General features: G+C 32.2%; 6 protein-coding genes, 1 long non-coding RNA gene and 1 other non-coding gene across 8 annotated transcripts; 5 read left to right on the top strand and 3 right to left on the bottom strand.

Moving 5' to 3' along the window:
* Positions 1-64169: 64169 nt before the first annotated feature.
* LOC130677558 (CDK5RAP1-like protein) lies at positions 64170-67640 on the bottom strand. Its single transcript, XM_057484352.1, has 4 exons — positions 65988-67640; positions 65238-65559; positions 65026-65175; positions 64170-64484 (listed from the first exon to the last, which is right to left on the bottom strand). Exons 1-4 carry the CDS (start codon positions 67379-67381, stop codon positions 64218-64220), a joined length of 2133 nt encoding a protein of 710 aa, XP_057340335.1. The 5' UTR covers positions 67382-67640; the 3' UTR covers positions 64170-64217.
* Positions 67641-69238: 1598 nt separating this feature from the next.
* On the bottom strand, positions 69239-76424 carry LOC130677093 (uncharacterized). Its single transcript, XM_057483683.1, has 6 exons — positions 76218-76424; positions 75902-76113; positions 72195-72334; positions 71116-71349; positions 70874-71034; positions 69239-69484 (listed from the first exon to the last, which is right to left on the bottom strand). The coding sequence occupies exons 1-6, from the start codon at positions 76230-76232 to the stop codon at positions 69443-69445; spliced, it is 804 nt and encodes a 267-aa protein (XP_057339666.1). The 5' UTR covers positions 76233-76424; the 3' UTR covers positions 69239-69442.
* Positions 76425-78890: 2466 nt separating this feature from the next.
* On the top strand, positions 78891-89711 carry LOC130677091 (importin-5). Its single transcript, XM_057483681.1, has 9 exons — positions 78891-79040; positions 79359-79508; positions 80545-80771; positions 80834-80930; positions 82036-82710; positions 84002-84301; positions 84639-85314; positions 86084-87078; positions 89559-89711. Exons 1-9 carry the CDS (start codon positions 78960-78962, stop codon positions 89652-89654), a joined length of 3297 nt encoding a protein of 1098 aa, XP_057339664.1. The 5' UTR covers positions 78891-78959; the 3' UTR covers positions 89655-89711.
* LOC130678068 (small Cajal body-specific RNA 8) lies at positions 81583-81714 on the top strand. Its single transcript, XR_008991747.1, has one exon. It is a non-coding gene; the product is annotated as a small Cajal body-specific RNA 8 (non-coding RNA).
* A 4262-nt stretch (positions 89712-93973) lies between the features above and the next one.
* Positions 93974-96028, top strand: LOC130677092 (uncharacterized). The gene has a single exon (XM_057483682.1). The coding sequence runs from the start codon at positions 94026-94028 to the stop codon at positions 95943-95945; it is 1920 nt and encodes a 639-aa protein (XP_057339665.1). The 5' UTR covers positions 93974-94025; the 3' UTR covers positions 95946-96028.
* A 2544-nt stretch (positions 96029-98572) lies between these two features.
* LOC130677094 (uncharacterized) lies at positions 98573-101069 on the top strand. The gene is made up of 3 exons (XR_008991534.1): positions 98573-98730; positions 100724-100838; positions 100903-101069. It is a non-coding gene; the product is annotated as an uncharacterized LOC130677094 (long non-coding RNA).
* Positions 101070-102509: 1440 nt separating this feature from the next.
* Positions 102510-104545, top strand: LOC130677241 (uncharacterized). The gene has a single exon (XM_057483921.1). The coding sequence runs from the start codon at positions 102541-102543 to the stop codon at positions 104470-104472; it is 1932 nt and encodes a 643-aa protein (XP_057339904.1). The 5' UTR covers positions 102510-102540; the 3' UTR covers positions 104473-104545.
* A 26537-nt stretch (positions 104546-131082) lies between these two features.
* On the bottom strand, positions 131083-140161 carry LOC130677611 (transcription factor atoh8-like). The gene is made up of 2 exons (XM_057484455.1): positions 139950-140161; positions 131083-134430 (listed from the first exon to the last, which is right to left on the bottom strand). The coding sequence occupies exons 1-2, from the start codon at positions 139984-139986 to the stop codon at positions 133277-133279; spliced, it is 1191 nt and encodes a 396-aa protein (XP_057340438.1). The 5' UTR covers positions 139987-140161; the 3' UTR covers positions 131083-133276.
* Between the last annotated feature and the right edge of the window lie 4018 nt (positions 140162-144179).

Below are 144179 nucleotides of genomic sequence, written 5' to 3'. Positions count from 1 at the left end.
GTCAGAGTCCATTGTACTAATCTATTGGGCCTTTTGAATAATTCAAAATTAACATGTCACGGCGAAGTATTCAGGTTTTCCGTAATTTCGTGTTCCAGGTCGTTTAAAAATATTTTACACATCACAATAGATTAGAACAGTAGTATTTTCTCATAGTCTAGGGTCTTTATTGTCGTCAGAGTCCATTGTACTAATATATTGGGCCTTTTAAATAATTCAAAATTAACAGGTCACAGCGACGTATTCAGGTTTTCCGTAGTTTTGTGTTCCAGGACGTTTGAAAATATTTTACACATCTCAATAGATTAGAACAGTAGTATTTTCTCATAGTCTAGGGTCTTTATTGTCGTCAGAGTCCATTGTACTAATCTATTGGGCCTTTTAAATAATTCAAAATTAACAGGTCACAGCGACGTATTCAGGTTTTCCGTAGTTTTGTGTTCCAGGACGTTTGAAAATATTTTACACATCTCAATAGATTAGAACAGTAGTATTTTCTTATAGTCTAGGGTCTTTATTGTCGTCAGAGTCCATTGTACTAATCTATTGGGCCTTTTAAATAATTCAAAATTAACAGGTAACAGCGAATTATTCAGGTTTTCCGTAGTTTTGTGTTCCAGGACGTTTGAAAATATTTTACACATCTCAATAGATTAGAACAGTAGTATTTTCTCATAGTCTAGGGTCTTTATTGTCGTCAGAGTCCATTGTACTAATCTATTGGGCCTTTTAAAGAATTCAAAATTAACAGGTAACAGCGACGTATTCAGGTTTTCCGTAGTTTTGTGTTCCAGGACGTTTGAAAATATTTTACACATCTCAATAGATTAGAACAGTAGTATTTTCTTATAGTCTAGGGTCTTTATTGTCGTCAGAGTCCATTGTACTAATCTATTAGGCCTTTCAAATAATTCAAAATTATTAGGTCACAGCGAAGTATTCAGGTTTTCCGTAGTTTTGTGTTCCAGGACGTTTGAAAATATTTTACACATCTCAATAGATTAGAACAGTATTATTTTCTTATAGTCTAGGGTCTTTATTGTCGTCAGAGTCCATTGTACTAATCTATTGGGCCTTTTAAATAATTCAAAATTAACAGGTAACAGCGAATTATTCAGGTTTTCCGTAGTTTTGTGTTCCAGGACGTTTGAAAATATTTTACACATCTCAATAGATTAGAACAGTAGTATTTTCTCATAGTCTAGGGTCTTTATTGTCGTCAGAGTCCATTGTACTAATCTATTGGGCCTTTGAAATAATTCAAAATTAACAGGTAACAGCGAATTATTCAGGTTTTCCGTAGTTTTGTGTTCCAGGACGATTGAAAATATTTTACACATCTCAATAGATTAGAACAGTAGTATTTTCTCATAGTCTAGGGTCTTTATTGTCGTCAGAGTCCATTGTACTAATCTATTGGGCCTTTTGAATAATTCAAAATTAACAGGTCACGGCGAAGTATTCAGGTTTTCCGTAATTTCGTGTTCCAGGTCGTTTAAAAATATTTTACACATCACAATAGATTAGAACAGTAGTATTTTCTTATAGTCTAGGGTCTTTATTGTCGTCAGAGTCCATTGTACTAATCTATTGGGCCTTTTAAATAATTCAAAATTAACAGGTCACAGCGACGTATTCAGGTTTTCCGTAGTTTTGTGTTCCAGAACGTTTGAAAATATTTTACACATCTCAATAGATTAGAACAGTAGTATTTTCTTATAGTCTAGGGTCTTTATTGTCGTCAGAGTCCATTGTACTAATCTATTGGGCCTTTTAAATAATTAAGAATTAACAGGTAACAGCGAATTATTCAGGTTTTCCGTAGTTTTGTGTTCCAGGACGTTTGAAAATATTTTACACATCTCAATAGATTAGAACAGTAGTATTTTCTCATAGTCTAGGGTCTTTATTGTCGTCAGAGTCCATTGTACTAATCTATTGGGCCTTTTAAATAATTCAAAATTAACAGGTCACAGCGACGTATTCAGGTTTTCCGTAGTTTTGTGTTCCAGAACGTTTGAAAATATTTTACACATCTCAATAGATTAGAACAGTAGTATTTTCTCATAGTCTAGGGTCTTTATTGTCGTCAGAGTCCATTGTACTAATCTATTGGGCCTTTTAAATAATTCAAAATTAACAGGTAACAGCGAATTATTCAGGTTTTCCGTAGTTTTGTGTTCCAGGACGATTGAAAATATTTTACACATCTCAATAGATTAGAACAGTAGTATTTTCTCATAGTCTAGGGTCTTTATTGTCGTCAGAGTCCATTGTACTAATCTATTGGGCCTTTTAAATAATTCAAAATTAACAGGTAACAGCGAATTATTCAGGTTTTCCGTAGTTTTGTGTTCCAGGACGATTGAAAATATTTTACACATCTCAATAGATTAGAACAGTAGTATTTTCTCATAGTCTAGGGTCTTTATTGTCGTCAGAGTCCATTGTACTAATCTATTGGGCCTTTTAAATAATTCAAAATTAACAGGTCACAGCGACGTATTCAGGTTTTCCGTAGTTTTGTGTTCCAGAACGTTTGAAAATATTTTACACATCTCAATAGATTAGAACAGTAGTATTTTCTCATAGTCTAGGGTCTTTATTGTCGTCAGAGTCCATTGTACTAATCTATTGGGCCTTTTAAATAATTCAAAATTAACAGGTAACAGCGAATTATTCAGGTTTTCCGTAGTTTTGTGTTCCAGGACGATTGAAAATATTTTACACATCTCAATAGATTAGAACAGTAGTATTTTCTCATAGTCTAGGGTCTTTATTGTCGTCAGAGTCCATTGTACTAATCTATTGGGCCTTTTAAATAATTCAAAATTAACAGGTCACAGCGACGTATTCAGGTTTTCCGTAGTTTTGTGTTCCAGAACGTTTGAAAATATTTTACACATCTCAATAGATTAGAACAGTAGTATTTTCTCATAGTCTAGGGTCTTTATTGTCGTCAGAGTCCATTGTACTAATCTATTGGGCCTTTTAAATAATTCAAAATTAACAGGTAACAGCGAATTATTCAGGTTTTCCGTAGTTTTGTGTTCCAGGACGATTGAAAATATTTTACACATCTCAATAGATTAGAACAGTAGTATTTTCTCATAGTCTAGGGTCTTTATTGTCGTCAGAGTCCATTGTACTAATCTATTGGGCCTTTTAAATAATTCAAAATTAACAGGTCACAGCGACGTATTCAGGTTTTCCGTAGTTTTGTGTTCCAGAACGTTTGAAAATATTTTACACATCTCAATAGATTAGAACAGTAGTATTTTCTTATAGTCTAGGGTCTTTATTGTCGTCAGAGTCCATTGTACTAATCTATTGGGCCTTTTAAATAATTAAGAATTAACAGGTAACAGCGAATTATTCAGGTTTTCCGTAGTTTTGTGTTCCAGGACGTTTGAAAATATTTTACACATCTCAATAGATTAGAACAGTAGTATTTTCTCATAGTCTAGGGTCTTTATTGTCGTCAGAGTCTATTGTACTAATCTATTGGGCCTTTTGAATAATTCAAAATTAACAGGTCACGGCGAAGTATTCAGGTTTTCCGTAATTTCGTGTTCCAGGTCGTTTGAAAATATTTTACACATCACAATAGATTAGAACAGTAGTATTTTCTTATAGTCTAGGGTCTACATTGTCGTCAGAGTCCATTGTACTAATCTATTGGGCCTTTTGAATAATTCAAAATTAACAGGTCACGGCGAAGTATTCAGGTTTTCCGTAATTTCGTGTTCCAGGTCGTTTGAAAATATTTTACACATCACAATAGATTAGAACAGTAGTATTTTCTTATAGTCTAGGGTCTACATTGTCGTCAGAGTCCATTGTACTAATCTTTTGGGCCTTTTGAATAATTCAAAATTAACAGGTCACAGCGAAGTATTCAGGTTTTCCGTAATTTCGTGTTCCAGGTCGTTTGAAAATATTTTACACATCACAATAGATTAGAACAGTAGTATTTTCTTATAGTCTAGGGTCTACATTGTCGTCAAAGTCCATTGTACTAATCTATTGGGCCTTTTGAATAATTCAAAATAAACAGGTCACTGCGAAGTATCCAGGTTTTCCGTAATTTCGTGTTCCAGGTCGTTTGAAAATATTTTACACATCACAATAGATTAGAACAGTAGTATTTTTTTATAGTCTAGGGTCTACATTGTCGTCAGAGTCCATTGTACTAATCTTTTGGGCCTTTTGAATAATTCAAAATTAACAGGTCACAGCGAAGTATTCAGGTTTTTCGTAATTTCGTGTTCCAGGTCGTTTGAAAATATTTTACACATCACAATAGATTAGAACAGTATTATTTTCTTATAGTCTAGGGTCTTTATTGTCGTCAGAGTCCATTGTACTAATCTATTGGGCCTTTTGAATAATTTAAAATTAACAGGTAACAGCGAATTATTCAGGTTTTCCGTAGTTTTGTGTTCCAGGACGTTTGAAAATATTTTACACATCTCAATAGATTAGAACAGTAGTATTTTCTCATAGTCTAGGGTCTACTTTGTCGTCAGAGTCCATTGTACTAATCTTTTGGGCCTTTTGAATAATTCAAAATTAACAGGTCACAGCGAAGTATTCAGGTTTTCCGTAATTTCGTGTTCCAGGTCGTTTGAAAATATTTTACACATCACAATAGATTAGAACAGTAGTATTTTCTTATAGTCTAGGGTCTACATTGTCGTCAGAGTCCATTGTACTAATCTATTGGGCCTTTTGAATAATTCAAAATTAACAGGTCACGGCGAAGTATTCAGGTTTTCCGTAATTTCGTGTTCCAGGTCGTTTGAAAATATTTTACACATCACAATAGATTAGAACAGTAGTATTTTCTCATAGTCTAGGGTCTTTATTTTCGTCAGAGTCCATTGTACTAATCTATTGGGCCTTTTAAATAATTCAAAATTAACAGGTCACAGCGACGTATTCAGGTTTTCCGTAGTTTTGTGTTCCAGGACGTTTGAAAATATTTTACACATCTCAATAGATTAGAACAGTAGTATGTTCTCATAGTCTAGGGTCTACTTTGTCGTCAGAGTCCATTGTACTAATCTTTTGGGCCTTTTGAATAATTCAAAATTAACAGGTCACAGCGAAGTATTCAGGTTTTCCGTAATTTCGTGTTCCAGGTCGTTTGAAAATATTTTACACATCACAATAGATTAGAACAGTAGTATTTTCTTATAGTCTAGGGTCTACATTGTCGTCAGAGTCCATTGTACTAATCTTTTGGGCCTTTTGAATAATTCAAAATTAACAGGTCACAGCGAAGTATTCAGGTTTTCCGTAATTTCGTGTTCCAGGTCGTTTGAAAATATTTTACACATCACAATAGATTAGAACAGTAGTATTTTCTCATAGTCTAGGGTCTTTATTGTCGTCAGAGTCCATTGTACAAATCTTTTTGGCCTTTTGAATAATTCAAAATTAACAGGTCACAGCGACGTATTCAGGTTTTCCGTAGTTTTGTGTTCCAGGACGTTTGAAAATATTTTACACATCTCAATAGATTAGAACAGTAGTATTTTCTCATAGTCTAGGGTCTACTTTGTCGTCTGAGTCCATTGTACTAATCTTTTGGGCCTTTTGAATAATTCAAAATTAACAGGTCACAGCGAAGTATTCAGGTTTTCCGTAATTTCGTGTTCCAGGTCGTTTGAAAATATTTTACACATCACAATAGATTAGAACAGTAGTATTTTCTTATAGTCTAGGGTCTACATTGTCGTCAGAGTCCATTGTACTAATCTTTTGGGCCTTTTGAATAATTCAAAATTAACAGGTCACAGCGAAGTATTCAGGTTTTCCGTAATTTCGTGTTCCAGGACGATTGAAAATATTTTACACATCTCAATAGATTAGAACAGTAGTATTTTCTCATAGTCTAGGGTCTTTATTGTCGTCAGAGTCCATTGTACTAATCTATTGGGCCTTTTGAATAATTCAAAATTAACAGGTAACAGCGACGTATTCAGGTTTTCCGTAGTTTTGTGTTCCAGGACGTTTGAAAATATTTTACACATCTCAATAGATTAGAACAGTAGTATTTTCTTATAGTCTAGGGTCTTTATTGTCGTCAGAGTCCATCGTACTAATCTATTAGGCCTTTCAAATGATTCAAAATTATTAGGTCACAGCGAAGTATTCAGGTTTTCCGTAGTTTTGTGTTCCAGGACGTTTGAAAATATTTTACACATCTCAATAGATTAGAACAGTATTATTTTCTTATAGTCTAGGGTCTTTATTGTCGTCAGAGTCCATTGTACTAATCTATTGGGCCTTTTAAATAATTCAAAATTAACAGGTCACAGCGACGTATTCAGGTTTTCCGTAGTTTTGTGTTCCAGGACGTTTGAAAATATTTTACACATCTCAATAGATTAGAACAGTAGTATTTTCTCATAGTCTAGGGTCTTTATTGTCGTCAGAGTCCATTGTACTAATCTATTGGGCCTTTTAAATAATTCAAAATTAACAGGTCACAGCGACGTATTCAGGTTTTCCGTAGTTTTGTGTTCCAGGACGTTTGAAAATATTTTACACATCTCAATAGATTAGAACAGTAGTATTTTCTCATAGTCTAGGGTCTTTATTGTCGTCAGAGTCCATTGTACAAATCTATTGGGCCTTTTGAATAATTTAAAATTAACAGGTAACAGCGAATTATTCAGGTTTTCCGTAGTTTTGTGTTCCAGGACGTTTGAAAATATTTTACACATCTCAATAGATTAGAACAGTAGTATTTTCTCATAGTCTAGGGTCTTTATTGTCGTCAGAGTCCATTGTACTAATCTATTGGGCCTTTTAAATAATTCAAAATTAACAGGTCACAGCGACGTATTCAGGTTTTCCGTAGTTTTGTGTTCCAGGACGTTTGAAAATATTTTACACATCTCAATAGATTAGAACAGTAGTATTTTCTCATAGTCTAGGGTCTTTATTGTCGTCAGAGTCCATTGTACTAATCTATTGGGCCTTTCAAATAATTCAAAATTAACAGGTCACAGCGACGTATTCAGGTTTTCCGTAGTTTTGTGTTCCAGGACGTTTGAAAATATTTTACACATCTCAATAGATTAGAACAGTAGTATTTTCTCATAGTCTAGGGTCTTTATTGTCGTCAGAGTCCATTGTACTAATCTATTGGGCCTTTTAAATAATTCAAAATTAACAGGTAACAGCGAATTATTCAGGTTTTCCGTAGTTTTGTGTTCCAGGACGTTTGAAAATATTTTACACATCACAATAGATTAGAACAGTAGTATTTTCTTATAGTCTAGGGTCTACATTGTCGTCAGAGTCCATTGTACTAATCTATTGGGCCTTTTGAATAATTCAAAATTAACAGGTCACGGCGAAGTATCCAGGTTTTCCGTAATTTCGTGTTCCAGGTCGTTTGAAAATATTTTACACATCACAATAGATTAGAACAGTAGTATTTTCTTATAGTCTAGGGTCTACATTGTCGTCAGAGTCCATTGTACTAATCTATTGGGCCTTTTGAATAATTCAAAATTAACAGGTCACGGCGAAGTATCCAGGTTTTCCGTAATTTCGTGTTCCAGGTCGTTTGAAAATATTTTACACATCACAATAGATTAGAACAGTAGTATTTTCTTATAGTCTAGGGTCTACATTGTCGTCAGAGTCCATTGTACTAATCTATTGGGCCTTTTGAATAATTCAAAATTAACAGGTCACGGCGAAGTATCCAGGTTTTCCGTAATTTCGTGTTCCAGGTCGTTTGAAAATATTTTACACATCACAATAGATTAGAACAAGAGTATTTTCTTATAGTCTAGGGTCTACATTGTCGTCAGAGTCCATTGTACTAATCTATTGGGCCTTTTGAATAATTCAAAATTAACAGGTCACGGCGAAGTATTCAGGTTTTCCGTAATTTCGTGTTCCAGGTCGTTTGAAAATATTTTACACATCACAATAGATTAGAACAGTAGTATTTTCTTATAGTCTAGGGTCTACATTGTCGTCAAAGTCCATTGTACTAATCTATTGGGCCTTTTGAATAATTCAAAATTAACATGTCACGGCGAAGTATTCAGGTTTTCCGTAATTTCGTGTTCCAGGTCGTTTGAAAATATTTTACACATCACAATAGATTAGAACAGTAGTATTTTCTTATAGTCTAGGGTCTACATTGTCGTCAGAGTCCATTGTACTAATCTATTGGGCCTTTTGAATAATTCAAAATTAACAGGTCACGGCGAAGTATCCAGGTTTTCCGTAATTTCGTGTTCCAGGTCGTTTGAAAATATTTTACACATCACAATAGATTAGAACAGTAGTATTTTCTTATAGTCTAGGGTCTACATTGTCGTCAGAGTCCATTGTACTAATCTATTGGGCCTTTTGAATAATTCAAAATTAACAGGTCACGGCGAAGTATCCAGGTTTTCCGTAATTTCGTGTTCCAGGTCGTTTGAAAATATTTTACACATCACAATAGATTAGAACAGTAGTATTTTCTTATAGTCTAGGGTCTACATTGTCGTCAGAGTCCATTGTACTAATCTATTGGGCCTTTTGAATAATTCAAAATTAACAGGTCACGGCGAAGTATTCAGGTTTTCCGTAATTTCGTGTTCCAGGTCGTTTGAAAATATTTTACACATCACAATAGATTAGAACAGTAGTATTTTCTTATAGTCTAGGGTCTACATTGTCGTCAGAGTCCATTGTACTAATCTATTGGGCCTTTTGAATAATTCAAAATTAACATGTCACGGCGAAGTATTCAGGTTTTCCGTAATTTCGTGTTCCAGGTCGTTTGAAAATATTTTACACATCACAATAGATTAGAACAGTAGTATTTTCTTATAGTCTAGGGTCTACATTGTCGACAGAGTCCATTGTACTAATCTATTGGGCCTTTTGAATAATTCAAAATTAACATGTCACGGCGAAGTATTCAGGTTTTCCGTAATTTCGGGTTCCAGGTCGTTTGAAAATATTTTACACATCACAATAGATTAGAACAGTAGTATTTTCTTATAGTCTAGGGTCTACATTGTCGTCAGAGTCCATTGTACTAATCTTTTGGGCCTTTTGAATAATTCAAAATTAACAGGTCACAGCAAAGTATTCAGGTTTTCCGTAATTTCGTGTTCCAGGTCGTTTGAAAATATTTTACACATCACAATAGATTAGAACAGTAGTATTTTCTTATAGTCTAGGGTCTACATTGTCGTCAGAGTCCATTGTACTAATCTATTGGGCCTTTTGAATAATTCAAAATTAACATGTCACGGCGAAGTATTCAGGTTTTCCGTAATTTCGTGTTCCAGGTCGTTTAAAAATATTTTACACATCACAATAGATTAGAACAGTAGTATTTTCTCATAGTCTAGGGTCTTTATTGTCGTCAGAGTCCATTGTACTAATATATTGGGCCTTTTAAATAATTCAAAATTAACAGGTCACAGCGACGTATTCAGGTTTTCCGTAGTTTTGTGTTCCAGGACGTTTGAAAATATTTTACACATCTCAATAGATTAGAACAGTAGTATTTTCTCATAGTCTAGGGTCTTTATTGTCGTCAGAGTCCATTGTACTAATCTATTGGGCCTTTTAAATAATTCAAAATTAACAGGTCACAGCGACGTATTCAGGTTTTCCGTAGTTTTGTGTTCCAGGACGTTTGAAAATATTTTACACATCTCAATAGATTAGAACAGTAGTATTTTCTCATAGTCTAGGGTCTTTATTGTCGTCAGAGTCCATTGTACAAATCTATTGGGCCTTTTGAATAATTTAAAATTAACAGGTAACAGCGAATTATTCAGGTTTTCCGTAGTTTTGTGTTCCAGGACGATTGAAAATATTTTACACATCTCAATAGATTAGAACAGTAGTATTTTCTCATAGTCTAGGGTCTTTATTGTCGTCAGAGTCCATTGTACAAATCTATTGGGCCTTTTGAATAATTTAAAATTAACAGGTAACAGCGAATTATTCAGGTTTTCCGTAATTTCGTGTTCCAGGTCGTTTGAAAATATTTTACACATCTCAATAGATTAGAACAGTAGTATTTTCTCATAGTCTAGGGTCTTTATTTTCGTCAGAGTCCATTGTACTAATCTATTGGGCCTTTTAAATAATTCAAAATTAACAGGTCACAGCGACGTATTCAGGTTTTCCGTAGTTTTGTGTTCCAGGACGTTTGAAAATATTTTACACATCTCAATAGATTAGAACAGTAGTATTTTCTTATAGTCTAGGGTCTTTATTGTCGTCAGAGTCCATTGTACTAATCTATTGGGCCTTTTAAATAATTCAAAATTAACAGGTAACAGCGAATTATTCAGGTTTTCCGTAGTTTTGTGTTCCAGGACGTTTGAAAATATTTTACACATCTCAATAGATTAGAACAGTAGTATTTTCTCATAGTCTAGGGTCTTTATTGTCGTCAGAGTCCATTGTACTAATCTATTGGGCCTTTTAAAGAATTCAAAATTAACAGGTAACAGCGACGTATTCAGGTTTTCCGTAGTTTTGTGTTCCAGGACGTTTGAAAATATTTTACACATCTCAATAGATTAGAACAGTAGTATTTTCTTATAGTCTAGGGTCTTTATTGTCGTCAGAGTCCATTGTACTAATCTATTAGGCCTTTCAAATAATTCAAAATTATTAGGTCACAGCGAAGTATTCAGGTTTTCCGTAGTTTTGTGTTCCAGGACGTTTGAAAATATTTTACACATCTCAATAGATTAGAACAGTATTATTTTCTTATAGTCTAGGGTCTTTATTGTCGTCAGAGTCCATTGTACTAATCTATTGGGCCTTTTAAATAATTCAAAATTAACAGGTAACAGCGAATTATTCAGGTTTTCCGTAGTTTTGTGTTCCAGGACGTTTGAAAATATTTTACACATCTCAATAGATTAGAACAGTAGTATTTTCTCATAGTCTAGGGTCTTTATTGTCGTCAGAGTCCATTGTACTAATCTATTGGGCCTTTGAAATAATTCAAAATTAACAGGTAACAGCGAATTATTCAGGTTTTCCGTAGTTTTGTGTTCCAGGACGATTGAAAATATTTTACACATCTCAATAGATTAGAACAGTAGTATTTTCTCATAGTCTAGGGTCTTTATTGTCGTCAGAGTCCATTGTACTAATCTATTGGGCCTTTTGAATAATTCAAAATTAACAGGTCACGGCGAAGTATTCAGGTTTTCCGTAATTTCGTGTTCCAGGTCGTTTAAAAATATTTTACACATCACAATAGATTAGAACAGTAGTATTTTCTTATAGTCTAGGGTCTTTATTGTCGTCAGAGTCCATTGTACTAATCTATTGGGCCTTTTAAATAATTCAAAATTAACAGGTCACAGCGACGTATTCAGGTTTTCCGTAGTTTTGTGTTCCAGAACGTTTGAAAATATTTTACACATCTCAATAGATTAGAACAGTAGTATTTTCTTATAGTCTAGGGTCTTTATTGTCGTCAGAGTCCATTGTACTAATCTATTGGGCCTTTTAAATAATTAAGAATTAACAGGTAACAGCGAATTATTCAGGTTTTCCGTAGTTTTGTGTTCCAGGACGTTTGAAAATATTTTACACATCTCAATAGATTAGAACAGTAGTATTTTCTCATAGTCTAGGGTCTTTATTGTCGTCAGAGTCCATTGTACTAATCTATTGGGCCTTTTAAATAATTCAAAATTAACAGGTCACAGCGACGTATTCAGGTTTTCCGTAGTTTTGTGTTCCAGAACGTTTGAAAATATTTTACACATCTCAATAGATTAGAACAGTAGTATTTTCTCATAGTCTAGGGTCTTTATTGTCGTCAGAGTCCATTGTACTAATCTATTGGGCCTTTTAAATAATTCAAAATTAACAGGTAACAGCGAATTATTCAGGTTTTCCGTAGTTTTGTGTTCCAGGACGATTGAAAATATTTTACACATCTCAATAGATTAGAACAGTAGTATTTTCTCATAGTCTAGGGTCTTTATTGTCGTCAGAGTCCATTGTACTAATCTATTGGGCCTTTTAAATAATTCAAAATTAACAGGTAACAGCGAATTATTCAGGTTTTCCGTAGTTTTGTGTTCCAGGACGATTGAAAATATTTTACACATCTCAATAGATTAGAACAGTAGTATTTTCTCATAGTCTAGGGTCTTTATTGTCGTCAGAGTCCATTGTACTAATCTATTGGGCCTTTTAAATAATTCAAAATTAACAGGTCACAGCGACGTATTCAGGTTTTCCGTAGTTTTGTGTTCCAGAACGTTTGAAAATATTTTACACATCTCAATAGATTAGAACAGTAGTATTTTCTCATAGTCTAGGGTCTTTATTGTCGTCAGAGTCCATTGTACTAATCTATTGGGCCTTTTAAATAATTCAAAATTAACAGGTAACAGCGAATTATTCAGGTTTTCCGTAGTTTTGTGTTCCAGGACGATTGAAAATATTTTACACATCTCAATAGATTAGAACAGTAGTATTTTCTCATAGTCTAGGGTCTTTATTGTCGTCAGAGTCCATTGTACTAATCTATTGGGCCTTTTAAATAATTCAAAATTAACAGGTCACAGCGACGTATTCAGGTTTTCCGTAGTTTTGTGTTCCAGAACGTTTGAAAATATTTTACACATCTCAATAGATTAGAACAGTAGTATTTTCTCATAGTCTAGGGTCTTTATTGTCGTCAGAGTCCATTGTACTAATCTATTGGGCCTTTTAAATAATTCAAAATTAACAGGTAACAGCGAATTATTCAGGTTTTCCGTAGTTTTGTGTTCCAGGACGATTGAAAATATTTTACACATCTCAATAGATTAGAACAGTAGTATTTTCTCATAGTCTAGGGTCTTTATTGTCGTCAGAGTCCATTGTACTAATCTATTGGGCCTTTTAAATAATTCAAAATTAACAGGTCACAGCGACGTATTCAGGTTTTCCGTAGTTTTGTGTTCCAGAACGTTTGAAAATATTTTACACATCTCAATAGATTAGAACAGTAGTATTTTCTTATAGTCTAGGGTCTTTATTGTCGTCAGAGTCCATTGTACTAATCTATTGGGCCTTTTAAATAATTAAGAATTAACAGGTAACAGCGAATTATTCAGGTTTTCCGTAGTTTTGTGTTCCAGGACGTTTGAAAATATTTTACACATCTCAATAGATTAGAACAGTAGTATTTTCTCATAGTCTAGGGTCTTTATTGTCGTCAGAGTCCATTGTACTAATCTATTGGGCCTTTTAAATAATTCAAAATTAACAGGTAACAGCGAATTATTCAGGTTTTCCGTAGTTTTGTGTTCCAGGACGTTTGAAAATATTTTACACATCACAATAGATTAGAACAGTAGTATTTTCTTATAGTCTAGGGTCTACATTGTCGTCAGAGTCCATTGTACTAATCTATTGGGCCTTTTAAATAATTCAAAATTAACAGGTAACAGCGAATTATTCAGGTTTTCCGTAGTTTTGTGTTCCAGGACGTTTGAAAATATTTTACACATCTCAATAGATTAGAACAGTAGTATTTTCTCATAGTCTAGGGTCTTTATTGTCGTCAGAGTCCATTGTACTAATCTATTGGGCCTTTTAAATAATTCAAAATTAACAGGTAACAGCGAATTATTCAGGTTTTCCGTAGTTTTGTGTTCCAGGACGTTTGAAAATATTTTACACATCACAATAGATTAGAACAGTAGTATTTTCTTATAGTCTAGGGTCTACATTGTCGTCAGAGTCCATTGTACTAATCTATTGGGCCTTTTAAATAATTCAAAATTAACAGGTAACAGCGAATTATTCAGGTTTTCCGTAGTTTTGTGTTCCAGGACGATTGAAAATATTTTACACATCTCAATAGATTAGAACAGTAGTATTTTCTCATAGTCTAGGGTCTTTATTGTCGTCAGAGTCCATTGTACTAATCTATTGGGCCTTTTAAATAATTCAAAATTAACAGGTCACAGCGACGTATTCAGGTTTTCCGTAGTTTTGTGTTCCAGAACGTTTGAAAATATTTTACACATCTCAATAGATTAGAACAGTAGTATTTTCTCATAGTCTAGGGTCTTTATTGTCGTCAGAGTCCATTGTACTAATCTATTGGGCCTTTTAAATAATTCAAAATTAACATGTCACGGCGAAGTATTCAGGTTTTCCGTAATTTCGTGTTCCAGGTCGTTTGAAAATATTTTACACATCACAATAGATTAGAACAGTAGTATTTTCTTATAGTCTAGGGTCTACATTGTCGTCAGAGTCCATTGTACTAATCTATTAGGCCTTTTGAGTAATTCAAAATTAACAGGTTACAGCGAAGTATTCAGGTTTTCCGTAATTTCGTGTTCCAGGTCGTTTGAAAATATTTTACACATCACAATAGATTAGAACAGTAGTATTTTCTTATAGTCTAGGGTCTTTATTGTCGTCAGAGTCAATTGTACTAATCTATTGGGCCTTTTAAATAATTCAAAATTAACAGGTAACAGCGAATTATTCAGGTTTTCCGTAGTTTTGTGTTCCAGGACGATTGAAAATATTTTACACATCTCAATAGATTAGAACAGTAGTATTTTCTCATAGTCTAGGGTCTTTATTGTCGTCAGAGTCCATTGTACTAATCTATTGGGCCTTTTAAATAATTCAAAATTAACAGGTCACAGCGACGTATTCAGGTTTTCCGTAGTTTTGTGTTCCAGAACGTTTGAAAATATTTTACACATCTCAATAGATTAGAACAGTAGTATTTTCTCATAGTCTAGGGTCTTTATTGTCGTCAGAGTCCATTGTACTAATCTATTAGGCCTTTCAAATAATTCAAAATTATTAGGTCACAGCGAAGTATTCAGGTTTTCCGTAGTTTTGTGTTCCAGGACGTTTGAAAATATTTTACACATCTCAATAGATTAGAACAGTATTATTTTCTTATAGTCTAGGGTCTTTATTGTCGTCAGAGTCCATTGTACTAATCTATTGGGCCTTTTGAATAATTTAAAATTAACAGGTAACAGCGAATTATTCAGGTTTTCCGTAGTTTTGTGTTCCAGGACGTTTGAAAATATTTTAAACATCTCAATAGATTAGAACAGTAGTATTTTCTCATAGTCTAGGGTCTACATTGTCGTCAGAGTCCATTGTACTAATCTATTGGGCCTTTTGAATAATTCAAAATTAACAGGTCACGGCGAAGTATTCAGGTTTTCCGTAATTTCGTGTTCCAGGTCGTTTGAAAATATTTTACACATCACAATAGATTAGAACAGTAGTATTTTCTTATAGTCTAGGGTCTACATTGTCGTCAGAGTCCATTGTACTAATCTTTTGGGCCTTTTGAATAATTCAAAATTAACAGGTCACAGCGAAGTATTCAGGTTTTCCGTAATTTCGTGTTCCAGGTCGTTTGAAAATATTTTACACATCACAATAGATTAGAACAGTAGTATTTTCTTATAGTCTAGGGTCTACATTGTCGTCAGAGTCCATTGTACTAATCTATTGGGCCTTTTGAATAATTCAAAATTAACATGTCACGGCGAAGTATTCAGGTTTTCCGTAATTTCGTGTTCCAGGTCGTTTGAAAATATTTTACACATCACAATAGATTAGAACAGTAGTATTTTCTTATAGTCTAGGGTCTACATTGTCGTCAGAGTCCATTGTACTAATCTATTGGGCCTTTTAAATAATTCAAAATTAACAGGTAACAGCGAATTATTCAGGTTTTCCGTAGTTTTGTGTTCCAGGACGTTTGAAAATATTTTACACATCTCAATAGATTAGAACAGTAGTATTTTCTCATAGTCTAGGGTCTTTATTGTCGTCAGAGTCCATTGTACTAATCTATTGGGCCTTTTAAATAATTCAAAATTAACAGGTAACAGCGAATTATTCAGGGTTTCCGTAGTTTTGTGTTCCAGGACGTTTGAAAATATTTTACACATCTCAATAGATTAGAACAGTAGTATTTTCTCATAGTCTAGGGTCTTTATTGTCGTCAGAGTCCATTGTACTAATCTATTAGGCCTTTCAAATAATTCAAAATTATTAGGTCACAGCGAAGTATTCAGGTTTTCCGTAGTTTTGTGTTCCAGGACGTTTGAAAATATTTTACACATCTCAATAGATTAGAACAGTATTATTTTCTTATAGTCTAGGGTCTTTATTGTCGTCAGAGTCCATTGTACTAATCTATTGGGCCTTTTAAATAATTCAAAATTAACAGGTAACAGCGAATTATTCAGGTTTTCCGTAGTTTTGTGTTCCAGGACGATTGAAAATATTTTACACATCTCAATAGATTAGAACAGTAGTATTTTCTCATAGTCTAGGGTCTTTATTGTCGTCAGAGTCCATTGTACTAATCTATTGGGCCTTTTAAATAATTCAAAATTAACAGGTCACAGCGACGTATTCAGGTTTTCCGTAGTTTTGTGTTCCAGAACGTTTGAAAATATTTTACACATCTCAATAGATTAGAACAGTAGTATTTTCTCATAGTCTAGGGTCTTTATTGTCGTCAGAGTCCATTGTACTAATCTATTGGGCCTTTTAAATAATTCAAAATTAACAGGTAACAGCGAATTATTCAGGTTTTCCGTAGTTTTGTGTTCCAGGACGATTGAAAATATTTTACACATCTCAATAGATTAGAACAGTAGTATTTTCTCATAGTCTAGGGTCTTTATTGTCGTCAGAGTCCATTGTACTAATCTATTGGGCCTTTTAAATAATTCAAAATTAACAGGTCACAGCGACGTATTCAGGTTTTCCGTAGTTTTGTGTTCCAGAACGTTTGAAAATATTTTACACATCTCAATAGATTAGAACAGTAGTATTTTCTTATAGTCTAGGGTCTTTACTGTCGTCAGAGTCCATTGTACTAATCTATTGGGCCTTTTAAATAATTAAAAATTAACAGGTAACAGCGAATTATTCAGGTTTTCCGTAGTTTTGTGTTCCAGGACGTTTGAAAATATTTTACACATCTCAATAGATTAGAACAGTAGTATTTTCTCATAGTCTAGGGTCTTTATTGTCGTCAGAGTCCATTGTACTAATCTATTGGGCCTTTTAAATAATTCAAAATTAACAGGTAACAGCGAATTATTCAGGTTTTCCGTAGTTTTGTGTTCCAGGACGTTTGAAAATATTTTACACATCTCAATAGATTAGAACAGTAGTATTTTCTTATAGTCTAGGGTCTTTATTGTCGTCAGAGTCCATTGTACTAATCTATTAGGCCTTTCAAATAATTCAAAATTATTAGGTCACAGCGAAGTATTCAGGTTTTCCGTAGTTTTGTGTTCCAGGACGTTTGAAAATATTTTACACATCTCAATAGATTAGAACAGTATTATTTTCTTATAGTCTAGGGTCTTTATTGTCGTCAGAGTCCATTGTACTAATCTATTGGGCCTTTTGAATAATTTAAAATTAACAGGTAACAGCGAATTATTCAGGTTTTCCGTAGTTTTGTGTTCCAGGACGTTTGAAAATATTTTAAACATCTCAATAGATTAGAACAGTAGTATTTTCTCATAGTCTAGGGTCTACATTGTCGTCAGAGTCCATTGTACTAATCTATTGGGCCTTTTGAATAATTCAAAATTAACAGGTCACGGCGAAGTATTCAGGTTTTCCGTAATTTCGTGTTCCAGGTCGTTTGAAAATATTTTACACATCTCAATAGATTAGAACAGTATTATTTTCTTATAGTCTAGGGTCTTTATTGTCGTCAGAGTCCATTGTACTAATCTATTGGGCCTTTTAAATAATTCAAAATTAACAGGTAACAGCGAATTATTCAGGTTTTCCGTAGTTTTGTGTTCCAGGACGTTTGAAAATATTTTACACATCTCAATAGATTAGAACAGTAGTATTTTCTCATAGTCTAGGGTCTTTATTGTCGTCAGAGTCCATTGTACTAATCTATTGGGCCTTTTAAATAATTCAAAATTAACAGGTAACAGCGAATTATTCAGGTTTTCCGTAGTTTTGTGTTCCAGGACGATTGAAAATATTTTACACATCTCAATAGATTAGAACAGTAGTATTTTCTCATAGTCTAGGGTCTTTATTGTCGTCAGAGTCCATTGTACTAATCTATTGGGCCTTTTAAATAATTCAAAATTAACAGGTCACAGCGACGTATTCAGGTTTTCCGTAGTTTTGTGTTCCAGAACGTTTGAAAATATTTTACACATCTCAATAGATTAGAACAGTAGTATTTTCTCATAGTCTAGGGTCTTTATTGTCGTCAGAGTCCATTGTACTAATCTATTGGGCCTTTTAAATAATTCAAAATTAACAGGTAACAGCGAATTATTCAGGTTTTCCGTAGTTTTGTGTTCCAGGACGATTGAAAATATTTTACACATCTCAATAGATTAGAACAGTAGTATTTTCTCATAGTCTAGGGTCTTTATTGTCGTCAGAGTCCATTGTACTAATCTATTGGGCCTTTTAAATAATTCAAAATTAACAGGTCACAGCGACGTATTCAGGTTTTCCATAGTTTTGTGTTCCAGAACGTTTGAAAATATTTTACACATCTCAATAGATTAGAACAGTAGTATTTTCTTATAGTCTAGGGTCTTTATTGTCGTCAGAGTCCATTGTACTAATCTATTGGGCCTTTTAAATAATTCAAAATTAACAGGTAACAGCGAATTATTCAGGTTTTCCGTAGTTTTGTGTTCCAGGACGTTTGAAAATATTTTACACATCTCAATAGATTAGAACAGTAGTATTTTCTCATAGTCTAGGGTCTTTATTGTCGTCAGAGTCCATTGTACTAATCTATTGGGCCTTTTAAATAATTCAAAATTAACAGGTAACAGCGAATTATTCAGGTTTTCCGTAGTTTTGTGTTCCAGGACGTTTGAAAATATTTTACACATCTCAATAGATTAGAACAGTAGTATTTTCTCATAGTCTAGGGTCTTTATTGTCGTCAGAGTCCATTGTACTAATCTATTAGGCCTTTCAAATAATTCAAAATTATTAGGTCACAGCGAAGTATTCAGGTTTTCCGTAGTTTTGTAATCCAGGACGTTTGAAAATATTTTACACATCTCAATAGATTAGAACAGTATTATTTTCTTATAGTCTAGGGTCTTTATTGTCGTCAGAGTCCATTGTACTAATCTATTGGGCCTTTTGAATAATTTAAAATTAACAGGTAACAGCGAATTATTCAGGTTTTCCGTAGTTTTGTGTTCCAGGACGTTTGAAAATATTTTAAACATCTCAATAGATTAGAACAGTAGTATTTTCTCATAGTCTAGGGTCTACATTGTCGTCAGAGTCCATTGTACTAATCTATTGGGCCTTTTGAATAATTCAAAATTAACAGGTCACGGCGAAGTATTCAGGTTTTCCGTAATTTCGTGTTCCAGGTCGTTTGAAAATATTTTACACATCACAATAGATTAGAACAGTAGTATTTTCTTATAGTCTAGGGTCTACATTGTCGTCAGAGTCCATTGTACTAATCTATTGGGCCTTTTGAATAATTCAAAATTAACATGTCACGGCGAAGTATTCAGGTTTTCCGTAATTTCGTGTTCCAGGTCGTTTGAAAATATTTTACACATCACAATAGATTAGAACAGTAGTATTTTCTTATAGTCTAGGGTCTACATTGTCGTCAGAGTCCATTGTACTAATCTATTAGGCCTTTTGAGTAATTCAAAATTAACAGGTTACAGCGAAGTATTCAGGTTTTCCGTAATTTCGGGTTCCAGGTCGTTTGAAAATATTTTACACATCACAATAGATTAGAACAGTAGTATTTTCTCATAGTCTAGGGTCTTTATTGTCGTCAGAGTCCATTGTACTAATCTATTGGGCCTTTTAAATAATTCAAAATTAACAGGTAACAGCGAATTATTCAGGTTTTCCGTAGTTTTGTGTTCCAGGACGTTTGAAAATATTTTACACATCTCAATAGATTAGAACAGTAGTATTTTCTCATAGTCTAGGGTCTTTATTGTCGTCAGAGTCCATTGTACTAATCTATTGGGCCTTTTGAATAATTCAAAATTAACAGGTCACGGCGAAGTATTCAGGTTTTCCGTAATTTCGTGTTCCAGGTCGTTTGAAAATATTTTACACATCTCAATAAATTAGAACAGTAGTATTTTCTTATAGTCTAGGGTCTACATTGTCGTCAGAGTCCATTGTACTAATCTATTGGGCCTTTTGAATAATTTAAAATTAACAGGTAACAGCGAATTATTCAGGTTTTCCGTAGTTTTGTGTTCCAGGACGATTGAAAATATTTTACACATCTCAATAGATTAGAACAGTAGTATTTTCTCATAGTCTAGGGTCTTTATTGTCGTCAGAGTCCATTGTACAAATCTATTGGGCCTTTTGAATAATTTAAAATTAACAGGTAACAGCGAATTATTCAGGTTTTCCGTAATTTCGTGTTCCAGGTCGTTTGAAAATATTTTACACATCTTAATAGATTAGAACAGTAGTATTTTCTTATAGTCTAGGGTCTTTATTGTCGTCAGAGTCCATTGTACTAATCTATTAGGCCTTTCAAATAATTCAAAATTATTAGGTCACAGCGAAGTATTCAGGTTTTCCGTAGTTTTGTGTTCCAGGACGTTTGAAAATATTTTACACATCTCAATAGATTAGAACAGTAGTATTTTCTTATAGTCTAGGGTCTTTATTGTCGTCAGAGTCCATTGTACTAATCTATTAGGCCTTTCAAATAATTCAAAATTATTAGGTCACAGCGAAGTATTCAGGTTTTCCGTAGTTTTGTGTTCCAGGACGTTTGAAAATATTTTACACATCTCAATAGATTAGAACAGTTTTATTTTCTTATAGTCTAGGGTCTTTATTGTCGTCAGAGTCTATTGTACTAATCTATTGGGCCTTTTGAATAATTTAAAATTAACAGGTAACAGCGAATTATTCAGGTTTTCCGTAGTTTTGTGTTCCAGGACGTTTGAAAATATTTTACACATCTCAATAGATTAGAACAGTAGTATTTTCTCATAGTCTAGGGTCTTTATTGTCGTCAGAGTCCATTGTACTAATCTATTGGGCCTTTTGAATAATTTAAAATTAACAGGTAACAGCGAATTATTCAGGTTTTCCGTAGTTTTGTGTTCCAGGACGATTGAAAATATTTTACACATCTCAATAGATTAGAACAGTAGTATTTTCTCATAGTCTAGGGTCTTTATTGTCGTCAGAGTCTATTGTACTAATCTATTGGGCCTTTCAAATAATTCGAAATTATTAGGTCACAGCGAAGTATTCAGGTTTTCCGTAGTTTTGTGTTCCAGGACGTTTGAAAATATTTTACACATCTCAATAGATTAGAACAGTAGTATTTTCTTATAGTCTAGGGTCTACATTGTCGTCAGAGTCCATTGTACTAATCTATTGGGCCTTTTGAATAATTCAAAATTAACAGGTCACGGCGAAGTATTCAGGTTTTCCGTAATTTCGTGTTCCAGGTCGTTTGAAAATATTTTACACATCACAATAGATTAGAACAGTAGTATTTTCTTATAGTCTAGGGTCTACATTGTCGTCAGAGTCCATTGTACTAATCTATTGGGCCTTTTGAATAATTCAAAATTAACAGGTCACGGCGAAGTATTCAGGTTTTCCGTAATTTCGTGTTCCAGGTCGTTTGAAAATATTTTACACATCTCAATAGATTAGAACAGTAGTATTTTCTTATAGTCTAGGGTCTACATTGTCGTCAGAGTCCATTGTACTAATCTATTGGGCCTTTTGAATAATTCAAAATTAACAGGTCACGGCGAAGTATTCAGGTTTTCCGTAATTTCGTGTTCCAGGTCGTTTGAAAATATTTTACACATCACAATAGATTAGAACAGTAGTATTTTCTTATAGTCTAGGGTCTACATTGTCGTCAGAGTCCATTGTACTAATCTTTTGGGCCTTTTGAATAATTCAAAATTAACAGGTCACAGCGAAGTATTCAGGTTTTCCGTAATTTTGTGTTCCAGGTCGTTTGAAAATATTTTACACATCACAATAGATTAGAACAGTAGTATTTTCTTATAGTCTAGGGTCTACATTGTCGTCAGAGTCCATTGTACTAATCTATTGGGCCTTTTGAATAATTCAAAATTAACATGTCACGGCGAAGTATTCAGGTTTTCCGTAATTTCGTGTTCCAGGTCGTTTGAAAATATTTTACACATCACAATAGATTAGAACAGTAGTATTTTCTTATAGTCTAGGGTCTACATTGTCGTCAGAGTCCATTGTACTAATCTTTTGGGCCTTTTGAATAATTCAAAATTAACAGGTCACAGCGAAGTATTCAGGTTTTCCGTAATTTCGTGTTCCAGGTCGTTTGAAAATATTTTACACATCACAATAGATTAGAACAGTAGTATTTTCTTATAGTCTAGGGTCTACATTGTCGTCAGAGTCCATTGTACTAATCTTTTGGGCCTTTTGAATAATTCAAAATTAACATGTCACGGCGAAGTATTCAGGTTTTCCGTAATTTCGTGTTCCAGGTCGTTTGAAAATATTTTACACATCACAATAGATTAGAACAGTAGTATTTTCTTATAGTCTAGGGTCTACATTGTCGTCAGAGTCCATTGTACTAATCTATTGGGCCTTTTGAATAATTCAAAATTAACATGTCACGGCGAAGTATTCAGGTTTTCCGTAATTTCGTGTTCCAGGTCGTTTGAAAATATTTTACACATCACAATAGATTAGAACAGTAGTATTTTCTTATAGTCTAGGGTCTACATTGTCGTCAGAGTCCATTGTACTAATCTAGTGGGCCTTTTGAATAATTCAAAATTAACAGGTCACGGCGAAGTATTCAGGTTTTCCGTAATTTCGTGTTCCAGGTCGTTTAAAAATATTTTACACATCACAATAGATTAGAACAGTAGTATTTTCTCATAGTCTAGGGTCTTTATTTTCGTCAGAGTCCATTGTACTAATCTATTGGGCCTTTTAAATAATTCAAAATTAACAGGTCACAGCGACGTATTCAGGTTTTCCGTAGTTTTGTGTTCCAGGACGTTTGAAAATATTTTACACATCTCAATAGATTAGAACAGTAGTATTTTCTCATAGTCTAGGGTCTTTATTGTCGTCAGAGTCCATTGTACTAATCTATTGGGCCTTTTGAATGATTCAAAATTAACAGGTCACGGCGAAGTATTCAGGTTTTCCGTAATTTCGTGTTCCAGGTCGTTTAAAAATATTTTACACATCACAATAGATTAGAACAGTAGTATTTTCTCATAGTCTAGGGTCTTTATTTTCGTCAGAGTCCATTGTACTAATCTATTGGGCCTTTTAAATAATTCAAAATTAACAGGTCACAGCGACGTATTCAGGTTTTCCGTAGTTTTGTGTTCCAGGACGTTTGAAAATATTTTACACATCTCAATAGATTAGAACAGTAGTATTTTCTCATAGTCTAGGGTCTTCATTGTCGTCAGAGCCCATTGTACTAATCTATTGGGCCTTTTAAATAATTCAAAATTAACAGGTCACAGCGACGTATTCAGGTTTTCCGTAGTTTTGTGTTCCAGGACGTTTGAAAATATTTTACACATCTCAATAGATTAGAACAGTAGTATTTTCTCATAGTCTAGGGTCTTTCTTGTCGTCAGAGTCCATTGTACAAATCTATTGGGCCTTTTGAATAATTTAAAATTGACAGGTAACAGCGAATTATTCAGGTTTTCCGTAGTTTTGTGTTCCAGGACGATTGAAAATATTTTACACATCTCAATAGATTAGAACAGTAGTATTTTCTCATAGTCTAGGGTCTTTATTGTCGTCAGAGTCCATTGTACAAATCTATTGGGCCTTTTGAATAATTTAAAATTAACAGGTAACAGCGAATTATTCAGGTTTTCCGTAATTTCGTGTTCCAGGTCGTTTGAAAATATTTTACACATCTCAATAGATTAGAACAGTAGTATTTTCTCATAGTCTAGGGTCTTTATTGTCGTCAGAGTCCATTGTACAAATCTATTGGGCCTTTTGAATAATTTAAAATTAACAGGTCACGGCGAAGTATTCAGGTTTTCCGTAATTTCGTGTTCCAGGTCGTTTGAAAATATTTTACACATCACAATAGATTAGAACAGTAGTATTTTCTCATAGTCTAGGGTCTTTATTGTCGTCAGAGTCCATTGTACAAATCTATTGGGCCTTTTGAATAATTTAAAATTAACAGGTAACAGCGAATTATTCAGGTTTTCCGTAATTTCGTGTTCCAGGTCGTTTGAAAATATTTTACACATCACAATAGATTAGAACAGTAGTATTTTCTTATAGTCTAGGGTCTACATTGTCGTCAGAGTCCATTGTACTAATCTATTGGGCCTTTTGAATAATTCAAAATTAACAGGTCACGGCGAAGTATTCAGGTTTTCCGTAATTTCGTGTTCCAGGTCGTTTAAAAATATTTTACACATCACAATAGATTAGAACAGTAGTATTTTCTCATAGTCTAGGGTCTTTATTGTCGTCAGAGTCCATTGTACTAATATATTGGGCCTTTTAAATAATTCAAAATCAACAGGTCACAGCGACGTATTCAGGTTTTCCGTAGTTTTGTGTTCCAGGACGTTTGAAAATATTTTACACATCTCAATAGATTAGAACAGTAGTATTTTCTCATAGTCTAGGGTCTTTATTGTCGTCAGAGTCCATTGTACTAATCTATTGGGCCTTTTAAATAATTCAAAATTAACAGGTCACAGCGACGTATTCAGGTTTTCCGTAGTTTTGTGTTCCAGGACGTTTGAAAATATTTTACACATCTCAATAGATTAGAACAGTAGTATTTTCTCATAGTCTAGGGTCTTTATTGTCGTCAGAGTCCATTGTACTAATCTATTGGGCCTTTTAAATAATTCAAAATTAACAGGTCACAGCGACGTATTCAGGTTTTCCGTAGTTTTGTGTTCCAGGACGTTTGAAAATATTTTACACATCTCAATAGATTAGAACAGTAGTATTTTCTCATAGTCTAGGGTCTTTATTGTCGTCAGAGTCCATTGTACTAATCTATTGGGCCTTTTAAATAATTCAAAATTAACAGGTCACGGCGACGTATTCAGGTTTTCCGTAGTTTTGTGTTCCAGGACGTTTGAAAATATTTTACACATCTCAATAGATTAGAACAGTAGTATTTTCTCATAGTCTAGGGTCTTTATTGTCGTCAGAGTCCATTGTACTAATCTATTGGGCCTTTTAAATAATTCAAAATTAACAGGTCACAGCGACGTATTCAGGTTTTCCGTAGTTTTGTGTTCCAGGACGATTGAAAATATTTTACACATCTCAATAGATTAGAACAGTAGTATTTTCTCATAGTCTAGGGTCTTTATTGTCGTCAGAGTCCATTGTACTAATCTATTGGGCCTTTTAAATAATTCAAAATTAACAGGTAACAGCGACGTATTCAGGTTTTCCGTAGTTTTGTGTTCCAGGACGTTTGAAAATATTTTACACATCTCAATAGATTAGAACAGTAGTATTTTCTCATAGTCTAGGGTCTTTATTGTCGTCAGAGTCCATTGTACTAATCTATTGGGCCTTTTAAATAATTCAAAATTAACAGGTCACAGCGACGTATTCAGGTTTTCCGTAGTTTTGTGTTCCAGGACGTTTGAAAATATTTTACACATCTCAATAGATTAGAACAGTAGTATTTTCTCATAGTCTAGGGTCTTTATTGTCGTCAGAGTCCATTGTACTAATCTATTGGGCCTTTTAAATAATTCAAAATTAACAGGTCACAGCGACGTATTCAGGTTTTCCGTAGTTTTGTGTTCCAGGACGATTGAAAATATTTTACACATCTCAATAGATTAGAACAGTAGTATTTTCTCATAGTCTAGGGTCTTTATTGTCGTCAGAGTCCATTGTACTAATCTATTGGGCCTTTTAAATAATTCAAAATTAACAGGTAACAGCGACGTATTCAGGTTTTCCGTAGTTTTGTGTTCCAGGACGTTTGAAAATATTTTACACATCTCAATAGATTAGAACAGTAGTATTTTCTCATAGTCTAGGGTCTTTATTGTCGTCAGAGTCCATTGTACAAATCTATTGGGCCTTTTGAATAATTTAAAATTAACAGGTAACAGCGAATTATTCAGGTTTTCCGTAATTTCGTGTTCCAGGTCGTTTGAAAATATTTTACACATCTCAATAGATTAGAACAGTAGTATTTTCTCATAGTCTAGGGTCTTTATTGTCGTCAGAGTCCATTGTACAAATCTATTGGGCCTTTTGAATAATTTAAAATTAACAGGTAACAGCGAATTATTCAGGTTTTCCGTAATTTCGTGTTCCAGGTCGTTTGAAAATATTTTACACATCTCAATAGATTAGAACAGTAGTATTTTCTCATAGTCTAGGGTCTTTATTGTCGTCAGAGTCCATTGTACAAATCTATTGGGCCTTTTGAATAATTTAAAATTGACAGGTAACAGCGAATTATTCAGGTTTTCCGTAGTTTTGTGTTCCAGGACGATTGAAAATATTTTACACATCTCAATAGATTAGAACAGTAGTATTTTCTCATAGTCTAGGGTCTTTATTGTCGTCAGAGTCCATTGTACAAATCTATTGGGCCTTTTGAATAATTTAAAATTAACAGGTAACAGCGAATTATTCAGGTTTTCCGTAATTTCGTGTTCCAGGTCGTTTGAAAATATTTTACACATCTCAATAGATTAGAACAGTAGTATTTTCTCATAGTCTAGGGTCTTTATTGTCGTCAGAGTCCATTGTACAAATCTATTGGGCCTTTTGAATAATTTAAAATTAACAGGTCACGGCGAAGTATTCAGGTTTTCCGTAATTTCGTGTTCCAGGTCGTTTGAAAATATTTTACACATCACAATAGATTAGAACAGTAGTATTTTCTCATAGTCTAGGGTCTTTATTGTCGTCAGAGTCCATTGTACAAATCTATTGGGCCTTTTGAATAATTTAAAATTAACAGGTAACAGCGAATTATTCAGGTTTTCCGTAATTTCGTGTTCCAGGTCGTTTGAAAATATTTTACACATCACAATAGATTAGAACAGTAGTATTTTCTTATAGTCTAGGGTCTACATTGTCGTCAGAGTCCATTGTACTAATCTATTGGGCCTTTTGAATAATTCAAAATTAACAGGTCACGGCGAAGTATTCAGGTTTTCCGTAATTTCGTGTTCCAGGTCGTTTAAAAATATTTTACACATCACAATAGATTAGAACAGTAGTATTTTCTCATAGTCTAGGGTCTTTATTGTCGTCAGAGTCCATTGTACTAATATATTGGGCCTTTTAAATAATTCAAAATCAACAGGTCACAGCGACGTATTCAGGTTTTCCGTAGTTTTGTGTTCCAGGACGTTTGAAAATATTTTACACATCTCAATAGATTAGAACAGTAGTATTTTCTCATAGTCTAGGGTCTTTATTGTCGTCAGAGTCCATTGTACTAATCTATTGGGCCTTTTAAATAATTCAAAATTAACAGGTCACAGCGACGTATTCAGGTTTTCCGTAGTTTTGTGTTCCAGGACGTTTGAAAATATTTTACACATCTCAATAGATTAGAACAGTAGTATTTTCTCATAGTCTAGGGTCTTTATTGTCGTCAGAGTCCATTGTACTAATCTATTGGGCCTTTTAAATAATTCAAAATTAACAGGTCACAGCGACGTATTCAGGTTTTCCGTAGTTTTGTGTTCCAGGACGTTTGAAAATATTTTACACATCTCAATAGATTAGAACAGTAGTATTTTCTCATAGTCTAGGGTCTTTATTGTCGTCAGAGTCCATTGTACTAATCTATTGGGCCTTTTAAATAATTCAAAATTAACAGGTCACGGCGACGTATTCAGGTTTTCCGTAGTTTTGTGTTCCAGGACGTTTGAAAATATTTTACACATCTCAATAGATTAGAACAGTAGTATTTTCTCATAGTCTAGGGTCTTTATTGTCGTCAGAGTCCATTGTACTAATCTATTGGGCCTTTTAAATAATTCAAAATTAACAGGTCACAGCGACGTATTCAGGTTTTCCGTAGTTTTGTGTTCCAGGACGATTGAAAATATTTTACACATCTCAATAGATTAGAACAGTAGTATTTTCTCATAGTCTAGGGTCTTTATTGTCGTCAGAGTCCATTGTACTAATCTATTGGGCCTTTTAAATAATTCAAAATTAACAGGTAACAGCGACGTATTCAGGTTTTCCGTAGTTTTGTGTTCCAGGACGTTTGAAAATATTTTACACATCTCAATAGATTAGAACAGTAGTATTTTCTCATAGTCTAGGGTCTTTATTGTCGTCAGAGTCCATTGTACTAATCTATTGGGCCTTTTAAATAATTCAAAATTAACAGGTCACAGCGACGTATTCAGGTTTTCCGTAGTTTTGTGTTCCAGGACGTTTGAAAATATTTTACACATCTCAATAGATTAGAACAGTAGTATTTTCTCATAGTCTAGGGTCTTTATTGTCGTCAGAGTCCATTGTACTAATCTATTGGGCCTTTTAAATAATTCAAAATTAACAGGTCACAGCGACGTATTCAGGTTTTCCGTAGTTTTGTGTTCCAGGACGTTTGAAAATATTTTACACATCTCAATAGATTAGAACAGTAGTATTTTCTCATAGTCTAGGGTCTTTATTGTCGTCAGAGTCCATTGTACAAATCTATTGGGCCTTTTGAATAATTTAAAATTAACAGGTAACAGCGAATTATTCAGGTTTTCCGTAGTTTTGTGTTCCAGGACGTTTGAAAATATTTTACACATCTCAATAGATTAGAACAGTAGTATTTTCTCATAGTCTAGGGTCTTTATTGTCGTCAGAGTCCATTGTACTAATCTATTGGGCCTTTTAAATAATTCAAAATTAACAGGTCACAGCGACGTATTCAGGTTTTCCGTAGTTTTGTGTTCCAGGACGTTTGAAAATATTTTACACATCTCAATAGATTAGAACAGTAGTATTTTCTCATAGTCTAGGGTCTTTATTGTCGTCAGAGTCCATTGTACTAATCTATTGGGCCTTTCAAATAATTCAAAATTAACAGGTCACAGCGACGTATTCAGGTTTTCCGTAGTTTTGTGTTCCAGGACGTTTGAAAATATTTTACTCATCTCAATAGATTAGAACCGTAGTATTTTCTCATAGTCTAGGGTCTTTATTGTCGTCAGAGTCCATTGTACTAATCTATTGGGCCTTTTAAATAATTCAAAATTAACAGGTAACAGCGAATTATTCAGGTTTTCCGTAGTTTTGTGTTCCAGGACGTTTGAAAATATTTTACACATCACAATAGATTAGAACAGTAGTATTTTCTTATAGTCTAGGGTCTACATTGTCGTCAGAGTCCATTGTACTAATCTATTGGGCCTTTTGAATAATTCAAAATTAACAGGTCACGGCGAAGTATCCAGGTTTTCCGTAATTTCGTGTTCCAGGTCGTTTGAAAATATTTTACACATCACAATAGATTAGAACAGTAGTATTTTCTTATAGTCTAGGGTCTACATTGTCGTCAGAGTCCATTGTACTAATCTATTGGGCCTTTTGAATAATTCAAAATTAACAGGTCACGGCGAAGTATCCAGGTTTTCCGTAATTTCGTGTTCCAGGTCGTTTGAAAATATTTTACACATCACAATAGATTAGAACAGTAGTATTTTCTTATAGTCTAGGGTCTACATTGTCGTCAGAGTCCATTGTACTAATCTTTTGGGCCTTTTGAATAATTCAAAATTAACAGGTCACGGCGAAGTATTCAGGTTTTCCGTAGTTTTGTGTTCCAGGACGTTTGAAAATATTTTACACATCTCAATAGATTAGAACAGTAGTATTTTCTCATAGTCTAGGGTCTTTATTGTCGTCAGAGTCCATTGTACTAATCTATTGGGCCTTTTAAATAATTCAAAATTAACAGGTCACAGCGACGTATTCAGGTTTTCCGTAGTTTTGTGTTCCAGGACGTTTGAAAATATTTTACACATCTCAATAGATTAGAACAGTAGTATTTTCTCATAGTCTAGGGTCTTTATTGTCGTCAGAGTCCATTGTACAAATCTATTGGGCCTTTTGAATAATTTAAAATTAACAGGTAACAGCGAATTATTCAGGTTTTCCGTAGTTTTGTGTTCCAGGACGTTTGAAAATATTTTACACATCTCAATAGATTAGAACAGTAGTATTTTCTCATAGTCTAGGGTCTTTATTGTCGTCAGAGTCCATTGTACTAATCTATTGGGCCTTTTAAATAATTCAAAATTAACAGGTCACAGCGACGTATTCAGGTTTTCCGTAGTTTTGTGTTCCAGGACGTTTGAAAATATTTTACACATCTCAATAGATTAGAACAGTAGTATTTTCTCATAGTCTAGGGTCTTTATTGTCGTCAGAGTCCATTGTACTAATCTATTGGGCCTTTCAAATAATTCAAAATTAACAGGTCACAGCGACGTATTCAGGTTTTCCGTAGTTTTGTGTTCCAGGACGTTTGAAAATATTTTACTCATCTCAATAGATTAGAACCGTAGTATTTTCTCATAGTCTAGGGTCTTTATTGTCGTCAGAGTCCATTGTACTAATCTATTGGGCCTTTTAAATAATTCAAAATTAACAGGTAACAGCGAATTATTCAGGTTTTCCGTAGTTTTGTGTTCCAGGACGTTTGAAAATATTTTACACATCACAATAGATTAGAACAGTAGTATTTTCTTATAGTCTAGGGTCTACATTGTCGTCAGAGTCCATTGTACTAATCTATTGGGCCTTTTGAATAATTCAAAATTAACAGGTCACGGCGAAGTATCCAGGTTTTCCGTAATTTCGTGTTCCAGGTCGTTTGAAAATATTTTACACATCACAATAGATTAGAACAGTAGTATTTTCTTATAGTCTAGGGTCTACATTGTCGTCAGAGTCCATTGTACTAATCTATTGGGCCTTTTGAATAATTCAAAATTAACAGGTCACGGCGAAGTATCCAGGTTTTCCGTAATTTCGTGTTCCAGGTCGTTTGAAAATATTTTACACATCACAATAGATTAGAACAGTAGTATTTTCTTATAGTCTAGGGTCTACATTGTCGTCAGAGTCCATTGTACTAATCTATTGGGCCTTTTGAATAATTCAAAATTAACAGGTCACGGCGAAGTATCCAGGTTTTCCGTAATTTCGTGTTCCAGGTCGTTTGAAAATATTTTACACATCACAATAGATTAGAACAGTAGTATTTTCTTATAGTCTAGGGTCTACATTGTCGTCAGAGTCCATTGTACTAATCTTTTGGGCCTTTTGAATAATTCAAAATTAACAGGTCACGGCGAAGTATTCAGGTTTTCCGTAATTTCGTGTTCCAGGTCGTTTGAAAATATTTTACACATCACAATAGATTAGAACAGTAGTATTTTCTTATAGTCTAGGGTCTACATTGTCGTCAGAGTCCATTGTACTAATCTTTTGGGCCTTTTGAATAATTCAACATTAACAGGTCACGGTGAAGTATTCAGGTTTTCCGTAATTTCGTGTTCCAGGTCGTTTAAAAATATTTTACACATCACAATAGATTAGAACAGTAGTATTTTCTCATAGTCTAGGGTCTACATTGTCGTCAGAGTCCATTGTACTAATCTATTGGGCCTTTTGAATAATTCAAAATTAACATGTCACGGCGAAGTATTCAGGTTTTCCGTAATTTCGTGTTCCAGGTCGTTTGAAAATATTTTACACATCACAATAGATTAGAACAGTAGTATTTTCTTATAGTCTAGGGTCTACATTGTCGTCAGAGTCCATTGTACTAATCTATTGGGCCTTTTGAATAATTCAAAATTAACAGGTCACGGCGAAGTATTCAGGTTTTCCGTAATTTCGTGTTCCAGGTCGTTTAAAAATATTTTACACATCACAATAGATTAGAACAGTAGTATTTTCTCATAGTCTAGGGTCTTTATTGTCGTCAGAGTCCATTGTACTAATATATTGGGCCTTTTAAATAATTCAAAATTAACAGGTCACAGCGACGTATTCAGGTTTTCCGTAGTTTTGTGTTCCAGGACGTTTGAAAATATTTTACACATCTCAATAGATTAGAACAGTAGTATTTTCTCATAGTCTAGGGTCTTTATTGTCGTCAGAGTCCATTGTACTAATATATTGGGCCTTTTAAATAATTCAAAATTAACAGGTCACAGCGACGTATTCAGGTTTTCCGTAGTTTTGTGTTCCAGGACGTTTGAAAATATTTTACACATCTCAATAGATTAGAACAGTAGTATTTTCTCATAGTCTAGGGTCTTTATTGTCGTCAGAGTCCATTGTACAAATCTATTGGGCCTTTTGAATAATTTAAAATTAACAGGTAACAGCGAATTATTCAGGTTTTCCGTAATTTCGTGTTCCAGGTCGTTTGAAAATATTTTACACATCTCAATAGATTAGAACAGTAGTATTTTCTCATAGTCTAGGGTCTTTATTTTCGTCAGAGTCCATTGTACTAATCTATTGGACCTTTTAAATAATTCAAAATTAACAGGTCACAGCGACGTATTCAGGTTTTCCGTAGTTTTGTGTTCCAGGACGTTTGAAAATATTTTACACATCTCAATAGATTAGAACAGTAGTATTTTCTCATAGTCTAGGGTCTTTATTGTCGTCAGAGTCCATTGTACTAATCTATTGGGCCTTTTAAATAATTCAAAATTAACAGGTAACAGCGACGTATTCAGGTTTTCCGTAGTTTTGTGTTCCAGGACGTTTGAAAATATTTTACACATCTCAATAGATTAGAACAGTAGTATTTTCTTATAGTCTAGGGTCTTTATTGTCGTCAGAGTCCATTGTACTAATCTATTAGGCCTTTCAAATAATTCAAAATTATTAGGTCACAGCGAAGTATTCAGGTTTTCCGTAGTTTTGTGTTCCAGGACGTTTGAAAATATTTTACACATCTCAATAGATTAGAACAGTAGTATTTTCTTATAGTCTAGGGTCTTTATTGTCGTCAGAGTCCATTGTACTAATCTATTAGGCCTTTCAAATAATTCAAAATTATTAGGTCACAGCGAAGTATTCAGGTTTTCCGTAGTTTTGTGTTCCAGGACGTTTGAAAATATTTTACACATCTCAATAGATTAGAACAGTAGTATTTTCTCATAGTCTAGGGTCTTTATTGTCGTCAGAGTCCATTGTACTAATCTATTGGGCCTTTTAAATAATTCAAAATTAACAGGTAACAGCGACGTATTCAGGTTTTCCGTAGTTTTGTGTTCCAGGACGTTTGAAAATATTTTACACATCTCAATAGATTAGAACAGTAGTATTTTCTTATAGTCTAGGGTCTTTATTGTCGTCAGAGTCCATTGTACTAATCTATTAGGCCTTTCAAATAATTCAAAATTATTAGGTCACAGCGACGTATTCAGGTTTTCCGTAGTTTTGTGTTCCAGGACGTTTGAAAATATTTTACACATCTCAATAGATTAGAACAGTAGTATTTTCTCATAGTCTAGGGTCTTTATTGTCGTCAGAGTCCATTGTACTAATCTATTGGGCCTTTTAAATAATTCAAAATTAACAGGTAACAGCGACGTATTCAGGTTTTCCGTAGTTTTGTGTTCCAGGACGTTTGAAAATATTTTACACATCTCAATAGATTAGAACAGTAGTATTTTCTTATAGTCTAGGGTCTTTATTGTCGTCAGAGTCCATTGTACTAATCTATTAGGCCTTTCAAATAATTCAAAATTATTAGGTCACAGCGAAGTATTCAGGTTTTCCGTAGTTTTGTGTTCCAGGACGTTTGAAAATATTTTACACATCTCAATAGATTAGAACAGTAGTATTTTCTCATAGTCTAGGGTCTTTATTGTCGTCAGAGTCCATTGTACTAATCTATTGGGCCTTTTAAATAATTCAAAATTAACAGGTAACAGCGACGTATTCAGGTTTTCCGTAGTTTTGTGTTCCAGGACGATTGAAAATATTTTACACATCTCAATAGATTAGAACAGTAGTATTTTCTCATAGTCTAGGGTCTTTATTGTCGTCAGAGTCCATTGTACTAATCTATTGGGCCTTTTAAATAATTTAAAATTAACAGGTCACAGCGTTGTATTCAGGTTTTCCGTAGTTTTGTGTTCCAGGACGTTTGAAAATATTTTACACATCTCAATAGATTAGAACAGTAGTATTTTCTTATAGTCTAGGGTCTTTATTGTCGTCAGAGTCCATTGTACTAATCTATTAGGCCTTTCAAATAATTTAAAATTAACAGGTCACAGTGTTGTATTCAGGTTTTCCGTAGTTTTGTGTTCCAGGACGTTTGAAAATATTTTACACATCTCAATAGATTAGAACAGTAGTATTTTCTCATAGTCTAGGGTCTTTATTGTCGTCAGAGTCCATTGTACTAATCTATTGGGCCTTTTAAATAATTCAAAATTAACAGGTCACAGCGACGTATTCAGGTTTTCCGTAGTTTTGTGTTCCAGGACGTTTGAAAATATTTTACACATCTCAATAGATTAGAACAGTAGTATTTTCTTATAGTCTAGGGTCTTTATTGTCGTCAGAGTCCATTGTACTAATCTATTAGGCCTTTCAAATAATTCAAAATTATTAGGTCACAGCGAAGTATTCAGGTTTTCCGTAGTTTTGTGTTCCAGGACGTTTGAAAATATTTTACACATCTCAATAGATTAGAACAGTAGTATTTTCTTATAGTCTAGGGTCTTTATTGTCGTCAGAGTCCATTGTACTAATCTATTGGGCCTTTTAAATAATTCAAAATTATTAGGTCACAGCGAAGTATTCAGGTTTTCCGTAGTTTTGTGTTCCAGGACGTTTGAAAATATTTTACACATCTCAATAGATTAGAACAGTAGTATTTTCTCATAGTCTGAGGTCTTTATTGTCGTCAGAGTCCATTGTACTAATCTATTGGGCCTTTTAAATAATTTAAAATTAACAGGTCACAGCGTTGTATTCAGGTTTTCCGTAGTTTTGTGTTCCAGGACGTTTGAAAATATTTTACACATCTCAATAGATTAGAACAGTAGTATTTTCTTATAGTCTAGGGTCTTTATTGTCGTCAGAGTCCATTGTACTAATCTATTAGGCCTTTCAAATAATTCAAAATTATTAGGTCACAGCGAAGTATTCAGGTTTTCCGTAGATTTGTGTTCCAGGACGTTTGAAAATATTTTACACATCTCAATAGATTAGAACAGTAGTATTTTCTTATAGTCTAGGGTCTTTATTGTCGTCAGAGTCCATTGTACTAATCTATTGGGCCTTTTAAATAATTCAAAATTAACAGGTCACAGCGAAGTATTCAGGTTTTCCGTAGTTTTGTGTTCCAGGACGTTTGAAAATATTTTACACATCTCAATAGATTAGAACAGTAGTATTTTCTCATAGTCTAGGGTCTTTATTGTCGTCAGAGTCCATTGTACTAATCTATTGGGCCTTTTAAATAATTCAAAATTAACAGGTCACAGCGACGTATTCAGGTTTTCCGTAGTTTTGTGTTCCAGGACGTTTGAAAATATTTTACACATCTCAATAGATTAGAACAGTAGTATTTTCTCATAGTCTAGGGTCTTTATTGTCGTCAGAGTCCATTGTACTAATCTATTAGGCCTTTCAAATAATTCAAAATTATTAGGTCACAGCGAAGTATTCAGGTTTTCCGTAGTTTTGTGTTCCAGGACGTTTGAAAATATCTTACACATCTCAATAGATTAGAACAGTAGTATTTTCTCATAGTCTAGGGTCTTTATTGTCGTCAGAGTCCATTGTACTAATCTATTAGGCCTTTCAAATAATTCAAAATTATTAGGTCACAGCGAAGTATTCAGGTTTTCCGTAGTTTTGTGTTCCAGGACGTTTGAAAATATTTTACACATCTCAATAGATTAGAACAGTAGTATTTTCTCATAGTCTAGGGTCTTTATTGTCGTCAGAGTCCATTGTACTAATCTATTAGGCCTTTCAAATAATTCAAAATTATTAGGTCACAGCGAAGTATTCAGGTTTTCCGTAGTTTTGTGTTCCAGGACGTTTGAAAATATTTTACACATCTCAATAGATTAGAACAGTAGTATTTTCTCATAGTCTAGGGTCTTTATTGTCGTCAGAGTCCATTGTACTAATCTATTGGGCCTTTTAAATAATTCAAAATTAACAGGTCACAGCGACGTATTCAGGTTTTCCGTAGTTTTGTGTTCCAGGACGTTTGAAAATATTTTACACATCTCAATAGATTAGAACAGTAGTATTTTCTCATAGTCTAGGGTCTTTATTGTCGTCAGAGTCCATTGTACTAATCTATTAGGCCTTTCAAATAATTCAAAATTATTAGGTCACAGCGAAGTATTCAGGTTTTCCGTAGTTTTGTGTTCCAGGACGTTTGAAAATATTTTACACATCTCAATAGATTAGAACAGTATTATTTTCTTATAGTCTAGGGTCTTTATTGTCGTCAGAGTCCATTGTACTAATCTATTGGGCCTTTTAAATAATTCAAAATTAACAGGTAACAGCGAATTATTCAGGTTTTCCGTAGTTTTGTGTTCCAGGACGTTTGAAAATATTTTACACATCTCAATAGATTAGAACAGTAGTATTTTCTCATAGTCTAGGGTCTTTATTGTCGTCAGAGTCCATTGTACTAATCTATTAGGCCTTTCAAATAATTCAAAATTATTAGGTCACAGCGAAGTATTCAGGTTTTCCGTAGTTTTGTGTTCCAGGACGTTTGAAAATATTTTACACATCTCAATAGATTAGAACAGTAGTATTTTCTCATAGTCTAGGGTCTTTATTGTCGTCAGAGTCCATTGTACTAATCTATTAGGCCTTTCAAATAATTCAAAATTATTAGGTCACAGCGAAGTATTCAGGTTTTCCGTAGTTTTGTGTTCCAGGACGTTTGAAAATATTTTACACATCTCAATAGATTAGAACAGTAGTATTTTCTCATAGTCTAGGGTCTTTATTGTCGTCAGAGTCCATTGTACTAATCTATTAGGCCTTTTAAATAATTCAAAATTAACAGGTCACAGCGACGTATTCAGGTTTTCCGTAGTTTTGTGTTCCAGGACGTTTGAAAATATTTTACACATCTCAATAGATTAGAACAGTAGTATTTTCTTATAGTCTAGGGTCTTTATTGTCGTCAGAGTCCATTGTACTAATCTATTAGGCCTTTCAAATAATTCAAAATTATTAGGTCACAGCGAAGTATTCAGGTTTTCCGTAGTTTTGTGTTCCAGGACGTTTGAAAATATTTTACACATCTCAATAGATTAGAACAGTAGTATTTTCTTATAGTCTAGGGTCTTTATTGTCGTCAGAGTCCATTGTACTAATCTATTGGGCCTTTTAAATAATTCAAAATTAACAGGTCACAGCGAAGTATTCAGGTTTTCCGTAGTTTTGTGTTCCAGGACGTTTGAAAATATTTTACACATCTCAATAGATTAGAACAGTAGTATTTTCTCATAGTCTGAGGTCTTTATTGTCGTCAGAGTCCATTGTACTAATCTATTGGGCCTTTTAAATAATTTAAAATTAACAGGTCACAGCGTTGTATTCAGGTTTTCCGTAGTTTTGTGTTCCAGGACGTTTGAAAATATTTTACACATCTCAATAGATTAGAACAGTAGTATTTTCTTATAGTCTAGGGTCTTTATTGTCGTCAGAGTCCATTGTACTAATCTATTGGGCCTTTTAAATAATTCAAAATTAACAGGTCACAGCGAAGTATTCAGGTTTTCCGTAGTTTTGTGTTCCAGGACGTTTGAAAATATTTTACACATCTCAATAGATTAGAACAGTAGTATTTTCTCATAGTCTAGGGTCTTTATTGTCGTCAGAGTCCATTGTACTAATCTATTGGGCCTTTTAAATAATTCAAAATTAACAGGTCACAGCGACGTATTCAGGTTTTCCGTAGTTTTGTGTTCCAGGACGTTTGAAAATATTTTACACATCTCAATAGATTAGAACAGTAGTATTTTCTCATAGTCTAGGGTCTTTATTGTCGTCAGAGTCCATTGTACTAATCTATTAGGCCTTTCAAATAATTCAAAATTATTAGGTCACAGCGAAGTATTCAGGTTTTCCGTAGTTTTGTGTTCCAGGACGTTTGAAAATATTTTACACATCTCAATAGATTAGAACAGTAGTATTTTCTCATAGTCTAGGGTCTTTATTGTCGTCAGAGTCCATTGTACTAATCTATTGGGCCTTTTAAATAATTCAAAATTAACAGGTCACAGCGACGTATTCAGGTTTTCCGTAGTTTTGTGTTCCAGGACGTTTGAAAATATTTTACACATCTCAATAGATTAGAACAGTAGTATTTTCTCATAGTCTAGGGTCTTTATTGTCGTCAGAGTCCATTGTACTAATCTATTAGGCCTTTCAAATAATTCAAAATTATTAGGTCACAGCGAAGTATTCAGGTTTTCCGTAGTTTTGTGTTCCAGGACGTTTGAAAATATTTTACACATCTCAATAGATTAGAACAGTATTATTTTCTTATAGTCTAGGGTCTTTATTGTCGTCAGAGTCCATTGTACTAATCTATTGGGCCTTTTAAATAATTCAAAATTAACAGGTAACAGCGAATTATTCAGGTTTTCCGTAGTTTTGTGTTCCAGGACGTTTGAAAATATTTTACACATCTCAATAGATTAGAACAGTAGTATTTTCTCATAGTCTAGGGTCTTTATTGTCGTCAGAGTCCATTGTACTAATCTATTAGGCCTTTCAAATAATTCAAAATTATTAGGTCACAGCGAAGTATTCAGGTTTTCCGTAGTTTTGTGTTCCAGGACGTTTGAAAATATTTTACACATCTCAATAGATTAGAACAGTAGTATTTTCTCATAGTCTAGGGTCTTTATTGTCGTCAGAGTCCATTGTACTAATCTATTAGGCCTTTCAAATAATTCAAAATTATTAGGTCACAGCGAAGTATTCAGGTTTTCCGTAGTTTTGTGTTCCAGGACGTTTGAAAATATTTTACACATCTCAATAGATTAGAACAGTAGTATTTTCTTATAGTCTAGGGTCTTTATTGTCGTCAGAGTCCATTGTACTAATCTATTAGGCCTTTCAAATAATTCAAAATTATTAGGTCACAGCGAAGTATTCAGGTTTTCCGTAGTTTTGTGTTCCAGGACGTTTGAAAATATTTTACACATCTCAATAGATTAGAACAGTAGTATTTTCTTATAGTCTAGGGTCTTTATTGTCGTCAGAGTCCATTGTACTAATCTATTGGGCCTTTTAAATAATTCAAAATTAACAGGTCACAGCGAAGTATTCAGGTTTTCCGTAGTTTTGTGTTCCAGGACGTTTGAAAATATTTTACACATCTCAATAGATTAGAACAGTAGTATTTTCTCATAGTCTAGGGTCTTTATTGTCGTCAGAGTCCATTGTACTAATCTATTGGGCCTTTTAAATAATTCAAAATTAACAGGTCACAGCGACGTATTCAGGTTTTCCGTAGTTTTGTGTTCCAGGACGTTTGAAAATATTTTACACATCTCAATAGATTAGAACAGTAGTATTTTCTCATAGTCTAGGGTCTTTATTGTCGTCAGAGTCCATTGTACTAATCTATTAGGCCTTTCAAATAATTCAAAATTATTAGGTCACAGCGAAGTATTCAGGTTTTCCGTAGTTTTGTGTTCCAGGACGTTTGAAAATATTTTACACATCTCAATAGATTAGAACAGTAGTATTTTCTCATAGTCTAGGGTCTTTATTGTCGTCAGAGTCCATTGTACTAATCTATTGGGCCTTTTGAATAATTCAAAATTAACAGGTCACGGCGAAGTATTCAGGTTTTCCGTAATTTCGTGTTCCAGGTCGTTTGAAAATATTTTACACATCACAATAGATTAGAACAGTAGTATTTTCTTATAGTCTAGGGTCTACATTGTCGTCAGAGTCCATTGTACTAATCTATTGGGCCTTTTAAATAATTCAAAATTAACAGGTAACAGCGAATTATTCAGGTTTTCCGTAGTTTTGTGTTCCAGGACGTTTGAAAATATTTTACACATCTCAATAGATTAGAACAGTAGTATTTTCTCATAGTCTAGGGTCTTTATTGTCGTCAGAGTCCATTGTACTAATCTATTGGGCCTTTTGAATAATTCAAAATTAACAGGTCACGGCGAAGTATTCAGGTTTTCCGTAATTTCGTGTTCCAGGTCGTTTGAAAATATTTTACACATCACAATAGATTAGAACAGTAGTATTTTCTTATAGTCTAGGGTCTACATTGTCGTCAGAGTCCATTGTACTAATCTATTGGGCCTTTTAAATAATTCAAAATTAACAGGTAACAGCGAATTATTCAGGTTTTCCGTAGTTTTGTGTTCCAGGACGTTTGAAAATGTTTTACACATCTCAATAGATTAGAACAGTATTATTTTCTTATAGTCTAGGGTCTTTATTGTCGTCAGAGTCCATTGTACTAATCTATTGGGCCTTTTAAATAATTCAAAATTAACAGGTAACAGCGAATTATTCAGGTTTTCCGTAGTTTTGTGTTCCAGGACGTTTGAAAATATTTTACCCATCTCAATAGATTAGAACAGTAGTATTTTCTCATAGTCTAGGGTCTTTATTGTCGTCAGAGTCCATTGTACTAATCTATTAGGCCTTTCAAATAATTCAAAATTATTAGGTCACAGCGAAGTATTCAGGTTTTCCGTAGTTTTGTGTTCTAGGACGTTTGAAAATATTTTACACATCTCAATAGATTAGAACAGTAGTATTTTCTCATAGTCTAGGGTCTTTATTGTCGTCAGAGTCCATTGTACTAATCTATTGGGCCTTTTAAATAATTCAAAATTAACAGGTCACAGCGACGTATTCAGGTTTTCCGTAGTTTTGTGTTCCAGGACGTTTGAAAATATTTTACACATCTCAATAGATTAGAACAGTAGTATTTTCTCATAGTCTAGGGTCTTTATTGTCGTCAGAGTCCATTGTACTAATCTATTAGGCCTTTCAAATAATTCAAAATTATTAGGTCACAGCGAAGTATTCAGGTTTTCCGTAGTTTTGTGTTCCAGGACGTTTGAAAATATTTTACACATCTCAATAGATTAGAACAGTAGTATTTTCTCATAGTCTAGGGTCTTTATTGTCGTCAGAGTCCATTGTACTAATCTATTGGGCCTTTTGAATAATTCAAAATTAACAGGTCACGGCGAAGTATTCAGGTTTTCCGCAATTTCGTGTTCCAGGTCGTTTGAAAATATTTTACACATCACAATAGATTAGAACAGTAGTATTTTCTTATAGTCTAGGGTCTACATTGTCGTCAGAGTCCATTGTACTAATCTATTGGGCCTTTTAAATAATTCAAAATTAACAGGTAACAGCGAATTATTCAGGTTTTCCGTAGTTTTGTGTTCCAGGACGTTTGAAAATATTTTACACATCTCAATAGATTAGAACAGTAGTATTTTCTCATAGTCTAGGGTCTTTATTGTCGTCAGAGTCCATTGTACTAATCTATTAGGCCTTTCAAATAATTCAAAATTATTAGGTCACAGCGAAGTATTCAGGTTTTCCGTAGTTTTGTGTTCCAGGACGTTTGAAAATATTTTACACATCTCAATAGATTAGAACAGTATTATTTTCTTATAGTCTAGGGTCTTTATTGTCGTCAGAGTCCATTGTACTAATCTATTGGGCCTTTTAAATAATTCAAAATTAACAGGTAACAGCGAATTATTCAGGTTTTCCGTAGTTTTGTGTTCCAGGACGATTGAAAATATTTTACACATCTCAATAGATTAGAACAGTAGTATTTTCTCATAGTCTAGGGTCTTTATTGTCGTCAGAGTCCATTGTACTAATCTATTGAGCCTTTTAAATAACTCAAAATTAACAGGTCACAGCGACGTATTCAGGTTTTCCGTAGTTTTGTGTTCCAGAACGTTTGAAAATATTTTACACATCTCAATAGATTAGAACAGTAGTATTTTCTCATAGACTAGGGTCTTTATTGTCGTCAGAGTCCATTGTACTAATCTTTTGGGCCTTTTGAATAATTCAAAATTAACAGGTCACAGCGAATTATTCAGGTTTTCCGTAGTTTTGTGTTCCAGGACGATTGAAAATATTTTACACATCTCAATAGATTAGAACAGTAGTATTTTCTCATAGTCTAGGGTCTTTATTGTCGTCAGAGTCCATTGTACTAATCTATTGAGCCTTTTAAATAACTCAAAATTAACAGGTCACAGCGACGTATTCAGGTTTTCCGTAGTTTTGTGTTCCAGAACGTTTGAAAATATTTTACACATCTCAATAGATTAGAACAGTAGTATTTTCTCATAGTCTAGGGTCTTTATTGTCGTCAGAGTCCATTGTACTAATCTATTGAGCCTTTTAAATAACTCAAAATTAACAGGTCACAGCGACGTATTCAGGTTTTCCGTAGTTTTGTGTTCCAGAACGTTTGAAAATATTTTACACATCTCAATAGATTAGAACAGTAGTATTTTCTCATAGTCTAGGGTCTTTATTGTCGTCAGAGTCCATTGTACTAATCTATTGGGCCTTTTAAATAATTCAAAATTAACAGGTCACAGCGACGTATTCAGGTTTTCCGTAGTTTTGTGTTCCAGAACGTTTGAAAATATTTTACACATCTCAATAGATTAGAACAGTAGTATTTTCTCATAGTCTAGGGTCTTTATTGTCGTCAGAGTCCATTGTACTAATCTATTGGGCCTTTTAAATAATTCAAAATTAACAGGTAACAGCGAATTATTCAGGTTTTCCGTAGTTTTGTGTTCCAGGACGATTGAAAATATTTTACACATCTCAATAGATTAGAACAGTAGTATTTTCTCATAGTCTAGGGTCTTTATTGTCGTCAGAGTCCATTGTACTAATCTATTGGGCCTTTTAAATAATTCAAAATTAACAGGTCACAGCGACGTATTCAGGTTTTCCGTAGTTTTGTGTTCCAGAACGTTTGAAAATATTTTACACATCTCAATAGATTAGAACAGTAGTATTTTCTCATAGTCTAGGGTCTTTATTGTCGTCAGAGTCCATTGTACTAATCTATTGGCTCTTTTAAATAATTCAAAATTAACATGTCACGGCGAAGTATTCAGGTTTTCCGTAATTTCGTGTTCCAGGTCGTTTGAAAATATTTTACACATCACAATAGATTAGAACAGTAGTATTTTCTTATAGTCTAGGGTCTACATTGTCGTCAGAGTCCATTGTACTAATCTATTAGGCCTTTTGAGTAATTCAAAATTAACAGGTTACAGCGAAGTATTCAGGTTTTCCGTAATTTCGTGTTCCAGGTCGTTTGAAAATATTTTACACATCACAATAGATTAGAACAGTAGTATTTTCTTATAGTCTAGGGTCTACATTGTCGTCAGAGTCCATTGTACTAATCTATTAGGCCTTTCAAATAATTCAAAATTATTAGGTCACAGCGAAGTATTCAGGTTTTCCGTAGTTTTGTGTTCCAGGACGTTTGAAAATATTTTACACATCTCAATAGATTAGAACAGTATTATTTTCTTATAGTCTAGGGTCTTTATTGTCGTCAGAGTCCATTGTACTAATCTATTGGGCGTTTTGAATAATTTAAAATTAACAGGTAACAGCGAATTATTCAGGTTTTCCGTAGTTTTGTGTTCCAGGACGTTTGAAAATATTTTACACATCTCAATAGATTAGAACAGTAGTATTTTCTCATAGTCTAGGGTCTTTATTGTCGTCAGAGTCCATTGTACTAATCTATTGGGCCTTTTGAATAATTCAAAATTAACAGGTCACGGCGAAGTATTCAGGTTTTCCGTAATTTCGTGTTCCAGGTCGTTTGAAAATATTTTACACATCACAATAGATTAGAACAGTAGTATTTTCTTATAGTCTAGGGTCTACATTGTCGTCAGAGTCCATTGTACTAATCTTTTGGGCCTTTTGAATAATTCAAAATTAACAGGTCACAGCGAAGTATTCAGGTTTTCCGTAATTTCGTGTTCCAGGTCGTTTGAAAATATTTTACACATCACAATAGATTAGAACAGTAGTATTTTCTTATAGTCTAGGGTCTACATTGTCGTCAGAGTCCATTGTACTAATCTATTGGGCCTTTTGAATAATTCAAAATTAACATGTCACGGCGAAGTATTCAGGTTTTCCGTAATTTCGTGTTCCAGGTCGTTTGAAAATATTTTACACATCACAATAGATTAGAACAGTAGTATTTTCTTATAATCTAGGGTCTTTATTGTCGTCAGAGTCCATTGTACTAATCTATTGGGCCTTTTAAATAATTCAAAATTAACAGGTCACAGCGACGTATTCAGGTTTTCCGTAGTTTTGTGTTCCAGAACGTTTGAAAATATTTTACACATCTCAATAGATTAGAACAGTAGTATTTTCTCATAGTCTAGGGTCTTTATTGTCGTCAGAGTCCATTGTACTAATCTATTGGGCCTTTTAAATAATTCAAAATTAACAGGTAACAGCGAATTATTCAGGTTTTCCGTAGTTTTGTGTTCCAGGACGATTGAAAATATTTTACACATCTCAATAGATTAGAACAGTAGTATTTTCTCATAGTCTAGGGTCTTTATTGTCGTCAGAGTCCATTGTACTAATCTATTGGGCCTTTTAAATAATTCAAAATTAACAGGTCACAGCGACGTATTCAGGTTTTCCGTAGTTTTGTGTTCCAGAACGTTTGAAAACATTTTACACATCTCAATAGATTAGAACAGTAGTATTTTCTCATAGTCTAGGGTCTTTATTGTCGTCAGAGTCCATTGTACTAATCTATTGGGCCTTTTAAATAATTCAAAATTAACAGGTAACAGCGAATTATTCAGGTTTTTCGTAGTTTTGTGTTCCAGGACGTTTGAAAATATTTTAAACATCTCAATAGATTAGAACAGTAGTATTTTCTCATAGTCTAGGGTCTACATTGTCGTCAGAGTCCATTGTACTAATCTATTGGGCCTTTTGAATAATTCAAAATTAACAGGTCACGGCGAAGTATTCAGGTTTTCCGTAATTTCGTGTTCCAGGTCGTTTGAAAATATTTTACACATCTCAATAGATTAGAACAGTATTATTTTCTTATAGTCTAGGGTCTTTATTGTCGTCAGAGTCCATTGTACTAATCTATTGGGCCTTTTAAATAATTCAAAATTAACAGGTAACAGCGAATTATTCAGGTTTTCCGTAGTTTTGTGTTCCAGGACGTTTGAAAATATTTTACACATCTCAATAGATTAGAACAGTAGTATTTTCTCATAGTCTAGGGTCTTTATTGTCGTCAGAGTCCATTGTACTAATCTATTGGGCCTTTTAAATAATTCAAAATTAACAGGTAACAGCGAATTATTCAGGTTTTCCGTAGTTTTGTGTTCCAGGACGATTGAAAATATTTTACACATCTCAATAGATTAGAACAGTAGTATTTTCTCATAGTCTAGGGTCTTTATTGTCGTCAGAGTCCATTGTACTAATCTATTGGGCCTTTTAAATAATTCAAAATTAACAGGTCACAGCGACGTATTCAGGTTTTCCGTAGTTTTGTGTTCCAGAACGTTTGAAAATATTTTACACATCTCAATAGATTAGAACAGTAGTATTTTCTTATAGTCTAGGGTCTTTATTGTCGTCAGAGTCCATTGTACTAATCTATTGGGCCTTTTAAATAATTCAAAATTAACAGGTAACAGCGAATTATTCAGGTTTTCCGTAGTTTTGTGTTCCAGGACGTTTGAAAATATTTTACACATCTCAATAGATTAGAACAGTAGTATTTTCTCATAGTCTAGGGTCTTTATTGTCGTCAGAGTCCATTGTACTAATCTATTGGGCCTTTTAAATAATTCAAAATTAACAGGTCACAGCGACGTATTCAGGTTTTCCATAGTTTTGTGTTCCAGAACGTTTGAAAATATTTTACACATCTCAATAGATTAGAACAGTAGTATTTTCTCATAGTCTAGGGTCTTTATTGTCGTCAGAGTCCATTGTACTAATCTATTGGGCCTTTTAAATAATTCAAAATTAACATGTCACGGCGAAGTATTCAGGTTTTCCGTAATTTCGTGTTCCAGGTCGTTTGAAAATATTTTACACATCTCAATAGATTAGAACAGTAGTATTTTCTTATAGTCTAGGGTCTACATTGTCGTCAGAGTCCATTGTACTAATCTATTGGGCCTTTTAAATAATTCAAAATTAACAGGTCACAGCGACGTATTCAGGTTTTCCGTAGTTTTGTGTTCCAGAACGTTTGAAAATATTTCACACATCTCAATAGATTAGAACAGTAGTATTTTCTTATAGTCTAGGGTCTTTATTGTCGTCAGAGTCCATTGTACTAATCTATTGGGCCTTTTAAATAATTCAAAATTAACAGGTCACAGCGACGTATTCAGGTTTTCCGTAGTTTTGTGTTCCAGAACGTTTGAAAATATTTTACACATCTCAATAGATTAGAACAGTAGTATTTTCTCATAGTCTAGGGTCTTTATTGTCGTCAGAGTCCATTGTACTAATCTATTGGGCCTTTTAAATAATTCAAAATTAACATTTCACGGCGAAGTATTCAGGTTTTCCGTAATTTCGTGTTCCAGGTCGTTTGAAAATATTTTACACATCACAATAGATTAGAACAGTAGTATTTTCTTATAGTCTAGGGTCTACATTGTCGTCAGAGTCCATTGTACTAATCTATTAGGCCTTTTGAGTAATTCAAAATTAACAGGTCACGGCGAAGTATTCAGGTTTTCCGTAGTTTTGTGTTCCAGAACGTTTGAAAATATTTTACACATCTCAATAGATTAGAACAGTAGTATTTTCTTATAGTCTAGGGTCTTTATTGTCGTCAGAGTCCATTGTACTAATCTATTGGGCCTTTTAAATAATTCAAAATTAACAGGTCACAGCGACGTATTCAGGTTTTCCGTAGTTTTGTGTTCCAGAACGTTTGAAAATATTTTACACATCTCAATAGATTAGAACAGTAGTATTTTCTCATAGTCTAGGGTCTTTATTGTCGTCAGAGTCCATTGTACTAATCTATTGGGCCTTTTAAATAATTCAAAATTAACAGGTAACAGCGAATTATTCAGGTTTTCCGTAGTTTTGTGTTCCAGGACGATTGAAAATATTTTACACATCTCAATAGATTAGAACAGTAGTATTTTCTCATAGTCTAGGGTCTTTATTGTCGTCAGAGTCCATTGTACTAATCTATTGGGCCTTTTAAATAATTCAAAATTAACAGGTCACAGCGACGTATTCAGGTTTTCCGTAGTTTTGTGTTCCAGAACGTTTGAAAATATTTTACACATCTCAATAGATTAGAACAGTAGTATTTTCTCATAGTCTAGGGTCTACATTGTCGTCAGAGTCCATTGTACTAATCTATTGGGCCTTTTGAATAATTCAAAATTAACAGGTCACGGCGAAGTATTCAGGTTTTCCGTAATTTCGTGTTCCAGGTCGTTTGAAAATATTTTACACATCTCAATAGATTAGAACAGTATTATTTTCTTATAGTCTAGGGTCTTTATTGTCGTCAGAGTCCATTGTACTAATCTATTGGGCCTTTTAAATAATTCAAAATTAACAGGTAACAGCGAATTATTCAGGTTTTCCGTAGTTTTGTGTTCCAGGACGTTTGAAAATATTTTACACATCTCAATAGATTAGAACAGTAGTATTTTCTCATAGTCTAGGGTCTTTATTGTCGTCAGAGTCCATTGTACTAATCTATTGGGCCTTTTAAATAATTCAAAATTAACAGGTAACAGCGAATTATTCAGGTTTTCCGTAGTTTTGTGTTCCAGGACGATTGAAAATATTTTACACATCTCAATAGATTAGAACAGTAGTATTTTCTCATAGTCTAGGGTCTTTATTGTCGTCAGAGTCCATTGTACTAATCTATTGGGCCTTTTAAATAATTCAAAATTAACAGGTCACAGCGACGTATTCAGGTTTTCCGTAGTTTTGTGTTCCAGAACGTTTGAAAATATTTTACACATCTCAATAGATTGGAACAGTAGTATTTTCTCATAGTCTAGGGTCTTTATTGTCGTCAGAGTCCATTGTACTAATCTATTGGGCCTTTTAAATAATTCAAAATTAACAGGTAACAGCGAATTATTCAGGTTTCCCGTAGTTTTGTGTTCCAGGACGATTGAAAATATTTTACACATCTCAATAGATTAGAACAGTAGTATTTTCTCATAGTCTAGGGTCTTTATTGTCGTCAGAGTCCATTGTACTAATCTATTGGGCCTTTTAAATAATTCAAAATTAACAGGTCACAGCGACGTATTCAGGTTTTCCGTAGTTTTGTGTTCCAGAACGTTTGAAAATATTTTACACATCTCAATAGATTAGAACAGTAGTATTTTCTTATAGTCTAGGGTCTTTATTGTCGTCAGAGTCCATTGTACTAATCTATTGGGCCTTTTAAATAATTCAAAATTAACAGGTAACAGCGAATTATTCAGGTTTTCCGTAGTTTTGTGTTCCAGGACGTTTGAAAATATTTTACACATCTCAATAGATTAGAACAGTAGTATTTTCTCATAGTCTAGGGTCTTTATTGTCGTCAGAGTCCATTGTACTAATCTATTGGGCCTTTTAAATAATTCAAAATTAACAGGTCACAGCGACGTATTCAGGTTTTCCGTAGTTTTGTGTTCCAGGACGTTTGAAAATATTTTACACATCTCAATAGATTAGAACAGTAGTATTTTCTCATAGTCTAGGGTCTTTATTGTCGTCAGAGTCCATTGTACTAATCTATTAGGCCTTTCAAATAATTCAAAACTATTAGGTCACAGCGAAGTATTCAGGTTTTCCGTAGTTTTGTGTTCCAGGACGTTTGAAAATATTTTACACATCTCAATAGATTAGAACAGTATTATTTTCTTATAGTCTAGGGTCTTTATTGTCGTCAGAGTCCATTGTACTAATCTATTGGGCCTTTTGAATAATTTAAAATTAACAGGTAACAGCGAATTATTCAGGTTTTCCGTAGTTTTGTGTTCCAGGACGTTTGAAAATATTTTAAACATCTCAATAGATTAGAACAGTAGTATTTTCTCATAGTCTAGGGTCTACATTGTCGTCAGAGTCCATTGTATTAATCTATTGGGCCTTTTGAATAATTCAAAATTAACAGGTCACGGCGAAGTATTCAGGTTTTCCGTAATTTCGTGTTCCAGGTCGTTTGAAAATATTTTACACATCACAATAGATTAGAACAGTAGTATTTTCTTATAGTCTAGGGTCTACATTGTCGTCAGAGTCCATTGTACTAATCTTTTGGGCCTTTTGAATAATTCAAAATTAACAGGTCACAGCGAAGTATTCAGGTTTTCCGTAATTTCGTGTTCCAGGTCGTTTGAAAATATTTTACACATCACAATAGATTAGAACAGTAGTATTTTCTTATAGTCTAGGGTCTACATTGTCGTCAGAGTCCATTGTACTAATCTATTGGGCCTTTTGAATAATTCAAAATTAACATGTCACGGCGAAGTATTCAGGTTTTCCGTAATTTCGTGTTCCAGGTCGTTTGAAAATATTTTACACATCACAATAGATTAGAACAGTAGTATTTTCTTATAGTCTAGGGTCTACATTGTCGTCAGAGTCCATTGTACTAATCTATTAGGCCTTTTGAGTAATTCAAAATTAACAGGTTACAGCGAAGTATTCAGGTTTTCCGTAATTTCGTGTTCCAGGTCGTTTGAAAATATTTTACACATCACAATAGATTAGAACAGTAGTATTTTCTTATAGTCTAGGGTCTTTATTGTCGTCAGAGTCCATTGTACTAATCTATTGGGCCTTTTAAATAATTCAAAATTAACAGGTCACAGCGACGTATTCAGGTTTTCCGTAGTTTTGTGTTCCAGAACGTTTGAAAATATTTTACACATCTCAATAGATTAGAACAGTAGTATTTTCTCATAGTCTAGGGTCTTTATTGTCGTCAGAGTCCATTGTACTAATCTATTGGGCCTTTTAAATAATTCAAAATTAACAGGTAACAGCGAATTATTCAGGTTTTCCGTAGTTTTGTGTTCCAGGACGATTGAAAATATTTTACACATCTCAATAGATTAGAACAGTAGTATTTTCTCATAGTCTAGGGTCTTTATTGTCGTCAGAGTCCATTGTACTAATCTATTGGGCCTTTTAAATAATTCAAAATTAACAGGTCACAGCGACGTATTCAGGTTTTCCGTAGTTTTGTGTTCCAGAACGTTTGAAAACATTTTACACATCTCAATAGATTAGAACAGTAGTATTTTCTCATAGTCTAGGGTCTTTATTGTCGTCAGAGTCCATTGTACTAATCTATTGGGCCTTTTAAATAATTCAAAATTAACAGGTAACAGCGAATTATTCAGGTTTTTCGTAGTTTTGTGTTCCAGGACGTTTGAAAATATTTTAAACATCTCAATAGATTAGAACAGTAGTATTTTCTCATAGTCTAGGGTCTACATTGTCGTCAGAGTCCATTGTACTAATCTATTGGGCCTTTTGAATAATTCAAAATTAACAGGTCACGGCGAAGTATTCAGGTTTTCCGTAATTTCGTGTTCCAGGTCGTTTGAAAATATTTTACACATCTCAATAGATTAGAACAGTATTATTTTCTTATAGTCTAGGGTCTTTATTGTCGTCAGAGTCCATTGTACTAATCTATTGGGCCTTTTAAATAATTCAAAATTAACAGGTAACAGCGAATTATTCAGGTTTTCCGTAGTTTTGTGTTCCAGGACGTTTGAAAATATTTTACACATCTCAATAGATTAGAACAGTAGTATTTTCTCATAGTCTAGGGTCTTTATTGTCGTCAGAGTCCATTGTACTAATCTATTGGGCCTTTTAAATAATTCAAAATTAACAGGTCACAGCGACGTATTCAGGTTTTCCGTAGTTTTGTGTTCCAGAACGTTTGAAAATATTTTACACATCTCAATAGATTGGAACAGTAGTATTTTCTCATAGTCTAGGGTCTTTATTGTCGTCAGAGTCCATTGTACTAATCTATTGGGCCTTTTAAATAATTCAAAATTAACAGGTAACAGCGAATTATTCAGGTTTTCCGTAGTTTTGTGTTCCAGGACGATTGAAAATATTTTACACATCTCAATAGATTAGAACAGTAGTATTTTCTCATAGTCTAGGGTCTTTATTGTCGTCAGAGTCCATTGTACTAATCTATTGGGCCTTTTAAATAATTCAAAATTAACAGGTCACAGCGACGTATTCAGGTTTTCCGTAGTTTTGTGTTCCAGAACGTTTGAAAATATTTTACACATCTCAATAGATTAGAACAGTAGTATTTTCTTATAGTCTAGGGTCTTTATTGTCGTCAGAGTCCATTGTACTAATCTATTGGGCCTTTTAAATAATTCAAAATTAACAGGTAACAGCGAATTATTCAGGTTTTCCGTAGTTTTGTGTTCCAGGACGTTTGAAAATATTTTACACATCTCAATAGATTAGAACAGTAGTATTTTCTCATAGTCTAGGGTCTTTATTGTCGTCAGAGTCCATTGTACTAATCTATTGGGCCTTTTAAATAATTCAAAATTAACAGGTCACAGCGACGTATTCAGGTTTTCCGTAGTTTTGTGTTCCAGAACGTTTGAAAATATTTTACACATCTCAATAGATTAGAACAGTAGTATTTTCTCATAGTCTAGGGTCTTTATTGTCGTCAGAGTCCATTGTACTAATCTATTGGGCCTTTTAAATAATTCAAAATTAACATGTCACGGCGAAGTATTCAGGTTTTCCGTAATTTCGTGTTCCAGGTCGTTTGAAAATATTTTACACATCACAATAGATTAGAACAGTAGTATTTTCTTATAGTCTAGGGTCTACATTGTCGTCAGAGTCCATTGTACTAATCTATTAGGCCTTTTGAGTAATTCAAAATTAACAGGTTACAGCGAAGTATTCAGGTTTTCCGTAATTTCGTGTTCCAGGTCGTTTGAAAATATTTTACACATCACAATAGATTAGAACAGTAGTATTTTCTTATAGTCTAGGGTCTTTATTGTCGTCAGAGTCAATTGTACTAATCTATTGGGCCTTTTAAATAATTCAAAATTAACAGGTAACAGCGAATTATTCAGGTTTTCCGTAGTTTTGTGTTCCAGGACGATTGAAAATATTTTACACATCTCAATAGATTAGAACAGTAGTATTTTCTCATAGTCTAGGGTCTTTATTGTCGTCAGAGTCCATTGTACTAATCTATTGGGCCTTTTAAATAATTCAAAATTAACAGGTCACAGCGACGTATTCAGGTTTTCCGTAGTTTTGTGTTCCAGAACGTTTGAAAATATTTCACACATCTCAATAGATTAGAACAGTAGTATTTTCTTATAGTCTAGGGTCTTTATTGTCGTCAGAGTCCATTGTACTAATCTATTGGGCCTTTTAAATAATTCAAAATTAACAGGTAACAGCGAATTATTCAGGTTTTCCGTAGTTTTGTGTTCCAGGACGATTGAAAATATTTTACACATCTCAATAGATTAGAACAGTAGTATTTTCTCATAGTCTAGGGTCTTTATTGTCGTCAGAGTCCATTGTACTAATCTATTGGGCCTTTTAAATAATTCAAAATTAACAGGTCACAGCGACGTATTCAGGTTTTCCGTAGTTTTGTGTTCCAGAACGTTTGAAAATATTTCACACATCTCAATAGATTAGAACAGTAGTATTTTCTTATAGTCTAGGGTCTTTATTGTCGTCAGAGTCCATTGTACTAATCTATTGGGCCTTTTAAATAATTCAAAATTAACAGGTCACAGCGACGTATTCAGGTTTTCCGTAGTTTTGTGTTCCAGAACGTTTGAAAATATTTTACACATCTCAATAGATTAGAACAGTAGTATTTTCTCATAGTCTAGGGTCTTTATTGTCGTCAGAGTCCATTGTACTAATCTATTGGGCCTTTTAAATAATTCAAAATTAACATTTCACGGCGAAGTATTCAGGTTTTCCGTAATTTCGTGTTCCAGGTCGTTTGAAAATATTTTACACATCACAATAGATTAGAACAGTAGTATTTTCTTATAGTCTAGGGTCTACATTGTCGTCAGAGTCCATTGTACTAATCTATTAGGCCTTTTGAGTAATTCAAAATTAACAGGTCACGGCGAAGTATTCAGGTTTTCCGTAGTTTTGTGTTCCAGAACGTTTGAAAATATTTTACACATCTCAATAGATTAGAACAGTAGTATTTTCTTATAGTCTAGGGTCTTTATTGTCGTCAGAGTCCATTGTACTAATCTATTGGGCCTTTTAAATAATTCAAAATTAACAGGTCACAGCGACGTATTCAGGTTTTCCGTAGTTTTGTGTTCCAGAACGTTTGAAAATATTTTACACATCTCAATAGATTAGAACAGTAGTATTTTCTCATAGTCTAGGGTCTTTATTGTCGTCAGAGTCCATTGTACTAATCTATTGGGCCTTTTAAATAATTCAAAATTAACAGGTAACAGCGAATTATTCAGGTTTTCCGTAGTTTTGTGTTCCAGGACGATTGAAAATATTTTACACATCTCAATAGATTAGAACAGTAGTATTTTCTCATAGTCTAGGGTCTTTATTGTCGTCAGAGTCCATTGTACTAATCTATTGGGCCTTTTAAATAATTCAAAATTAACAGGTCACAGCGACGTATTCAGGTTTTCCGTAGTTTTGTGTTCCAGGACGATTGAAAATATTTTACACATCTCAATAGATTAGAACAGTAGTATTTTCTCATAGTCTAGGGTCTACATTGTCGTCAGAGTCCATTGTACTAATCTATTGGGCCTTTTGAATAATTCAAAATTAACAGGTCACGGCGAAGTATTCAGGTTTTCCGTAATTTCGTGTTCCAGGTCGTTTGAAAATATTTTACACATCTCAATAGATTAGAACAGTATTATTTTCTTATAGTCTAGGGTCTTTATTGTCGTCAGAGTCCATTGTACTAATCTATTGGGCCTTTTAAATAATTCAAAATTAACAGGTAACAGCGAATTATTCAGGTTTTCCGTAGTTTTGTGTTCCAGGACGTTTGAAAATATTTTACACATCTCAATAGATTAGAACAGTAGTATTTTCTCATAGTCTAGGGTCTTTATTGTCGTCAGAGTCCATTGTACTAATCTATTGGGCCTTTTAAATAATTCAAAATTAACAGGTAACAGCGAATTATTCAGGTTTTCCGTAGTTTTGTGTTCCAGGACGATTGAAAATATTTTACACATCTCAATAGATTAGAACAGTAGTATTTTCTCATAGTCTAGGGTCTTTATTGTCGTCAGAGTCCATTGTACTAATCTATTGGGCCTTTTAAATAATTCAAAATTAACAGGTCACAGCGACGTATTCAGGTTTTCCGTAGTTTTGTGTTCCAGAACGTTTGAAAATATTTTACACATCTCAATAGATTGGAACAGTAGTATTTTCTCATAGTCTAGGGTCTTTATTGTCGTCAGAGTCCATTGTACTAATCTATTGGGCCTTTTAAATAATTCAAAATTAACAGGTAACAGCGAATTATTCAGGTTTCCCGTAGTTTTGTGTTCCAGGACGATTGAAAATATTTTACACATCTCAATAGATTAGAACAGTAGTATTTTCTCATAGTCTAGGGTCTTTATTGTCGTCAGAGTCCATTGTACTAATCTATTGGGCCTTTTAAATAATTCAAAATTAACAGGTCACAGCGACGTATTCAGGTTTTCCGTAGTTTTGTGTTCCAGAACGTTTGAAAATATTTTACACATCTCAATAGATTAGAACAGTAGTATTTTCTTATAGTCTAGGGTCTTTATTGTCGTCAGAGTCCATTGTACTAATCTATTGGGCCTTTTAAATAATTCAAAATTAACAGGTAACAGCGAATTATTCAGGTTTTCCGTAGTTTTGTGTTCCAGGACGTTTGAAAATATTTTACACATCTCAATAGATTAGAACAGTAGTATTTTCTCATAGTCTAGGGTCTTTATTGTCGTCAGAGTCCATTGTACTAATCTATTGGGCCTTTTAAATAATTCAAAATTAACAGGTCACAGCGACGTATTCAGGTTTTCCGTAGTTTTGTGTTCCAGGACGTTTGAAAATATTTTACACATCTCAATAGATTAGAACAGTAGTATTTTCTCATAGTCTAGGGTCTTTATTGTCGTCAGAGTCCATTGTACTAATCTATTAGGCCTTTCAAATAATTCAAAACTATTAGGTCACAGCGAAGTATTCAGGTTTTCCGTAGTTTTGTGTTCCAGGACGTTTGAAAATATTTTAAACATCTCAATAGATTAGAACAGTAGTATTTTCTCATAGTCTAGGGTCTACATTGTCGTCAGAGTCCATTGTACTAATCTATTGGGCCTTTTGAATAATTCAAAATTAACAGGTCACAGCGACGTATTCAGGTTTTCCGTAGTTTTGTGTTCCAGGACGTTTGAAAATATTTTAAACATCTCAATAGATTAGAACAGTAGTATTTTCTCATAGTCTAGGGTCTACATTGTCGTCAGAGTCCATTGTACTAATCTATTGGGCCTTTTGAATAATTCAAAATTAACAGGTCACGGCGAAGTATCCAGGTTTTCCGTAATTTCGTGTTCCAGGTCGTTTGAAAATATTTTACACATCACAATAGATTAGAACAGTAGTATTTTCTTATAGTCTAGGGTCTACATTGTCGTCAGAGTCCATTGTACTAATCTTTTGGGCCTTTTGAATAATTCAAAATTAACAGGTCACAGCGAAGTATTCAGGTTTTCCGTAATTTCGTGTTCCAGGTCGTTTGAAAATATTTTACACATCACAATAGATTAGAACAGTAGTATTTTCTTATAGTCTAGGGTCTACATTGTCGTCAGAGTCCATTGTACTAATCTATTGGGCCTTTTGAATAATTCAAAATTAACATGTCACGGCGAAGTATTCAGGTTTTCCGTAATTTCGTGTTCCAGGTCGTTTGAAAATATTTTACACATCACAATAGATTAGAACAGTAGTATTTTCTTATAGTCTAGGGTCTACATTGTCGTCAGAGTCCATTGTACTAATCTATTAGGCCTTTTGAGTAATTCAAAATTAACAGGTTACAGCGAAGTATTCAGGTTTTCCGTAATTTCGTGTTCCAGGTCGTTTGAAAATATTTTACACATCACAATAGATTAGAACAGTAGTATTTTCTTATAGTCTAGGGTCTTTATTGTCGTCAGAGTCAATTGTACTAATCTATTGGGCCTTTCAAATAATTCAAAATTATTAGGTCACAGCGAAGTATTCAGGTTTTCCGTAATTTTGTGTCCCAGGACGTCCCTTGCGACATTAAAAACATTCTGGATACACTCTGGAAATATTCTGGTAACACGATGCAACCATACGGACTCCAGAGTATTTCCAGAATGGTTTTGTGCCCTTTTCTGAGAGTGAACCCAGAGTATTTCCAGAGCGGATACGGAGTAAATCCAAAGTGTTTCCAGAAAGTATCCAGAGTGGATACATACTGACACCGTTATGCATCCACATTGAACACAAACTGATACCAAAGTGTTTCCAGAATGTTTCCAGAGTGGGATCAGAGTGAATACATACTCAAACCAGAGGGTATTCAGAGTAAATGAATACTGAAAGAAAAAAAAAAATTTACCGAAATATATTATTTTAAGAATATTCAAGAGCATTTATTGAATACAATTATGTTTCTGGATTGTAAAAACAATTTTTCAAGAAAACAAAAATATTTGACATTATTGTCACAATGTAATATAGCATCTACTATATGACCATTCAAACAGGCACTTGTCACTCTGTCAAATAACAGAGAAATACCCGTGACAGAATTATTTTTAAATATAGAATATAAAAACTCTGAAACACCTATCTAACCAGGAACAGGACAATCATAAGTTGGGCGCGATCTAGCGGCGAACACTGAACTACTTCCACTGCTGCTTAGCACCAGTGACTTTCTCCTCCTTAACATATATCTTCTCCCAGCAAATTTTTCTCTCAAGTCTTTCACATTAAAACCCGGGTCAAAGCAAAAATTTTTTTTTGGGATAAAAATACTTAATAAAAATAACAATTTTTAAAAAAACAATTGTTTCTTAAAAAATCTTTTTTATTGCTAAAAAGCGAATTTGCTAATTAATAATTTTTTTGTATTTATTAAAAAGTATTCATAAAAATTACTTTTATTCACAATTCATTAAGCAATTGAGTTAGAGCTTCGGTTACAAGCTCGATTTGTTTAATGATTAATGGATAATGAAAAAGACTTGAAGTGTTGTAGTTGTGTCTTCAATAAGTTATTTTAATAACAATAGAGAAGAACAGAAAGGTAGCGACAAGTCCAAGTGTACAATAATTTAAAAAATTATATAAAAGATTAAAAAAAAATTTTTTCTACAAAATGAAACGCATGGCTATTTTTAGTATTTGAAAAAAATATTGCGTGAAAATTTATTTGTTTACAACAAATTGTTTGTTTAATAAATAAATAATAAATGAATGAAAAAAATTTTTTTTCTAATATAACAGAACATGATTAATGATTATTTAAAAAAAATAATGGTTCTTTAATATTAATATTGAGTAAAAAAATTAATTGTTAATTAGCTAAGGCGCTGTTTAGCAAAAAAAAATTTTTTTAAGAAACGATTTTTTTCTTAAAATTCCTTATTTTTATTAAGCGTTTTTTTCCCAAAAAAAATCTTATTAAATCTAATTAGCCATGTATTTGTTTATGACAATTATTTAAACAATGCAAGTAAAAATTTTTTTCAAATTATTGTTATGTAGCTTTCAGCAATAAAAAAACAAAATAATCAAAAAAGTAAATTTTCTTGATTGCTTTATTTACGTTTTTTATTTTTCAATGGCTTAGATTGTTAATAAAATCGAAATTTTTTTATTTTTTCACCAGCTATCTTTTCTAAACCCTTCCAAGAATAGCTTTAAGAAGTAAAAAAAATTCGGGGTTTTTAGTTTGGAAATAATCAGGGTTTTTATGTAAACTTTCAACAAGTAAAAATTAACTAATTAACAAAAGCATAGTTAATTAAAAAATTTGGGTTAAGATTGTTTTTCTGTAGATTATTATTGATTTATGAGTTTAGAAAGTACCCAATTTTTTTTAGTCCTTAGTATTTAAATTTTATCGACTCTGGGCCCATTTTGAAAACACTTTGATTCCATTCTGGACTCACTGTGGGCCCGTTCTGAAAACACTTTGATTTCATTCTGGATTCACTTTGAGTCCATTCTGAAAACACTTTGATCTACTCTGGATCAATTCTGAAACCACTTTGGTTTCACTCTGGAAAAAGGGCACAAAACCACTCTGGGAACATACTGGACTTAGAATGTTTACATTCTGACTATGATTCCAGAGTGTTTCCAGAGTGGGTTGAAGGTCGCAAGGGAAGTTATAATTATTTTCCAACTGTTCCTTCGATGACTTGCCAGGCCCATGCTGCCTCCTTAGTTATGCATGTACCTTGAAGCCAATACGTATTGCATACATGTCCTTCACAACAGCCGTATCCTTGATATGGATGGCACTAAAAAAATTTATATTTTATCAATTTTCCATTTTTCAGTAGAAATCATTTATCAAATAGTAAGAAATATTTTTGAATGCAAAGAAATCCTTCTATCAGTGCGTGCGAGATTTAATATCGACTGTAATTTATTAAATGTTGAATTTTAGGGATGAAATGTCAAAGCTCAGAATGTAATCAGTTTAAACTTATTGATTAAAGTTTGGAGTTTTTCAAAATTATTCGTGTCTACTTTTACACGCAGAGAAATTTTGAGTAAAAATTACCCAAAAAATATGATACTGTGAGGAGATGTGGAAAATATCTAAATTTATCCCATGCACATTGTAAAATATACTCTTCAATAGCATGTAAATGAAGTGCAATTTCTACTAACAACATAAAAAAAATTTAGTTACCGGCTAGATGTTCTTACAATACCAAACTGGGGCAATTTTTACTCAAAAATTCTCTGCGTGTAATTTTTTTTTTCTTTCACTGTGTTATGATAATTACTTACCCAACCACCAGGACATTCTGCATCTGCACCAACATAGAGACCAATCAATACGAAAATTGATAATAATAAAATTATGTTCGACATTTTTTTGTTTTATATCTTGAAACGGAAAAATAAAACAATTATTCAATTTAAATATTACAGTAAATACAATAGTATAGAGGTACAATTAAAAAAATATATGCAATTATTATTTATTACCGATTGTTCCTTTTTGATGTTCTGCAAGCTTTTATATGACTGATCCGCGGATCGCTGCATGACTTTTATTTGCTGACAATTGTGTCCTTCAACATTTTTAATGATAAGTGTTTTTTTCTGATAAATTTATCTTATAAACTAATAAATGTATTACTGTGTAAAATAAAATTACTCATTACTAGATTTAAAATTTCACTATAGGAAAAAAAATCATAGATTATTGAGTTTGAGATCAAAAGTCGAATGTAAAGAAATACATAAAGCTGGGATAGGTAAAACGGGATTCGTTAAAAAATAATTATCTTATAAATAACAAGTGACATTGAATATTATAGAGTTTATCTAGTTCAAGTAAAAATGTGTTGCACAACAGTGAGGTCATAGAAAAGTTGAGGACAACAAAATTATTGAGATTGAATAATTTATAATTTTAAAAAATGTTGGAAAAACCCAAAACTGCACACCTTAATCGCTCATTTTATATTTAATCATTACTTTTATTTTATAATTAATAATTTATTTTTATTTATTATGAATTTTTATACAACTTATAAATTGCATGCCAAATGCCAAAAGGGCGTATAACTTTTTTTTTTGTGCCAATCGTTTTGTAGACATGTTCTAAGTCTAAAAATGAAAGAAAAAGTTTCCAAAGCCAAAAGGGCGTATATCTTCAGATACACCCTTTTGGCGTTAGTACGTCAAAAATTTTTTTTCGGCAGATCTTTACGTTTCGAGCGATTCTAAAAAGAATGGCAAAAAAAAAAATTTTTATACGCCCTTTCGGCATATGGCTCGCGATTTGTTTCCACGACAGAATTTTCGAAAAATTTTTCTACCTACACAGAAAAAAATAATCGGTAGCGCTCACCGATTTTTTTTCGGTAGCTGTTACCGATTAATTCGGTTGCTATTACTGATTTTTTTGGTATCAGCGTGCGTACGTGCCCGTGTGTGCGCGTACGCGTGCTTATGCGTATGAGTGCACTGAGAGAAAAATCCAGTAAATCTAACTATAAAATGACAGTTAAATAGCGCTTCAACTACTTTTTCAGAGTTACTACAACACCAATACATAGTTATTATAAATATCTCTAAGTAGTTATGTTAAATATTTTTTTTTCGTACAAATATACCATTCACATGGTTTTAATTATTAAGTAGAGACTCTATAGAGTTTTAATTAGAATTAATTTTTTTCTTTAAAAGTTCAAGTTTAATTTCAAAGATAAATTATTTATTGAACCATTAATAATAAATATTAATGTCTTGATGTAATATAGGATAAACTATAATACAACCCAAAAATTGTCAAATGATAGAGTTGTAATGATGACGAAATTGTTTTTAACTTTGGAATTTAACAGCTCTGAGATATATATCTTGCCAGGGACACGACAAAGGGCTGGGCGCGATCTCGTGGCGAGCATCGAACTACTCCCGCTACTGCTGCCTGGTACTGGTGACTTTCTTCTCCTCCATACATATGTTTTCTCCCAAGAAATTTTTCTCTTGATTTAAGCAATTTTATTTAGATACTAACTCGTGTTTTGAACATTTTAGTTTTTTCATGATTATTTTTGCTTTAAACGCAAAATTTTTATAAATTACACATATACACGCTTGACGGAGGAAAAATTTCTAATTCACTCCGCCTAAATTTAATACGGTACTTAGTGTGATTTTCACACCACAATTTTTACACAGACATTTACACAACACCGAGTCCAATAATATTTTACAGTGTAGAGAAACTAAAATTTGGAAGACGCATTTAGGTTTTCATAACGTACAAATGAAGAACCTTATTAGCTAAAGAAAAAAATTTGTCAGCTATTAATATTGATCCTAAATGTTTTTTAAAATTATCCGATATTTTTGCGAACTATAACTACATCGAAAAAAGTTAACTCGAATCAAGAAAAATGTTTTTGATTAAAGAACACTTTTTTTTAACGATTCGGAACATCAAAATTTTCTTGTACCAAGTAAATAATTATCTTACAATTTTTATCTTGAATCAAAATTTTTTTTCTCAAATCAACATATTTTTATGCTTAAATCGAAAATTTTTGTACGACAGTTCGGTTTAAGTATTCCAATTTATCTTAAATAATTGATATAAATATGTATTTCTATTTTCAAAATATTTTTAACAACTGAAGTTTTCTAAAAAAATTAAGATAACAAATTTTTTGGAAAAAAAAATTCTTTGAAAAATAATTTTTTTAGAAAAAAATAATTTTGCAAAAAAAAATATGTTTGAGAAAAAGTTTTTGATAAAAATTTTTTGGCGATTTAAAAACATTTATTTACTCAATCATTAAGTTGTGAAAAAAAATTAAAAATCCATTTCCTGCCTACATTTAACTCAATTACAGTAACTTCAAAATTTTAGTTCCATTAACTAGATTTATATTTATAACAACTATTTTATATTAACTTTAAAACAGCAGTTATAATAAAAACAATTTTTATTTACATACACTAAAAAAATTAAGTTATAATTAATTTTAAAATTCATATACTATCAACTAAATTTTTTTAGTTAAAACAACAATTTTCGGAGACTGAAAAATTTTAGTTGCTTTAATTAATTTTTTTTTAGTTTGAGCAACTACTGAATAGTGAGCCATACTAACGCATTAGTACCAATAACTAATTTTTAATAGTTGAAGTTTTTTTAGTTAAAATGACTATCGACTTTTCTCTCAGTGTATATAGACTTGTACATGATTATATATGGGGTCATAACAGCCAGGTATGATCAGATCTAACTATATATAGACTTATATAAATAGATCTGATCATATATAGACTTATGTATGATTATATATGGGGTCATAACAGCCAGGTATGATCATATCTAATTATACATAGACTTATATATAATCAGATCTGATCAGATCTAATTATATATAGACTTATATATAATCAGATCTGATTATATATAGACTTATATATGGGCTTATAACAGCCAGGTATGATCAGATCTAATTATGTATGGGGTCATATATAATTATATATAATTATATATGACCCCATATATAATCATGCATGATTATATATAACTTCATATATGATTATATATAATCATATATGATCATATATATGAACATATATAATCATATATGATTAGGCAAAATCATTTTTTCCCGGGATATTAATTTTTTATTCGAACTCTTATGATTTAACGAAGCTGCGCTTAAGTTTAACGTTTTATTATTTTGTTTTAATAAAATGTATTAATACCAATTGTCTTAAAAATTAAGTGCTAGGATGTGTAAGTGTTTAGATATTAACAAAAAATTATTATAATTATTATTAATAGTGTACTTTTTATTTTTGATTCTTTGCTGTCACGATGGACTAGAACCATTGCAATCAAAATTTATACTCTATTTTTTATTTTTTCTAGTATTTTTTTTTTCTAAAAACAATGCAAATGCTCAATCGTGAAATATTTATTTGAAAATTACTATTATAATTATAATTATTATTGAAAAGAGAATTGAGTAAAAGATAACGAAGAGAGAACGTATTTTGTAAATATTGGTTTGTTCTCTTGTTTGAATAATTAAAAAATCCGCTGACTAATAAAAAAATTGTATGAGAGATAAGGGTACAATATTTTATTATTCTAGTGGAAGTGTAGGAAAAATTTTAAAAAATCGAAGTTAGTTTTACATTTATGTGGCACAAATGTAAACTGATATTTATTGTTGACCCGGGAAAAAATGATCAGACCTGACCATGCCTGTTCATGTATGATCAGGCCTGAAATTAGACCTGATCATGCCTGTTCATGTATGATTAGGCCTGACATTAGACATGATCAGGCCTGATCATACCTGTCCATGCCTGTTCATGTCTGAAGCGTTGAATACACTCAGGCCTGATCATGCCTGTTCATGTCTGAAGCGTTAAATACGCTCAGGCCTGATCATGCTCGTTCATACCTGTCCATGCCTGGTCATGTCTGAAGCGTTAAATACGCTCATGCCTGATCATACCTGTCCATGCCTGATCATGTCTGTTCATGCCTGAAGCGTTAAATACGCTCAGGCCTGATCATGCCTGGTCATGTCTGTTCATGCCTGGTCATGTCTGAAGCGTTAAATACGCTCATGCCTGATCATACCTGTCCATGCCTGGTCATATATGTTCATGTCTGTTCATGGCTGTTCATGTCTGCTCATAGATCTAAAATTTTGTTGACCAAGAATCTATCACGTATAAGATTTTTATTACTTGAAGTACATACGAAACTTACGTTTCAACTAAATCTCTTAAGTCAGTAAGTAGCGAGTTACACTTTCGAGCGCAAGGTCCACGATTCACATCCTGCACACGCCCGAATTTTTTATTTTTTTTATTTTTATAGCAATAATTATATACATGTATAATTGAATATAGTTATACATAATTATATATAATTATATAGGGCCATTTTTTATATATAATTTTTTTACCCGGATGGGCATGAACAGACATGAACATACCTGATCAGACCTGAACATGCCTGATCAGGCCTGGTCAGGCATGGTCATTTTTCATGTCTGATCAGGCCTGAAGACTCATGCCTGTTCATGTCTGATCAGGTCTGATCATTTTTTCCCGGGGAAAGTCCATAAAATTTTATCAGAAACTATGAGATAATTCTATGAAAAGTCATAAAATTTTGTAAAATTTCACTAAAAAATGTTATAAATAATTAATAAATAAAATATGTAAATATGAGACTTTAATGATTTTTATTAATTATTTACACTTTCTTTTCTATTTACATTTTACAAGTAATCCGTATGTTCAAATTGGTCACTATTACTATGATTATTGTTATTTCTGTTCTCAAACTCTGCAATGGACGAATGGTAAAGAGGAACGCCGGTCAGTGAATTTGAATTCGATTCGCTGATTTGGACCGCAATGTAGTCACCCGATTTTATTTCTCGCGATTGATTCGCCGCTTGGTCAGGAATAGAGAGCTTAGGCACCAGGACACGCGTGTTGCCGTCCGTCCGACCCTGGAGGACTGAATCTGATCGCCGACTTCGCTGCAAATTAACAAAATTCATTAGTATAAAAAAAAATCGTGGAATTTCGAGATAATTTACTTAAATGGGAATATTTTGAGCGTACGGAAAATTTTTCGAGAAAGCAATGACTGTTATGAATAGGAAATTTAACAGGCTACAATTTTGTATTCTTCAAATTTTTCTCTAAATCCATTACAGAAGAAGTTATAGCCAATTAATTCCCGAAAATTCTTTTTTACCGTAAAATTTCAATACGAGCTCTATTTAAATATCGATATCTCGATTTGATAAGAAAATTTCTCAATTATTTGACATGATTTCTTTGGGAAATTTAATTTCCTACAATTTTAGTCCTTAGAAAAATTTTCCTAACTCCATTAGTTTAAAAGTTACAGCCCATTAATCAAAAAATTAAATTTTCCCCAAACGTTAAACTCGCTGTGATTAATCAGCCTGTAACTCCTAAACTATCAATCCAACGGTAATTAACCTTAGGACCAAAATTGTAGCCCGGAAAATTTTATATTCACTAGGGTATTAAAAAAATTTCTAAACTTACTCCTTCGATCAAAACAAGCTGTCGCGTTCCAACTTGAAAGCTGTTTAATTTCTCAGCTTGAGTCCGGAATAAACTGGCCATCCGTTGTAGTCTCGCGAGCTTAACTTCCGGTGGTACGTCATCTTTAAAACGTCTGTGTGCTGTTGTTTTCTAAAATTAAATTTCTGTAATCAATAATTACCCTTGATTAATGATTAATAAGCATTAATTACCTCTCTCATACTATATTGAAATAAATAAGCCATGTGATATTGGACTGTCTCGATTAATGTGATAGTATCCTCAAACTCTTCATCAGTTTCTCCACAGAAGCCCGCGATGAAGTCACTAGATAGTTTAATATCCGGTATAATATCACGAATGTGTTGAACAAGTTCCAAATATGATTCACGTGTGTAGCCGCGTCTCATGCGTTCTAATACCTCTGAATTTCCCGACTGCGCAGGCAAGTGAATTTGCTTACAAATATTAGGCTTCGATGATATCAATTCCAGTACTTCATCTGGAAAATCTTTAGGGTGTGGCGATGTGAACCTATTTTAATTAAAAATATTAATTTATCTTACGATTAATCTGTTGTACTCTTTAGTAATTTAGATGTAAGTAAAAATTATTTGCTGGGGTGTGTAGTGGGCGTGAGGGCGAGTTGAATGAGTACCCACAACAATATATTTAAAAATAGTAGAAATTGACTAATTGTTAGTAACAATTAATTAGTTGTTGTATTCGTTAGTAATTTAGAGGTAAGTAAAAATTATTTGCTGAGGTGTGTAGTGGACGCGACGACGAGTAGAATGAGTACCCACAACAATATATTTAAAAATAGTAGAAATTAATTAATTGTTAATAACAATTAATTAATTTAAAAAATTAACAAATATGACTCTGTCAAAATACCAGCTTGTGGGTACTCATTTTTCGTGAAATTTCTTCCACAATCAAGAAATGATAACCAAAATTACCTAATCCTCATCTCGGGATCGATATCAGCGACTTTTTCCAGCAAATCCGCGAATCTCTTGCCCCCGAGCTTCGTTTTATAAACTGTTTTAAATCCCTTGGCCATTTCAGTCTCTCTTTTGACATTCTCTCCCATCGCGACCGTGACCTCAGACAAATCGCGATAGCTATTAACATTCTGGCCCAGTAGCGTCACTTCTCTGATCCCTTTGTCCGCGAGATGTCGGACCTCGTCCAGAATACTCTTGATTGGTCTCGATCTCTCCCTTCCTCTTACAAAAGGAACGATGCAGTACGTGCACATATTGTCGCACCCTCGCATTATCGTGACGAAAGCTGACTTCGAGTCCTCGTTAAGTCTCACGGGATTAATGTCCGCGTAAGTTTCATCGAAGCTCAGCGTGACATTAATCGCAGTCTGGTTCGATTCCGTAATCGATAGAAGACGAGGTAGGTCTCGATATGCATCAGGGCCGGCGACCAAATCGACATATTTGCTCTCCTCTAGTATTTTGGTTTTCAATCTCTCCGCCATGCAGCCCAGGAGTCCGATTCTCACTGGGACCTGGGCGCCCATCTTTTGCCGCCGACGTCTCAAGTCATTGAGCGACGCCAGCCGGCCCCATATCTTTTGCTCAGCGCCCTCTCTTATTGCGCAGGTCACTACCAGTATTACGTCCGCTTCTTCTAATTCCATCGTACGGCAGTAACCGGCTGTTTTTAGTACCGAGTAAATTATCTCGGTGTCGCTGACGTTCATCTGACAGCCGTAAACGTCAAAATATACTTTTTGCGCGCGCACTTTTATTGGTTTCAAATATGGATGGTCATCTATTTTTATAGGCTTTGTTTTTATTGTTATATTCGAAAGTATAAAATCTGCTAAATCTGGCCCTGATGATACGTCACGTTTTTGAAAATTTTTTTTAGTTTTATTTAAATTTAAATTTTCCCGCGATTTTTTATTTAAATTTTTAGACTCAAAATTTGAATTTCCGGTTTGCATTTTTGAACTTCCGGTCTCAAAATTAGAACTTCCAGTTTCTGAATTTAAATTTTGTAATTCATTTGAATTTTCCCGCTCACTAAAATTTAAATTTTCAGATTCAAAATTTGAATTTCCGGTTTGTAAATTTGAACTTCCGGTTTCTAAATTTAAATTTCCGTCATCTAAATTAAAATTATTTGAATTTGCCGCTTTTAATTTTAAATTTAAATTTCCCGCCTTTGAATCCAAATTTAAATTTCCCGCGTTTGAATTTAAATTTGAGACGTCAGTAGATAGAGTAGAAATTACATCACTAGATAATTTATTATTATTATTATTAAATAATTGAATTTTATAAATTAAATTTTTTGATTTATTGAAATTAATTATTTTATTAATTCGATTCATTTTGAATCGATTTTCAAAATTTAATTATTGAAACCAAACACTTTTAATTATTATTTTTATTTAAATTTCGAGGTTAAATTACCCGAGTTTTTATTTCATTTTTATTTATTTCCGTTTTGTAGAGAAATTGGTTTCAATTTTTTTTTTAATTTTTAAAATTTGAGTCTCTGTTTATGAATGTCATTGTAATTAAATTATTAAGAGAGTAATTACAGACGTTTTTCTCAGTTATTTAATCACAAATCACACACTCACATAACCTGCACTTGCACAATTGAATAAAAAAAAATGGCGGCAAAGAAAAAAAAATTGAAAGTTCGGTGATGGGGACTAAGTCTAGTTGAATTTAAAATAAAAATTCAAATAACTTGGCAACTATTGAGTTTAGAAAAAAATTTTCAGAATATTTTTTGTAGGAAATTTAATTCTCTACAAATTTGTTCTTATACATTTTCTTCATATCTTTGATATTTAAGTCATAAATTAGATATATAGTGAGGGAAAATTAATTTTTTTTTTAACTTTACTTTTTGGAGTAAAACTTTAAATCTATAATTTTTCTTAAACTATTAGATTTAAGTGAAAATGTATCCAAACATTTTTTGTAGGAAATTTAATCCTCTACAAATTTGTACTCATACATTTTTTTTATATCTTTGATATTTAAGTCATAAATTATATATATACTGAAAAAAAAATAATTTTTTTAAAATGTCACTTGTTGGAGTAAAATTTTAAATCTAAAATTCTAATTCAACCATTAGGTTAAAGTGAAAATGTATAGAAATAGGTTTGTAGGAAATTTAATTCTCTATAAATTCATTTCTGTACATTTTCCTCATATCTTTGATATTTAAGTCATAAATTAGATATATAGTGAGAGAAAATTATTTTTTTTTCAACTTCATTTTTTGGAGCAAAATTTTAAAACTAAAATTTTTCTTAAACTATTAGATTTAAGTGAAAATGTATCAAAACATTGTTTGTAGGAAATTTAATTCTCTATAAATTCATTTCTGTACATTTTCCTCATATCTTTGATATTTAAGTCATAAATTAGATATACACTGAAAAAAAATTGATTTTTTTAAAATATCACTTTGTGGAGTAAAATTTTAAATCTAAAATTCTAATAAAACTATTAGATTCAAGTGAAAATGTATATAAATATCTTTTGTAGAGAATTTAATTCTCTACAAATTCATTTCTATGTATTTCCTTCATATCTTTGATATTTAAGTCATAAATTAGATATATAGTGAGAGAAAATTATTTTTTTTTCAACTGCATTTTTGGGGGTAAAACTTTAAAACTAAAATTTTTCTCAAACTATTAGATTTAAGTAAAAATGTATCGAGACATTGTTTGTAGGAAATGTAATTCTCTACAAATTCATTTCTGTACATTTTCTTCGTATCTTTGATATTTAAGTCATAAATTAAATGTATAGTGAGGGAAAATTTATTTTTTCAAGTTTCACTTTTTGGAGTAAAACTTTAAATTAAAAATTCTCATTAAACTATTAGATTTAAGTGAAAATGTAATAAGATATTTTTTGTAGAAAATTTAATTCTCTACAAATTCATTTCCGTACATTATCCTCATATCTTTGATATTTAAGTCACAAATCAGATATATAGTGAAAGAAAATTAATTTTTTATATTTTCACATTTTGGAGTAAAAATTAAAATCTAAAATTCTTATTAAAATATTAGATTTAAGTGAAAATGTACTGAGACATTTTTTGTAGGTAATTTAATTCTCTACAAATTTATCTCTATACATTTTCATCGTATCTCTGATACTTAACTTACAATTTGATTTTAAAGAAACTAAGAAAGAAAATTTGGATAACAAATTATTTATAACGAATGTAATTTATTAATTAATGATTACATAATTAATTTAATTTATAAATTTTATGATCAACTATCGTGAGTGTTATGATAACATAGTTATAGTTCATTTTTATTTAATTATCTACACTATTGACCAAAAAAAAATTTTTTTTTTAATCAACCCAATTTTTTTTCATTTTCATAAATTTCCCACTTGTCAATTTATTTATCTTTCGTCTCTTTTTTTACTTCCGTTGATTTGTTCTGAAAAATAAAAAAAAAAATTAATATTTGATTTTCAAAATTAAAAATAAAAAAATTTCAAACTTTTTAATTCGAAACCAGGAAAAATTTGGAAGGATCAATTCAAAAAATTGGAATTTCGAGTGCAATTAATTTTCTTTATTAATTAATTTCTAATAAATTAACTGTCAAAAATTTGTAAGTTAATTTTTCAAACTGTAAAAATTTATAACTCGGACACTTTTGATGATTAAGAGCCCGGATTGGGCTCATTTCGAAGCTAAGGTCTGTAGCTACAAATTTTATTTACCATTCATCGAGTTTCGATCCATAGTTTTCGAGATATCGATCTATATACACAAGGGTAAATTTTTTTTAAACTGCAAATCCAATTTCTTATGAAATTTAAACTTTAAAAATTTGTAACTTGAAAAGTTATTGAGATTAAGGAACCGAGTTGGTCTCAAATTAAAGAATAAACCTTCAGCTACAACTTCCATTTTAGACAAATCGATCTAAGATCAATAGTTTCTGAGATATCGATCTATAAAGATCAACTGATCGGAAGAAAACATTCAAGATTTGTGTAAAAAATTATTTTTTTTACTTAAAAAATTCATAACTTGGAAACTATTTAAAATTAAGAAACGACCAAGGTCTCATTTTAAAGAGGGGACTTTTAGCTACAATTTTTATTTGAAACAAATTGATCTAGGATCAATAGCTGCCGAGATATTGATCTCTATAGATCATCTGACTCAAAGAAAAAATTCACAATTTTAGTAAAAAATTTTTTTTCATCTTGAAAAATTTATAAGTCGAAAACTGATTAAAATTAAGAGCTCGCGTTGGACTCATTTTAAAGCTAAGGCCTCAAGCTACAATTTTCATTAATCATTAATCAACTTTCGATCAATCGTTTCCGAGATATCGATCTATATAGGGATAGATTTTATTAAAATTTCAAGTCCAATTTTTTTAAAGTAAACTTTAAAAATTTACAACTCAGAAGCTAATTAATTTTAAGAAATGAAAAAGGTCTCATTTTAAAGAGTGAACCTTTAGCTACAATTTTCATTTCAAACAAATTGATCTGCGACCAATAATTTCCGAGATATCGAATTTTAAACACAAAAGAAAAATCACGATTTCGGACTTTATAAAAAAAAAATTTTTTTCTCTTTTTAAAAAATTAATTACTCCCAAGCTTATAACTATTTACGTTCTTCGCTAGTCTCAAAAAAATCCCCAGAATTTTTCCGATCTCTAGACCACCCTAAAGATCAATTTTCGATCACTAGTTCCCGAGATATTAAATATTGAAGTGACAGTGGGATTTTCATTAGGAAGGTAAAGGAAAAAAAGGACTCAAGGATCGAGGACTAAAAATAAAATGAATTTTTCCTTTACCTCGTTTTTTAAAATATCACTAGAAAATGACCCAATAGATGTAACTACACTACTTCCGGTGTCTTTAATTAATACCAAAAAATCACTAAAATTATCTGGTAATTTAATAGACGGTAATTCGGGCCATTTTATTTCTTTTTGATTTTCATCCCCTGGTTTTACTGATTAATTAATTAATTATTAATTAAATATTACTTATAGATTACTTATTAATTAATTGAGTAATTAATTAAGGTACTTACCGCCATAGACAAAATTATACCCAATATTAATGTAATGTTTGCTAGAAGTTAAAGAATCTTTAGCTTTGTCTGGATAACAAATTGCGCCCATTACCCCAGCGCCGGTTGTCGAGTAGAAAATACGTTTGAATTTACCACCGCGGATACCGAGCAATAAACCTGTTAATGCGCCGCCAAAAATTGTTCCGATACGTGGAAGTAAATTTTCTTCTTGATGTAAATAATCGATTGTTCCTGGAATACAAAAAATTTGAGAGTTAAATGAATGTGAGGTTTGAGTTCTCCGGTAAATTTCCGTTAGTTTGAGTACCCACATGCCTAGTTTTTGAACAAGTCGTCCTAAACCGCGAAACCGCGGAATTCAAATTTATCATTCCGCGAATTAGACTATGGAAGCTACTTTTTTAAACATGGGGTTGCGGGTACTCATTTGAAAGGAAATTTAGTGTAGAATTCAGAAATTTTATTCAATTTCTGATTTTCGAAAATTTATTTTTCAAAAAATTTTAAATTTCGATTTTTTTATTATTTTTTTTTTATTTCATTTTTCCTGGGATTCACGGTGTGAATTTCGATTGAAAAAAAATTTTTGTTGATTCCTCGAAAAAAAAAACGAATTTGTGTTCATCTTTTTTGATGATTTTTTAGCCAAATGAATTTCGAATTTATAAATGCAAAATTTGACCAAACTATTGATCGTACGTAAAAAAGTATAGATAGCTTTTTTGTAGAGAATTTAATTCTCTACAAAATCATTTCAGTACATTTTTATCGTATCTTCAATAATTTATGCCCAATTATTAATCAAAGTTAAAAAAATCTTAACCCTTGAACCATTTTTTTTTCTCACAATTTTTTAATTTTTAAATTCTCATGACTCGTTAACTATTGAGTTTACGACAAAATTTACAAGAACTTTTTCTATAGGAAATTGAATTCTCTACAGATTTATCTCAGTACATTTTCATCGTATATTTGATAGTTAACCCACAATTTCAATTTTTCCTTTTTGAGTTCCAATAACTGAAGTAAAATTATTTTTTGTTCGGTTGTTTAAAAATAAATAAATTTTTTTTTACCTTTACTATGTGCCAGACCAGTATTATAAATATGACTAATTCGATCATGTATCGCCTGATATTCGCTTGTTACACTTGATAATGTTTTTCTTACTGTGCCAAAACCATCTTCTAATTGCCGTCTTATACTATTGTCATCCCTAAGAAAAACAGAATAACTAAATTAAAAATTTTATAAAGAACAAAAAAATATTTTTTTTGTATATATATAGAAAATTTAAAAAATCACTCAAATATTTGTAGTCGTGACTTAATTCCATGTAATTTGAGTACCCACATGACTATATTTTGATTAATTTGAAATTTCAATATTTTAATTAACCATTAATTTATAATTTAGTCGATTATTTTTAATGAAAGTAAAACTAAAGTTGTGGGTACTTGTATTACTGGAAATTAAGTGTACCATCAAAATATAATAGTTATTAATCAATAAAATGATTTAGTTAACCAGGGAGCTGATTAATTCATTATTAATTAAAAATAAAATCAACCAAATTTTTTTTTTAAACCTGGGGTTGTGGGTACTCCTTTTACTGGTAATTTTATAAACAAGTGAAATACGAGGGTCAATACCCGATAAAATCTTTTTTGTAATCACATACTTAATTAATTATTAATTAATTAATTAATTAATTAATTAATAAAAAAATTAAGAAAATATTTTTCTCATAACAGGGTTGTGTGAGTACTTGTTTTACTCGTACAATTCAAGTAAAATTTAGTCGTTAATTAATAGATCATTTTCTATTAATTAATTAGCTGATTAATTTAAAATGAACTCAAAAATTTTTGTTTGAACAAAAGGTTGCGGGTACTCATTTTACTCGTGATTCAATGAACTGTAAAAAAGTAAGCATCCGCGCTAAATACTAGGGTGATCCAAAAAACAACAAATTTTTTTTTTCTCGGAAACAGGTTCGAAGGTTTCATTTAGATAAAAATAGCCTGTGAAAATTAGAGCTGAATATTAACATTAAGAGGTTCCTCATTGCACTTTTTTATTTTCCATAAGAATAACATGGAAAAAATTTTTTTTACGTCTTCTGATTTTTATAAGTAGCTAACGATGCGTCATAGGAATAATTGACAGGCATTTATTTGTAGGGAATTTAATGCTCTACAAAAAAAGATTCTTATCATTTTTTGATAAATCTATTTGTTCAAAAGTTATTTGAGGTTGAAGTCGAATTCATATTAAATTTTGAGATTTTCTTACTTTTCCAGCGAAACTATCAGACTTATTACAAAATATCATCAGACCTTTTTTGTAGACAATTTTCTTCTCTAGAAGTTATTTCGAATAAAGTTTTTTCGAATTCCGCATTGTTTTCTAGTTATTTTTATTTTAATGTCAAGCTTTTAAAATCGATCAGAAGACTATTTTTTTTATGAGCATGACATTAAAATGAAAATAACTAGAAAACAATGCGGAATTCGAAAAAACTTTATTCGAAATAACTTCTAGGGAATAAAATTGTCTACAAAAAAGGTCTAATGATATTTTGTAATAAGTCTGATAGTTTCGCCGGAAAAGTAAAAAGATCTCAAAATTTAATATGAATTCGACTTCAACCTCAAATAACTTTTGAACGAATAGATTTCTCAAAAAATGATAAGAATCTTTTTTTGTAGAGCATTCAATTCCCTACAAAAATATGCCTGTCAATTATTCCTATGACGCATCGTTAGCTACTTATAAAAATTAGAAGACGTAAGAAAAATTTTTTCCATGTTATTCTTATGGGAAATAGAAAAGTGCGATGAGGAACCTCTTAATGTTAAGGGCATTCTCAGAGAGTGCCCCCCACTTTTTAAAAATATCCAATGACTTTCAACTGTCATAACCGTATTAAAATTTTATTAATTAATTAAAAAAAAATTAAAACCTTAATTGAAAAAAGGACAACGTAGTCGTAATTTCACCGATATATAGAATTTGAAAAAAATTACTTACAATTGATATTAGTTGGGAGTTAAAAGAAATTTGTTGAATAAATTTTAGCCGCCAAAATTTAAAAATTCGAATTATAAAATTGACATGACGATTTTACTGAAATTTATTTAACGAATTTTGTTCAACTCCTCATTGATATCAAGTGTAAATAATTTTTTTTTTCAATCTATATATTGGCGAAGTTACGACTACGTTGTCCTTTTTTCAATTAATGCTTTAATTTTTTTTTAATTAATTGATATAAATTTGATACGCTTATGACAGTTCAAAATCATTGAAAATTTTTAAAAAGTGGGGGGCATTGTCTGAGAATGGCCTTAATATTAAGAGCTCTAATTTTCACAGGCATCTTTTTTTATCTCAATGAAACTTTTGAACCTGTTTCCCTACTAAATACTTATAAATTTTTTTTTCTAATTACAAAAAAAAAAATTACCAACCCACAAAACTACTCCGTAATAAAAAATTGATCCATAAAAAATATTTTATTTTTTTAAAGAAAACAAGATAATTAAGATGCAAATACACGGAAAGAAAATTATGGCAGCGGTTCCCATAATTTTGTGAAATTTTTTCCTATACCATCATAGGAATTACGACCATAAATTATGGGAGCGGTTCCTATAATTATAGGAATGTTTCCCATAATTATAGGAATAGTTCCTATAATTATGGGAATGATACCCATAACACTATAGGAATGGTTCCTATAATTTATAGGAATACTTTCTATAATATTATAGGAACCATTCCCATAATATTATGGTGATGGTTCCTATAATAGTATGGGAACTATTCCCATAATATTATGGGAATGATTCCCATAATGCAATTGGAATGGTTCCTATACCATTATGGGAATCATTCCCATAATATTATGGGAATAGTTCCCATACTATTATAGGAACCATTCCTTTAATATTATGGGAATGGTTCCCATATTATCATGAAAAAATTAATTTAAAGAAGTGCGGTAATCACTTCTACAATACACAGAAATATTATTAAACATAAAAACAAAAATTCAAACATCGAAAAAAAAAAAATCGTACTTGGAAAAAAAACATTAAAATTTTTAACAAAAATTTTTTGTCAGCACAAAATATTCAAGAAAATTCAAATTTTGGGAAATTTCTACACTATTGTGCAAAAAAAAAATTTTATGATATTATAGGGATGGTTCCCATAACATTATGGGAATAGTTCCCATAATATTATAGGAATAGTTCCTATACCAATATAGGAACCATTCCCATAATAGTATGGGAATGATTCCCATACCATTATGGGAATGGTTCCTATAATGATATGGGAACTATTCTCATACTATTATGGGAATGGTTCCCATAATATATGGGAACCGTCCCTATAGTAGTATAGGTACTATTCCCATACCATTATGGGAACCAATCCCATAATGCATAGCAAAACTTCCCATAATTTTCTTTCCGTGTAGTAACCACTAAAACACTTAGGTCTTACCAGTTTTTACTTTCTATTAAAAAAAAAATGTGTGTGAATAGATCAGACTATAAATTTTAGTCTAAATAATTTTTGAAATTTGAATTTTTTTAAAATCAAAAAAACAAACAAATAAAATTTTAAAACCAGTACGCGGACTCAAATTTTCAAATTTCATTTGTTGGTTTATAATTTCAAAATTGTCTCAAATTCACACTTATATAAAAAAAAGATTTTTTGTTTGTCCTAAAAAAAAATATTGACATGAAATTACTTGTATATTTTTTACCGTGTCTCCGTTTTTATTTCAGTTTTATGTTGATGGTGGACATAAATCGGTAATTCCGATGGACGAATTAGTCTAGGTGTATGTCCATCATTAGCATTATTATTAATATTATTATTGCTGCAATGTACTGGCGCGTCTGGTGAAATAGGTTCCGGTCTAATTACTGGTACTGCGCCACATAATCCACCGGGTAGTAAAAATTTTTTAAATAACTTTAAAAGTACAAAAATTTTTTAATTAATTTATGAAAATATTCAATGACTTTTTAATTATTATTTATATAAAAAAAAAAAAAAAAAAAAAATCATAACCTTACCTTGAGACCCTGCATGTTGCTGTCAATAAATAATTAGAAAGTAATTATGTAATTTTAATATTATGTCAAATTTATTTTTTTTTTATAATTAAATTAAATAAATTAATTTATTAATTAACCATAGTGACAATTATTTTAATTTAAATAACAAACTGTCATTCGTTACAGTTTTTAATTTATCGTTCGTGAAAGTCAAAGTCGAAAAATCGAGATATCGATTTGGAAAAATATCGATACATGTTGAGGGTCGATATCTCATTGAAAATTTTATCTATCGATTGTTTTTATGTCGAGATGAAATATCGAAGTTTTTAATGATCGATAGATCGAATCTTCGATACATCGATTAAATGAAATTTATTTTTTTTATAAATATAAAAAATTGAGGAATTATTAATTTTTGAAATATTTAAAACAAAAAATTGATTATTAATTTTTTTTTTTTATTAATTTATTATGATACTAAAGTGAGCAGACGTCCACTAATTTTTTGATTTTTTTTTAAACAATAAATTATGAAAAAAAAAAATATTTGAAAAAATTGCACCTCTAGTTTTTAAAATTTTCTACACGTGTATATTTTTATTTTTATGTCATTTATTTGTTGAAAAACAAAATCTGAAAATTGTCTGTTAACTTCAGGGTCATAATTTATTGATTAAATTTTATTTTTTTGTAATTTTACTATGGTAAATAATTTAATGAAAATATAAGTAGTATAGTAAGACTTGTATTAAAATTTCCTGTAATTTGAGTACCCACATCAATATATTTAAAAAAATAGAAAATTTTTATATATTTATTGATAATTACTTAATCATATAAATATATAAAAATTTTGTGATTGTAATATGGTGTTGTGGGTACTCATTCCACTGGAAATTTTATGAAACACAAGAGAAACTGAGTCATTAAGCTAGTAATTGATTTTAATTCCAGTACGATTAATTGATACAAAGCGCTAAGATTTATTCTTTGTTATTTTGTTTTTGTAAGTCATTTAATAAAAATCCAAGTAAGCTAGTTAAATTTGTGTTAGAATTTGCTGTAATTTGAGTACCCACATCGATATACTCAGAGAAATAGGAAATTTTGATATATTTATTGATAATTACTTAATCATATAAATATACAAAAATTTTGTGAATGTAATATGGTGTTGTGGGTACTCATTCAACTGGAAATTTTATGAAACACAAGAAAAATTGAATCATGTAGTTGGTAATTGATTTTAATTCCAGTACGATTGATTGATGATTGATACAGATATAGTGCTAAGATTTTTTCTTTGTTATTTTGTTTTTGTAAATAATTTGATGAAAAAATTACAAGTCTAGTTTGAGTCATGGTGAAATTTACTGTAATTTGAGTACCCACATCAATATATTTAAACAAATATAAAATTTTCATATATTTATTAATAATTAATTACTGACAGTAATATATAAAAATTTTTTGATTGTAATATAGTGTTGTGGGTACTCATTTTACTGGAAATTTTATGATACACAATAAAAATTGAGTCATTGAACTGGCAATTGATTTTAATTTTAGTACGTCACTAATTAACTGATAATTAGTAAATCTATTAAAACCGCCAAGTTTTGTTTTTTTAATTGTAACCTTGTGGGTACTCATTTTACTGGTAATAGAGAGGAGAATAAAAGTTCAAGGATGAAAATTTGAAAAAAAACGTTGTTATTAATTACTTACGTTAATCGCTGTGCGCCCAATTTCTACTAGGACACCGGGCTGGTAAAAATCACAGGGTTCGACGGGTTCACGACACGTAATATCCTTGCCGAATAAATTTCCGATTGTAAAATCTAATATTCTGTGTACTGTTAAATTCATTATTATTATTATTAGCAGTATTTAATTTTTTTGTAAATAAAAGTTAATTGATGACAGTAGAGGTTATAATTTAAATACAGTAAAAAATGAAACAAAAAACAGTAACAAATAAAATTTTATAGAATTTCAAAATATCAAATTTTTCTTGCTGGAGAAAAAGATTTTCTAAAGCTCAAAGTTTTAATTTTTGGTTCATTTAAAATTAAAAAATCTTTTTTTTCTCACAAAATTTGAAAAATGAAGTACCATTTTCAAAATTTCATATTTAAAAAAAATTTTCACAATTCAAATTCAAAAATTTCATTTTTTTAAGTTTTAAATTTTTCCCGCCATCTGAAAATTTTTTCAGACAACGAAACTTTTGAGTTTTAAGTTCAATAATAATTCAAAAATTTTTTAATTTAAAAAAAAAAAATTTAATTTCTAGGATATTAATTTCAAATTTCCGAATTTTCCCGCTTTTGTTAAAAGTTTTTCAGAACTCATCTCAAAAAAAGAAATTGTAAAATTTTTTATTTGTATTTAAATCAAAATAAAAAAAAAAATTTTTTAAATTAAAATGAAGTTTTAAAGATCAAAATTCTTTCCCGTTTTTTTTTTAAATTTTCTTGTAACCGAATTTTGAAATTTTTTTAAACTCAAATTTTTAATTCTAAACTCGACTAAAATTCTAAAAATCCCTCAAATTTAAATTATCCACTTTTTCAAATTTCAAACTTTCCCGCCATTTCAAATTCTCCCGCCACCTGCCAGCACAGCACCTAAGCTCCCACACTAGCAACAAGCGCCATCTCTAGTGACCTTGAGAAGCCAGAAAAACGTAATAGAAAAAAAAAACTGGGTAGAGAAAAAACGCAGACTCGATCTCTCATTTTACATTTCGGCGACATGGCGGCTGACCACGAGCAATTTAATCAGCTACTAAGTACACTATTAAGTACCGACAATGATGTCCGTACCCAAGCCGAGGTAAGAAAATCACTCGTACTAGTAACCCCCTTCAATAAAACCCATAAATAAACATACCCCCTAATTTATTTTTCCCATAATCAATTTTTTTTCCTGCCATGTCCGCATGGTCACCCGATTCCGCGTGTTCACTAAATTTTTTCTTTACCTCGACCATTTATTTACCTCAAGCTTTCCCCCATAATTTCTCTCCAAATTACTCCGCTTTCTCAAAATTATTTTTTTTTAACAAAAATTTGAAAGTTTGAATTTTTCAAAAATTTAACATTTGGCGGGAAATGAACGAAAATTTAAATTTATTCAATTTTTTTATTTTAGGAGGCTTACAAAAATTTACCAATACAAAGTAAGGTTACGTGGTTGCTCACCTCACTGTGCAATGGACATCTGGCCGAGGAAATTCGCGCCATGGCCGCGGTTTTACTGCGACGATTATTTTCATCCGAATTTATGGACTTTTACCCCCAGGTATAAAAAAAATTGACTATTATTTTTTTTCTCAGCTGATACTCAATATAAATTGACGTTGTACCACATCACGAGATGCGGAATTTACTGGAGAATAATTTAAAATTTAATTCATTACTTGACCAAGTCATTAAATATTTTTAATTAATTTTTGAAATTAAAAAACCCGGGAAATTTAAATTACTCGTATCTAAAACTTTGAAAATTAATTTCTCAGCTTCCCATTGTCCGAAATTGATCAAAAACCAGGTCTAGAAATCGGAAATTGTCTGAATTAATTATTGAGTCGCATTATTTTTTTTAATAATTGCAATTAAATTGGGAAAATTAATTTTAATTAGGAGAGTAATTAAAATCAGTTACTGGGTTAATTTTTTTTGGAGTTTGTATTTAAATTTTTTAATATCACGGCATATTTTTAGATGCGTAATTTTATGAAGAATAATAAAAAATTTATTTTATTACTTAATTAATTCATTAATTATTTTTAATTAATTTTTAAAATTAAAAAACCCGGGAAATTTGAATTTATTTTGCCTAAAACTTTGAAAATTCGTTTCTCAGCTTCTAATTGTCCGAAATTGATCAAAAACCAGGTCTAGGGATCGGAAATTTTCTGAATTAATTATTGAGACGCGTAATTTTTGTTAATAATTGCAATTACAATGGGAAAATTAATTTTAATTAGGAGAGTAATTAAAATCAGTTACTGGGTTAATTTTTTTTGGAGTTTGTATTTAAATTTTTTAATATCACGGCATATTTTTAGATGCGTAATTTTATGAAGAATAATAAAAAATTTATTTTATTACTTAATTAATTCATTAATTATTTTTAATTAATTTTTAAAATTAAAAAACCCGGGAAATTTAAATTATTCGCACCCATAAGTTCGAAATTAAATTACTCAGCTTTCAATTTTTAAGAATTGATAGAAAACCAGATCGAGAGATCGGAAATTTTCTGATCTTTGTAAGAAAATTTTTAATTTGATTGAAAAGTATTGAAAATATTTTAAAATTTTATTTAATTACAGCTGCCGCCAGAAGCACAAGAAGAATTGAAGAAACAAATTTTACTGTCGATTCAAAACGAACAGTCTGAGACAATAAGACGTAAAATATGTGAAGTTGTTGCTGAAGTTGCCAGAAATTTAATTGACGACGATGGTAATAATCAGTGGCCAGAATTTTTAAATTTTTTATTCCAGTGCGCTAATAGTCCGATTCCTGCATTAAAAGAAAGTGCGCTCAGAATATTTACGTAAGTAATTTAACTCAATTTTTTTATTTGTTCAATTATTAATTTGAGTTTTAATTGTTTAGATCCGTGCCCGGTGTATTTGGAAGCCAGCAATCTAGTTATTTGAGTTTAATCAAACAAATGTTACAACAATCTGTCATGGACACTGCTAATTATGAGGTAATTGATAATTTAACATAAAAATCGCCTCGACTACTGTGTAGTGGACGCGAAGGCGAGTTCAACGAGTACCCACATGACTAGGTTCTGAAATATCACATTGCATTTTTTTTTATTAATTATCAAAATTTTTTTTTATAATTTTTCAAAATCATTAGTAATTTCGAATAGAGAATTTAATGCCGAGTAAAATGAGTAGTCGCATCGATATTTTTAAAATTTATGATAAATCACAAAATGGCCGACGATTAATTAATGATTAAAATCGATAATTAATGTGTGATTTGAATGTCATGTTGTGGGTACTCGATTCACAGGAAATTTTATGGAGAATTCGAATATGACATCAGTTTCAAAGACTAACAATTTGGGAACTGATTAAATTTTTTTTACAGTAAAATATTTTTGAAAATTTTATTTTTTGAAAATTGATCTGTAGGCGGTGTAGAGAACGCGATGACGAGTAGAATGAGTACCCACACTGATATGTTCTGAAAAGTTGATAATTTGATGATTGTTATTAATGATTAAAATTAATGAGTCAATCATTAAATGAAATACTGTGTTGTGGGTACTCATTTTACGGGAAATTTGACAGAGATTAAGAAATTGATGTGAATTTTTCTTTATTCTATTTGTGTGAAGTAATAAATAGAAGATTGATACTCGAAAGATATGAAGTCTGGGTCTTTCGACACAAATTCTTCTTATAAAAATTTAAAAGCTTTTCGATGACTGTAAATTGTCACGTACTAATTTACAGACAGATACGGAGCTAACATTTTTTTTTTTATCAATAAATAAACTCAAAATTTTTTTTTGAAAAAACGAAGTCGATAATCGTTAAGAAAATGCGATGACGAGTAAAAAGAGTACCCACAGTCATACATATGGAGCCGATGTAAAAAAATCCAAAATGGCCGCCTGTTAATTATTCAAAATAACTAAATTAATTTGTGATCATAATATGATGATGTGGGTACTCATTTTACGCGCAATTTAACAGAGAATTTAGGGAAACAATCAGAAAAATTTTAAGTTCTATAAGGAAGCTTAAAAAACTTCGATTAATCTCCTGATGATTTAATTTTTTTTGTTAAAAAAGGTCCAGTACCAAGCAGTTCGTGCCATAGGCGCTTTTATAATTCTCCACGACAAAGAGACCGCTATACAGAAACAATTTGCCGACATACTTCCGGCACTAGTACAAGTGACAGCTCAGTCAGTAGAAAAACAAGAAGACGAAGCCTTGCTTAAGGTCCTAATAGACCTGGCAGAAACGGCACCCAAGTTTCTGCGTAATCAGTTGGAAACAATAATGGAAATGTGCATGAAAATTTTTTCTAACAAAGAAATGGGGGACAGTTGGCGTCAGCTTTCACTGGAAGTCTTGGTCACTCTGTCGGAAACCGCGCCGGCGATGGTCCGTAAGGTAGGCGGCAAATACATCGTGGCTTTGGTCCCTCTGGTGCTAGAAATGATGACTGACCTTGAGGATGATGACGAGTGGACTATCAGTGACGAAATAATTGAAGAAGACAATGACTGCAATAATGTCGTTGCCGAGAGTGCTCTGGATCGGCTCTCATGCGGACTAGGGGGCAAGACCATGTTACCTCAAATTGTCGAAAATATTCCACGCATGCTTTCAAATTCTGATTGGAAGTACCGGCACGCGGCTCTGATGGCTATTTCTGCTGTCGGAGAAGGTTGTCATAAACAAATGGAAGCCATTTTATCACAAATTATGGAGGGAATCGTCCAATATCTTCAGGATCCGGTAAGTCGCCATTTTGTTATTACAATTTTTTTTACTTTCGAAGCTATTTCTTGGTAATAATAATAGATACAGACTCGTGTAAGGGTTCAAAATGTTCGTAGTGACGTCCGCTATGAAATAAAATTACGATGGGGAATAAATTTTCACTTCAAATGCATTTCCGGTGGGAAAAACGGTGTCTAGAAGCTCCAATTGTCCAATTTCGAGTGTTTTTTGACAATTGGGACTATTAGTAGTTCCTTTTTCTGCTGGAATTTAATTTAGAGTGTTTCGACAAGACATCAGTTGAATTGTAAAAAAAAATTAAGTCAATCGGAGGCCTAGGAGCGAAATTAGAGAACTATAAGAGCCCCAATTGTCCAATTGAAAGGGTTTTTTGACAATTGGGACTAGTTCCAATAACTTTTCCTGCTTTGATTTGATTGGGAGTGATTCCAAAAGGCGTTAGTTGAATTGTGAAAAAAATTTAAGTAAATTGGAGGCTTAGAAGGGAAGTTAGAGGACCACAAGTGTTTCAATTGTCTAATTGAAATGGGTTTTTTGACAATTGGGACTAGTTCCAGTTGATACTGTAGCTTAAATTTGCTGTAGGAGATTTGTAGTGACGCCCTCGATCTAATTAAGTTACGATGACAAAGAAATTTTCACCTTCAATGCACTGCCAGTGGGAAAAACGGTCCTCAGAAGCCCCAATTGTCGAATTAGGAGGGTTTTTTGACAATTGGAATCAGTTTCAGTTAATTTTTTTGCTGGAATTTGAAATCAGAGATTCGGGGAGACGTCAGTTGAGTTTTAATACAAAATTTCAGTGAATCGAAGGTCTAAGAGGGAAGTTAGAGTACCCGAAATACAAAACAAAGCCATGGGCGGAGTCAGCAGTCACAGAAATTGATTTTGTGAATGCGTTACGTTCGTGGCAGAGTAAAAAGATGATAATTAAAACGTCGTTTTGATGTATTAATTTAATCCTTGTTCTACAGAGTCGACCCTGGATATTATTCTTGGTCATAGTTTTAGAACAGACATTTTATTTATAAAATAAACCTGACCATCGTCGAGAAAATGTTGACACGAGTTGATTGAGTACCCACATCGCTATATTTCAAATTAATGAAAATTATTTAGTTAATTAGTTAATTAAAGAATTCCATAATTTCTTTTTTATCGTAACCTAGTCATGTGGGTACTCATTCTACTCAGCTGTGTCTCAAGACATTGGAAAAGACGTTAAAATGTAATTAAAGTTAAATGAACTCGAGTTTTAAAATTAATTAATTACTTTTTATTTCAGCATCCGAGAGTACGTTACGCAGCTTGCAATGCCGTAGGTCAGATGTCCTCGGACTTTGCACCGGTATTTGAAAAAAAATTCCACGACAAAGTTATCCCCGGTTTACTGATGGTTCTCGATGACAACGCGAACCCGCGGGTTCAAGCTCACGCTGGCGCAGCTCTTGTTAATTTCAGTGAAGACTGTCCTAAAAATATCCTCACGCCTTATTTGGACGCAATAATGGCTAAACTCGAGAGTATACTGACAGCTAAATTCCAAGAATTAGTTGAAAAAGGAACTAAATTAGTTTTAGAACAGGTAAGAAATCTTCAGAGCTTTTATGACCTTCTTAAATAATTCCAGAGCTTCAAAAGTCTCAAGACCATGCATAGTCTTGTAGAGAAAGCGGAGACGAGTAAAATGAGTACCCACAAGCCTATTTTTTGATGACTTAAAAATCAGCTAATTGTTGTAATTAATTAATGACAATTAATAATTGTTAATTACCAACTTGTCGCAACCTATTGATGTGGGTACTCATTTTACTCGGCATTGTGTGCAGAGCTTAAAAATTGCTATCAGAAGTATCTGGGGTAAAATGGACCGGAAATAAGTGTCGGTATCAGGAGATTGATAATTAAAAATTATATTACAGGTCGTAACGACAATAGCTTCGGTAGCTGACACATGCGAGGAGCAATTCGTAGCCTACTACGATCGTCTGATGCCGTGTCTTAAGTACATAATCCAGAATGCGAACCAGCAAGAGCACAAAATGTTACGCGGAAAAACGATTGAGTGCGTGAGTTTAATTGGACTCGCAGTAGGAACAGAAAAATTCATAAATGACGCGAGTGAGGTCATGGATATGCTGCTGGCAACTCATGCTGAGGGTGAACTTGCTGATGATGATCCTCAGATCAGTTATTTAATTTCCGCATGGGCTAGACTTTGTAAAATTTTGGGAAAACAATTCGAACAATATTTGCCGGTTGTTATGGGCCCGGTATTAAAAACTGCGTCCATGAAACCGGAAGTTGCTTTACTTGACAATGAAGATATGGAAGGTGTTGAAGGTGACCTCGATTGGCAGTTTGTTTCTTTGGGAGAGCAACAAAATTTTGGAATAAAAACCGCTGGTTTAGAAGACAAAGCATCGGCTTGTGAAATGCTCGTTTGCTATGCCCGTGAATTGAAGGAAGGATTCGCGGATTACGCGGAAGAAGTTGTCAGACTCATGGTACCGATGCTCAAATTTTATTTCCACGATGGAGTTAGAACGGCAGCTGCGCAAAGTTTGCCTTGTTTACTCGAGTGCGCTCAAATTAAAGGTGATTATTTTTGAGATAAATTAAATTTTTTTACGCCATGGACCGAGTCAGCAGACGTAAATTTTAAATTTTACGTATGCGTTACGTTCGTGGCATAATAAATTGACAAAGTATTACTTTTATATCGTTTTGATATAAAATTATATCGTCGCATGTTCTAAAAAGTCAACCACGTTTACTTATTCTTGGTTATATTATTAGAACAAACAAGTCTAGAGAAAAATCATGTCGGTTTTCTTGTACTAGAGCTCGAGACCAGTTGAATGAGTACCCACAAGCCTAGGTTTGGATTATTTTTATTTTGGCTAATTGTTCGTAACAATTAGTTGACAATTAAAAGTAATTTTTCAGTTACTTACTGTAAGCTAGTGATGTGGGTACTCATTTTACTCGGCGCCACCTCTGGAACTTATAGGAACCATCAAAATTAATTCTTGGGCAATATGGGCCGAGTTTGAAATTTTGACAAACTATTTTTATTCAAATTGACAAATTGAATAATTTTTAGTGTTCAGAATAAAATTTCCTGTCGAATGAATACCCACATCCCTATTTTCCGTCGTCATCGAAATTCGTTAATTTTTCAAAATTGTAAAAATCACGAAATTTGCTTGGAAACAGAACCTAGTGATGTGGGTACTCATTTAACGTGGAATCGCATCAGGAACACAGAAAACCAATCAAAAATAACCTAGGAGCCCCAGGAGCCTAGAAATCTACTCAATTCACCAGCATGCAAATTAAAAATCTTCTAAATTTTTGATTACAGGACCTCAGTACCTCGAAGGAATGTGGGCATACATCTGTCCCGAGCTTCTAAAATCAACAGACAGTGAGCCCGAGTCAGACGTTCTGCTCGAGCTTCTTTACTCCCTGGCCAAGTGCATCGAACTTCTAGGCAAGGGATGTCTCGACGCTTCTCAAATGACCGAATTACTTCGTATCCTCGACAAACTTCTCAACGAACATTTCGAACGTGCAGTCGCGCGTCTCGAAAAACGTAAAGACGAAGACTACGACGAAGTTGTAGAAGAGCAATTACGTGACGAAGACAACGAGGACGTTTACACGCTCAATAAAATAGCCGACATTCTCCACGCCCTCTTCGCGACTCACAAAGACACATTTTTCCCGTACTTCGATCAAATTTGCCACCACTTTGTAAAATTACTCGCGCCCGAACGTTCGTGGTCTGACCACCAGTGGGCGCTCTGCGTCTTCGATGACGTGATAGAATTCGGTGGGCCCTCTAGCATCAAATACCAGGACTACTTTTTGCGGCCTATGATCTCTTACGTCTGCGACCCCTCCGCCGAAGTGCGTCAGGCTGCCGCGTACGGCTGCGGTGTTCTCGCCCAATTCGGAGGTGACGCATACGCTCCCGCATGCGCGGAAGCCCTTCCCCGATTGGTCGAAGTGATAACGCAACCCGAGTCCCGTAACCCGGAAAATATAAATCCGACGGAAAATGCCATCAGCGCAGTGACGAAAATTTTGAAGTTCAACAGCAAAATGGTCAATGTCGACGAGATGCTGCCTCATTGGCTGAGCTGGTTGCCGGTAACGGAGGACGAGGATGAGGCGCCACATGTCTACGGATATCTGTGCGATCTGATTGAGGCGAATCATCCGGTTGTCTTGGGGCCTAATAATGATAATTTACCGGCGCTCATTAGATTCTTCGCGGAGGCGCTTCTTAAAGAGGCGGTGCCTAACGATAATCCGGTTATTCATCGGATTGTTAATCTTGTTAGACAAATTCAGGTATGTTAAGTTTTTTTTTCTTTGTGATTTTTAATAACTTTTTCATCCCCGAGGACGTATGCGGATTTTTACGTGCAGACGAAACTCAATCGGTAAATAATGCGCTTACGCGCTAGTGGCTAGTGGGCTGTAATGAGCTCTATACAGTCGAGGAAGAAGTTGCGCATGCGTGGACTGATCTTCATACAGTCGATTAACTCTGTTGTCAGCTGTAATTTCGAGAAGTTTGCCGTGCGCAGGTTATGCAGAAGAGATAATACAAAATCAAAAGCAAATTCTGACGGTATTTCTTGGTTGTTTAATAAGAAATAAAGTTTTGAAAAATAGATTTGGATAATGATAATTCTGATAGCGAAAACTGTAACATACCAATTAATCACAAGTAATTATTTTATTTCTAATCATTAAATAGGATTACGATAGGTAACTTTGTTAAAGAATTTACTTGTGATTAATATATTAACCCGTCAGCACTCACGTCATGAGCATTTTGCTCACGCTCGATTTTAAACAATGATAACTTTTTTTTTTTCAAATGGAAAGGGTAGATGAAATTTTTTCTACCTTCGAATAATTTTATCTATTTTTAAATTATGAACTTTTGAAATACCTTAATGTTATATATAATTTATAAAAAAATATTTTTCTCATGCACGTCGGAAATTGTGAGCATTCTTCTCATCACGGGATTATAGATGTAACAAAAAAAAATTTACTTTCGGTAATGTTCGGGCCAGTTCGTGTGCCTTCGTAAGTGAATAGCTGTTCGGCCGCACTCGGCATACTTCGTAACTTTTAAACTTATCCTCCGCTACAAGTGCGCCAAAGCGTGCGAGATGTTAGACGCATGCGCATAGAGCGTGAGCGAATCTCTCATCATGAGAGTAAAGATTACCGAAAAGTTCACGTGAGTGCTGACGGGTTAATGATTAATATATATTGACGTTAGAACTTATTTAAAAAAAAGTAAGATTTCTTATTAAGGTAGTACTGCCGTTACCACAGGTGTCAAATTAGTGCTATGTGTAATTTGGCTAGAGTAGTATTTTCATTTGGCAACGCCGCATAAAAACTAAAGAGACAGAAATACATTCTGTTTCACTCAACATATGAGTTTATGCGCGGAAATCTATTGCGCATACATTTGTTTATTTTTACACTAATTATCAGTTGCGTATGTTTATTATCAAAAATGTCGGAGTTAAATTTAATAAACTGCACAAAAAAAGTATTTCGTTGGAAAGGTAAAAGAGTTACCGAAAAGGTATATAAAAAAAATCTGAAACAAGTAACACTGATATTCTCACATACCGCATTGGTGCATGTTTGAATTTCGCGCGCGTCCTAACCTTTTCTGCGGCGTTGCCACATTTAAGTCGACTAGTACTTTTTTCTCAATCATTTATTAATTGTTCTTATCACAGGCTCTGAGTTTATGGTTTTATTTGCACATAATATTCAATAAATTTTTCTCTTTCTATTGATACTAAAATTATAGAAATCTCAACGTCCAGTTTTGTGAAATAAAATAAAGTCTGTGATTTCCCATAAAGATCAATGTTAAACGCAAAAATTTATAAATATTAATATCTTTTTTTCAGTGCTCTGTAGGCCTCCAAAAATTTAACTGCTTAATTATGATATTATAAAGTACCAATATGCCAAGTTTCATTAAATTCTGAACGTCAATTCTAAAACCGGTAGTACTACCTTATATTTAAGAAAAAAAAGTTGTTTCCTACTAAAGTTTAAATATGTCATTGTTTCTTATTACTTAAGTGATAAGAAACAATAAGATGAAACAAGAATAATAAGTCATAAAAAAATGTAAAATCTGTGTATTTTTGCGACGTATGCTACTTATTTACCGATTGAGTGACCCCTGTACTTAAAAACTCACATACGTCCACCATAGGATGAAAAATTTTTTAAGCCCATGGGCAAACCTCGCCTGCCAATACGGTCTCAGTGATTAATTTTTGCAGTAGAGATATAAAGCCTCGGCCCTAACTGACCTCGGCTTTATACTATCCCTGCTGCAGACATTACTCACCTCGACCGTAATGGCGCGAGGTTCACCCAAGGTACATATATAACTAATGTATGTGCGTAAGCTTGTGATCGTTTCTATTATCATCAAAATCGATTCTTTCGTTTAAGAGAAACCGTTTTCGAAAGAATTGCAAAAAAGCGTTTTTTTTTCTAATAAAATTTAAATGTCTGAACTAATTGATGACGGTGTTTTTTTAAACGTTAGTGGTTGAAAAACTGCGTCAAATATCAGCTTCTAAACTCAGAAATTTCAAAGCTCGTTCATACCCTCACTTAAAAGATCAGACCTTCGGCTACAATTTTCACAGCTTAGTCATCAAATTTCCATAATTGCATCCCAGGAAATCTTAATTCAAAGTTTTGAAAGCCCGATCTCTACATATTTTTAAAAAAAGTCAATTAATTAGTATAATTAATTATTTTTACAGAGTAATGGAACAATGTTCGAAGGATGTATAAGGATATTATCGCCAGAACAACAACAAGCCCTTCATGAAGCCCTAAGTTTACAGCCTACTAATTAATTAATTAATTAATATTTTAACTTTTTTTTCCATTCAAATTTAATTATAATTATATATTATTATTATTATTATTATTATTATTATTATTATATATTAAGTTTAATAAATTAAATAAGTGATAATAATTAAGCATAATTATTAAATGATAATTAATAGAATAATTGAAAAAAAAAAAATTAAAATTAATAATAAAAAAATTTAATCTTAAATCATGTTATTAATGAATTTGATTGATTAATTAATTAATTACTATTATTATTGTTGTATTATAATAATTATTGATAAATAATAATTTCCATTTATTTTAATTTCATGTCCTGATGGAAAACGAAAAGTTTTTTTTATGTAAAAGGAAATGACGTAACAATTGTCTGAATAATTGAAAAAATTTATAGGAATAAATAATATTAATTTTTTTTTTATTAATAAAATTTTATTGTTAAGTAAAATTGAATTTTGTTTTAAATTTTTTTTATTTCCCGCTAAGACAATTAAAAAAAAAAGGCCATTCGGCAACAGAAATGGAAGGTAGATTTTCCAATTGATCTATATAAAAAGTTTCATACATACATATCTTGTGATACATGTTAATGTATATTAGGGTGATACAAAAAATGACAAATTTTTTTTTTCTCGGAAATAGGTTCCAAAGTTTCATTTAGATAAAAAAAGACGCCTGTGAAAATTAGAGCTCTTAATATTAACATTAAGAGGTTCCTCATCGCACTTTTCTATTTCCCATAAGAATAACATGGGAAAAATTTTTTTTACGTCTTCTGATTTTTATAAGTAGCTAACGATGTGTCATAGGAATAATTGGCAGGCATATTTTTGTAGGGAATTGAATGCTCTATAAAAAAAGATTCTTATCATTTTTTGAGGAATTTATTTGTTCAAAAGTTATTTGAGGTTAAAGTCGAATTCATATTAAATTCTGGGATTTTCTTACTTTTCTGGCGAAACTACCAGATCTATTACAAAATATCATGAGACTTTTTTTGTAGACGATTTTATCCCCTAGAAGTTATTTTGAATAAAGTTTTTGTGAATTCCGCATTGTTTTCTAGATATTTTTATTTTAATGTCAAGTTCATTAAAATGAAAATAACTAGAAAACAATGCGGAATTCTGTTAATAAAGGAGATGGATATTGATACGTGTGTAAGAAGAACGAGTGGTTTATTGTATGAACACCAGGGTGTTCATGAAGGGAAAAAATGATGACCTGATCAGGCCCGAACCTATTTAACGCTTCAGACATGGACAGGCATGGTCAGGTCTGATCATTTTTTCCCGAGTGCGTGCGCTTTTGTAAAAAGAAGTTTCGTAATTTTATTTATGATATAAAATTTAAAAAATAATAAATCGGACATAACATCGCTTTATAAATCAATAACACAAGAAACGTGTAATTTTATTATTGTTTTATAAGGTGGTCGATAAATTTTGGATTAAGCTGAAATAACACAACTCAGCTAAATTTATCTCAGACTTCATCTTAAATAATTGACTTATAAACAAGCGACCAACAAATTTTTATGCAGAAATACGGAAAACTTTTGACAACGAGGCTGAATCGCAATTTTACTAAAAGTTATAAATAAATAAAAATTTATTATATTATGTCAAGCATATTATTAATATTTATTTTACTGATTACACTTTTGGTTGTTAGTGCAGACAATGAAAATTGTGATCAGGTGGGCGAATCGGTAAGTGAACAAATAATAAAATCATTCCCTAGTAATACGTATTTGAGCAAGATTCTGGAGTGAGTATCTTGAGCAAGACCACTAGCTGCTAGTGTCTTTTTCTACGTATGTGTCTTTCGCAAGATCGTGTATCAAGAAACTGATATCAAGATTTAGGTATGTCTTGCTCATGGTATTGTACGCAAGAATATATTAAAGATATCTTGAACACGGTGCAATGAGTAGGTAGTTATGCATAGTCTGCTTAAGGTAGTACTACCGGTTTTAGAATTGACGTTCAGAATTTAATGAAACTTGGCATATTGGTACTTTATAATATCATAATTAAGCAGTTAAATTTTTGGAGGCCTACAGAGCACTGAAAAAAAGATATTAATATTTATAAATTTTTGCGTTTAACATTGATCCTTATGGGAAATCACAGACTTTATTTTATTTCACAAAACTGGACGTTGAGATTTCTATAATTTTGGTATCAATAGAAAGAGAAAAATTTATTGAATATTATGTGCAAATAAAACCATAAACTCAGAGCCTGTGATAAGAACAATTAATAAATGATTGAGAAAAAAGTACTAGTCGACTTAAATGTAGCAACGCCGCAGAAAAGGTTAGGACGCGCGCGAAATTCAAACATGCACCAATGCGGTATGTAAGAATATCAGTGTGACTTGTTTCAGATTTTTTTATATACCTTTTCGGTAACTCTTTTACCTTTCCAACGAAATACTTTTTTTGTGCAGTTTATTAAATTTAACTCCGACATTTTTGATAATAAACATACGCAACTGATAATTAGTGTAAAAATAAACAAATTTATGCGCAATAGATTTCCGCGCATAAACTCATACGTTGAGTGAAACAGAATGTATTTCTGTTTCTTTAGTTTTTATGCGGCGTTGCCAAATGAAAATACTACTCTAGTCAAATTACACATAGCACTAATTTGACACCTGTGGTAACGGTAGTACTACCTTAAGACAGATCAAGTTTGAGCCTTGAGCAAACTTTGGGCAAGCCATGATCAACTATTTTCAACAATAGTCTTCTTCCAGAATTGAGTTATAATTTGGCAGGAATTTTTGTGCGATTTAAATCTGATCACAAGTATCTGCAGCAAGACACATACGTAGAAAAAGATACTAGCACCTATCAACTTGATAGCAGACTTGCTCAAGAATTTTTATGGGATTATTAAAAACTAACGATTATCTATTTATTTAACGAACAGTGTGTGGGGGGCGAAGAAAATTGCTGTCCCGGTTTGACGTGCTCTCCTCAAATTTATGGAAGTAGAGTTGGAATATGTCAGAATGAATAATATTCATAATGCAGTCATCTAACAACCTTTGCTTTAAATACATGGATTTATCCAACAACAGCAAGTTCATCTTCTGATTTTGTTTACAAATATCTTAATAAAAAATTATACGTAAAATGTTATTCTCTTTGTTCTCTCTTTGTTCGCTTATCAACAGAAGATAGACATAGAAATCCAGATACACGGAGAGAATAGTTATTTATGTACTTTGGGTGAACCTCGCCCAAATATTTAAATGGTGTATTATCGTACGATGGACGGTATGGCTCAATAAGTTATGGATCAAATTAAACGGAATATAGTATAGAACCGGATACCCTTGTAAGAAAAAAAATATTGACAACGGGGCCAGTCTTGGCACAATACTGGGCTACCGAGGCTCGGCCTCCCAAAAACCCCTGGCTTCTGTGAATAGCGTAACAGCCTAGTGGAAAAGACACTTGCCTAGCAGTCATGAAGGACCAGGTTCGAGACCCAGCAAATGCAAAAAAAAAATTAGTTTTATCGATCCACCCGATTTCTCTGTGTACAAATTTATTTCCATATGTTACCATCACGCACATGTCTACTAATATTTTTTTTTTTTTTTAATTTATTTATAATAAGCATAGGTGCTTATTTAGCAACAGTCTTGGCACAACACTGGCTCTCGATATTGGGCCAATACTTAGATGCAATCTTGGCACAATACTGGCATTGGTTATTGGGCCAATACTAAGATGCAGTTTTGGCACAACACTGTCACTCAAGCTTGGCTGGGTGTTATCATTTCGATGCTTAGACAGACTTGGGCCAAGCTTGGATTTCAAGCTTTCCCCAGAGTTAATAAGTCTTGCGCCAAGCCTCGGCCAAGCTTGGGCCTATTGTTTTTTCCTATAAGGGTAGCGCATCATTTACCGATTGAGTTTCGTCTGCACGTAAAAATCCGCCGGGGATGAAAAATAAATATTGGGGAGGGGCAACTACTGGCGCTAGGCAAAAGCAGCGGGGGTAGTTCAGTGTTCGCAACGAGATCGCGCCTAGCTGTTTGTGGTGTGCCTGGTAAGAACCGAATTCTAGATCAGTTATATTCCAAACTTGAAAGTAATTCAGACTCAGGTATTCCTCTGTTATTCGACAGAGGAAAAAGAACCTAACGGGCCTCGGATTTATAAAATCCCTACTGCAAACATTACTCACTTCGACAGCATTGGCGCGAGGTTCGTCCGAGGTACATAAATAAGAAAATAGAAAATGACGTCATTGCCTTTTAAATAAAATATTTTTTTATTTTTTTTGTTTCTTATTATAGTAAAGTTAATTCTCACTTGAACTTTATACTAAAATAAATAAATAGAAATGTTGAAAATTGTGAATTTTATATTTCCTGTATTGATCATAATAATGACGGTGGTGGTAATACGTATTCTTATGACATTACCATACGAGTTTAAAGCCAAGAAGTCAAGTACAGTATCAACCGTCGGTAAAAAACAATTGCCAGCCGATAAAGTCGTCGAATATGACCCGACGGTAGAACGTGTCAAAAGATCACTAGTAAATCTAAAAACAAGGGACGACAAGTACGAATCTATACCTCACAAAATTAATGATAAGACGTGGAGTACTTTTGATGAATTTAATAATTTCTTTGAGAAGGTTGTAGATTACGATACTAGGATTGAATCGATTATAAAAATTATTGAGTACTGTTACGGTAATCCACAGGAAAATACTAAATATGTTTGGATAGTCGATACCAGGGTTAGAAAATTAGCCGATAAGTTATCGACTGCTGATTTCACTATCGATGGACCTCTTAAAGAAATTAAGGATAACATTAATGAAATGGAGCACTACGCATTGAGATTATTAGCGATGTACATTTATTTCGGCGAAGATAAATCGGTAAAAGACAAATGTCGCCGTGAGATATTAAGATTTATACCAGCGGTCGATAAATTTATCAACCAAAATATTACAGACCAAAGCGATATCTTCAGACTAACAGTGTTAAGATTATTGGCAAATTACGGTCACGATAATGATAAATTCGAGACCGATTTCCAGGATCCGAAAGTTCAATCTGCTGTTGAGTATTCTCTTGACTTTGAGATAAGTGAATTTGATGAACTTGCAGATAAAACCCTGTATGAAGACGACTCTTATTTGGCTCTCGATTGTGCTGTCGACTATACTGACCTTTTAGTAAGTGCCTCGACATTCGAGAGGGCGCTAATGGGATTTCAGTACCCGTCAGCTAAATATAAACGCATTGAAGTCATTTTGTCTAAATTGTTGCATCCAACGATTCCCTATTTGCCATTTGGAATCTTCGGTTGTACCGGCGATCGGTACAATTTTATCAACGACTTTGGGTGGGACGTCAAAGGGAAGCTGGGCGTCTATACATTTCCACTCATCGGCCTCGGAGTATTCAAAACAGAAAAATTTATGTTTTCACTCCGCGTACAGATAGGTGGTATACCGATTTCGCTGGCTAATGATAAAAAATGCGCGGAGCTGTCTCTCGGTTGGTTACAGATGCGTAAAATGTACGTCAATGGTTACTCGTACGACCGGGAACTGATTTGGGATAAGTTGAAAAATGAGCCAGGTGTGCTTACGATCGATGAAGAAGATTACCAACATTTACTGGCAGAGGATGTCTTCGGAAATGGTAAAGTTTATGAATGCGTGAATATTGACTCGTTCATTGGACAATTGACTAAACACAAACTGATGTTTTGGGGAAATAATTATAAATTTGAAACGTTTTATGGCGACTGTACTATTAAGGAAGTTGGTGTCGTTACTAATAATGGCGCCCAGATAAGTTATTCAATTGAAAATAAGTCAGCCAAAGTTCTTAAATTTCGTTGGAAAGACGAATACTCGGGATTTTCTGAGCACAAAGTTACTGGTGCATCCACAGAAGATAATTTCGTTGTAGTGAATCCAAAAGGTGGAGGTGATGATTATGTACCGACTAAGTTCACCCTGCACATGATGATTGAGGGTAAGGAAGATTATCAAGTTATCATTGGGGACTCTAAGGATAAAATGTTGACCTTTAGATATGCTGGAGAAAATTATTACGTAGAACGTATGGATAAAGATGGCGAGCTTTTTAAGTGCTCCGCTAAAGTTAATGATTCAGCGAATCCATCTTACGTAATTGTTGGTCATACAAGTAGCATCCCCGAAAAAACGATAGATTTAAAAGGTGTAAAATATCCACGTGATGAAGAAACTCTTATGTATATTATTAAGTCGTAGTAATTATTATGATTAATGAAATTTCATTGCCGACAATCTAATTAATTCGAAGAATTTGTAATGAGAAATTTTTTTTTAATGCCAATGATTTCACTATTGAAATTTTAAAATTTTTCAAAGGTACTATGAAAATTCCCAAGATTTTTTAAAATTGCTAGTGAATTTTTTAGACTTTTGAATACTAGACAAAATTAGTAAGGTTAGAAAAATAGTTACTAGTAAAGTTTCCTGAAATTAATTATGACGCTTGGAAAATTCCCTAGATAACAATAGCTATCCGTATAATCCCTAGACTTTCAGAAATTCTTACCAACATTCCCTAGACGGTTAAAAAATACTATAAAAATTCCAGCGGCAGAGGCAGCCATTCGGCACCCTCGTGGCTCAAGCGATCACCAAAATGAAGTCGTATCTAGCCGGATTGCTACTTGGTTGGGTGACTGCTTAGCCATGCGTCGGGTTCGAACGAAGTTCGCCGACCGTTAGGCGCGGGATGAGGATCTAGTGATCGGTAAAGAGGGAATTTTATTGATCACTAGAGCCTCATCCAAATCAAACTGTACCGGCTCGGTTTTCTCTGTGGTTTTCCTACGCCATTGCACCTCCACCGCAAGATGAGGTTATGGGGCATCACTGTAATGGTGTAGTACAGTATGTGGATATAGACTTTTTCCGTACAGGGTCGCTTATTGCTAGTGAAAAGTATACTGTTTAAATTAGTGACATACTTTTCACTAGTAAACAGTGGATAGTCACTATTTTCACTGTTTCAAATTTAAGCGAGTGATCATCAAAACATTGTTTATTATTTTACGATTAAAAACGATTCATAATGAATAGAAATTTTTAATCGTCATGAATCGTATTTTCTACTCAGGGATCCTGAGTAAAAATGAAATTATTATTTTTACGAAACAATTATAAATTTTTATCGACCGCCGCACCACCGCTGCACCACCGCCGTTTGACGGACTATCCAATACAGGAGCTGCCAGAGTTGAACAACGGGCCCCTACTTGGCCCAGCACTGGGGAACCTAGTTTTGGCACACCTATATTGGCCCAGGCTTGGGCCAAGACTGGGTAACCTAGCCTTGGCTATCCAATGGCAAGCCAGGCTTGGGCCAAGGTAGGATTACCAAAGTTTGGATACACCTATGGTTTATATAAGTAGATCATATAAATGTACCAGTTCAACGTTAGTAGGTTCGTCCAGTAGCTACCGTTCGGACCCAGTAATCAGAAGGACGGCAGTTCGCGCCCAGAGTCCAGCAGAATTTCCACCGAGTTTTTTTCACATCATTTACCTCCCCTAGATAATTAAAACGTTAATGATCATGAATTCTACGAGGTTAATAATAATAAATTTTTTTAAATTAAATTTATTCGTTTCCTGGAAGCCTGGGTCAGGTCTGGCAACCAAGCATGGGCCAGGTCTGGCAACCAGGCTTGGCCCGAGATTATCATTCCAGGCTTCTACCAAGGCTGGGCCAAGACTGGCTTACAAGCCTGGCCCAAGGTTCTACAAAGTTGGGCCAAGTCTGGGCCAAGCCTGGGTCCGTGGTACTTTCCTCTCTGGGATTCCGCCGCACGCTAAAAATATATTCTGCCAGCACCGTCGCTGCACGACCACCGCACCAATGCCTAAGCATAACCCCGATTTCACAAAAAAATGGCATTTATATGCCAAAATATCTTATGATCAATTAATTAATTTACCCGGTTTATGGTGAGAGAAATTTAATCGTCCGGTAAAAGTGAATTTTATATGGCCATATATTAAAATTTTCAATAGATACATAGCCATGTATATAAATTTCAACTAATTAAAAAAAAAAGACTTTTTCAATTTTTGTAATTTTTTTTTTCTTTGATGATGCGGAAATCAATCAGATTTGTGATGAAATTAATTTCTAACCGAGTAGAAATTTTTAATTTAGGGAAAAAACGCTATAAATATCAACCAAACGCACGCGATTTAGTAGGACTCGAACCCGGGACCTTACGCACGAAAGACCGACGCTTCAACGACTAGGCTACGCTACCGGCAGTGACTACTAAGTTTACTTGTGCTATATGAGATTAAAAAGAATATATCACTTTTAAATCACTAATCAAAAATAATTTACAACAAAATATCACAGCTATGGTGCAGCGGTGGTGCGGCGGTCGATAAAAATTTATAATTTTTTCGTAAAAATAATAATTTCATTTTTACTCGGAATTGTCACGGCTGTAGTGCAGCGGTGGTGCGGCGGAATTCTGTTTTTACTCGGGATTTGTATACCATCCCTGCTTAACAAAGCCGATAGATTTTTATAGCTGTATGTATAAGACCCTTTACTTACCTATAGCACTTCTCATAGAACTCATTCATTCTTATAAAATTTCTATGAGAATTGATGAAAATCTATTGGATTCTATGAGATTTTCCAAACAGGGATGTCATCTCAGTGAGTCTCTCTTATTTCTTTTCTCTTATCCTTTATTATTTTTTGAGAATATGGTAAATAAGTTTCGGATTAAGCTGAAATAACACAAATCAGAGCTAAATTTATCTCCGACTTCATCTTAAATAATTAAAATATAAACATATAAACAAACGACCAAAAAATTGTTATGCAGAAATACGAAAAACTTTAGAATTTTTTTATAATTAATTAAATAAATATTTTAAAATTTTATGTAAATTAGCTGATAAAAACGTGTATAAAAGCGGAAGATTTTTTTAATAATACTAAAGTCGTAAGTGAATGTAAATTAAACGGATTCCAATTTACCTCCGCGTAAGTAATTATTAATTATTGGTTAAAAAATTCGCTCTTTTGAAAATTTTTTTCTAGAAATCATAAATCTTTAATGTTCAACACAAAAGAATTAATTTTCGAATTCCGATAAAATCTAGTTCGAACTATATAGGTTGATATATACTGTAGTAGCACATATTTGAACGAGATTCCGGAGTAAGTATTTTGAGCAAGACCTCTAGCTGTTAGTGTCTTGCTCCAGAATTGAGTGATAATCTGTCAGAAATTTCTTGTGTAAGGCTTGCACTAGGCCAATATAAATCTGCCCGGGAAAAAATGATCAGACCTGATCAGACATGAACAGGCATGAGTCTTCAGGCCTGATCAGACATGAAAAATGACCATGCCTGATCAGGCATGTTCAGGTCTGATCAGGTATGTTCATGTCTGTTCATGCCCATCCGGGTAAAAAAATTATATATAAAAAATGGCCCTATATAATTATATATAATTATGTATAACTATATTCAATTATACATGTATATAATTATTGCTATAAAAATAAAAAAAATAAAAAATTCGGGCGTGTGCAGGATTTGAACCGTAGACCTTGCGCTTGAAAGTGTAACTCGCTACCCACTGACCTAAGAGATTTAGTTGAAAAGTAAGTTTCGTATGAACTTCAAGTAATAAAAATCTTATACGTGATAGATTCTTGGTCAACAAAATTTTAGATCTATGAGCAGACATGAACAGCCATGAACAGACATGAACATATATGACCAGGCATGAACAGGCATGGACAGGTATGATCAGGCCTGAGCGTATTTAACGCTTCAGACATGAACAGGCATGAACAGACATGACCAGGCATGGACAGGTATGATCAGGCATGAGCGTATTTAACGCTTCAGGCATGACCAGGCATGAACAGGCATGATCAGGCCTGAGTGTATTCAACGCTTCAGACATGAACAGGCATGGACAGGTATGATCAGGCCTGATCATGTCTAATTTCAGGCCTAATCATACATGATCAGGCCTGATCAGGCCTGAGTGTATTCAACGCTTCAGACATGAACAGGCATGGACAGGTATGATCAGGCCTGAGCGTATTTAACGCTTCAAGCATGAACAGGCATGATTAGGCATGGGCAGGTATGATCAGGCATGAGCGTATTTAACGCTTCAGACATGACCAGGCATGAACAGGCATGATCAGGCCTGAGTGTATTCAACGCTTCAGACATGAACAGGCATGGACAGGTATGGACAGGTATGATCAGGCCTGATCATGTCTAATTTCAGGCCTAATCATACATGATCAGGCCTGATCAGGCCTGAGTGTATTCAACGCTTCAGACATGAACAGGAATGGACAGGTATGATCAGGCCTGAGCGTATTTAACGCTTCAGACATGAACAGACATGACCAGGCATGGACAGGTATGATCAGGCATGAGCGTATTTAACGCTTCAGACATGACCAGGCATGAACAGGCATGATCAGGCCTGAGTGTATTCAACGCTTCAGACATGAACAGGCACGGACAGGTATGGACAGGTATGATCAGGCCTGATCATGTCTAATTTCAGGCCTAATCATACATGAACAGGCACGATCAGGCCTGAGTGTATTCAACGCTTCAGACATGAACAGGCATGGACAGGTATGATCAGGCCTGATCATGTCTAATTTCAGGCCTAATCATACATGAACAGGCATGATCAGGTCTAATTTCAGGCCTGATCATACATGAACAGGCATGGTCAGGTCTGATCATTTTTTCCCGGGATAGTAGTGACCAACATCCGACATGGCGCTGAGAAAAATGTAGAGAGTAGTCAGTACTACGTAGATAGGACCCACTGCTATTTTAATTTTTTTGTCTACAGATGGCACTGACTACTATCTGACATGGTAGCCAGTTCTATTTATTTTTTTCCGTGTACCTAAGGATGAGACTAAATCTTAAATTTCCTCAAAGTTAAAAATTAATAAAAAATTATTATATCTCTTTTTGAATTCCAGTTGGTTATCAATCACTCCTAAAAAAATGTTAAGCAAATTATTAATATTTATTCTACTGATTACACTTTTGGCTCTTAATGCAAATGGTGAATATTGTATTCCCGTGGGACGATCGGTAAGAAAAAATTTTATAAAATCATTAGTAATACGTAATGATTTTCTATATATTTAATTAATAGTGTCAATGGGACGAACCCCCACCTTGCTGTGGCAATTCGGGATGTATCGTTTCAACGTCGGGAAAGGGAGAGTGTGAAATTCTCGGATCTGGAAAATAATCAATAGAAAATCCATCTTAAGATTTTGTTTACAATTATCTTAATAAAAAAGTATACGGAAATTGTTATTCTATTTGAATTATTATTTTGCAAAATTTTTCCAATCCTAATCCATGACTCGCGGATACTCGTGTTCCCGAGCTTCATATTCGAGCACACTATCAAAAAAATGTTGGAAAATCCAAAAGTGTACACCTCAATCACTCATTTTATTTTTAATCATTACTTTTATTATATAATATAAATGTATTTTTTTTTATTATGAACTTTAATTCAACTTACAAATATCGCGTTACAAATGCCATAAGGGCGTACCAATAAATTTTTTTTGGGAATCGACGTACTTTTACTTGAAACGCGTAGAAATGACGAAAAAAAATTTTTTTCAAATTTGAAATTTTATGGTACGCCCTTATGGCACCCGGGGTACCCACCGGGAGCCATACCCTAGTAGCAATGGAATTGGGCAAGATTCTTTGGCAAGATACTTGAAGAAGCACTTTGTAAAGAATTGTACAATTCTCGACCAAGACACTTGATCAAAAATCTTTATCCAGACTGGCTGCAGACTTGGGCCAGTCTGTGACCAGAATTTCACCAGATTCTTGACCCAGAGTTTTGACATAGACTTGCGCGAGAAACGCAAAAGACGACGAGCGCGCACCTATTTCCCTCCTTTCCACTTGAATGTAAAAAGTATAGTATTGCAGTGGTTCTTATTTATAGTTGAGTCAACAAGTTTAAAAATGTTATTTTTTTAAATTACGCATTGAGTTTGTAGTAATGCCTAGAAAAATTGATTTTCAGAATTTTCTAGCACTTAAAAAATTTCGGAAGTTTTTGAATAGATTAAGATGAATAATTAAAATTATAAAAAATGGGAATAGAATTCCGAAAGTTGTGACAAATAGAAAATTGCTTCTTCTTTAATAATCGTTTTTTAATTTTACGCTTCCTCTATTAATTTTTGAGTTATTGCTAATAATCAGAGTCTCTCGTTTTTTCTATTTGATTTTGACTTATAAAAATTGCTATTTTTATTTGTGAAAAAAAATGTCTTGTCAAATTTAATGACGAATTCAATAAGTTGTCGCTCGCATTTTTAAAAAAACTAGATTCATTTTCTACAGAGAACTCATTTCTCGACTACAGTATTATAAATGAAACTAATGTAGAATGAGAACCTCTATATAGGATAGTCCCAAAGTTTAGCAATAGACAGCTCCAGATTTCTGGTCAAATTCTTGACAAATTATGACTACAGTTTGGCTCAAGTCTTGACCAATAATCTTGGTCAAGAATCTGGACCAATTCTTGTACAATTCTTGATCGAAAATCTTTTTAAAGTATCTTGATCCAGGCTGGTACAAGGCTTTGACAAAATTGCTACTAGGGAATGTCTCGGCACTTATTATATAGCATATTTTTATAAATATGTCAGTGACGTCATTTGCTTTTGAATGAAGTTTTTTAATTTTTTTTTCTTTATTATAGTAAAGTTATTTCTCACTTGAACTTTATACTAAAATAAATAAAGAAATGGATATGTTAAATATTGTGGATTTTATATATCTTCTATTGATAATAACAATAGTGCTATTGATAATACGCATTCTTACGGAATTAAAGTACGAATTTGAAACCAAGAAGTCAAATTTACTATCAAATGTTGACGAAAATCAATTACCAGACGATACAGCCTTAGACGATTATAATGCGTCGGTAGAACGTCTTGAAAGATTACTAGCAAATCTAAGAACAAGGGACGAAGACTACGAATCTGTGGCTGACAAAATAAATGATGAGTCATGGAATAGTTCTGATGATTTTAATGATTTCTTTGATAATGTTGGAGAACACAATGATGAAATTGAATTGATTATAAAAGTAATTGAGTACTGCCACAGTAATCCAGAGAAAAAAACTGAATATTATCCGACAGTCGATACGAAGGTCAACAAATTAGCCGATAAGTTATCGACTGCTGATTTAACTGTCGGTAAAACAGTTGATGAAATTGTTGATAACTTCAACGACCTGCAGCACTTTGCACTGAAATTATTAGCGATGTACATTTATTTCGGCGAAGATGAGTCGGTAAAAGAAAAATGTCGCCGTGAGATATTACGATTTATACCAGCGGTCGATAAATTTATCAACCAAAATATTACAGACCCAACCGATATCGTTAGACTGACAGTCTTCAGATTATTGGCCAATGACGGTTACGATAACGATAAATTTAAGACCGATTTCCATGATCTGAAAGTTCGATCTGCTGTTGAGAGTTTTCTTATCTTAGAAACAAGAAGCACTGATGAGCTAGGAGAGGAATGCCTTTATAGCGAAGATTCTTATCTGGCTCGTGATAATCTTGTCGACTACACCAAGCTTTTAGTAAGTGCCTCGATGTCCGAGAGGGCGCTAATAAAATTTAAGTACCCGTCAGCTAAATATAAACGCATTGAGGTCATTTTGACCAAATTGTTGCATCCAACGATTCCCTATTTGCCATTTGGGGTCATCGGCTTTACCGGCAATCGGTATAATTTTATCAACGACCTTGGGTGGGACGTCAAAGGGAATCTAGGCGTCTATACATTTCCATTCATCGGTCTCGGAGTATTCAAAACAGAAAAATTTATGTTTTCACTCCGCGTACAGAGAGATGGTATACCGATTTCGCTGGCTAATGATAAAAAATGCGCGGAGCTGTCTCTCGGTTGGTTACAGATGCGTAAAATGTACGTCAATGGTTACTCGTACGACCGGGAACTGACTTGGGATAAGTTGAAAAATGAGCCAGGTGTGCTTACGATCGATGAAAAAGACTACCAACATTTACTGGCAGAGGATATCTTCGGAAATGGTAAAGTTTATAATTGCGTGAATATTGACTCGTTCATTGGACAATTGACTAAACACAAACTGATGTTTTGGGGAAATAATTATAAATTTGAAACGTTTTATGGCGACTGTACTATTAAGGAAGTTGGTGTCGTTACTAATAATGGCGCCCAGATAAGTTATTCAATTGAAAATAAGTCAGCCAAAGTTCTTAAATTTCGTTGGAAAGACGATTACTCGGGATTTTCTGAGCACAAAGTTACTGGTGCATCCACAGAAGATAATTTCGTTGTGGTGAATCCAAAAGGTGGAGGTGATGATTATGTACCGACTAAGTTCACCCTGCACATGATGATTGAGGGTAAGGAAGATTATCAAGTTATCATTGGGGACTCTAAGGATAAAATGTTGACCTTTAGATATGCTGGAGAAAATTATTACGTAGAACGTATCTACGAAGATAGCGAGCTTTTTAAATGTTCCGCTAAAGTTAATGATTCAGCGAAACCATCTTACGTAATTGCTGGCAGTACAAGTGGACTTGCCGATATACCGCTAGAATTCAAAGGTAAACGATACTCTCGTGATAAAGAAACTCTTATGTATATTATTAAGTCGAAATAAGTATTATAATTAATAAAATTTTATCACTGACTATTTGATTAATTGGAAGACTAATTGAAAATTTTTTTTGCTGCAAATGGTTCCACTATCAAAATTTTGAGATTTTTTTAAGTTACTAATAAATTTGCTAGACTTGTGGTGACTAGAAAAAACTAGTTAGATTTGAAAAAGTTACTAGTAAAGTTTTATAAAGTAAATTATGATGCTTGGGAAGTTCCCTAGATAACAAAAGTTACCAATATAATTCTTAGACTGTCAGAAAATGTTACGAACATCCTCTAGAATGTTTACAAATACTATAAAAAATTCCCTAGATTTTTTAATTTATTAAAAATAATTTACTAGTAAAAAAGTATCTATGAGAAAAAGTTTCTAGAAAATTTCTAGATCCAATTATCTCGTACCCGCGAAATTTTTTAAAATAAATTTCGGCCTTTGAAAAATTCCCTAAATAATAAAAGTTACTAAAAAAATTATCAATATTATTAAGTTACTAGAAAGTTTCCCCAGGATTTTAACGCTTCCCGTAAAAATTCCCTAGACTGTCAAAACTTGCAGAAAAAACTTCCTAGGCCGTAAAAAATTCCATAGACTGTAAAATTACTATAAAAATTCTTTGAAAAATATCTAGATCGTAAAAAATTACTAGATAATTCTTAGAATCAATTATCGTACCAGTGAATTTTAACAAAATAAACAATGTCACTAGAATTATTCTCTAGATAATTAAAGATTTCAAAATTTTCTAGATGATAAAGCTTCCACAATTCTCTAGATAAAACTTCTCAGATTTCCTGGATTGAAATTTCTCAAATAATTCCCTAGATTATTCAAGTCATTAAAAATAATTTACTAGCAAAAAATTATCTAGTTGAGAAAAATTTTCTAGAAAATTTTAAGATCTAATTTTCGTACCCGAAAAATTTTTTGAAGTAAATTTCGGCCTCTGGAAAATTCCCTAAATACGAAAAGTTACTGGAAAAAATTCAGAGTATCATTAAGTTAGTAGAAAAATTCCCTAGGGTCCCATTTTTTTACTAAAAAAATTCCCTAGATTGTCAAAATTTTCAGAAAAACTTCCTGGATTAAAATTTTCCAAATAATTCCCTAGATTTTTTAAATCAGTAAAAATAATCTACTAGTAAAAAATTATCTAGTTGAGAAAAAGTTTCTAGAAAATTTCTAGTTCCAATTTTCGCACCGAAAATTTTTCTTAAAGTAAATTTCGCCCTTTGGAAAATTCCCTAAATAATAAAAGTTACTAGAAAAATTATGGATATCATTAAGTTACTAGAAAGTTTCCCTAGTCTGCTATCTTTTACGGTAAAAATTCCCTAGATTGTAAAAACTTGCAGAAAAACTTCCTGGATTAAAATTTTCCAAATAATTCCCTAGATTTTTTAAATCAGTTAAAAATAATCTACTAGTAAAAAATTATCTAGTTGAGAAAAAGTTTCTAGAAAATTTCTAGTTCCAATTTTCGCACCCAAAATTTTTCTTGACGTAAATTTCGCCCTTTGGAAAATTCCCTAAATAATAAAAGTTACTAGAAAAATTATGGATATCATTAAGTAACTAGAAAGTTTCCCTATAATGTTATCTTTTACGGTAAAAATTCCCTAGATTGTCAAAACTTGCAGAAAAACTTCCTGGATTAAAATTTTCCAAATAATTCCCTAGATTATTTTTTATGTTCCCATAATTTTTCAACTCCTATTAAAAAAAAAATTGTTGACTGTCATTATTATTATAATTCACTATAACTTTATTTTTCATTTGAACTTTTTGTTAATCTGCGATTGTGATCGAATCTCTCGGCTTACCGTATCATTTTACCACAGATATCTCAGATGACAACAACGAACCAACTCTACCAGTATCTTATAGAGATCGAGAGAAAAAGAGAGAGAGAGAGAGAGAGAGAGAGAGAGAGAGAGAGAAGTAGCACCTGTCTGGCGGTTTGCCTGCAGTCTCTATGGCGCCAAAGGCCATTCCTCACGTTTTAACCCCCCACCAATCCCAGCTAATTCTGTCTTACTCACAATAGGCACTAACAACTAACAACAAAAAATAACCTATTAAAATAAACATGACATTTTACGCCATTTTAAGTCGTTAGTCTAGACGATAGACTCTAGACAAGAGATTTTAAAAATTCGGTTTTTTTTTTCTTTGGGATTTTCTTCTATTATTTATTATTATTGTTCATGTGACTTTTGTCTTTTGGGTTCTAGACTCTTTCAATCTTTTGTGGCTGAAGTATGTATTGAAAAAAAAATATAATACTGAATTTTAAGAGGTCAAGAAACAATGGGCCGTTAAAATGTTATCTGAGAGTATTGTTGTTTATATCGGGATCCCGACACAAAACTTGGGGTTTTTTGGGCCTGGAAATAAAAAAAATTATGGGCAAGGTCGATGTTATTTTTTTTTTAAATATTTTTGAAAAATTTAGAATGATGAATTTTTTTTTTATAAACGTAACAAAAAAAAATTAAGACTTTATTTATTGTCGGGATAAAAGTCACTAGTTTCTGCGGTAGTGAAATTTGACTAGAGTCTAAGAAAATTATCTAGATTTTTTTCTGGTTACAAACTGAAGTTGTAGGAAAAAATATAAAAGACTAGAATTTAAGAAAAAATCCGACGATTTTTCCGGATAAAAAATTACAAGAGTCCATGAAAATTTCCTAGAATTTTTAGGATGAAAAATTATGATGTCCAAGAAAAATTCCTAGATTTCTTGGACCAAAAAATACTAGATCAAAAAAACCTCTGAATTTTTTCTAGAAAAAAATTATTAGATTTCAATGATTTTTCCTAGAAATTGTAGCTGCTGAAAATCGCTAGATTTCGTTGTCATGGGAAATTACTATGTCCCAGAAAAAAATCACCAGAATTTTTCAGCTAAAAAAAATTAATTCCAAGCATCTTTCCTAGATTTCGACGTCAAAAAATTCATTAGATTTATTTGTACTGAAGTATCGCTAAATACTAGACTAAATTCTCTATGAATTTTTGTGAATAAAATTTACTAGATTCTAAGAAAATCCCCTAGACTTCTTCGAGGAAAAAATTTTTAGGTATCAAAAACAGTTCCTAGATAGTTGTTAAGTGTTTCAAAGTCCCTAGTCAATACTCGAAGACTTCGGAAAATTCCTAGAAAATTACCAGATACACCAGCGATTTCCTAGATTTCTGTGGCAAAAAATTACTAGGTATCGAAAACAGTTCCTAGATAGTTGTTGAGTGTTTCAAGGTCCCTAGTCAACACTCGAAGACTTCGAACGATTCCTAGAAAATTCCTAGATACACCAGCAATTTCCTAGATTTCTCTGTGGCAAAAATTACTAGGTATCGATAGCAGTTTCTAGATATTTGTTAAGTGTTTCAAAGTCCCTAGTCAACACTGGAAGACTTCGAACGATTCCTAGAAAATCACCAGATACACCAGCGATTTCCTAGATTTCTGTGGCAAAAAATTACTAGGTATCAAAAACAGTTCCTAGATTGTTGTTAAGTGTTTCAAAGTCCCTAGTCAATACTCGAAGACTTCGGAAAATTCCTAGAAAATTACCAGATACACCAGCAATTTCCTAGATTTCTGTGGCAAAAAATTACTAGGCATCGAAAACAGTTCCTGGATTGTTGTTAAGTTTTTCAAAGTCCCTAGTCAATACTCGGAGACTTCGTACGATTCCTAGAAAATTTCTAGATACACCAGAAATTCCCTAGATTTCTCTGTGGCAAAAAGTTACTATGTATCAAAAAAAGTTCCTAGACAGTTGTTAAGTGTTTCAATAACTCTAGTTAATACTCGAAGACTTCCGAAAATCTCTAGAAAATTCCTATTGTGTCCTAGATTTTTCTTTATTTGTGTTCAAAAAATTTTTTTTAGTTTTTCTAGTTTTTCTTAGTCAGATTTTTTTATCATTTATAGCAACCGTAATATTAATTTTTTGATCGAGGAAGTATATATATATATATATATATATATATATATATATATATAAATATATATATATATATTGGGAATGAATACACCTGTTGCAAACATATTATCACGTACTACTAACCGACTCCGGGTGGTTAGAAAAAGATGGTGGTAGTGGTGGAAGTGGAAGTGGAACTGGATGATGACAAACTGGCGCTATCTACCTTTTTATTTATATCTTTCTCTTATTAACATGTTATTTCATTTTTATATCCCCCCTAAATTCGCAAGTGCAATTTTTTCATACTTTTCTTTTACGTATCTCATTACCGCTGTTACAGAATGCAGTATCAATCATACGTATGTACTTTAAAGTCTTATTCTCACGCTTAAGTTTTATTATTATTATCATTATTATTTCTTAAAAAAAAAAACAAAAAAAAAAGTATAAAATTAATCGAATGAAAATTTTCCGTAGATAGTTATTCTAGTGATTTTGAGGAGTTCTTCAAGCATCAGCTGATCTAGTTATTTTAACGCCTAGAGAATTTTCAGATGAATTATTAAATCTAGTAATTTTTAAAAATAGTGATTTGTTTTGAATTCGTATTCTGTTACGAAACTTAGGGAATTTTATGATACTTTAAATATCTAGTAACTTTTATATAGAAATATTTGTCGCAAAAAGTCCTTAGATTTTTTAAGTAACTACAAAATGTTTCCAACGTTTGTGTGGAGAAAAATTTACTAGAAAAAAAACGCCTAGACAAGGAAAAGAACTAGGAAATTCATAGACTATATAAACTTACTAGGAAAATTTCCAGAAGAAAATTTTGTTACGAAAAATTCCCTAGACAGAAAAAACTCCTATCATACTATCATATAATATGGTAACCATTACCATAATATTATTGTAATTGTTAGAATAATATTATGGTAACCATTACTTAATTTATGGTAACCATTACTATAATGTATGGTAACCATTACTATAATGTTACGGTAATGATTATGATAATGAATGGTAATGATTACCATAATGAATGGTAACCATTACGATAATATATGGTAACCATTACTGTAATGTATGGTAACCATTACTATGATACATGGTAACCATTACCATAATATATAGTAACCATTACCATACTGTTATGGTAAATATTATTATAATGAATGGTAATGATTACCATAATGAATGGTAATGATTACCATAATGAATGGTAACCATTACTGTAATGTATGGTAACCATTACTATGATACATGGTAACCATTACCATAATATATAGTAACCATTACCATACTGTTATGGTAAATATTATTATAATGAATGGTAATGATTACCATAATGAATGGTAATGATTACCATAATGAATGGTAACCATTACTGTAATGTATGGTAACCATTACTATGATACATGGTAACCATTACCATAATATATAGTAACCATTACCATACTGTTATGGTAAATATTATTATAATGAATGGTAATGATTACCATAATGAATGGTAATGATTACCATAATGAATGGTAATGATTACCATAATGAATGGTAACCATTACTGTAATATATGGTAACCATTACTGTAATATATGGTAACCATTACTATTATGTTACGGTAATGATTATTATAGTGAATGGTAATGATTACTATAATGAATGGTAACCATTACTGTAATATATGGTAACCATTACCATAATACGTGGTAACCATTACTATTATGTTACGGTAATGATTATTATAGTGAATGGTAATGATTACCATAATGAATGGTAACCATTACTATAATATATGGTAACCATTACTGTAATATATAGTAACTTTTACCATAATACATGGTAACCATTACTATCATGTTACGGTAATGATTATTATAATGAATGGTAATGATTACTATAATATGTGGTCACCATTACTGTAATGTATGGTAATGATTATCATAATGAATGGTACCCATTACTATAATACATGGTAACCATTACTATAATACATGGTAACCATTACCATAATACATGGTCATAATTACCATGATGTTATGGCAATGATTACCATAATGAACGGTAGTGATTACCATAGTGAATGGTAACTATTACTATAATATATGGTAACTATTACCACAATACATGGTAACCATTACCATAATATTATACTAACGTTTACCACAGCATAATGGAAACGATTGCTATAATATTATGGTAACGGTTACCTTATATATTATATGGTAATGGTTACTATATATTATGGTAATGGTTACCATGGATTATGGGAACCATTTCCATAATATATTGTAATCATTACCATAATTTCTTCTCCATGTATAAAACAATTGTAATTCAATATCATAAAAAATCATTTTAATAGTCTGCTTGCTTTATAACTTCAAAACGTTATTTTATTATCTTCAACTTTCTTAATAAATTATATTTAATAAACTGTTTCGGTGGTCTATTTAAGCCATCATTCCATAGAAAATTTTGATAAGTTTATCCGTCCGGATTTTTCGACGTATAGAAAATATTGAGAGGCCCACTTTGCCCCCCGTTTTTTTTGAAGATCTGAAAATTTTACGGGTCTCACTTTGCCCCCTCCCTTAACTAAGTTACTAGTAGCCTTCATTTAGGCATATAAATATATACATATATAGATTATATACATTTAATTAAAAATAAAACTGATCAGATAAACAATTTCCATGACTTTCTCACGTTCTTTAATGCATGTCCATCAGGTTGTTCTCGTTATATACCGTACGCTGAGTTGTTGTATGTCGAGTTACTGCTGCTGTACACGATAAAGATAAAGATTAACTTGGTCGAGGAGGGGTGGGGGAGGGAGAGAGAGTAAGATATGGACGAGGATGAATTATACAGCAAGTAACCATAAAAGGAGCGCGACATACGAAAAGAGTTGGACCTCTTCTTACATCTCAAGGAATGCATATATGCCCGTGCCCATGCCCATAATAATAATGATAATAATAATAAAAATAATAATATTTTTCAGTGACTGGAGTAGCGGTAGGAGCGAGTCTTATTGACTATGCCGCGCTTTTACCTTTTTTAAATACTTTTTTTTCTTCCATAATTCCGCCGTACGGAAGTTCGTCGTCAACGTCATATTAATCAACAACACATGCGTGTTTTTTTTTTTAAGGCTCTGGTGGCGGGAAATTTTCAGGACGAGAACTTTAATCTAAATGTTAAAACTCACTAGAAAAGTTACTAGAAGCGAAATTTGATAATAATCCCTAGACTTTGTTAAATCTGCCTACAAAAAATTACTACACGGAAAGAAAATTATGGCAGCGGTTCCCATAATTTTGTGAAATTTTTTCCTATACCATCATAGGAATTACAACCATAAATTATGGGAGCGGTTCCTATAATTATACGAATGTTTCCCATAATTATAGGAATAGTTCCTATAATTATGGGAATGATACCCATAACACTATAAGAATGGTTCCTATAATTGATAGGAATACTTTCTATAATATTATGGGAATCATTCCCATAAATTATAGAAACCATTCCCATGATATTATGGGAATGGTTCCTATAATAGTATGGGAACTATTCCCATAATATTATGAGAATGATTCCCATAATGCAATTGGAATGGTTCCTATACCATTATGGGAATCATTCCCATAACATTATGGGAATAGTTCCCATACTATTATAGGAATCATTCCTATAATATTATGGGAATGGTTCCCATATTATCATGAAAAAATTAATTTAAAGAAATGTGGTAATCACTTCTACAATACACAGAAATATTATTAAACATAAAAACAAAAATTCAAACATTGAAAAAAAAAATCGTATTTGGCAAAAAAACATTAAAATTTTTAACAAGAATTTTTTGTCAGCACAAAACATTCAAGAAAATTCATATTTTGGGAAATTTCTACACTTTTGTGCAAAAAAAAAATTTTATGATATTATAGGGATGGTTCCCATAACATTATGGGAATAGTTCCCATAATATTATAGGAATAGTTCCTATACCAATATGGGAACCATTCCCATAATAGTATGGGAATAGTTCCCATACCATTATGGGAATGGTTCCCATAATGATATGGGAATGGATCCCATAATAATATGGGAATGGTTCCCATAATATTATGGGCACCATTCCCATTATGGTATGGGAACCATTCTCATACTATTATGGGGATGGTTCCCATAATATATGGGAATCATCCCTATAGTAGTATAGTAGGGTGCTCCGTTTGAAACGAAGATTTTTTTTTTTTCGTTCCCCATCGAAAATCTTGTTCTACATGTAAAAATAAAAATTCAGTGAAATTTTGAGCTCTTAATAACAATTTTAAGAACTGGAACAACGTCGTTGAAGTTTTCCCATGCTAAAAGCATGTAAATTTTGATTCTTTTCATTTTATCGAATAAAACTCAGCCCCATATTCACGTATCTTATCGGTTCAAAGTTTTCTTGGAAGAGAATTGTATGCTCTTTGAAAAAGCCTGTATGTGCTTAGCAGTACCTTCAACTACAGCCCTCGTGGAAGCCTTGAAAGTCTAATTTCCTACGAAATTAGTGGTTTTTTGTTGTTAACTTGTAAACGGTTGACTTTTGGGAAAAAAAGTACATGACATTTTTTGTAGGAAATTTAGTCTTCTACAAAAAAGTTCTTCAAAGTCAAATCTCTGAAATCAATATTTGAAAAGATATGTGAACTTTAACTAAGTAAAATTCGAAATTTTAGCTAAATGTCAAGATTAACGGTTTTATAATTCAAAACCATTACATAAACCATGTTTCTTTTAACATAATCCATCTGTTAGGTCCCGAGGACATCGAAAATTCGAACGAGATTCTTCAAACCTGTGTTTTAATCATTCAATATTTCAAAAGAATTACAAATGAGGTTAGTACTTAAGAACAATTTCGATGAATAATTACGGGCATTTTATATTTTATATAAATATATATTAATTGATACTTACCATAAGTTAATAACTGAATATATTGTATAGTATTGAACATTGACATTTAGCTAAAATTTCGAATTTTACTTAGTTAAAGTTCATATATCTTTTTAAATATTGATTTTAGAGATTTGACTTATGAGAACTTTTTTGTAGAAGACTGAATTTCCTACAAAAAATGTCATGTACTTTTTTTCCCAAAAGTCAACCGTTTACAAGTTAACAACAAAAAACCACTAATTTCGTAGGAAATTAGACTTTCAAGGCTTCCATGAGGGCTGTAGTTGAAGGTACTGCTAAGCACATACAGGCTTTTTCAGAGAGCATACAATTCTCTTCCAAGAAAACTTTGAACCGATAAGATACGTGAATATGGGGCTGAGTTTTATTCGATAAAAAGAAAAGAATCAAAATTTACATGCTTTTAGCATGGGAAAACTTCAACGACGTTGTTCCAGTTCTTAAAATTGTTATTAAGAGCTCAAAATTTTACTGAATTTTTATTTTTACATGTAGAACAAGATTTTCGATGGGGAACGAAAAAAAAAAAATCTTCGTTTCAAACGGAGCACCCTAGTAGTATAGGTACTATTCCAATACCATTATGGGAACCATTTCCATAATGCATAGCAAAACTTCCCATAATTTTCTTTCCGTGTACTAGAATTACTCGCAAGTTACTAAAAATTACAGAAATTATTAAAATTACTAGAATTACTCAAAATTTACTAGAACTATTAGAAAATTACTAGAATTACTTATAAAATTTTAAAATGTTACTAGAAATGTAGAGTTTTGAAAAATCTTCTAGAGAAATTTATTGACGAAAAATTCTTCGACTAAAATTTATTTGTCGTAAGAAAAAATATAAATAAATTTATTGACAACTAGTTACTAGTCACCCTTTATTCCTTCCTATATATTATCTTCCTAGACAAATTACTATACGATAATACGAATAGAAAATTTTGCTAACTTTGAGAAAAATTGATACACATCGCTTCGGAAAAATTCCTGGATTTTTCCAGAATTTATAAACTTTCTAGAGAATTCAGAAGACGAAGAATTCCTAGTTTAATTTTTTTTGCTATCAGAAAATTTCCTGAATTCTCTGGATTTTTTTAATTTCTTGGAAAAATAATAAGGTGTCATATTTCTAGATTAAACTATGTTTTAAATTCTGGAAATTCCTTATTAGAAAGTCTCCAGAATTCGTTCGATTCTATAAGTTCCCTAGAAAAATCATCAGATTTAAAATTTCTTGTAATTCTCTTGAATTCAAAAATTCCCTAGAAAACTCAGAAGCCGAAAATTTCCTAGATTAAAAAATTTGTAATGAAAAAATTCCTGAAAAATTATTTTAAAAAGATACTATAATTTTCTAGATTTTCAAAATTGCCTATAAACATCACTAGACAAAAACTCCTAGATTAAATTTTTTTTAAACCCTAATAAGAAATTCAAGAAACTCTTTGTTGAATAATTTCTAGAATTCTTTAGATTTGAAAAATTATCTAGTAAAATCACTAGACTAGAAATTCCGGGCAATGTCCTAGAATTCAGAAAATTCAATAGAAAATTCAGAAAACGAAAAGTTCCAAAAGTCAAATATTGTTAATTATGGAAACAATTCCTCGCAAAATAATTTTAGAAAATTACTATAATTCTCTAGTTTCTTTAAATTGCCTGAAAAATTACTAGACAAGAACTTCTAGATTAAAATTTTTTTTTTAATTCTAATGAGAAATTCGAGAAACTTTATATGGAAAAATTTATAGAATTTTCTAGATTTGAAAAATATCTAGAAAAATCATGAGACTAAAATTTTCTCGTAATTCCCTAGAATTCAAAAATTCCCTAGAAAACTCAGTAGGCAAAATGTTCCTAAATTAATAAATTGTTATGGAAAAATAATTTCAAAAAATTACTATATTTCTCTAGTTTTTTTAGTTGTCTAGAAAAATCCCTAGACATAAACTTCTAGATGGAAAATTTCTTTTCAATTCTAATAAGAAATTCGAGAAAATCATTGATGAAAACATTCTAGAATTTCCTAGATTTAGAAAATTATCTAGTAAAATCATCGGACTAGAAATTCCGGGTAATTCCGTAAAATTAAGAAATTCCCTAGAAAATTCCCTAAAAAATTCCCTAAAAAAAGACGAAAAGTTCTTAAATTTAAAAATATTTAATTATGGAAAAAATTCCTTGAAAAATAATTTCAAAAAATTACTATAATTCTCTAGTTTTTTTAATTGCCTAGAATAATCCCTAGACAAAAACTTCTAGATTAAAAGTTACGTTTTAATTCTAATAAGAAGTTCGAGAAACTCACTATTGAAAAATTTTCCGAATTTCCTAGATTTGGAAAATTATCTAGTAAAATCATCGGACTAGAAATTTCGGGTAATTCCGTAAAATTCAGAAATTCCCTAGAAAATTCAGAAGACGAAAAGATTTTAAATTAAAAAATGTTTAATTATGGAAAAAATTCCTTGAAAAAATTACTATATTTCTCTAGTTTTTTCAGTTGTCTAGAAAAATCCCTAGACAAAAACTTCTAGATTAAAAATTACGTTTCAATTCTAATAAAACATTCGAAAAACTCACTATTGAAAAATTTCCAGAATTCCCTAGATTCGAAAAATTATCTAGGAATATCAGTCTAAAAATTTCGAGATTAAAAAAATTTTTAAAAATGAATTTGAATTTCAGGAATTGCTCCGTCCTAAAGTTTAAAAAAAAATAACCATATTTTTGACATTATAATTTTCAATTATTAATTAGAAACAGCAATAAAACATAATAATAGCGTATAGTTTTGTGTGTCATGAGCATACAATACATATAAGTCTATTTAAGAATCTGAGAGCGCCATGAGAAGAAGCGGAGGTGTAAGAAGAGCGAAGGGGTGTAAGAGTGGAGGAGGATGGAGAAGAAAAGTATAAACGTTACTGTATATAGGATGCGACAGTACGGCGCCAGACGTGCTGATTCCAACTCACTTGCTCACTTACTCACTTACTCACTCGGTCGTTCCCTCACTCGGTTACATCTATCGCGGCTGCTGTTGCTGTTGTTGTTGTTGTTCTTATGTAGTGTCTTTTTATTATTTTTTTAGTGATCGTTTTCCAGCAGCCGCCGGCAGCGTTGACTCTGACTCTGACACTGGCTCCTACACAACAACAACAACAACAACAAAAACATCTTTGATTCGAGTTTATTCGTATCTCGTATCGTATTCTGCTCACATGTGTGCGTTATTTGAGAAGCTCCAAGTCCACGTTATTGGATACATATTATACTGATATGGGCCTTTTTTTACTATTTTTTAAAACAGTATCGCATTTTATGAATTAACAAAATTTATTTTTATAGTGAGATTTTTTCAGTAACTTTTTAAATCTAGAATTCGTCCTAGTAATTTTTTTATCCTGGTTGGTAATTTACACATTCTGGTGATTTTTGACGCCAGTAATTTTTCTAGTAAATTAAAAAGTCTAGGAAAATTTCTGTCTTGTATTTTTCTGTCAAACTTCTAATCTAGTAGTATTTAAAGTAAATTTTATAATCTAGTGATTTTCTAGCGTTTTTATGATCTAGTTATTTCTAGTGATTTTACGACTTAGCCATTTAATAATCCATCGATTTCATAGTGATCTGATAATCTAGTGATTTCTAGTGATCTGATAATCTAGTGATTTCTAGTGATCTGATAATCTGGTGATTTCTAGTGATCTGATAATCTGGCGATTTCTAGCGATCTGGAAATCTAGTCATTTCATTATCTAGTGATTTCTAGTGATTTCAGTATCTAGTGATTTCAGTATCTAGTGATTTTACCATCTAGACATTTTATAATCCATCGATTTTCTAGTGATTATATGCTCTAGTGAGTTCTAGTGATTTCTAGCGATTTTACGACCTAGTCATTTTATAATCCATCGATTTTCTAGTGATCTTACAATCTAGTGATTATATGCTCTAGAGATTTCTACCGATTCCTAGAGATTTTACGACCTAGCTATTTTATAATCCATCGATTTTCTAGAGATCTTATAATCTAGTGATTTTTAGTGATTTTATGCTCCCCAGAAAACTTTCGGTCTACTAGTTCTTCTAGAAAGATTTAAAATCTACTCATTCATGCATCTAGTGAATTCCCCACTCAATTATAAAGTCAGTGACTCTCTAACCAAATTTCGGATCTAGTGACTTTTTCAGCTAATTCTAAAAGTAAAAGCCAATCTTATAGTTTCTTACTATAATCTGATCAAATTTCTACTTTTCTAGTGATTTTTCTAGATCGAAAATTTCCCTAATTCACAAAACGACATAATTAACTAATTTTTCTCATAAAGCCCATAATCTACTAATATTTAAAATTCCCTATAAAAAAATAACCAAAGTCACAACCAAAGTCCGTAAATCTACAATCCTCTAGTTATTTTTCCAAACTTCTTGCCCAGATTTCGACCCATTTTCTCGATTCTCTCTACCTCGCTTTTACCACCATAACAAAGAATTAATTCGCATTCTCCGACTCGTAGTCGCAGAACAGGGCAATTTAATATATCGAGGGTGTCTTTCATCCCTCGTAATGTCGCTATTGTATATTTTTTATGTCCACCATTAAGGACAATAAAAATTTATAAAAGTGATCGTGGTCACGTGCACGGAAATGGATGAAAACGGAAGTTGGAATATTTTTTTTTAGTAACTCATCGCATGACTCATAGTCCCAGCATGAGTACAGATGCTAGATGCTATTGATTAGAATGTCTAGGTCTACTGGCCAGTGACTCAATGGATTTATTTTTTTTTTTTTAAGAGGAAATTACTAAAAATAGTCGAGTTCGAATGTTGCGAATAAATGCGTATGCTAATAATGATAATTATTGTTATGGGGATGGGTAAGATGAGTATTACGTGTAGCACCTGGTGATGGAATGGTTTTGGTGGTTTAGCAGGTGCTCTAGAGAAAATTATTATTTTATTCTCAGATGCTGGTGCACGCGCTTCGCGTGTCTCTTTTAAATGCCGTAACGACTTGAGATGGTTTTTTTTTTTTTTCAAGACGGATATCGATACTGATTTTTTTCGTGAGTCATACCACAAAAATTTCAAGGATTTTTACTGAAAAGGGGGACGCGAAATTTTATGAAAAAATTTTTATTGTGTCGGTTAAAAAAAATTTTCGTTGATGTGAAAAATTAGTTTTATAAATGACACAGAAATTTTTCTAAAAAGTTACTAGAGAAAAGTAACTAGATGCAGAAATTCACTAGATTGAAAAACTCGCTGAGGTGATTATGGGATTGATAAAATAACTAGAGGTAAAAATCACTAGAAAAATGACTAAATTTAATAAATAACTAGACTAAAGGACAAGTGGGGAAATTGTGAGACAAAAATAACTAGATGCAGAAATTCAGTAGACTAAGAAACTAGCTGAGGTGATTATGAGATTAATAAAAATAACTAGAGGTAAAAAAATCCCTAGAAAAATGACTAAATTTAATAAACAACTAGACTACAGAACAAGTGGGGAAATCGCGAGACAAAAATAACTAGATGCAGAAATTCACTGGATTGAGAAACGAGCTGAGGTGATTATGAGATTAATAAAATAACTAGAGGTAAAAATCACTAGAAAAATGACTAAATTTAATAAATAACTAGAATAAAGAACGAGTAGGGAAATCGCGAGACAAAAATAACTAGATGCAGAAATTTACTAGATGGAGAATTTAGCTGAGGTAATTATGAGATTGATAAAATAACTAGAGGTAAAAATCACTAGAAAAATGACTAAATTTAATAAATAACTAGACTAAAGGACAAGTGGGGAAATTGCGAGACAAAAATAACTAGATGCAGAAATTCACTAGATTGAGAAATTAGCTTAGACGATTACTTGAGGTAAAAAATTACTAGAAAAAATGACTAAGTTTAGTAAATAACTAGACTACAGAATGAGTGGGAATATCACTAGCCTAAAAATAACTAGATGTTGAAATTCACTAAATTTATAAACTAGTTAAGGTGATTGCTAGACCAATGAAAAAACTAGAGGAAAAATTACTAGAAATATGGCTAAATTGAGTAACTAACTAGACTAAAGAGCAAGTGGGGAAATCACTAGAAAAATAACTAGCTATATAAATTCAGTAAATAAAATTCAACTAAAATTACTAGATTAAAAAATTACTAGGGACGAGAATTGAGTATAAAATTACTAGGGGTAAAAATTTACTAAACTAAATGAATTTAAAGATAAATTACTTGATAAAAAGTTACTAGACATAAAAACGCACTAGATTTAAAAATTAATAAAAGTAAATGCTGGCTTGAAAAGTTAATAGATAAAACAAGTTCTAGGCGAACAAATTAATTGGTTGCAGTATAAGAATTAAAAATTACTAGATTTTGAAAATAACTAGGCGTAAACATTTTCTACGCTAAATACTGCGAACAAGAAAATTGTTAGAAGAATCACTAGATCGAATATTACTAAGTAGAATAATTCTTCCGAAAAAAAATTTCAAAAAATTATTCCATTCCCAAACACAAACAGAACAATTTCAAAATTTTCTAGGACTGAATCATTGCACGGAGCGAAATTTATGGAAACCGTTCCTAGTACGTTTATGAAATATCATCCCATACCGTTCTGGTAATTATTACTAGGAACTATGGGATATAGGCCCATTCTTTCTAGAAAAAGTTCCTATAGTTATGCACTAAAAAAAGTAATCGGCAGCCTCTACTGATTATTTTCCGGTAGCAGTTACCCATTGAAATCGTGTATGTGTACGTAACTGATACCAAAAAAGTCGGAAATAGCTACTGAAAACTAATCGGTAACGGCTACCGATTATTTCAGTAACAGCTACTGATTTTTTCGGTAACAGCTGCGAAATATTTCGGTAGCTGCTATCGATTGAAATCTGTAGCAGCTACCGAAGAAAAATCGGCAACTGCTACCGAAATTATCAGTAGCTGCTACCGAAATTATCTGTAGTTGCTACCGAAATTATCAGTAGCTGCTACCGAAATTATCTGTACTCTCTAAATCTGAAGCAGTGAAAAATCACTGTTTCAGATTTAGAGAGTAGCTGCTACCGAAATTATCAGTAGCTGCTACCGAAATCATCTGTACTCTTTAAATCTGAAACAGTGAAGAATCACTGTTTCAGATTTAGAGAGTAGCTGCTACCGAAATTATCAGTAGCTGCAACCGAAATTATCAGTAGCTGCTACCGAAATTATCAGTAGCTGCTACCGAAATTATCAGTAGCTGCTACCGAAATTATCAGTAGCTGCTACCGATTTTTTTTTTTTAGTGTGGAAACAATTCCCATTGTTATGGTAACAGTTCCCATATCACATATGAAAAAATTATGGTAAACGTTACTAAATTTCAAAAAAACCGGTCACCATGCATTATGGGAACCATTACCACAAGATATTGTAATTTTTACCATAAATTTTCTTTCCGTGTAAGTAAAATTCTTCCGAAAAAAATTTTCAAAAAATTATTCCAACATTCCCAACACACACAATTTATTTCAAAATTTTCTAGGACTAAATCACTAGATAAAATTCCCCAGAATTTTTTTTCTTTCAATTTTGATTAAAAATGTATTTTTAACTGTAACCGTATTATCTTACAATATAAATTACCAAAAAAATTCACCAGATAAAGTTGTGATGCACCTTGTCGTTATTAATTTCGTTTACAAGTGGATGCATACCAAGTGTCCATTGAGCACACGCAAGTCACCAATTTCGTGGCACGATTTTAAGTTTCATAACTTATACCTCATCCTCAGCATAATCATTATCATCATTATTATCATTATATCGAGCAATATACAAAGAGAGAGTTGACATGACATTTTAAAACTCTGTCTCATTCTCTCAGCATTTATCGCGAGTGATCGTGATACCGGTTAACTAATCAGCGAGCAGGTGTTTCGTTTACAATATATGCATACATACATATATCTGTACGTATAAAAATATATAAGTCGTGTGTCCTTCGTGATGCGTACTTTCATTTTATTTTTTTTTTCAAATAACCACGAAAATTTTTGTTATTCGTTATTTGATCAGATAAACTCTAGCGAATGAAAGGACGGCAATTTGATACCGTGAATTTTATAATTTTTTTTTTTTGGTAAAGTATTAGCTACTGTGCGTATTTAATTTTGTAACGCGCGCATATCGGGTGGGGGAGGGGAGAGGTTTCGCTACCGGTTTCGCCGGTTCACTGATGCTCGATGATATTGAGACAACATCAACATTATATCGTTCCCACATAACACTTATATTTATGGATGAGTAGTTATTATCATTTTTTTTAGAATGTGGTAATGGTGAAATTCCCTAGATCGTAAATAGGCATTTATGAAAAAAATCTCTAGGTGGCAGTAAACAAAGATTTTTAGATAATTTATGAGACGCGGAAAATCCCTAGATCGAAATTTACGGGGTGTTGAAAATAAATCCCTAGATGCGCGATTACTGAATTTATAAAATTCCCTAGATGTTTAATAGGGAATTTTGTAAGAATATCTAGGTGGCAGTAAAATATATTTTTTAATAATTTATTAGACGCGAAAAATCCCTAGATCGAAATTTACGTGACGTTAAAAATAAATCCCTAGATACGCGATTACTGGATTTATAAAATTCCCTAGATGTTTAATAGGGACATTTGTAGAAATCTCTAGGTGACGGTAAAAAAGATTTTTAAATAATTTATTAGACGCGGAAAATCCCTAGATCGTAATTTACGGGACGTTGAAAATAAATCTCAGATGCGCGATTACTAAATTTATAAAAATTCCCTAGATGTTCAATAGAGACTTTTGTAAAAATATCTAGGTGGCAGTAAAATATATTTTTTAAATAATTTATTAGACGAGGAAAATCCCTAGATCGAAATTTACGGGACGTTGAAAATAAATCCCTAGATGTGCTATTATTGAATTTTAAAAACTCCCTAGATGTTCAATAGGGACTTTTGTAAGAATCTCTAGGTAGCAGTGAAAAAAGATTTTTAAATAATTTATTAGACGCGGAAAATCCCCAGATTGAAACTTACAGAGTATTAAAATCCCTAGATTAAAAATTACCGAACTAATGAAATCCCCTAAGTGTAAAGTAGGGACTTTAGAGAAATTTTCCGATGGGTCAGGAAGGATTCTGAGTTAATTTACTAGAGGTAAAAAATCCCTATGTTGACATTTACAGGGTGTAAAATAAATCCTTATATGAGCGTTTAATAAATTAATAAAATTCCCTAGATGATTAAGAAGGACTTTTGTAACAAAAATCTCTAGGTGGCAGTTGAAAGGGATGTTTAAATAATTTATTGGAGTTAAAAATTCCCTAGATTGAATTTCGCATAGTAAAAAATCTATAAATGGTCGATTATGGTATTAAAGAAATTCCCTAGACACTAAATAGGGAATTTGGTAGAAAATCACTATGAGGAAGTTAGAACGGATTATTAGATTATTTTCTAGACTCGAAAAATTCGTGGATCGAATTCAGCAGAATGTGAAAAATCCCCCAGATTATGAGATAGAAAATTAAGAGCTTCCACAAAATTACCTAGATCAATAAATTACCTACAATCTCAAATTTCCCAGATTAAAAGTTACTAGAGAGCATAAATTTCCTAGATTTTTCAGGGTATTAGTCCTAAAATTACTAGATAAAGGAAGAAGGAAATTCACCACAATAATTCAGTTGCCTCGAAAATTACCTAGATAAGAAATTACTAGACCTAAAAATCCCTAGAAAAAGTAACTAGGCAACAAAACCCCTGAATTTTTATGGGGAATGTGTTATAAAAATTATGAGATAGTAATTAAGAGCTTCCAAAAAATTACCTAGATCAAAAAATTCCCTACATTCTCGAATACCCCAGATTAAAAGTTACTAGAGACCATAAATTCCCTAGATATCGATTTTTAAAAAATCATTTTTTTATTATAAACTAGATTGTTAAAAAAAAACACTTTAAAAAATCCCTAAACAAAGTAACTAGACGGAAAAAATTTCCTTTTTTTTCTCGACAGGTAACTTGAAGATTTTATTCTCATTCGTGTCTCCTCTGAAATCTTGACTTTTTTTTCTGTTAAATTATTTTAGTTCCACGTCGTGCGAAAGCGTGGGGAATATCCGGTGATTAAATAACATATACAAGAGTGTCGGAGTGTGTGAATGTCAATCGACATTTTATTTGTCGTTTGAGTCGGGTGTTTCGGATTATATATACAAGTGACAGGAGCGGCTGGTCAATTAGCCGGATGGTTTCGAATTATCGCGGTTTTGAGGTGCCTCCATTCGATACAGAATAAATAAAATATAATAATGCAGGTGGCACTTTAAAACTCTCTCATTCTTTTTTACTCTGAAAACATCTTGTTTCACTTACTTTGAACACGTTTTGATATATGTATTGATATATATGTTACATATATATTTTTATTCATTTTTTTTTTTATTGTAAATTTTGATAGTTCATATCTAGAGAACTAATCATCGGAATTTGATGACTGAGTTGTGAAAACTGTAGCCAAGGATCTATTTTAAAAAATGAGGTTGAAAACGGGCCTCAATTTTGATTAGATAAGGAGTCATGATTTTTTACAGTTGATAAGAAAAAGCGGGAAAACGAAATTTGAATTTATCAATTCCATCAAGCGAATGGTACAAAGAAATATCTCGGAAACTATTGATCGTGGATTTAAATTTTTGAGACAAAAATTGTAGCTGATTGTCTAAACTTTAGAATGAGACCAATTTGGATCCTTAATATTAATAAATTTTTGAGTAATGAATTTTTAAAGTAAAAAAAAAAAGTTTATAAAATAATTTGAATTTTCTATCGAAAGTTATCGACTTGATTGATCGATATCTCGGAAGCTATAGATCATAGAGTGATCAATAGGTAATAAAGTTGTAGCTCAAAGACTGATCTTTGAAAGGAGACTAATTATGACCCCTAATCTTCATTAGTTTTGAAGTTAAGAATTTTTAAAAATACTAAAAAAACATTAGGGGTAAATTTAAATTTTTCGTCCAATGCGAGATTGTCTTCGATAATTAATATCTCAGAAGCTATGGGTCTTAGATCAATCGAACGAAATTGCGAATTGCAGCTCAAAGTCCAATCATTGAAACGAGAGTAATCAAGACCCTTAATTTTAATTTATTCCAAAGTTATGAATTTTTAATTTTTATGTAAAAAAAAAGACTACAAAATTTAAAAACTTTTTATTTCATCTTCACGATTCGATATCTCGCAAGCTAGTGCTCGGAAGTCTGCAAACAATAATAAAAACTGTAGCTCCAAGTCCCAGCTGGAAAATGAGACAAATTCTATTCCCTAATCTCCATAAGTCTCTAAGTTATAAATTTGAAAAGTTCAAAAAATCATTTTTTACCACAACTGTGAATCTTTTCTTCTGATCAGTTTCTTTGTATATATCTACATTCAAGCAACTATCGATCCTAGATCAAAATTTTTGAAACGATAATTGTAGCTACAAGAACACACTTCATATTGAGCCCAAACAGAGTTCTTAATCTTGATAACTTTCCTCGTTAGGAATTTTCAAAGTTCAAATATCAACTTTTTATGAGAACTTTAACTTTTTTTTTAGATCAGTCTATCGATATAGATCCATATTTTATGATCTATTGAACCTAGATCAAACTCTTTGGAATAAAAAATGTATCTACAAGTCTCACCTTTAAAATGAGACCAAAACCGATACTAAATCTTGAATAGATTCCTTGATATGAATTTTTGAACTTAAATAAACAAATTTTTATTATGAATTTCAATTTTTCTCTAGATCATCACATCCATATAAATCGATATCTCAGAAACTAATGATCCAGGATCAATCTTTTTCTTACAAAAATTTCAGCTAGTAGTCTACTCTTCAAAATGAGCCCAATCTCGTTCCTTAATTCCCAAAAGTTTCCAAGTTATAAATTTTCAAAGTTCAAAAAATCGACTTTCACTAAAACTGCGAATTTTCCTCTGATCTGTCCATCGATATAGATCGATATCTCTGAAACTATTGACCCTCGATTAATTTGGTTCCAACAAAAATTGTAGCTACAAGACCACTCTTTGAAATGAGACCGACCCCATTTTTTAATCTTGATAAAATTCCGAGTAATGAATTTTCAAAGTTCATAGAATCCATTTTTTCCAAAACTCATTTCTTTTCCCTAGATCTATTTTTCTAAATACATCAATTTCTCAAAAACTATTGACCCTAGATCAAATTTTTTTAGACAAAAATTGTAGCCACAAGTCCACTCTTCAAAATGAACAGATCCCCATTCCTTAATATTTATAACTTTCCAAGTTATGAATTTTCAAAATTCAAAAATAAAATTTTCATCATAACTTACAGATTTTCTCTAAATCGGTCTATCGATAGTCATCAATTTCTCAAAAACTATCGATCCCAGATCAATTTTTTTTCTGCATAAATTGTAGCCAAAAATCTACTCTTCAAAATGAGCATAACTCCGTTCCGTAATCTTTATTGCAGCAATAAATATCATAATTAAAAAAAATATATACGTGGAATTCCCTCCCAATTCTTTTAAATTAAAAAAAAAAATTAAAAAAAAAAAATGTAATAAAAATAATGAGATTAAGTGTGTGATCACAGGTGTGCAATAGCTGATAAAAATTATATCTACAGTATATTCTTACAAAATATATATTTATATATTTATTATCTATGTCAAGTACACATGCACTAAAAACCTATTCCATGTAAAAATGTAAACATTTAATTATCGATATCTCGTTCCCAAATTATCGTAGCCCAAAAAAAAATTTCTTTCCGAACCTTAAACAGTCTAGTATTCATTTTTCCTGCACCCAAAATCCAAAAAAATTATCTGCAAGTAAAATATAAATTTTTATCCCTCCCACTTTTGCTCCCGTCCAAAAGATAAATTTTTGTCTTTCGATATCTCGAAATCCAGACGAAAAAAATTGAACTTCGACGACCCTTTTGAAAAGGAAATTTCCTGTTCTACAACTTTGGTCATCATGAAAAATGGCCTAGGGTCAATAGATTCAAAGTTACGTCATTTTGAGTGCGACAACAAAATGGCGGCGGCTAAACTTGAAAATAAAAATATTCGGAGGCCTGTAACTTTTTAACTAGAGGTTTTAGAGAAATTTTTATAGAGACAAAAATTGTAGAGAATTGAATTTTATGTATAAAAAAAAATTTGAAAAATTTTTTTGATGGGTTCGTTACAAAGAAAAGGGGGTGGGAGGCAAAAAAAATCGAAAATTAGAATTTTCCAAGCTGACCAATGAGCTCTGGGATGAAAGGAAAATTTTTAAGAGGAAATTGATGTCGTGGGTTGAAAAGTGGACACTTGAAGCTGTATTTAAAAATTTTTTTCAAAAATATCGGAAGGTTAAAAAAAAAGTTATGGAATTTTGTAGCAAAAGTTGAAACAAAATGAAGCGGGAAATTTTTTTTACTTTTATTTATCGAGTGCTTTGAGTACATCTTGATCATTGATATCTTCGACTATCAATCCATTGATGATAAGAAAGTACTCGTGCACTTATTACACGATAATTCTTCAGTAGATTAGAAAAAAAAAGAATAGAATTTCTTATTTATCAGTATAATAAAAATATTTATGACTGACTAATGACAGAGTTGTATTTTTTTAATTAGGAATTACCCAGAAGTCGTGTAATGACGACAGTAATAAATATTTTTAGTTATTAAAATTATAAGGTCACGCATTAGTTGATTTTTTTTTTTTTTTATTTTAATGTAATGTATAAACTTGAAGTTTAAAAATTTATAACCTAGAAACTTATCGGAATTAAGGAATGGAAGTGGACTCAATTTAAAGAGGGAACTTCTAGCTACAATTTTTATAAAAAAAAATTTGATCTACGGTCAATAGTTTTTGAGATATTGATGTATTTAGAAAGATCTAGGGAAAAGAAATGAGTTTTGGAAAAAATGGATTCTATGAACTTTGAAAATTCATAACTCGAAATTTTATCAAGATTAAGAAATGGGGTCGGTCTCATTTCAAAGAGTGACCTTTAAGCTACAATTTTTGTTGGAACCAAATTAATCGAGGGTCAATAGTTTCAGAGATATCGATCTATATCGATGGACAGATCAGAGGAAAATTCGCAGTTTTAGTAAAAGTCGATTTTTTGAACTTTGAAAATTTATAACTTGGAAACTTTTGGGAATTAAGGAACGAGATTGGGCTCATTTTGAAGAGTAGACTACTAGCTGAAATTTTTGTAAGAAAAAGATTGATCCTGGATCATTAGTTTCTGAGATATCGATTTATATGGATGTGATGATCTAGAGAAAAATTGAAATTCATAATAAAAATTTGTTTTTTTAAGTTCAAAAATTCATATCATGGAATCTATTCAAGATTTAGTATCGGTGTTGGTCTCATTTTAAAGGTGAGACTTGTAGCTACATTTTTATTCCAAAGAGTTTGATCTAGGTTCAATAGATCATAAAATACGGATCTGTATCGATAGACTGATCTAAAAAAAAAGTGAAAGTTCTCATAAAAAGTTGATATCTGAACTTTGAAAATTCCTAACGAGGAAAGTTATCAAGATTAAGAACTCTGTTTGGGCTCAATATGAAGTGTGTTCTTGTAGCTACAATTATCGTTTCAAAAATTTTGATCTAGGATCGATAGTTGCTTGAATGTAGATATATACAAAGAAACTGATCAGAAGAAAAGATTGACAGTTGTGGTAAAAAATGATTTTTTGAACTTTGAAAATTTATAACTTAGAGACTTATGGAAATAGGGAATAGTATTTGTCTCATTTTCCAGCTGGGACTTGGAGCTACAGTTTTTATTATTGTTTGCAGACTTCCGAACACTAGCTTGCGAGATATCGAATTGTGAAGATGAAATAAAAAGTTTTTAAATTTTGTAGTCATTTTTTTTACATAAAAATTAAAAATTCATAACTTTGGAATAAATTAAAATTAAGGGTCTTGATTACTCTCGTTTCAATGATTGGACTTTGAGCTGCAATTTGCAATTTCGTTCGATTGATCTAAGACCCATAGCTTCTGAGATATTAATTATCGAAGACAATCTCGCATTGGACGAAAAATTTAAATTTACCCCTAATGTTTTTTTAGTATTTTTAAAAATTCTTAACTTCAAAACTAATGAAGATTAGGGGTCATAATTAGTCTCCTTTCAAAGATCAGTCTTTGAGCTACAACTTTATTACCTATTGATCACTCTATGATCTATAGCTTCCGAGATATCGATCAATCAAGTCGATAACTTTCGATAGAAAATTCAAATTATTTTATAAACTTTTTTTTTTTACTTTAAAAATTCATTACTCAAAAATTTATTAATATTAAGGATCCAAATTGGTCTCATTCTAAAGTTTAGACAATCAGCTACAATTTTTGTCTCAAAAATTTAAATCCACGATCAATAGTTTCCGAGATATTTATTTGTACCATTCGCTTGATGGAATTGATAAATTCAAATTTCAATTTACCGCTTTTTCTTATTAACTGTAAAAAATCATGACTCCTTATCTAATCAAAATTGAGGCCCGTTTTCAACCTCATTTTTTAAAACAGATCCTTGGCTACAATTTTCACAATTTAGTCATCAAATTTCGACGATTACTTCTCTAGCCCGCATGAAAAAAACTTATACCCTGAAATTATATCAGATAATATAATATTTATTATATTATAGTATAATTTAGAATATAAATAATTATATATTTAAAAATAACTACTTTTTTGCCGTTTTCAATATAAAATTTTATATTTTAAAAGTATATCAATATAATATATAATTTTTTATTTTGGCATATATTATCATTATAAAAACTCCATGTAATATTAGATTATATAAAAAAAATATATGTCATTATATAGTATCAATTTATAGGTTTATATATATTATGATTTTATAATTCAAATTATATTATTAACAGTATAATATAATATATAATGCTCGTATATAAGCTTGTATATATTAAAAGATATACATGACACTTTTGTGCTTCGAAAAAATTTCAGTTCCATGAATGCTCTTTCGGTATCCTCTAAAACTTATTTTATTTTGAGTAATTATTTTTTTATATTAAAAATTAATCATATAAATGAAAATTTATAGTCATAACGACTCTCTCTACAAACTTCCTTTCAAGTTCGATCTACATACTTAATTTACTCGAATAAAATATATTCTCATCGATACTCACAATCATCGTCAAACTGAAAGTCTTTATTTTTCATATTTTATTTTATATTTTTAGATATATAATGTATTATATAATTAAATTGTGTAAAAAAAACTCGTTCCAAAAAGATTCCAAAAAAGTTCCGCATATGGAACTTCTAAACATGAGACAGATTAGAACTTCGAATGGAACTTTTTTGGAACGTTAGTAATTTTGATGGTAAAAAAAAAGTTGTTATGAGCAAATTTAGAGTAAAAAAAGGACGTTCTTGGAACTTTTTTGGAATTTTTTATGGACGTTTTTTTTTAGTTCTATAAAAAATTCAAAAGTAGTGATTTTTGAACTATTTTGGCATGTTTCTGGAACGTCTTTATTCTACAACAGATGCAAAAGAAGTGATTTTTGAAAGTTTTTGGAACGCCTTTTTTAGTCCATAAAAAGTCAAAAGTGGTGATTCTGGAACTTTTTTGGAATGTTTTTGGAACATCTACTTTAGTTCTATAATAGGTTGTAAAGTAACGATTTTTGAACCATTTTTGAATGTTTTTGGAACATCTTTTTTAGCTTTCGAAAAAGGCCAAAAGTGGTGATTATGGAACTTTTTTGGAATGTCCATTTAAAATTCCAAAAAAGTTCCAAGAACGTCTTTTTTTGACTCTAAATTCACTCATAAAAACTTTTTATTTACCATCAAAATGACTAACGTTCCAAAAAAGTTCCATTCGAAGTTCTAATCTGTCTCATGTTTAGAAGTTCCACATGCAGAACTTTTTTGGAATCTTTTTGGAACAAATTTTTTTTACACGGGAATACAATATACAATTCAATATCTTGAGATTCTCCAAGGTCAATTATATAAAAAAATATATTCTATTATATATCATTCCAATATATGTAAATTTATAATGAATTTTATAAGTTAAAAATTATATTTTATAATTATATTACATATTATGAAAGTATGTATATATTTTTTTTATAATTTAAATTATAAATCAAAGTATAACTTTGAATTTATATAAATATTATATTTTATTATACATACATTTTTGCCGTTTTATAAAATTATATATTTACGGTATATTTTTTTATATATAATCAAAATATATGTTATTTTCATGCGGGAGATATGAACTATCAAAATTTCTAAGAAGCTTAAAATAAAAAAAAAGGTTTTAATTCGAAATAAGAAAAATAGTTAATCAATTAATATATTTATTTATTGTTATATTTTTTATCACTATCATAATTATTGTTATAATAATTATAGTTGTTAATAATAAGGTACAGAAAGTAAAAAAAAAATTATTTTTTATTTTTTATTCTCGTCACTGACAATCACATTTTTTAGCAAAATAATAATAAAAATAGTAATAATATTAATAATAGTAATAATCTTAATAATAATAATAATAATAATGGGATATTTACAATGCATTGAATAGTTAATGAAAAAAAAAAAATTACTAGGTTACAAAAAAAAACTTTTTTTGTACTTGGCGTTTCAGTCTGTAAAATATTTAACTGGAAGCATTCATATACATAATTTTTTTTTATTCAATTTATTTGCTAACAATAATCACTAATTATAATTACAATTAAAAATCGCAGATCATTTAATTGGCCACAAAAAAAATTTTAGGAAATTTTCTGTAAAGAAAAATCACTGTAATGGCACGAAAATTTAATTTTTTTTTAGCAAAAAAGTAACTAGGGAAAGTTACCAGACGATATAGAGAATTTTCAGTTTACAGTAAATTTCGTATCTTCTGAAGTCTAGAACATTTTTTCTAATTCCCTATGAAAATTTCTAAAAAATTACTAGAAGTTATTAATCTAGGGATATCATAATATTTTTCCAATTTGTGCCGAGGATAACTTTTCCAAAAATTTTCCTGGAAAAATTCCCTAGGAGAATTCTGGAAAAACTTACTAGACTTTCATGAACTAGGGAATTTTCCCGGAGAAAATTTAATTAATCAGTTGAGTTGTATTTTTAAAAATCCCTTAGGAAAAGTTACCAGATAAAAATATAGGGAATTTTCCGTTTCTAGTAAATTTATTCTCTTTTAAAGTCTAGAACATTTCTTCAAAATTCCCTATGAACAATTTCTGAAAAATTACTAGAAGTTATTAATCTAGGGATATCATAATATTTTTCCAATTTGTGCCGAGAATAACTTTTCCAAAAATTTTCCTGAAAAAAATCCCTAGGAGAATTCTGGAAAAACTTACTAGACTTTCATGAACTAGGGAATTTTCCCGGAGAAAATTTAATTAATCAGTTGAGTTGTATTTTTAAAAATCCCTTAGGAAAAGTTACCAGATAAAAATATAGGGAATTTTCCGTTTCTAGAAAATTTATTCTCTTTTAAAGTCTAGAACATTTCTTCAAAATTCCCTATGAACAATTTCTGAAAAATTACTAGAAGTTATAAATCGAGGGATTTCATAATATTTTTTCAATTTGTGCCGAGAATAATTTTTCCAAAATTTCCAGGTAAAATTCCCTAGGAGAATTCTGAAAAAAGTTACTAGACTTTCATGAACTAGGGAATTTTCCCGGAGAGATTTAATTAATAAGTTGAGTTATATTTTCAAAAATCCCTCAGGGAAAGTTACCAGATAAAAATATAGGGAATTTTCCGTTTCTAGTAAATTAATTTCTTTCAAAGTCTAGAACATTTCTTCGAAAATTCATTTTGAAAATTACTAGAAGTTATGAATCTAGGGATTTTTTAATATTCCTTTAATCTGTGCCAAATAACTTCTCCAAAATCCCCTAGGAACATTATCTGGGAAAATTATGTGCAAAGTTACTAGACTTTCTTGAACTAGGGATTTTTCAATAAAATTTGAATTTATAAGTTGAGCCGTATTTGAAAAATTCCCTGGACAAAGTTACTAGATAACAATCTAGGGAATTTTTCTAGTAAAATTGTCAACTTTTGAGCCGAAAACAATTTTTGAAAACTTTTCTTCTTGGAAAAGTTGTAAAAAATGTTACTAGATTAACAAGAACTAGGAATCGTTAAATTTTTTACTTTAGTTAACAACTAGTTCATAAAAAATTCCCTGGAAAAATCCTTGAGTAACTCGATAAAAAATTACTAGACAAAATCACCAGATTTCGCTGAGCTAGGGCATTTTCTGTAAATTTTTTACTTAAAACGATTTTTGAAAACTCCCTAGATATTAAAAAATCTTGTACATTGAAAAAATCACTAGAAACTTTTTGTGGTATTCTCAAGATCAATAAAAAAATTCCCTAGTCATTTCCTTCTCATTTCTTTAACTCGTAAAAATTTAAGTCACAAAAAATTTACTAGAAAAATTCCCCGGCAAATTCTCTAGAGATAAATTTACTTATAATTATATCTTTAGAATTCTTCACAAAATCCCAAGAACTTCCCTAGTTTCATAAAATTTCTAGACAAATTCCAGTGATAAATAACAATCGTCCGCAAAATCACTTTCTAAAAGTCACTAGACCCATAAAATATTTTTATTCTTCTTTAGATTTACAAAATTAAAAGATCCTACTTAAAAAAAAATCACTAGACACCACAATGAGACACCAGTTCCCACTCCCATTCTTCCCTCGACTCTAATCTTCTTTTTTCTTCCTCAACTTCCCCTCAGTCTGTATCGTTCTCGAAACTAGATCCACACATTCCCCTAGTTCCATTCCCCTATTTTTGTCTCTCCCCTCCAACTCATCTTCCCCCTCTCCAACAATTTTGCTGAGAGTCATAATATAACTGCACGCAATCCTCAACACCGAGAGCTTCGACAGTTTCTGGTTGTGTGAATACGCAGGTATGGACTTCCTCAAAGTATTGAAAGCCGCGCTGATGGTATGGACTCGCGTGCGTTCCCGAGCGTTGGCTTCAATCCTGCGCTCTCGTGTCATATTTTTGTAGTTCCTTTGTCCTGAAGGATTCGATTGCTCGGACATTCCGTTGCTCGTGGAAGACATCGCCTGACTTGTGGAAGACATCCGACTGCTAGGGATTAATTTATTACTATTTATTCTGTCGTAATTTTGACTATTGAGCGAACGTTTGTCCTCATAAGGAACCTCTGTGACTCCTGGATGAGCTGGAACACGTGCGTCCCCACGAAGAACTAGAGCTAGAGGCTCTTCTTGGTGGGGGAAGTCCTCATAGAGCTGCTGGGTCCTTGCCGAGGAGTGGGGGAGCCTAGCAGTAGGATTGGGACTCAATCGAGCGGAGTGGGGGTTCAGACTAGTGGGAACGGGACTCAGTGGGCCAGAGACTGGGGCCTGAGTGGGGATGGAACTCACGGGAGATGAGTGGGGCCGTGTGGTGGGACTCTCTGGCCCAGAATTTTGGGCCCGGGTAGAAGGGAGGGGAGCGCTAGGGACTGACTGAAGCCTAGCGAGGACTTGAGCATGGATTCGTGCCTCGTAGAGACGCTGGGATTCTTCACTGCGTCGACGCTCTTCTTCCAGCCGCCAGCGCTCTTCTTGCGTGTCTTCGGCAGCCTTGTCAGGGTGTGGGGAGCTCCAAGGTCGGAAGGGGGAGCCAGTAGAGCGCTCGATGAACCGACGCTTCTTCAATGGACGATTAGGTGCGTCGGACTTGCAGTTCTTCTTAGGCTCGGCGAGTTTCCGCTTGTTCCGCAGAGAAATTGGGGAGATTTGGACCTCCACGCTGTCCTCAGAGCCGCTAGGCGAGTGCAGGTTCTCGTCCTCTCCGCTGCAGAACCCGGCGTCCTTCTCGGATCCGGACATGACGTCTGGAATAAAAAATTTTTGTTAAAATTTGATAAAAGTTTTTTTTTTTTGTACTCAAAAATTCATAACTTCTAAACTAATTAAAATTAAGGCTTCTGATTGGGCTCATTTCAAAGATAAGATCTCTAGCTACAATTTTCACTGGTCATTGATCACGTTTCGATAACTAGTCTTCGAAATATCGAAGAAAAAATAAAAAAAAGTAATTTTGAAAAATTGCTCTATTAAAAAATTTTTTAAATTATGATTAAATCAATTTATACGTAAAAAAAAAATTACATGAATATAATTTTATAAGAGAATGATATAGCAATAGCTAAACGTTTGATCATTGAGGTCCTTGAGGTCAGCGACAGGCGCCATCAAGTCAGTCTCCAATCGATCTCTTTCTCTCTTTTACTCTCTACTCTCTCATTCATCAACGTACACACGCATACTAGACACATGTGAATAAATAAACAACTTGTTATGATAATATAGAAAAATTTATTGCAAGTACGTACGCAAGTTGTCTTATCTTTCATTGAGAAATTTTTTTAACTCAATTTATAAATAACGAGCATTATTTGTTGCAATCAGACATCGATATCTCGAGAACTAATTATCGAAATTTGATAACTGGGTCGTGAAAATTGTAGCCAAGGATCTGATCCACAAATTGAGCACAATGACGATCGTTAATATCGATAAGTTTTTTAGTTATGAATTTTTTGAGGGAAATTAATTTTTTTATCAAAATTTTGGGTTTTCGATTTTTAAGGAAGTATTTATATAAATAAATATCGTAGAAACTGTTGATCCCAGAGCTTGCTTTTGCTGATGAAAATTGTAGTCTGAAGCCTAAGCTTTGATTTGAACCGTTTTTTAGTCTTCAATCTTCGAAAGTTTCCAAGTTATGAATTTTTAAAGGTCAAAGAAAAAATTTTTGCCATAATTTTCAACTGTTCTTGATCAGCTGATCTATAAAGATCGATATTACTTAGAAACTATCGATCCTAGATCAAACTGTTTCAAACAAAAATTGTAGCTACTAATCCTATCTTCAAATTGCAACCAACCCCGTTCCTTAATCTTTACAAGTTTCCAAGTTATGAATTTTGAAAGCTCAAAAAAAAATTTTACCAAAAATTCATCATTTTTATCCGACTATCTATATCGATCAATATCTTAGAAACTATCGATCCCAGATCAAACTCTTTTGCACAAAAATTGTAGCTACTAATCCTATCTTCAAATTGCAACCAACCCCGTTCCTTAATCTCTACAAGTTTCAAAGTTACAAATTTTCAAAGTTCAAAAAAAAAATTTTTGCCATAATTTTCAAGTCTGTTCTTAATCAGCTGATCTATAGATCGATGTAACTTAAAAACTATCGACCCTAGATCAAACTGTTTCAAACAAAAATTGTAGCTACTAATCCTATCTTCAAATTGCAACCAACCCCGTTCCTTAATCTCTACAAGTTTCCAAGTTATGAATTTTGAAAGCTCAAAAAAAAATTTTACCAAAAATTTATCATTTTGATCCGTCTATCTATATCGATCAATATCTCAGAAACTATCGATCCCAGATCAAACTCTTTCGCACAAAAATTGTAGCTACTAATCCTATCTTCAAATTGCAACGAACCCCGTTCCTTAATCTCTACAAGTTTCAAAGTTATGAATTTTCAAAGTTCAAAAAAAAAATTTTTGCCATAATTTTCAACTCTGTTCTTAATCAGCTGATCTATAAAGATCGATATTACTTAGAAACTATCGATCCTAGATCAAACTGTTTCAGACAAAAGTTGTAGCTACTAATCCTATCTTTCAATTGCAACCGATCCCGTTCCTTAATCTCTACAAGTTTCCAAGTTATGAATTTTGAAAGCTCAAAAAAAAATTTTACCAAAAATTTATCATTTTGATCCGACTATCTATATCGATCAATATCGTAGAAACTATCGATCCCAGATCAAACTCTTTTAGACAAAAATTGTAGCTACTAATCCTATCTTCAAATTGTAACCAACCCCGTTCCTTAATCTCTACAAGTTTCAAAGTTACAAATTTTCAAAGTTCTAAAAAAAAATTTTGCCATCATTTTCAACTCTGTTCTTAATCAGCTGATCTATAAAGATCGATATTACTTAGAAACTATCGATCCTAGATCAAACTGTTTCAGACAAAAGTTGTAGCTACTAATCCTATTTTCAAATTGCAACCAACCCCGTTCCTTAATCTATACAAGTTTCCAAGTGACGAATTTCCAAAGTTCAAAAAAAATTCTCCCAAAAATTTATCATTTTGATCCGTCTATCTATATCGATCAATATCTCAGGAACTATCGATCATAGATCAAACTCGTTTTCATAAAATTTGTAGCCTTAAGTCTCTTCTTCAAAACGAACCCAACCCCGTTTCTTAATTCCCATAATTTTCCAAGTTACAACATTTCAAAGTCCAAAAAATAGAATCAATTCCCTAAATTTCCCAAAAATAATAACGAAAAATATTCATAAATCATTTAAATTTTTTTTTTCTGCACCACGTGTTCAAAATATATGAAAAAATAAATATAATAAATCCGTGAGTCAGAAAATAAGGTATAAAAGATCACGTAGGAGTTAAACTTGCTCCGTCTTCAGACTTCGCAGCTGGTGACCGTCTCGCCCACTTGCGTATTTTACAACATACTCCTTCTTTTATCATCCACATACATATATATACATACATATATATCTATATCTATATCTATATATATATATATCTGCATATTTAACTTTCCGCACGTGTCTCCTCTTAAATTTTTTTTTTTATTTAATTTTTTTTTACGTCCAATCAAATTGGTCCCGATCTTCGCGAGATCTAAACATCTGGTAAATTTATTTATTCACTTAATTTTTTTACTTTTTTTTTTTATTTTCCAAAACGCATGCAATGTAACAAGAAAATGAAGGAAACAAATTTTCGTAAGGAAAATTACTTTTTTTTTTGGATTCGAATTGAAATTTATTCCAGATGTCTTGAGTTATTTTCACAGGCCGGATGTACTGTTTTAACAACTGCGTTCTTGTATGTGCACGTGCCGACAAGAAAATTATTTTTTAACTTTCTGATAGCAATTCAATGATAAAAAAAGGTTATTTAATATTTTCGTAATGAAAGATAAGAAATCAAGGTCTTTTGATTTGAGCTTTGAAAATTCATAACTTGGAAACTTATGGAGATTAAGGAACGGGATTGGTTGCAATTTGAAGATAGGATTAGTAGCTACAATTTTTGTAAAAAAGAATTTGATCTGGGATCGATAGTTTCTAAGATATTGATCGATATAGATAGACGGATCAAAATGAGAATTTTTGGGAAAATTTTTTTTGAACTTTGAAAATTCGTAACATGGAAACTTATGAAGATTAAGGAGCGGGGTTGGTTGCAATTTGAAAATAGGATTAGTAGCTACAATTTTTGTCTAGAAGAGTTTGATCTGGGATCGATAGTTTCTAAGATATTGATCGATATAGATAGACGGATCAAAATGAGATTTTTTGGGAAAATCTTTTTTGAACTTTGGAAATTCGTAACTTGAAGACTTATGGAGATTAAGGAACGGGATTGGTTGCAATTTGAAAATAGGATTAGTAGCTACAATTTTTGTTTGAAACAGTTTGATCTAGGGTCGATAGTTTCTAAGTTATATCGATTTATATAGATCAGCTGATTAAGAACAGAGTTGAAAATTATGGCAAAATTTTTTTTTTGAACTTTGAAAATTTGTAACTTTGAAACTTGTAGAGATTAAGGAACGGGCTTGGTTGCAATTTGAAGGTAGGATTAGTAGCTACAATTTTTGTCTGAAAGAGTTTGATCTGGGATTGATAGTTTCTAAGATATCGATCGATATTGATAGACTGAACAAAATAAGAATTTTTGGGAAAATTTTTTTTCGAACTTTAAAAATTCGTAACTTGGAAACTTATGGAGATTAAGGAACGGGGTTGGTTGCAATTTGAAGGTAGGATTAGAAGCTACAATTTTTGTCTAAAAGAGTTTGATCTAGGATCGATAGTTTCTAAGATATCGATCGATATAGATAGACGGATCAAAATAAGAATTTTTGGGAAAATTTTTTTTGAACTTTGGAAATTCGTAACTTGGAAACTTATAGAGATTAAGGAGCGGGGTTGGTTGCAAGTTGAAGATAGGATTAGTAGCTACAAATTTTGTCTCAAAGAGTTTGATCTAGGATCGATAGTTTTTGAGATCCCGACCTATATAGATCGCTAGACAAAGTTCAAAATTTGTTAAAAATTTCTTTTTCGAACTTAAAAAATTCATAACTCAGAAGTTTTTCAAAACTAAGTGATGAAGTTTGACTCATTTTGAAACTTGAACTTTTGACTACAATTTTCATTTTTCAATAATTTAATTCCGAGCGATAGATTTCGAGATATCGAACTTGTAATTTCACAACAAAAAATAGCCCCGAAAATTTCTCATTACTTAAAACATTGAAATTAATTCACAAAGTAAAGGTTCCACAGGTGCACAAACTACTATAATTCACCTCGACAGATTGTTAATCTCACCCCAGATTATTTATGCCGTCAACACTAAAAGTAACCCCTTTTAAAACAACAAGTGCATCTATAATCGCCTCACACACGCACAAACTATTGTTTCGTAACGCCTGTGGGTGCGTCTGCCGTGTAATTGATGTCAAGATATTTAAACCCGATAATTATTCAAAAGTACTTCCTCCTATCAATTAAATATTTACTTCCTGTTTTTATCCAGTTTACTCAACTGAGCAAACGCGCATCTATTTATGCCATTATCTCTTCAACTATTCATCCTAGAAAAAAAAGTTGTTTACAATTTTTACCGGAAATTTTCTCAACTACAATTTTACTCCTCATCATTTTTTCTCCCAGGCCGATAGTTTCCGAATTATGCCCAAAAAACCGTCACCGTAAAAACTTTGCCCCTAACAAGGCGCCTTGTCACTAAAAACTCTATTTAATTAACAACTTCGATGAATCGAACTTTTGTAGATGTTTATATCAACTCTCCAGTAAATTTCCTATTCAAAAACCCCCCAAAAGATCAAAGTCGGCGCGATAGAACGCCCAGAATCCGCAGTCAAAAAATTGGCGCCCACTTTAAAAATTCAAATTTTTTTTTTTCATATGTATACACACATATATGCATGTATGTATAATATATATGTATATATAAAGTCTTTGTCATTAAGTCTGGTAACAACCCACGCTGGCGCCTTGACTCTATCTCTTTTTATTTTTTTTATATCCTCGACTCGGTTTCTCGCGACTCCCTCTCCCGCGTTCACATCCTCGAGTAAGCGGCAATCGAGAAAATACCTTACATTCGATTCTGTCCCGTCAGACTGGCGCCTAATTATTATTATTGTGATAAAATTCAAAAACAAAAAATCCTCTGGACAAAAAAAATCACATTTCCACACTAGGACACTTTTCATTTCTCGCACTAGTGTTAAAAAAAAAATTAATCATAATTACCTTTTATATATGTTAGTTCACACGTATCACTATTCATTTTTCCAAAAAATTATTTTTCATCACACAGTTGAAAAAAAAATTTTTTCACTTCACTGAATCCAAAATTGTTTTTTTACGCACGATATAAAATTTCCGCACGGACGAAATATATTTTGTAGCTGCGCTTCTTCACTTCGAGACGTTTGGCGCCGTACTGATCTACTGATTCAAGCGTGAGCGCGTGGGCTGGCTGGTGTACTCGGCAGTGAGTGAGGGCGAGGGCGGGGGGGGGGCATAGCGCGAGTGCTGAAGGGGCAGCGGGGGTAGAAGGGGGTGGGGAAAGAGTAGAGGGGGGCGTAAGACAGTAGTATAGCAGTGGTATGCGTCGCACATGTGGAGGGGGCGACACTTCGGCGCCAGACTTGGCTGCATTGAGACTTTTTTTTGACTTTCTCTTTTTAGGTGGCGCCAAATGTTTGAATTTTTTTGAAAATTCGTGGCTGGTTATCTAAAGAAGATTAAGGGACCGGATTGCTTTTGTCTTACAGGTCAGATTCTTGGGTATAATTTTCACAGCTATGATGTTGAGATTCGATAATTAGGTTTCGAGATATCGAACTTTTAAGATGAGTAGTAATATGAAGGTTTTTAAATTCTTGGTTTTAAGTTTGAAAATTTGTAACTTGTGAGATTATGAAAATTAAGGGACGGTCTTGGTCGTATTTTGAAGAGGAGACTTAAGACTACATTTTTTATCTCAAACGATTTGATCTATGGTCGATAGTTTCCGAGATATCGATCTATTTAATCAGTTGATCAGAAGAAGAGTTGAAAATTATGGCAAAAATTTAATTTTTGAACTTTGAAAATTCGTAACTTAGAAACTTATGGGAATTAAGGAATGGGATTAGGCCCGGTTTTTAAAGGGGACTTGGGGCTACAATTTTCGTCTGAAACAATTTGATCCAGGATCTATAGTTTCTGAGATATTGATCTATATAGATCAGTTGGTCAGAAGGAGATTTGAAAATTATGGCAAAAATTTATTTTTTGAACTTTGAAAATTCGTAACTTAGAAACTTATGGGAATTAAGGAATGGGATTGGGCTCATTTTTTTAAGGGGACTTGGGGCTACAATTTTTGTCTGAAAAGATTTGATCCAGGATCGATAGTTTCTGAGATATTGATCTATATAGATCAGTTGGTCAGAAGACGAGTTTCAAATTATGGGAAAAATTTAATTTTTGAACTTTGAAAATTCGTAACTTAGAAACTTATGGGAATTAAGGAATGGGATTGGGCCCAGTTTTTTAAGGGGACTTGGGGCTACAATTTTTGTCTGAAAAGATTTGATCCAGGATCGATAGTTTCTGAGATATTGATCTATATAGATCAGTTGGTCAGAAGACGAGTTTCAAATTATGGGAAAAATTTAATTTTTGAACTTTGAAAATTCGTAACTTAGAAACTTATGGGAATTAAGGAATGGGATTGGGCTCATTTTTTTAAGGGGACTTGAGTCTACAATTTTTGTCTGAAACAATTTGATCTATGATCGATAATTTCTGAGATATTAATTATTGAAAAAAGTATAAAATAACAGAAAATAAAAATTATCAACTTTTTCATTCTTTAAAAATTCATAACTTCCAAACTTATCAAAATTTAAAAACGGGGTAGGTCTCAGTCTGTAGATTAGACTTTTGGCTACAATTTTCACAGCTCAATCGTCAACTTTCGATCATTAGAACCTGAGATATTAATTCTTAGGCAACTTTTTAAAGTGTCTACTTAATTTTTTAAAAAAATTCATTCTCAGAAGTATTAAGTCATAAAGAAAAATATTTAAGTGACTATTCGAGCAAGTATCGGTTAACAGTAACGCCTTTGATCGTTTTTTAAGAAAGTCAAGAGTCCATAGAGGGAATGAAAGAAAGTTTAAGAGAATATCCAAATGCTGGTAAAAAAAAAAAAACTTTTATTACTTTCCCATGATCGTAAAAAATTGAAACAGGCCCGAAAAGGTCCCACATTTATATTTTTTATTTTTATAATTTTTATTACCGTGAAAAATATTTTTGCTTTAATAGTTGAATACGTAAATAAATTTATTCATCTGGTTATAATGCAGCGGAGTATGTCACGTATTGATGTAATTGTTACCAGTACAGAATAATAATTTGATTTTTTTTTCTTCAATTTATTGATATAAATTTTTTTTTTATTTAAAAATTAAATATCTACGGAAGTCATCATCGAAATTTGACGACTGAGCTGTGAAATTTGTAGCAAAAATTTTGATCTTTTAATTTTGAGAACACGTGACCTTGAATTTTCTCTAATTTAAAAGGTATAAATTTATGAAGTTGAGAAAAATTTTTTCGACAGGATTTGCTATTTTTCTTTGGATCTGTCTGTCTCGGTAGATCAATATCTCAGATCTTATTGATCCTAGATGAAATTGTTTCAAATGAAAATTGTAGCTAAAAGTCCACTTTTCAAAATGAGCCCAACCCCGATTCTTAATTCTCATAAATTTTCAAGTTATAAATTTTCAAAGTTCAAAAAATTAATTTTTACCAAAACTAGGAATTTTTTTCTTATGATCATTTTATCTCTATAGATCTATAACTCAGATCTCATTGGTCTTAGATCAATTTTTTTCAGACAAAAGTTGAAGCTCCAAAACTTAGCTTTGAAATGAGACCCAGGCCGTTCCTTAATTCTCATAATTTTCCAAGTTATGAATTTTCAAAGTTCACCAAATCAATTCTTACCAAAACTGGTGGTTTTTTCTTATGATCTGTCTATCTATATAGATCAATATCTTAGAAGCTATTGATCCTAGATCGATTTGTTTGAAACAAAAATTGTAGCCACAAGGTCACTCTTCAATATAAACCCAACCCCGTTCCTTAATTTTTATAAATTTCCGCGTTATGAATTTTCAAAGTTCACCGAATCAATTCTTATCAAAACTGGTGGTTTGTTCTTATGATCTGTCTATCTATATAGATCAATATCTCAGAAGCTATTGATCCTAGATCAATTTGTTTCAAACAAAAATTGTAGCCAAAAGTCCACTCTTCAAAATGAGCCCAACCCCGTTCCTTAATTCTCATAAATTTCTGAGCTATAAATTTTCAAAGTTCAAAAAATCAATTTTTACAAAAACTGGGCATTTTTTGTTATGATCTGTCGATCTATATAGATCAATATCTCAGATCTTATTGATCCTAGATGAAATTATTTCAAACAAAAATTGTAGCCAAAAGTCCACTCTTCAAAATGAGCCCAACCCCGTTCCTTAATTCTCATAAATTTCTGAGCTATAAATTTTCAAAGTTCAAAAAATCAATTTTTACAAAAACTGGGCATTTTTTGTTATGATCTGTCGATCTATATAGATCAATATCTCAGATCTTATTGATCCTAGATGAAATTATTTCAAACAAAAATTGTAGCCAAAAGTCCACTCTTCAAAATGAGCCCAACCCCGTTCCTTAATTCTCATAAATTTCTGAGCTATGAATTTTCAAAGTTCAAAAAATCAATTTTTACCAAAACTGGGAATTTTTTCTCATGATATCAAATTTTTTTTTACTCGCAAAAATTATTAAAAATAAATTTTTTTATTCATGCTATGAGTGTCCAAGTAAAAGTACTACTTTTGTAGTATACAGTAAAAAAAAAAAAAAAATAAATGACAATAAAATAAACGAATTAAAACCATCTGGAAGACACCCCAGTCCCTTATATTGCACCACATGTTTAAAACAAACCCTTATGTTACACCCTCGTGCAATATCTTGGTACCTAGATACTAGATATAGAGGCACATGCAGCCACCACATGCTCGAACTACGGGCTAAATGGTCATTTAGACACATGGGACAAGAGACAGAAGACACGAGTAGACAAATAGTCAAATGGCCAAAATCCTTAAAATTTTATAACCTACTGTTTGTTTACTGGCCTCTTACTTATAATTCCCCATTTCTTTGTGCTCTGGGAAATTTTCGACCACGTGAAGTACTCGACTATCATCTGGTTAAGATTTTCTTGCCTACTTAAGCACTATTTAGTCATAAATAATCTGTCGTGAGAAAATATATTTTTTAGTTTCGGGTTCCAAAATTTATAACGTGGAAACTTCTGAAGATTAGGAAAAGGGAGTCGGCTTGTTTTACAGAAGAGACTTCTGGCTGTAAATTTGTTAAAAGAGAGATTAGTCAAGGATCAATTGACTG

Source organism: Microplitis mediator, chromosome 11 (genome assembly GCF_029852145.1).
Source record: "Microplitis mediator isolate UGA2020A chromosome 11, iyMicMedi2.1, whole genome shotgun sequence".
Taxonomy (NCBI): Eukaryota; Metazoa; Arthropoda; class Insecta; order Hymenoptera; family Braconidae; genus Microplitis; species Microplitis mediator.
This window is presented reverse-complemented; position numbering and strand designations above follow the sequence as displayed.

Excerpts from the sequence above, each read along its gene's own strand:
- LOC130677558 (XM_057484352.1), bottom strand. The coding sequence starts at position 67,381 with ATGAATCGAATTAATAAAATAATTAATTTCAATAAATCAAAAAATTTA. Across the intron at positions 65,176-65,237 it reads TTCAATATAGTATGAGAGAG|AAAACAACAGCACACAGACG; the intron begins GTAATTAATGCT and ends ATTTAATTTTAG. Across the intron at positions 64,485-65,025 it reads AGCTTGTTTTGATCGAAGGA|CGAAGTCGGCGATCAGATTC; the intron begins GTAAGTTTAGAA and ends GTTAATTTGCAG.
- LOC130677093 (XM_057483683.1), bottom strand. Across the intron at positions 71,350-72,194 it reads TGGTCTGGCACATAGTAAAG|GAACAATCGATTATTTACAT; the intron begins GTAAAAAAAAAT and ends TTTGTATTCCAG. Across the intron at positions 69,485-70,873 it reads GTGATATTTTAAAAAACGAG|AACAAATCAACGGAAGTAAA; the intron begins GTAAAGGAAAAA and ends TTTATTTTTCAG.
- LOC130677091 (XM_057483681.1), top strand. The coding sequence starts at position 78,960 with ATGGCGGCTGACCACGAGCAATTTAATCAGCTACTAAGTACACTATTA. Across the intron at positions 80,772-80,833 it reads AGTGCGCTCAGAATATTTAC|ATCCGTGCCCGGTGTATTTG; the intron begins GTAAGTAATTTA and ends TTAATTGTTTAG. Across the intron at positions 85,315-86,083 it reads CGAGTGCGCTCAAATTAAAG|GACCTCAGTACCTCGAAGGA; the intron begins GTGATTATTTTT and ends TTTTGATTACAG.
- LOC130677092 (XM_057483682.1), top strand. The coding sequence starts at position 94,026 with ATGTTGAAAATTGTGAATTTTATATTTCCTGTATTGATCATAATAATG.
- LOC130677241 (XM_057483921.1), top strand. The coding sequence starts at position 102,541 with ATGGATATGTTAAATATTGTGGATTTTATATATCTTCTATTGATAATA.
- LOC130677611 (XM_057484455.1), bottom strand. The coding sequence starts at position 139,986 with ATGAATAGTGATACGTGTGAACTAACATATATAAAAG. Across the intron at positions 134,431-139,949 it reads TGAACTAACATATATAAAAG|ACGTCATGTCCGGATCCGAG; the intron begins GTAATTATGATT and ends TTTTTATTCCAG.